General features: G+C 38.1%; 1 protein-coding gene and 1 long non-coding RNA gene across 8 annotated transcripts; both read right to left on the bottom strand.

Moving 5' to 3' along the window:
* Window positions 1-10,173: 10,173 nt before the first annotated feature.
* adamts20 (ADAM metallopeptidase with thrombospondin type 1 motif 20) lies at window positions 10,174-90,474 on the bottom strand. Of its 7 annotated transcripts, XM_062982495.1 has the most exons (40): window positions 90,247-90,474; window positions 85,998-86,344; window positions 75,527-75,692; window positions 69,043-69,302; window positions 67,333-67,416; window positions 65,785-65,909; window positions 64,690-64,730; window positions 64,041-64,146; window positions 62,741-62,887; window positions 62,240-62,381; window positions 61,375-61,479; window positions 57,802-57,947; window positions 56,455-56,636; window positions 56,225-56,361; window positions 54,665-54,782; window positions 52,351-52,446; window positions 51,573-51,739; window positions 51,352-51,481; window positions 50,475-50,601; window positions 49,898-50,108; window positions 48,876-49,040; window positions 47,933-48,097; window positions 46,802-46,924; window positions 46,576-46,683; window positions 45,907-46,071; window positions 45,375-45,668; window positions 43,709-43,870; window positions 43,124-43,303; window positions 26,850-27,017; window positions 22,874-23,047; window positions 22,250-22,420; window positions 21,097-21,297; window positions 20,857-20,986; window positions 20,618-20,712; window positions 20,426-20,520; window positions 19,359-19,492; window positions 17,291-17,382; window positions 15,992-16,096; window positions 14,787-14,922; window positions 10,174-14,604 (listed from the first exon to the last, which is right to left on the bottom strand). In XM_062982495.1, exons 1-39 carry the CDS (start codon window positions 90,335-90,337, stop codon window positions 14,833-14,835), a joined length of 5,745 nt encoding a protein of 1,914 aa, XP_062838565.1. In that variant the 5' UTR covers window positions 90,338-90,474; the 3' UTR covers window positions 10,174-14,604; window positions 14,787-14,832. The 7 variants fall into 7 exon arrangements, 6 of the variants coding, with proteins under 6 accessions (XP_062838565.1, XP_062838564.1, XP_062838566.1 ...); XM_062982494.1 differs by having other exon boundaries at window positions 10,174-14,922; XM_062982496.1 differs by lacking the exon at window positions 90,247-90,474 and having other exon boundaries at window positions 10,174-14,922; window positions 85,940-86,002.
* A 37,261-nt stretch (window positions 90,475-127,735) lies between these two features.
* Window positions 127,736-130,894, bottom strand: LOC103278905 (uncharacterized). The gene is made up of 3 exons (XR_506405.3): window positions 130,631-130,894; window positions 129,685-129,739; window positions 127,736-128,211 (listed from the first exon to the last, which is right to left on the bottom strand). It is a non-coding gene; the product is annotated as an uncharacterized LOC103278905 (long non-coding RNA).
* Window positions 130,895-144,179: the final 13,285 nt, after the last annotated feature.

The raw sequence follows: 144,179 nt of genomic DNA on the forward strand, positions 1-144,179 counted from the left end.
GTTAGTTTGTAACCATTTGTCCATTCCATACGCTCGCTTCAACTCTTCCTCCCATATTTCTCCTCCCCCCGTGGAAATGGCAGTACGTTTGTTTTCTTTGGCCGCTTGTGCTCGAGTTAGTACTGCCAGGCCCCATTGCTTATCTAGGAATAGGCTCCCTTCAGATTCCTGAATTCCTCCCCCGTGCTGAGGCATCCGAGAGAGAGCGTCAGCGAGTATGTTATGTTTCCCCTGGAAGAATCTGAGTCTGAAATCAAAACGGCTGAAATATTGGGCCCATCTAATTTGCTTCGCTGATAGTTTACGAGGGGATCTTAGATACTGTAAATTTCTATGATCAGTCCACACCTCAAACGGTGTTCCACTTCCTTCCAGAAAGTGTCTCCAGCATTCTAGTGCTTTTAGAATAGCTAAGGCTTCTCTCTCCCAAATTGGCCAGTTTTTTTCTGTATCGCTAAACTTTTTTGACAGATAGCCACATGGCTTCAGGTTCCCCCCCTCGTCTTTCTGCAGCAGAACTGCCCCATATGCCCGGTCTGACGCATCGCAATGTAATACAAAGGCTTTAGACATATCAGGGTGCTGTAGGACAGGCTCCTCAGTAAAACGCTTTTTAAGGGCTTCGAAAGCTTCCTGGCATTCTATTGTCCATGTCAGTTTGGCCCCTGGGGCCTTCACTTTGGCTGTTTCTCCCCTGCCTTTAGTCTTTAACAAATCCGTTAATGGCAAAGTGAGGCGCGCAAAGTCCTTGATAAATGTTCTATAGAAGTTTGCGAACCCTAGGAAGGATTGCAGCTGCTTCCGTGTTTTGGGGGCTTCCCACCCCCTCACGTCTTCTACCTTCGCAGGGTCCATCGCCACTCCCTGGGAGGAAATCCTATACCCCAGAAAGTCTATCTGGTCTTTATTGAACTCGCACTTGGCAAGCTTCGCATACAGTTTTGCTTCTCTCAACTTTTGCAGGACTTCCCTGACTAGTTCTATGTGTTGCTCCTTAGTCCGAGATATTATCAATATGTCATCTAAAAAAACAAAGACCCCCTTGTACAACAATGGATGCAACACTTCGTTGATTAATTGCATGAACGCGGCACCTCCGCCGCACAAACCGAAGGGGAGCACACGATAATTGAATAATCCGAATGCACAGGAGAAGGCCGTCTTCCACCTGTCCTCTGGTTTGATCTGCAATTTATGGTACGCTTCAATTAAGTCCAATTTAGTGAATATCTGTCCCTCCGATAACTGGGCGATCAAGTCCTTCACTAAGGGTAGGGGGTATTTATTTACAGAACTGATTGCATTCAGGCCCCTGTAGTCAATGCAGAGCCTCAGCGTTTGGTCCTTTTTCCGCCTGAACAACACAGGCGCCCCTAGAGGGGAATTTGAAGGCTCTATGAAACCCCTCGCTAGGTTTTTATCAATGTATTTTCTCAGTTCCTCCTTTTCCCTAGCCGACATTGGGTATATTTTTGCCTTGGGAAGCTCTGCTCCTGGGACTAGCTCTATCTTCACTTCAACTCTCCGCTTCGGTGGGAAACTGTCTGCTTCCTTCTCATCAAATACGTCCACAAAATCCCGATACTCTGGGGGTAATTTATCTGCCAGTTCTGCTATCCTGATAGAGTCTTCCTCCCCCCTTTTCCCCGGCTCTCTCTCCACTTCCTGGCTCCCTTCTTCCAACTTCATCCTGAAGATCATGCTCTTATCCTCCCAGTTGATTTGCGGGTTGGCCTGCCCCAGCCATGGCATGCCTAGTATAACATTATAGCTGGCTATTTGTGATATCACAAATGACACCTTTCCTTCCCAACTCCCTATCTTACACTTTACATCTTCGGCACTGTACTTAGCTAATGATCCCGATGCTGTGGATCCGTCCAACTGCGAAAAAGCTATTGGGGATTCTAGGTTCGTTCTTTCGCATCCCAATCCCTCGGCTAATTCAGGGGAGATGATGTTCCTGGAACATCCACAATCCACAAATGCTTTGCAGGTTGCTTGTTTGCTGCCACTTTCAAGCTGAATGGGGACCACTATCATGGCTTTGTCCTGACTTACCAACCCCCCCGAGTGGTGCCTCATCGGTGGTTCTTCCTCGGCGCGTTTCCCTGCCACGGCTCTTGGTTTGGGCGGGCCTCCGCCTTCCCCTTTTCTCTGCCAGCACTCGGCAGCCCTGTGGCCCAAACGGCCGCACACGAAGCAGCCCCTCCTGCTGGTGCTCACGTTCCCTGTCGGCTCCGTTCTCCTCCCGGCTGGGGTTGATCCCTCCTTCCGGCTCCCCTCTTTCATCTGCGGCCGCTGCTGTAGCCCTCCTCGGTGCCTCCTCGCCTGGGCCAGCGATGTCTCGACGCGCCCCGCCAGCTGAATCCATCCGCGCAGTGTGTCAGGCTCATCACGATGCACCGCCCAGGAGAGGATCTCCCGCCTGAGACCCTCTTTGAAGAGTTCTATCTTTGTTACTGCAGACCATTCCGGCACCTTTTCAGCGAGGCATTGGAACTCCTCCGCATACTCAGATACCGACCTCTGCCCCTGGGAGACGGTCTTCAACTTCTCCCTCGCCCGGATCTGCTCCAGTGGATCTCGGAAACGGGTCTCCAGGGCCCCCATAAAGCGTCGGAGTGACCCCAGACATGGGTCGCGCCGCGCGTGCAGTTGAACGTACCAGCTGGCCGCTCCCCTCTTCAACACTGCACCAATGGCCCGTACCCGGCTGGATTCCGTTCTAAAAGTGTGAGCATTGTCCTCCATATAGCCCCTCACCGTGGTCAGGGAAAAATCCAGTTCAGAGGACTCTCCCCCAAACTCGATCCTTAGTTCCTCTCGTCTCGGTAGGGGTCCCTGTGGTGGCAATCCCCAATTCTCCGCCCATCGCAAGCCCCCTTGCGGACCAGTGGGCCCCGCTGCTGCTTCTCTTGGCCCTGTGCCACGCCCGGCATTCGCCAGGGGCACCAGGGTCTCAGTTGGGAGCGTAGCCGGGATTCTCGGAGGCTTTTCCCCTTCGTCGTCACTCTCCTCCACCCGCGTCAGGCTTGTTTGGGTCTTGGGCCGGGCACCGGGCTCCTTTCGCATTTCCCTTCCCTTCGGTGCTGGGAGGTCTGCAAAGCCCTGGCTGCTTCCCAGGCTCACGTCCCACATTGAGCTAGCCCGAAGTTCCCTTCCTCTCTCCGGCTCCGCCAAAACCGCCATGCGCTCCATCGCCCTCGACATCACTGCCAGGGTGGTCTCCATCGCCGACATCCTCTCCTCCAGAAACACCATCCTTTGTGGGCCTGGGGAAGGTGAACCTTCCTCTCCTCCGGTGCTGTCTCCCCGCACCACTCCACGCCTCTGGGTTACCCCATTTGGCTGGGCATAAGCGGTGGATGACGCCAGGGCCGCCAGCTGGTGGAACTCAGCGTCCGGCTCGGGAGTGGCCCTTTCCGACCTTCCTCCTCCTGCGCCCAAGAGCTCTTCATCCTCCACTTGCATGTTACACCTCACCGCTACAGCGGGATGGTGTCCGTATTCTTGGCTTAGTGTCAGCTCACCACAGCCGCTCCTGAATGAACACACAAGACTCTCTGCGATATCACCAGAAACTTTTACTGTAGGAAACATGAACATCAGAAAAGCCAAGAATGGGATACTACGGCCAACCCTCCTTTATATACCCTCCCCCTCATTTGAACAGTCTCTTCCCGCTCAGTAAAACCCCGCGCAAATTCCCCGCCAAGTCCAGCAGCCGTTTCTTCTCCAAGTCCTGAGCCGCAGGTGTCTTATCAATGTCAGTGACCCTGAAACTCAGAGCCACATCCAGGCTCTAGTAGCAGGGTTCTGACAATTTTGTATACTGCAGTGCTAAAAGTGATGAGCGACAAGGAAATTTGAATTTTTTTTCTCAAAACCCACATATTAACATTTAGATTTTATGCTGGTCTGGGGTACATTACACTTAAATCCATGACTTAAATTGCAAGACTTGTCATTATTATAGGTCATATCCACTGGGTGGAAATATGCACATAATTCCAGAACATCAGTGGTTTAAAACAGTGCTTTGCAAGTTACCTTTGCAAGCTTTATTTTCATTAATATGGCAGGGACCATTAATATATTCGTACCATATTATTATCGTATTTGCATTATTTCCTGGAAACTTACTGAAGATTTGTATCATTCTGCAGCCTATCATTTTGAATAACAATAATGCTTTAAAAACAATAATATAGTATAAAAGATGCAGAACATGACCGAAGATTTCTTTGGATGGACAGGGAAAGTCTACAATCAAAGAAAAAAATTCATATTTTTATCCAGAAGGTTAAAAAGCATAATCATTTGTTTAATTCGAAGTAAATATTCTGGGTAACTTTTATGGTTTATGAAAACTGACGATTCCCACTACAAACTTTAAAAACAAGAAAAAAAATCTCTTTCTTCAAATTTTAAAGACGTTGAAACAGATGATGTTGTAATACAATCTGCCCCAAACTGGTGTCCTCCAGATGCATTAGATTACAGTTTTCATCATTCTAGGCTCTTTGTAGTAAGGAATATTTAATAATAATAATAATAATAATAATAATAATAATAATAATAATAATAATAATCCAGCATATCTATTTTGTTTGCTGTGTCATAATAATAATGATAATAATAATAATAATAATAATAATAATAATAATAATGACAACAATATCTTTATACCCTGCCATCATCTTCCCAAAGGGACTTGGGGAGGCTTACAAGCAGGACCAGGCCCAAGACATACAATAAAATCACCAACTAAGAATGCATAATAACATATAAGGATCCAATTAAAACACAATTAAAACAACAAAATATAAAAACAGCACTAAAACTATATCAAACAAAACTCAACAAACCAACAACCAGGATTCAGATGGAATTGTGTTAGTGACTAAGATTGTCAGGTTAGGATCATGCAAGGTTTTGAGGTTTCACGAAAGTCACAGGAACTGGACCCTTCGATTATGTGATTTCAGTTCCCACAGGAATTGTGGGTTTGAAACCTGATGCGTCAAACTTCCCAGAAGGTTGAATGAGAGACAGATGGGTTGAAGGAAAAATCAGAGGTGTATTTCTCAATGGCAAGAGAGGATGCCAGTGGACACAATACTTCAAAGAACTGATATATTGCAATTGTGAATACAAAGATATTTATTACATTTTTACAGCTATTCAAGATACCCATGCTAGCTTCTGATTGGTTAAGAAAGTGTTCAACTAGAATCCATTCCATGGTATAGTTTGGGATTGTCTTCGACATCGTTGCTGATTGGTTTCTGCTGTGGCGAGAAACTTAAATGTATATTGAATTATTTTGTGTCTGTTTATTGCTCTGGCCCTGAGAGGTGGACCAAGGGATAGTGGGCTGAAATGGACCTTAATATTCCAGCTCTGATTACTACAATAGTGTCATTTCAAATAAACAAAGGTGCTTTGGAAGTTGACCATTTCAATGGGAGCCCTTGAGAGAGGTCCGAGTTGGAAACACCAATAAGAGAGAGTTCACAAGAATAGATTGATCATATCAGATATGAAACAGCAGTTTTGTAATGACTTTTGAACCATTTTTAATGGATCCCTAGTAGATATAGCACTATACTGTGATTCTCCAATTCCATGTTATAGGATCCCAGCCTCAGAATTTAACTTTGCCTGAGGGAGGTTAGGATAGGCTGATCCAGACAAGAAGGCATTTCTTTTATTTCTTATTGTTTGAGACCTTCTGTCTCAATCTCCTGTAATAATGAATTCTCTGTATCAACCAAATATTTCACACCTTTCCCCTTTGCTTTGTTCCCAATAAATAGCTTAAGATATGAACAATGCTTTTCTTTGTCAAGCAGTCTGTGATCTAATTTGATTATCTTAACATCTTCGTCTGAAGGAGAAAATGTCTGACAGAATTATATATTTTTAGAAAAATATGAGTCCCATGAGTGAAATTCTACTCCTAGAGTGGATAACCATATTTCCATTTGTTTTAGTTCTAATGAACAGATTTACTTTGGTCAAGGTTCTGACCTCTCCCTTCTTCTCTTTCAGAACCATTCTTTCACACAGTCAGTTGTCAGCTTTAAGCATAAGGAAATCTCTTTCCTTATAAGAGAGATCTCTTTCTTAAACAAAACGGGGTCTCTTATTATGGCAAATAACTTATTTAAAATCATTTTGTAATTTAATTTAATTTGATTTTACCAAACTTGTTATTTAATCATGTTTTAATGTATTTTAGCTATTACAAGGCGTATTGGGATAGGGGTTTGTATTTATTGTGCCTTTGTATACTTATATTTGGTCTTTTACTGTCGATATGGTTAGAAGACTAATCATTAACAAATCTTAAATAGACCTGTGTGATCAATGGAAAAACATTTCAATACTCATTACTAAATTAGGGTGCGGTAAATCATTTCTAAAGTGTTTCTAAAATAACTATTATGTAACTATAACGATATATCATATTTTTTCATTACTTTTATGTTAAGTTAATTGTGCCAGTGGCGAAACTTCAGGAGCTCCTTTCTCCCTCATTGTTAGAGTTATCGACATGAAACTTCCTACAACTGTAGAACACATTTACCACTATTCTCCCACCCCCCAAGTTTCAGAAAGTTTCATCCACTGATATTTAGGGAATTTTAAAAGTTTTTTAAAACAACTTTTTTTAAAAAAAAACCTACAAGTGCTATTTTCTTGATTTTGTATATAGTGACACACGATAACCAAGGCATCATTCCTACCAAGTTTCAGAAAGATTTGCACATCTACTCATTTTTGGGGAATTTTTAAAGTTTTGCCAAAACCTTTTTTAAAGTCACAACAGCTATCCCCTTGAACCTCTCTCTCTCTCTCTCTCTCTCTCACACACACACACACACACACAACACATAATAATAATAATAATAATAATAATAATAATAATAATAATAATAATAATAATTTTATTCTTATACCCCGCCCCATCTCCCCGAAGGGACTCGGGGCAGCTTACACGGGGCCAAGCCTGGACATCAACAATATAAAAACAAGCAATAAAACAAAACATTAACAATAAAAACAAGTCATAAAAATCACATAGAAAATATACTGATAAAATCTTAGATTGGATCCAAAGAAACTGGGCCGAAAGTGCAAGTTAACACATACCATAGAACTTCAACTCAGGGATTTTCCTCCCAGTCCAGCACAGATTTACTTACTCAGTCCTCTTTGCAGATTCAATAATTTATTGGAACTCTGCAGCTGCTACAGGCAGACATTGGGGATGTGAGCAGAATTCTGGGAAATGTAATTTAGGGCAGGGTCTTTTGAATTCTCTGTCACAGGGGTCCTCTTTGGTCTCTTTGGCTTCACTTCAGCTTCCTTTCAGTCCAACTATCACTTCTCTTTGCAGATTCAATAATTTATTGGAACTCTGGTGCTGCTACAGATAGACAATAGCTCCTCCCTCCCTCATTGGAGCTTTCTGATGTGAGCAGAATTCTGGGAAATGTCGTTTAAAGCAGGGCCTTTTGAATTCTCTGTCACGGGGTCCTCACCTTCCCAAACTACATTTCCCAGAATTCTCAGTCTCTCTCCCAGCTAGTTTACCCTCCCAGCGGTGACAGGCAACCTGGCCTCTTTGGCTGAGCACCAACTGACTTTGGGAAACTTGCACGGTTTATTGAAAAGTCATAGGTGAGTTTTTTGCATGGCTGCCCTAAATATCACTTTGTATGTACAAATCTTATGAAATTGTAGGACCTACAAAGCAGAAACAACTCTTTTGCACGACCTTGCTATTTAGCATAAGGAATTCAATTTGACAATACTTTTCAGCTATGAATGGTACCATCTGTCTGTATAAAATAAAAGGTGCCTCATACTCTTGGAATGTGCATTGTTTATGAATTACAATAGAGTTCCGATTAACTGAGTTCCGGTTAACCGAGACTCCGTATTATTTGAGGCGCTGCTGGGGATGCCCCTCCCTCTCCCTCTCCTTCTCTCGAGTTCGAGAGAAGGAGAGGGAGAGGGAGGAGGATGCGCCCCACAATTGCTGCTGCCTAGCAACGCTCGCGGGGTGCTTTCCAAGGGGTGAGGGCTTGCCAAGGGACATCCATCAGTGAGCCCTTGCCCTTGGGAAGCACCCCACAAGCATTGCTAGGCAGTAGCGATTGCAGGGCACTTCCCTAAACCGGATTGCTGGGGAGATAATAGGGCCTCCCTATTATCCAAGCAGTTCGGTTATCCAAGATTGGGCCCATCCCTTTATCTCAGATAATCGGAACTCTACTGTATATACAAACTCACATGAGGGATACAAATATGCATTCTATTGAGAAGTTCTATTTTTAAAAATTTTCAATAATAGGTTGAATCATCATGTCATAGGTGATCCTTCATGGCTGAGTATGATTGTCTTCCAGAAGTAGAGTCTTGCTGTTGGGTCCATAAGTGACGGTAGAGACCTATTCTGGATAAGCATATTCTATCAAAATGGGGACATCTATTTCCAGATGTAAGGTGGTCTCGTCAAGGGTTTGCTTCATGTGCCTTTCATCTGGCATGTCAACAGCTTGAGTATCCCTGAAATACATGGCACCAGAAGTGTTTTAGTAGTGTCTTGGGTGAATGCTTACTGGATTATGTTGTTGCTTTGTGGTTGTTGTTCTACAGAAGATGGTTTTAAAAAATATTATTTTTGCTTGCTAAATTTTTTCCAATGAGCTCCTTTCCCACTCACTGGGATGATACAAATCAGACACTGTCATTGTTATATTGCTGCTATCATGATTTTAAAGAGCTAGTTTTAATTTTTGAATAAGTTTTAATGTTTTTATTGGAAAGTGTTTATAAAGGTTGTATACTACTGATGTCATGGCCTATGGCTAGTACAATAAACAATTCATTCATTCACTCACGTTGAATTTTTCTGCAAAAGTTGCATTGCACATTTAATCCAATTTTAGGATTATTAGGGCTTATCTAGTGGGTGTGCTTTGAGTGGGAAACATGGGGACTCATCATGATATGAACAGTAGTGGCTCTCAGGTGATCTCAGTTCTAAAGGCCAGCCTGTTTCTCTGATGCTCAGGGGATTTCTGAGGCACGTGAGGCAGGCAGGTAGCATATCTAATGCAGCCCTTGTTCCTTTGTTGAGATTGGATTAAAATTCAAGTAAAGGGCAGTGTTGCAATGCTATATAGGCACTGCAACTTTACAACAGTTATAAAGTCATGGTGTCAGTGTGCATGTGCACATGCACTAAACAATGAAAGCAGGTGGAGATAATATCTTGGGGAAAGTAGTGGGCAGGCTGTCCAAAATGCTGTGTGCAATACTGCTTTAATGCCAACGGACGCTGCAATCCCACACTGGTTCTGAAGGTCCGGCAGGAAAGATAGCAATCTCACTTGAATAGGATTATGTAGAGTGACAATGTAATAGTAGAAGAAGAGGCTTGAGCGATAAGACTTAAAGATGTTCATTGTTGCATTAAAATTGGAAATAACAATAGCAGTGTTTTAAAGATAATTGTGTTGGTTACATTTTTGACAAAAGAGAAGGGCTCATCATCATCATAGGCACTCATGGCTGATTATGATTGTCTTCTAGGGGTAGAATCTTGGCAGTGGGTCCACAAGTGACTGTAGAAACCTATTCTGGATCTGCATAATCAAAAATGATAGTTCATCGCATTTGAATATGAGCTATCTGGCTCTGTTTGTTTAATATTGTGGAATAGCCTTAATTCTGCACCCACAAACACCCTTGTGGATATGGGAAACTATTATACACTGGAGTTCTCATGGAATCACAAAATACTTCAACATTATTGGGTATAGCTCAAGGACTTTGAGTGACCCAGGTGCTAGATACTAAACAGGCTAGATGGAAAGAAGCAATCACTGGCTACTTACAGTATGTGAATAGTGAGAAGAGTGAATAGTGTCAAGGGAGTTGTTACACTATTGGGTGTTACACCTTGTAACTCCTTCTTTGTGTAGAGACTTGTAGAAAATCCAAAAAAAGCTTCAGGTTAGCCATGAATATTTAAAGTACATCAATTTGTCCAAGGGGATATGTGGCACCATTCAAATTTTTCCATATGCATCTATCCAACAAACATTCTTGTCCTCGTTGTGATTTGTTAGTACAAAGAAGCACACCAATGCATTGATCACATAGCACATTTATTACATTGAGATTTTTTAAAAATAATTTATAAGATTGTATTGTCAATGTAAACATTTCTAAGGAAATAGTGTTACAGTTTTCTTGTATACACATTTAAAGCACATAGTGCAAAATACTTTTCTGATACAGAGGTCACAAAATAGTTATCTGTATATGTTAGCTAAAAGAAAACTGCTTTGAATCCTACAGCATGACCTAGTCTTTGATTTAATGGATTTCTGGGCAGTACTAGTCTAGCTGCCATTTTATCTACTAATACTTTACTGGCAGTTAATTCATATTTGGTTTAATGGTTTAGGGTGCAATGCAGATCCATTAGGATTAATGGGAGTTTCGTCATTAATGTGAATGGAATAAAGCTTGTACCCTTTGCTGGTATTTGGCTTAAACAGGTATCATACAACACAACATACTTTGCAAAGTCTGAGTACTTAACCTATGTACTTAATCTGATTTTTAAAAATTCTAGATAATGTTCTGTGCTTTAAATGATCTTAAAACACAAGCTGCCTTGTGTATGACATCACATTACAATGCATATTTCAACAGATCCTCAGAGGGCAGCATGTGTGGATGTTTTAACCAAAATGCAATAAACTTTCTATGATGAAGTTCTGTCATTTTCTCATCTTTTTGTGGAGGAAGCTGTGTTATATGCACAAAGGACTGGACACAGATGAGATCTCTTTGACAAAATAATGATGGTTTTGATGTAACATAAAACCATGTCTTCTACTTGCAAGCAGAAACTTTCACAAGCTTTAGGCTCACGTGACACTCCTTCTCTTCTCAGGGCCCTTCCACACAGCCATATCACTCAAAATATTAAAGCAGATTATCCACAATATCTGCTTTGAACTGGGTTATCTGAATCCACACTGCTATATAATCCAGTTCAATGTGGATTTTATACAGCTGTGTGGAAGGGGCCTCGGTGTATATGAGGAAGACAGTAAAATGTAAGAACTGGAATCTAACCATTGTTAGATAACTAAAACCAGGTTTAAACTATTTGCTAAAACAACATAGGTAGTTTCCCATGTATACATGTATTAAAGAATTAAGTCTAAAGAGATAAGAGAAACTTTCCATGACTTTTTCTTGTGTTTGGAAGAAGAGGAAAAGAGAAAGACTACAGCTTGGAATTTATGCACTATTCTTCTCATAATAGGCAGACACAATTTCTTGTTTCGTCTAAGCCAGTGGTTCCCAATCTTTGAGCCTCCAGGTATTTTGGACTTCAACTCCCAGAAATCACAGCCAGCTTACCAGCTGTTAGGAACACTGGGAGCTGATGTCCAAAACACCTGGAGGCCCAAAGGTTGGGAACCACTGGTCTAAGCAAAACCATTAAGAGAATTGGAAACCTAAACTGGATTTCATTAAATCCAGTGACATGAATATGTTCAGAATATTAGGGGAACGTTTATATCCATTCAAACAGATGTTCCCCAGTCAACATGGGTTTTTCAAAAACAAGTCATGCCAGAACAATCTTATCTCTTTTTTTACAAGTTACAAGCTTGGAAGACAAAGAAATGCTGTGGATGAAGCATACCTTGATTTCAGTAAGGCATCTAACAAAGTCCCATTTAATATTCTTGCAAACAAGCTAGTAAATGTGGGTTAGACAGTTAGGATGGGTGACACCTTTATATGTGGAAGGGATTGAGGAGTCTTGGTAGGCCACAAACTGACTATGAGTCCTAGTGTGATGAAGCAGTTAAAAAGCCAATTCTATTTTAGGCTGCATCAGCAGGATATAATGTCTAGATTGAGACAAGTAATAGTACCATTGTATTCTACATAAGCTCGTTTCAAGAATATCTGAAGCTGAGCTGCTGTTTCCATTTGAGCACCAGTAACTTTGTTGTTGTTGTTTTTTTTTAAGAACCACAGGAGCACAATAAAAAGTTAAATCAATTGTATCAGCGGAAAGGATATTGATTATGCACCACTCAGATATATTTGTGTTCTACAAACACAGCCGAAGAATGCAATCTTAAGCAAGCTTCATATAGACTAAATCTCATTGATTTAGGGGGACATAAATCCGAGTAAATGTGCTGAGGGCTTCCAAGTAGGTGGTCAAGCTAGTCTGCTGCAATATAAACAACAAATAATCCTTTAGGGAACTTAAGATATTATAGCATGAGCTTTCATGAGCCATGGGCTATGAACGATCATGCTATAATAAAACTGTTTAATTTGGCAGAGCCACATGACTGTTTTCTATTCATGTTTAGGATTGCACTGCTGCATATCATACCTTTCAAACATCCTTTCTCTTATCTTACCTTATAGTATAACTGATGAAAACAAGCTAGCAAGCAAGAACTCTCTTTGTTTCATTATGCTATATAGAACCAAACTTGCTAATTTCTGAATCATTCTACAATGAACCTACTCAGGATTTAATTTTAAATAAAGTGTGTAGGTTGGTGTTACTCCTCTGTACAAAGGATTTTTTCCAGGCTCAAGTCAGGATCATATATTCAGCAAATGCGCATAGTATGAAAACAGTGTGTGTATGGCATTGATGCATATACAAACTCTGTACATGTAGTTTGGGACACTGTACTTTGCAGAGGTTCTCATCTCTTGTATAGAGTCTCCAAGTATGACATTTGGTTGCACATGGGAACTGTACAGGATTTTGCATAAAAATATATGAGATAAAGCATTAGGCATGTCTGAACATACATTCCTTTTAAATACATGGTAGTTTCGGGGTAATCCGGGGGCTCTCTGAGGGAAGGGTATTTATGTACCGTAGGTGTTTGTAAACCTTTCTGCCTTGTTCAGTCTTTGCAGCAGGGGACTGGAGCAGCAGGCCAAATGCCTCTATGCCTTCATACACCAAGACCCCTTCTAAACTGCCATATAATCCAGATTATAAAATCAGATAATCCACATTATCTGCTTTGAACTGGATTATATGAGTCTACCCTGTCATATAATCCAGTTCAAAGCAGATAATCTGGATTTTATATGGCAGTGTAGAAGGGGTCTTAGAGGTGCCTATACTCACCTGATGTCACCAGTTCTGTGACCAAACACATGTGAAGTTTTTATATCTAAACCTTCATCTCGGGTGCCACCTTTACTAACTTCAGTGCCCTTCTTGTAGTGCAGTGCTTCTCAACCTGGGGTCCCCAGATGAACTGGATTATATGAGTCTACCCTGTCATATAATCCAGTTCAAAGCAGATAATCTGGATTTTATATGGCAGTGTAGAAGGGGTCTTAGAGGTGCCTATACTCACCTGATGTCACCAGTTCTGTGACCAAACACATGTGAAGTTTTTATATCTAAACCTTCATCTCGGGTGCCACCTTTACTAACTTCAGTGCCCTTCTTGTAGTGCAGTGCTTCTCAACCTGGGGTCCCCAGATGTTTTTGGCTTACAACTCTCAGAAATCCCAACCAGTTTACTAGCTGTTAGGATTTCTGGGTGTTGAAGGCCAAAAACATCTGGGGACCCCAGGTTGAGAACCATTGTTGTAGTGCATCTGAGCAAACACAGGAAGCGGTTTGAGATCTGATGTAGTCTTGTGGTTGAGATTCAATTAAACATTAGAGCACCAGCCAAGTATGATATGCTCCCCCTAAGATTCACAGTACGGGGGAAATAGTTATGGAAGTGAACAGATGAGCTTGGGAGAACATATTGCAGCCCAGAAACCTTCTTAGTAGAATAAAGACCCAGGTAGAGGGGAAATCCCATCCCCTGCTGCAGTTTTTATGATTGTTTAATTGTGGGGTTTGTGTCTCAAAGGTACCAAGTCCAGAAAAACTGAAAAATGAGTTATAATGGCAGCACATTGATAGTGAGGAGTAGAATATTATGTACAGATCAGAACTAGTATCCAAATGTATCAAATCACTTGGGTACAGAGCTTGGGAAATTTCATTTTATGGCAAAATAATACCATAAAATGTCCTCTGCACATTTTTATTCCTAGAAAACTTGTTCAGATAGATTTGGTACCTTTTGAAACAAAGCTCCACAACTAGGCTTGATTGTTTGTCCCAGAAACTGTTGCAATTCCACACTGGTATGTACAGGGAGGTAGCCAACTGAGAAGCATTGCCAAATACAAGACTTGCGTCCTGCTTCTAACAGAGCTGTCATGCTTTAAATTAACTCCCTACTGTGGATGTTTGGACCTCCAATATAGATCAACTGGCTGGAAACAACACAAGTGGAAACTATTGGATTTACTCCATACAAGCTGCTCAACTCCGCTCCCCCAATTTGGGGTGATTTCTTCTTCCCACTGCAGCCTTCCCTCCCCATTTGGTACTTGGGGGGGGGGGGGGGACTTTCAGGATGTTCAAAGAGCTACAGAAGGAAAACTACCAGACCTTTTCTTTCAGTTTCCTTTCACTGAAATGTCTTAGCGTCTCTGCAAAAACAAACAAAAAATTATCACGGCTCTTTATACACATGCTTACTTGACAACAAATACAGGAGCAAATTATTTGAATCCCTAACTTATGGTCTTTATGGCCTATTGTCTTGATGGGGAAAGAAAAAATCTGAGCAAAGGAACATTGCACAGTTGAAGATCAGTAAAAATAACAGCACCTTCAGTATTGATTCTTAAATAATCCTTTTTTTCTGACAGTTTCCTTCACTGTAGCTGAAGTTGGAGACCAGTGTTTCCATTTGGAATACATTTCCCACAGAATCCTCCACATCTTCCATATATTTTAGTGTCATCCTGAAAAGTATATGAGAAACCACAGTTATGCAAATGTGTGCTACAAATGGAATAAGCCTGGGTACTCTATTTCAGGTTCGCTATGGAATTATGCCACAATTGCTACTGTCACTATTACTATTACTGCTACCTTCACAAAACAGCAGATATCCATAAAACCATAGAAATACTGCTATAAGCCCTTTGGCTTCTGTTTTCCAGATACCCCTCCAAGCAAAAATGATATCCAGCTTTTGAAAAGATGTATAGATCTGTTGTTAAATGAAAGTAATCTCACTAAAGTCTAGTGTGAGCTTAGAGCAGTGGAGCCACTAAGGTAGTTGAACATAGTCTGTTAACCGATTGTGTCACTGCCTGCTGCACCAGACCATACCACAATATTGTAGTTAAAATACCAAAGAATTTGATAAAACACAAGACTAAAGAAAATCAGCATTAACAAAATCAACAGTGCATGTGCAGACAAAAACACATAATTCAAGGTGTCATTATAATTTGGTGATGATGATAGCCCTTACTGGAGCACATGTACATTAGAAAGTTCAAAGAGTACATTAGCATAGAGTTTTAGCCTTGTAGATCTATTGAAAGTGTACATATAAGTTGGTCTTACAAAAAAGGGATATATTTTACAAAAAAAAAATACATTCCCATGAAATATTGTACTAAAATTGTGTAGCAAGTCATTTTGGCATTACTTCCTTTGATGGTGTTGCCCAATGCAGTTCACACACCCAATGCCTCTCATACGACACCACAGGACCATTTAGTCTTTGTTTCCCGGTCATTTGTTGGTCTCATTAAAACTCTGGACCTTTTCCAGCTTTATCTAAGACTTACTTAAGCAGGCTACAAGCATTCCCCTTTGCTGCCTTTAAAAAGTCAATTTCTTCCAGTCTTCTCTTGCAACTACCTTTGTTATTTTCTTTTAAAAGATCTCTGCAGTTAACTCTGTTTTATAACTGGGGTTCCTCAGACCTTGACAGAAAGTTCCTAAAGTAATAGCCAACCTCAACGGAGCCAGCAAGTAACCACACACTGTCTCATCATTTGTTGAAAAATGACTTACTTGAGATTTATGTATCTGAACAGTGGCGTAATTTCCCTGAGCAATCCATTTTGCTGTATTGGATAGCCTCAGTCCAGTGCCTGCCAAATTGATGCCAAATTGCCCCTGTCAAGTGAAGGAAAGAAAAGCCTATAGATCAACTTTAGAGCATATCAAACACATATTGCTGCTTCTGTATATGGCTGCAATGCTTTTCTCTTTGACCAATACACATTAAAAATAATTAACATTAAGATTGGAGAGACATTGCAGTTATTCAGACGCCTAAATGACTAGGGCAAACTATTTTAAAAATTCAGATGTCTTGTTACAAATAAAGCATAAATTCTTACCCATTGAGTCTTATTGAAAAAGCCCTTCCAATCCACACAGACCACTACAACTGCAGGTGGCAAGTGAGGATGAAGCAAGCGGGATAGGCAATTTGATCAACACATGTTCAGATTTCACAATACTATAAAAATTGGCCAATTGGTAATCTCTTTTGTGTTTTTGCTCACTATTAGTTCTGGATGGACCTGTCTTCTTTTTTCAAGGTATAATAGACAGACAAGACAGACAGACAGTTGCAGCATAAATGCCATGTGTCTGTCCCCCCAATTTCAGAGCATCAATGACTACTTTAGATGCTTTGTAAGAAGTAAAAAAAATTCATCTGGTTGTGAGCAACAAATTAAGCAACTAATAGGAACATTTCTTCTCTCTCTTTTACCCTTTACATGTACATTCTTATGGTGCAAATGTGCATGACTTTTATCTCTGTACTCAAAAGCAAGCACATAAGACCTGATCCAAATAAGGATCCAAGTACTGAGGAGCAGAACTTTATGACTTTAGCCTTCCTAAAACTGAGTTACTAAAGAGAAACCGGGAGGTCACAAGATGGCAGTGTCGTGTTGCAAACACCAGGCAAAATATTGTAAGGAGGAACCAAGATGAGAGAGGAGTAAAAAGAACTGATTAGATGAAAGCAGAATTTTTGGAAAGAGGAGGGTGAAAAGGAAATAGGTCAAGAACTCAAGTGTATTATGTGAACCAATTTCCATCACATATTGGGCTGATTTTGACATTTCACTGCACCTGTCAATATGAATTGATAACAATGTGAGTAACTATTTCCCTGGAAGACCTATGAATGGGAAGTCAAAGTCAGCAACCGTGGGTGTCACTGCTAGAAGAAATTGCAAATGATATAGAAACAGAAATAAAGGAAGAAGTAAGAAGAGTCACTTTGTATTACTCAACATTCTGAATACGCATTTAACAAAGAAAACATAGTAGTCCCTCCAGTTCCAGTACCTGTGGGCATCTTGCTGCACTATAGCAATCTCCAGCTGTGGCAAAAGGAACAGGCTTCCCAAATATGGTTTGAGCAAATCGGAAATCAGTAGCTAGGAATACAAAATAACACACTGTTGTTGCAAGTGAAATTATCCTTGATTAGCATATGAACAATGGTGAGAGAAATACAAGTGCCAATGGGCATAGGGAGTTCTGATTATCTTAAATGAAGAATATGAATTTATTTCCCAACTTGAGATCTATTTTCTTTCTCACAGAACTAGGACAGGGGATAAATATGGACCTTCAGAAATGGGTTAGATTTGGTCCATGCGCAACTATTCCTGCTCCCATCTTTCTTCCTTTCTTTATATCACGTTGCCTAACAACCAGTAATCTTTGAAAAATATTCCCCTCCCATTGCTGCATCTTCCTGGGGAAAATAACACACCCCACAAATTTAATTTGCCACCAATTTTCTCCTTGAAAGAAACAAATGAGTTTCATTCTCCCACTGCAACAAAGTATTTGAAAATCATAGTTTTAAAAACGTAGTGTATTTTATCACATAATAGTCACCACCACAATAATTGCACCCCGCTTCTGGGGAAGGCAAAATAGGACTACAGTATTGCCTTTCTCTGCAAAATAATCCACTCACTTGGGAATTGCATTGTGTAATATTCACCATCACATAGTAGCCATACCACCCTCTCCCACACACAGATAAATGGGGGAGGGAGTGTGACCATTATGCAATGAGATAGGATACTTGCAATTCAGGACAAATTCTGTGCAAAATTCACAAGTAGTTCTTTTGCATTGAAAACAACATTTTCTGCACAGGAAACAGGATTTTTTTTGCACAGGAACAATATCATTTTATGGAGAGAATATGTATCCTGCACACAAAAAATGCTGTTTTCTATGCAAAATAACAATGTGCAAATGTTTCACAAAGTCCCGAACTATAAAGATTCATGTGCCACTGATCTTCCAGTAGCAAACATGAATACTTCAGACAAGAGCTTGCCTGTCATCTCACCATATCTTCAATATATCATATAGCAGAGGGATAGAAAAATAGTATGCCTTCAAAATGGCACAACTAGGCATTTATATTGCATTTGTACTTTGCACTGATCTCTCAGTAGCATCATACAAGAAGCTCAGCCTCTCACTGAACATCAAGAAAACAAAAGTGCTCTTTCAGCAGTCACCAGCCAAGTTTCTGCAATATCAGAAATACAGCTTAATGGTGTAAAGAAAATGTTGACCATCTCCACTACCTTGGCAGCCACTCTCCATACAAATCAACATCGACATTGAAATACAACACCATCTGAGCTCTGTGAGTACAGCATTTTTCTGAATAAAACAGAAAGTGTTGGAGGATCGGGATACCAAGTGATACCAAGGTGTTTGTGTATAAAGCTATTGTCCTCACAACCCTGTTATATGTCTGTGAAATGTGGATTGTCTACAGAAGTCACACTCAACTCCTGGAATGATTCCATCAGCATTGCCTCTAAAAAAAATCCTGCAAATCTCTTGGGAAAACAGGCAGACAAATGCCAGCGTTCTGGAAGAAGCAAAGACCACCAGTGATGCTCCTCCGGCATCAACTCCACTGGACTGGCCACGTTTTCTGAATGTTTGATCACCATCTCCCAAAGCAGTTACTATACTCTCAACTCAAGAATGGAAAATGGAATGTTGGTGGACAGGAAAAGAGATGGGCTTAAAGCTAACCTTAAAAACTGTGACATAGACACCGATAACTGGGAAGCCCTGGCCCTTGAGCACTCTAATTGAAGATCAGCTGTGACCAGCAATGCTTGAAGAGGCTTGAATGGAGGGTGAAAGGGAGAAATATGCTAAGAGGAAGGCGCTACAAGCCAACACTGACCAGAACCACCTTCCACTTGGAAACTGATGCCCTCACTGTGGAAGAACATGCGAATCAAGAATAGGGCTCCACAGCCACCTACGTATCCACCGCCAAGACACAACACTTGGAGGACCAGCATACTCAGACAACAAGGGATCACCTAAGTATAGTAGAAAGTATAACATCAAAACTCACTTTTAATTTCCAAAGAATTGGGATCAATTCGTATTTTTCTAAAAATGGTGTAGCCTGCTGCAGGGTAGTCATTTCTGCACATGCAGTCTTGACGTCTGCTTCCATTAAAAGGACATTCAAATGGATTCTGCAGCCTACAAGTAAATATTCCTCAACTTTAATATAGTCGATCATATAACACATCACATTGCTATTCCATATTAAAAACCAAGAAAGTTTGCTTCAGTGTTACACAGAGCATTGTATGTACATGTACTAATATGCAGTTAAAAATGGAAACACAATTTACCTATGTTAAATTCACAGATAAGTCTAGATAAGTACTATTGATTTCAGTAAGAGAGGAATAAGTATGTCTATAGCCCTCCCATTTAAAAAAATAATCACTGTCTGAAAATATTTTGGCCTGAACCACAGCAGACTACTGAATCAAGGGCAACCAGACACCTGAGTCACTTCCTTTGATTCACTGAGTATATTTTAGCTGGGACAAGCAATTAGATTTAGCTGTACAGCTCCTTGCTATATTTCAGGTAAGACAGAATTCAGAAGCATCCTCTATAATACTGGCTAAAGTACAGAAAATGTCCAACACACTGCGTTTCATTTTACAGTAGTCTCACTTATCCAACATAAACGGGCGGCAGAATGTTGAATAAGCGAATATGTTGGATAATAAGGAGAGATTAAGAAAAAGCTTATTAAACATCAAAATAGGTTATGATTTTACAAATTAAGCACCAAAACATCATGTTATACAACAAATTTGACAGAAAAAGTAGTTCATTACACATTAATGCTATGTAGTAATTACTGTATTTACGAATTTGGCACCAAAATATCACAATGCATTGACTACAAAAATGCGTTGGATAATCCAGAACGTTGGATAATGAGTGTTGGATAAGTGAGACTCTACTGTATTTCCAGATTCTAAAATGATACATTCAGATCTCAATATATACTTTGAAATTATTCCTGTATGTTTTTAACTAACACATGGTTATTTCTCCAAATAGACAATACTGGTAGTTGTTTAAATATTTGAATTTTGAAAAACACAGTACCGATATCCATATACTTCTGAAAAGTTATCTGCTTCCCCTTTAGCCAATGTTACATATTCTTTGGGATTTTCTAGCCACATGTCTGAACAATAAATCTACAAAATAGAAATGACAACATCTTAGAATTAATTTAGGTGATAAGGGCTTCAACTTACATTGCTCCCAACTAAGATAAAAAGAATCACATGATACCTTTATCATTTTTCCCTTAATGTTAAGCAAATATTCACCATCCTTTTGAAACTTTTTTCCAATCTGGATTTCTTTGCAGCTGGTTATCTTCTTGCCTATAAATAAATGCAATGTTACTTTGTTTTAATCTATTCCATCTTTCTGCTAGTTTAGTTACTGGTATATCCCTTCCCCCAAAGCTAGAACTCATGTTTGGAGTATTCCACTGAAAATACTTAAATTATATGGTCATTACTTACAGTCTTTTGGATGGCATCGCCTTCTTGATGCTGGTTTTAAATGTGAAAGGCACAAGTCACTGGATAAACCATTTTCAGTCATGCATTCCACTCTTCTTTCTGTTATCCCCATTCCACATGGCACTGAGCACTAAACAAAGGTTACAGCATTCACTGAAAAGACCATAAAGCAAATCACAACTAATGTCATCATTTTTTTTTTACTAAGGAACCTTAGCTTGATTCATGTCCTATACTCACCTTATGCCATTTTCCAACTTTCCAAGTTGCAACATGTAGACAAGTCTGAATGTCACATTTATCAATCAGAGTTGGTTGGATCACTGGGCAATCTTGATAAGCTATTGATCGAAGGCCATAAGGACGAGTGTTCCAAGCATTGTGTGCTTCTACACAGTATGCAATCTTATGTTTATACTCAAGATTACAACCAGATGGACACTAACATGATAAAAAAATAGTCACACAATGAATACAGATATTCTTCATTCATGACAGTCCCATGAAAATGGACATGGGTTTCTACCCATCTACTTGAAGAATATTACCAGTCAACAATCACAACGGTGTAGCAACATTCTGAAAATGTGTGTATTAGTGATCTGTGTGTATTTTGTAAGAAAAATACCACTAAGCATTGGGGATCAAAAATCTATTGGCATTCTGCAGTCTCTTGGATCAACATTATTTCTGTGATTGAAAGGAATCCAGTTGTGAAGGAAAGTGAAATTTTGAATCCAACTGGTTGTGTCTCATAACAGCAATAACCCCACGTATTTCTTGATTCATACCATGAGAACAACACAAGAAATTCACATTTTTGTGTCCATATGGCATTTTGCAGATAAATTACTTGGATTCATTCCAATTTGGATGCTATAGTTATTACAGGTCTGGTTGAAATAATTTTAATTCATTGCTATTCAGTGAGAATGACATGTTTCCATTTGTGAAGCTTGGGGATATGGACAGGATCTTTGGAGAGGTGAAAAGCACCACTTGGTACTAAACCCTTGCTCCTCCTGGCTTACTAAACAGTCGAGACTGAAAATGGCTGAGTGAATAATGGGAACAATTAATGCTGCTATACAATAAGGCAGGGCCCCAACATGCCCAAAGGAGCACTTTGAGTCCCAGTTAAATGAATAAAGTGATAAGGATGTTGATGATAGTAATGATATTCAATATAAAATATATAGTTTTATTAACAGATAAAGATAGATCAATCTGCAATGATAAAAATGAATTAATAATTACGGCTTGTACTCCATTTAAAAAAATAAACTCATGCCATCTGCAATAACTCAAGAAAGAGTTTTAAACTTTTTGTACACTGAAGCATTTGCTGTCCTCAAGAATAAAATAAAAAACCCAATTATAAAGGAATATCTACCTGTGACAAGTCAATTGTCATCACAACAAATTTACAGGATTCCATTCTGCATTTTTTAATAGATGTTGGCTTTACAGCAGGATTGCACAGCCTTTCATTCACTTGGTTTCCCTTTTCATCTACACACTTCACTTTCCGGTGTATTTCTTTTTTTCGACATGACAAAGAACACTGAAGATGAAAAGAGCAAATTAAATGATTTCCCACAATAAAATAAAATATGTCCGTTTTTTATTAAAAGAAAATCTCAACGTGGTATGTGGTTTGAGTCCTGAAATCAGTCAGCCTGATCAAACATGTAAGATATGGTACAGAGATATTAAAATATGTTATGAAAAAGCATGTCTAAAACTAAAAGTGAGATAAGTGCTAAGAGCAGAATAATATTTAAAGTTCAAGGGATTGATTTCACTCAGATTACCTATCCTCCATTATTTTGTGGATTAAAGCATCAGAGTATGCCAAAGTGGCAAAATATATTAATGAGTAAAGAATACTGTGTGTCTCCCCTAGATGAGATTAATGATACTATGCAGGCCTATATAGGTGCCCTATATGCTTGTTGCAGAGTTTACTAATATCTTTAATGATTTTAGTAATCTTAACTTGAACTCATACACTTACATTTTGCCATTCCTCAGCTGACCACTTGTATTGTGCACAGGGAGGCAGTGTGCAGAGCTTTATACTAGGTGGCTGGGCAAGAGGACCACACATCATTTTATTAACTTGACCAATGTGTCTTAGTCTGCAATAAACATCACGTTGCTGAATTCCTTCTCCACAGGTCACAGAACACTGAAACACATTCAAATAAAAAGATACAGAAATCTTAGATTGAAGACTTGCACTCATTTACATGGAAGAAAATCCCACAGAATTCAATGGACCTTTTAAGTAGACATCTATTTAGGTGTCAGTAGATTCCTGTCTACAGGGAGCAGACAACCCACCCACCCCCCACCCCCGTTGCAAAAGCTCCACTGACTGCTAGTCTGTTTCTGGGTGCAATTCAAAGTGTTGGTTATGACCTTTAAAGCCCTACATGGTTAAGGTCCAGGCTATTTGAGTTGACTGCATCCCCTTGTATGAACCTGCCCAGCCCCTGAGATCTTCAGGAGAGACCCTTTTCTCGGTCCTATCTCCATCTCAAACTCGGTTAGTGGGAATGAGAGAGCGGGCCTTCTCGGTGGCAGGCGAAAACCTTTTTATTTAGACAGACTTTTAAAGATGAAGGTTCTTAAGATCAATTCAGGGGTGCTGTGGTTTTTAACTTTGAGTTTGTTTTAGCGATTTTAAACTGGGAATTTTATATTTAATCCTGCTTTAATGTTCATATATTTGTATATTTTAAATGGTTGTGCTGATGCTTTTATGTTAAGCCGCTTTGAGTCCCCTTCGGGGAGATAAAGCGGGATATAAATAAATATAATAATAATAAGAAGAAATAGATGTGCTGGTAAAAGGTCACTTACATGGTAATCCTATGCATAAGATAAGTTCCATTGTTAAGGCTTACTCACTTCCTAAAACAGCAATGTTTACACAAATGAAACCAATTGATATAGTTCAGATTTTAGTTAGGTTTACTATAGGGTTACATTATTGTTATTCTAGGTTGTATACCTAAGGAGCCCCGGTGGCGAAGTGCGTTAAAGCACTGAGCTGGAGACCGAAAGGTCCCAGGATCAAACCCCAGGAGCGGCGGGAGCGGCTGCTGTTAGCTCCAGCTCCTGCCAACCTAGCAGTTCGAAAACATGGCAATGTGAGTAGATCAATAGGTACCGCTCCGGTGGGAAGGTAACAGCTCTCCATGAAGTCATGCCGGCCACATGACCTTGGAGGTGTCTATGGACAACGCCGGCTCTTCGGCTTAGAATTGGAGATGAACACCAACCCCCAGAGTCAGACACGACTGGACTTAACGTCAGGGGAAAACCTTTACCTTTAGGTTGTATAACTAAACTGAATGATCTTATTTAAAAATATTTTTTGTCTAATATTGTCTAATATTGATATTGGTAGGAATAGAACTTAGAATAGAATGTGGGGGAAATGATATAAAAATCAAGAATAAAAGCCAAATAATTTATACTCATAATTTACTCTCCACTTACTTCGGAAAGATTTACAAAATGAAATACTGAAGAAATCCTGGGCAAAACAAAATAACATATAAAGTTGACTTAACCTTAAGTCTAATAGCTCATCTCAAGTATAGTGAAGTAATTGAGCCATAGGGGTTATGTAAGTATTGAATTCCCATTCAATACATTATTCCATGGATCAATTCTGACTGCATCTTAGTTGTTCGATGGGATCTGGACAATGGAAGGACTGCTTCGGTGATTGACCTTGGCAGCAGACCTGGCTTTGTCACTTAAAATAGCATACAAATACCTTTCCCTTTGCTAAGAAGATTTTTCTGTATAACCAGATTCTCTTGGGAATCCAGGCTAAGATTCTTTCTTCAAGGGGGAAATGAAACCATCAAACTTCTTATGGTTTGAAAAGAGACATAGTGGTGGCTAGAATCACTTTCAGATAAGATCAGGCTCAAATGAGAAAGCTTAATTATTCCTCTAGGCATATTTTTGGAATGCAAAAGCTTCCACAGAAAGCTAATGGGGAAACAAAAATCTCTTGGGAATATTAATGTATGCTGTGTAGTTAAGTAAAAGATATCTCACAAGAACATCATAAACATCCAATGATCTCATTCCATTCCATTAAAACACAACCTTGGATTAATGCCTATACCGCTACAGTTCTTACTATACAGAGACTTTGATTATGAGAGTTTAATAATACCTATTTGGAGCCTTGTTTATAATGTATGGATATAAATTGTGCTTCTCATAGATGCACAGGAAAACATACAAAAGGGGGATTTGTACAAATTTTGACCCATAAAACAGTCCATAAAGGCCTTGCTTCCCAAAGATCAAGTAAGAAAATACAATATAGGTCTCTCTCTGTGTGTGTCTCTGGCTGCAGAAACTTTTAATATAAGCTGAAAAGCAATTGAGAAAGTCATTTATTACTCCTCAGTCTGGGGAATGCACTTGAACTCACTTAACAGGCAAATTGGGAAGCATTCACTGACTCCTTCTGCTCAAGTGCATACAAAACAGAGGATATACGCCTTCAAGTAGCTAAAGCTTACCATTACCAACATTTTCCAGTTCCCAAACATACCTAAGTCTTGATTTTTCTGTACCTTTGCTTCTGTTTTAAGACCATATTGCCTTCCAGTCTTTTAATGTAATTTTATATGGCATGTTTCCTAAAATGTATTCCTTATATTATCATTATTACTATTATTATTATTTAAAAATACGAGCTATATGATCATCTAGAAAATGTGATGGGGGAACTCCATACAACTTGTTTCTATTAACATAATTTGAAAATCATGTAAAGCTGAAGCATCTATTATCCAGATTCATTTTTATCATTACTCTTAAGTTGATCTGTATGGATGCATAGAGAAGAGGGACTTTTTGTATGCTGTTTATAGTCTGCTGTACACATTGCACAAATTGCTGCATGACACATCCCATAGAATGCTAATTAACTTCAGAACTACATTGAGAGTTTGACACCGACTATGCGGTGCAAAAAAAAGTGGTTATGTGCAATGATTCAGAAAATATTTTTGGCCCAGTGGTTGGGGAGCTACTTCATAAAAGTAATTCATTAGACGGAATTCTCTTTTAACCCGATTTTGCCATATTGCTGTATTCATTCTACTACTTAGTATTTTGCTGCTATTCTGTTATTTTTTGAGATGAAAGTACAATTGCAGCAAAACTGGCAAAATAAGGCTGATTGCATCATCCTGTAGCAACCCAGTGACTAGCACCACAGAACTCTGTTGCTCAGGATGGTTGAGGGTGGGTTTGGAAGTGGTTTCAGGGACATTTTGTGACTGTGGCAATGGTACGTCAACTGTAAAGGTGAAAAGGAAATTGTCACATAGTCAATTTTTCACCATAGCTGATTAATAGTACCATTGTGTTTGGGTGATGCGAATTGCAATGCCTCAGCTAGCTGAACCTTTAGCATTGTTTATTCCACAGTAAGAGCAGTGGTTCTCCAGGATTTCACAAAGGAGAAGTTCCCAGGTATCCTTATCTGAAGATACCGAAGATTAGCTCTACCTGTCTTTTGAACGATAGTGGATCTGCCAATGCAGTAGTAGCAAATTCACTTTTGATTTTATTGCCACTTCTCCCACAGCAAAACCAAGCTGGACAGAAACTCTGCTGGTGACAAACCTGTGGCCCAAGATCAAGAGAACATCAATGCAGAGGAACTGTAGTAGGAGGTACAATAACATTAAAAGTGGCATCACTGCTCCAAAACAGCAGATCTATCAACCAACTATTCTCTGAAACTTCATTATGTGCTCCTTCTTTCCTTATATCGTTTGCTTAAGCTGCTTTGATATTAGAACTGCATAAAATCAGCCTTCAAATGCAACATGTATGAACCAGATATTGTTATTGTTGCTATTCTATGATTTAGTAAGGAAAATATGATTGTTCTTTCACTGTCTGGTAGAAACTACAGCATGACTTGAGAGCAAGACAGATACCTCATTCCACTTGTTAGCCTTCCATTCAGGACATCGGGCAGATCTGCACTCTTTGTGGGTTCGAGGCTTCTTTAAATGTTTGCATTCATCTTCTCCTAGTTTAGTTTGGAAGTTGTCAATGCAATATACTTCACGGTTCTTTAAACCTTTCCCACAGGACACAGAGCACTGTTAAAAAACACATACATCGTAAAAGTAAACCTGTCTCCTGTCATTTGGCTTTAACATTATTCTAAAACTAAAACAGTCAGATATTGGAATGAGGACAAGTTAATGGTATTATACAGAACCAGGTCCACCTTGGCTACAATCCTATACACAGTGGAGGGAACTTGTTTGAAACGTGAATTGCTAGCCTTGGAGGCTCCCAGGAGTGGCCATTCGCCCTTTCTTTTTGTGAGGGTGGGGACCAAAAAGGGAGTATGTAAAAAGGCTCATTTTGTCCACCTTTGATTGATAGGATTGCATTATTAGACTGTTTCTATCTGGGGCCAACCAGATGACTCTCGAAACTCACAAGAGTGTTACTTTAACACCAATGCACACACACACACACATCTTAAGAAATGACAACTAGTTCTATCTTTGTTTTGTGATTCAGCTGTCAGTAAATCTTCCTCCCTTACTTTGTCTAATTCAGTTTAGAAGAAACATTCAGGGATGGATGCAGCTATTCTACCTAATCATTACTTACCATGATGCTACTACCAGATCCAATTGTTTTTGTTTTTCAGCCACCTTTTTTAGAGATTCATGGAAAATTGTTGTCTGTATCCATTTTAAGACATGTTTCATGAAACTGAAGATAAGCTAAATGGAAAGGGATTACAGCATTGGCAACTCTCATACTCTTTTCTGTCCTTCCAAAAGGGAGTCATAATTGCTTCACGCATTAATATTCCAGGTAGCAACTTATCTTACTTATACTTTGCCATGGGTCTTCTCATTGGGTCATAGATAATAAGCCAAGCTTCAGACAGGAATTAATGAATCATCATTCCCCTTTCTTTTCAGAGTTCCGGACATATTATTTGCTCTTGCTCACTCGCTCTCACACACAAACACACACAAACATTTCCTCTGACTTTTATTCAACCCACAATTTCATTAACACAAATCATAGAAACATAAACATTTAGAATTGGACAGGATCAAAATGTTCATAGAATCCAGTGGAGAAACTTCTAATACACATTTTAAAGGTGGTCATCTGTGAGGTATCCTTTTGTTGTGAATTTCCCCCATTTTGTGATTTAATGGTTGAGAATAGGAAGAGGTATGTTGCAGTGATTAATTGTTATGTGAGCACATCTGTTCAGAATAAGCTTTATTAAAGAAGCAGGCCTTCATATCCCTTGAAACATAAAGAAAAGTACAGAGAAGAGTTGGGGAAGGAAAGAAAAAGATAGCATCATACCTGCTTATTAATTGCACAGAGAGGAAAGGGGTGTAAGTATATTTATAATGTCGTGTAAATAAGACATGATTAGAATATCTCTAGAGTACAGTACTTAAAAGTACTTCAACAGCTGGAATGGCATACCTATTTGTAAAAATTTCATACAAATAAGCATATCTAAATTAAACACCACTAACTCACTAAGGTATTTTCTATTAAGAATCAATTGGCATCAACAGCAGGAATGGCATCTCCTTCGGCAGCAGTAAAAGCATACTACTAATGCCACTATGGTATTTCATTAAACTTCTTTTTCTGATGTACTTGGTACCACTTACTTTTTTCACAAAGCCCCATGTTTTTATATTGCTGAGATTACAAGAATTTAAAAGGAAGCTAGAGCAACGTCAGTGCTATTCAGAGGAATAATGACTATTAGAGGCCGAAGATGGAGGAAGGATTCCATATGGAAGTGCTTTTCTGAATGTCTTCTCAACTTGGAACTAGCTGTAGATATGTATGCACAGTTACCACTTTTCAGCGACCTAATATTTTCCATAAGTAATTATTAATACAATTCTAATTTTAAAAATGGGGCTATTATCCTAGAATGTAAACTAAATTGTTAGCCATAACTTTATTTACCAGGCCAGAGTCAAATAGAACCCACCTTACTACAAAATTTGAATAAATCTCCAGAGAAAACAACAGGACTTCCCAGGGGAAAAAATGGTTAGGACTGATAAAGTATATACCCTCCTCCCCTTTTCTTATGCAAAACTCACAAACCCTGGAAGCTTTACATTGGGTAACATTTATAATGAGGAAAAGGGCTCTGCGTGAAGGATATACAATATCCCCTGTAAGGTTTTCTTCTCTTTTATCTAAGCTCTTGAGTAAGACGAGACAGAGAACCTGTCACTTTTGCAAACCTTATCATTAAAAAGGCATTTCAAAGAGCAGCTTTAGAAGGATTAAGTATCAAAGCACCCCAACGATAAGATCCACATTAGAGTCTTTACACTGTAAACACAACTTGATAAATGGTGGCACTTAAATAAAAGGGTAGGCAAGTGTTTTGAAGAGACAGAGCATGTATTCCCTATTATCTTCCAAAGGCTTGTTTTTCTTTCTTTTTTAGTTAACATAACTGTAAGGCAGACCTAATCATTTCATTTTGTCATCTCAAGCACCAAGATGAAAATATGTCTGTATGAAAACACTAACTTATTCCCTCAATGGTTTTCATCCACCTAACATCAGCAATGCTTTTTACCAGCCACTGTCCTTCCAGATTTATTGTCAAAACTATATTAATTGAAGATGACAACACAAAAAGGAAAACACATTACTTGGTATTCTTTCCTTGAATTGCAATATCATATCAATATAATGAAATGTCTTGATTAGGTGTGATTAGGCTAGATAGACATACAATTAAGCTTGTTTAAATGCCATCTAATTCAAAACAAAACTGAACACTCCTTGATGGAAATCATCAGGATTTAAAATATTAATTAAAAAGGGGTTAGTGATTCATTACTAATTGGTAAAACGACAATTCTGTGCTCTTCAAATACATACCTACTTCAATAACACTATGCTAAAGTCATCACACACACACACACACACATGCACACAGAGGTATCAGTGTTTGCTGCATTTTGAATAATTGTGGGGTTTTTTTTTACATAAATCGCATTAATGTATAGACAGAATGAAGATTATATACTGATTTATGTATATTTTTAGGATATAGCCATAAGAAGCTTGCTATATCATTCCATAATATTGGCATTCCATAATATTGGCAGCTATGGCTCAATCCTATGCAATCATTGGAGCTGTAGTTTTAATACGTCTTTAACTTTCTCTGCTGAGTTCTGGAACCTCAAAATACAAATCTCATTGTGTGAATTGCATTATCTCTCATCCCATGGGGGAAGCGTTGCCACCCATCGTCCCCCCCCCCTCCCATTGCTTGTAGAGGAACATGGGAAGGCCCTCATGTTGCCACTGTGGCAGCGAACACAGCTTCCTCTTCTCCTTTGGTACAGAGCTTGGCCAGAAGTCCCTGTACATCACCTAATGAGCTCCGTGCTGAAAGTGGAGAGCAAGCGGTGTACAATGGGTCAATTTGCATATGTGATAAGTTAATAATTCCACAATGTAGGTGCACCCAATGATGAAAATAACAATAAGAAGAAGAAGAAGAAGAAGAAGAAGAAGAAGAAGAAGAGGAGGAGGAGGAGGAGGAGAAACAACAACAACAACAACAACAACAACAACAACAACAACAACAACAACTGGTGAGATCACAAACCTTTAAAGGTAATGGAAAATGAGCACGCAAAGATACTGTGGGACTTTCGAATCCAGACTGACAAAGTTTTGGAACTTTCTTTGATACGAAATCCATGATATATATCTCGCTTGCTGTGTCATACTATGTCTTTGTGTCAATAATAATAATAATAATAATACAGTAGAATCCCAGTTATCCGATTTAAACGGGAGGACCCCAACTCAGGTTACCCAGCGGAGGAAGAAAACTTCTCGCTCCATCAGGCGCTTGGACCCAGGGAAGCGCGAGGCATGCCGCTGCTTAGCGACATGCCTCGTGCTTCTCTAAAGGCCCAAGCGCCAGGCGAAGGGAGAACTTTTCTCCCTTTGCCTGGCGCTTAGACCCAGGGAGGGAAGTGCGATGCATGCTGCTAAGCAGCGGCATGCCTTGTGCTTCCCTCCCTGGATCCAAACGCCTGACAGAGGGAGAAAAGTTCTCCCTCCGCTCGGCGCATGGGCCCAGGGAAGCGTGAGGCGTGCTGCTGAGCAGCGACACACCTCGCGCTTCTCTAAAGGCCCAAGCGCCGAGCGGAGGGCTTCTCCCTCTGCTCAGCACTTGGGCCCAGGGAAGCAGGCCATGATCACTACTGCAGCAGCAGCGATCACGGTGTGCTTCCTCCAGCCTCTCCCTCTCCTCTCGCGAGAATGAGCTCCTTCTTGCGAGAGGAGAGATAGAGGCTGAAGGAAGCGGCCTGCGATCACTGCTGCCGCAGTAGCGCTCGTGACCTACTTCCCTGGGCCAAGCCCTCGCCCCTTGGGAAGCAGCCAATGAGCGCTGCTAGGCAGCGGCGCTCATGGGCTCCTTCCAAGGGGTGAAGGCTCCTTGGGGAGGGGGAGCCCGGTGGCCCCTCGGATAATCCAGAGCCTCGGATCACTGGGGCTAGGATTACTGAGATTTTACTGTAATAATAATAATAATAATAATAATAATAATAATAATAATAATAATAAAGAAAATATTTATCTTAAGAAAAATGTCACACAGATAGACAAACAGAGGCACAACTATGTGGCTCAAATGATTCATTGGAATTTATGTTATAAGTACCACCTCCCAGAAGTAAAGAACTGGTGGGATTACAAACCTGCAAAGGTAATAGAAAATGGGCAAGTAAAAATACTATGGGACTTTCGAATCCAGACTGACAAAGTTTTGGAACACAACACACCAGACCTCACGGTTGTGGAAAAGAAAATGTTTGGATCATTGATGTCGCCATACCAGGTTACAGTCGAATTGATGAAAAACAACAGGAAAAACTCAGCCGTTATCAGGATCTGAAGATCGAACTGCAAAGGTTCTGGCATAAACCAGTACAGGTGATCCCGGTGGTAATCAGCACACTGGGTGCCATGCCAAAAGATCTCAGCGGCATTTGGAAACAATAAACATTGACAAAATTAGGATCTGTCAGCTGCAAAAGGCCACCTTACGGGGATCTGCACGCATCATCCGAAAATATATCACGCAGTCCTAAACACTTGGGAAGTGTTCGACTTGTGATTTTGCAATATGAAATCCAGCATATATCTCTCGTTTGCTGTGTCATACTATGTCTTTGTGTCAATAATAATAACAATAAACTTTATTTATATTCCACCCTATCTCCCTGAGGGGACTCAGGGTTGATTCCAACAAACAAAAAAGGCAAACATTCAAAGCTTCTGTACAACAATAAATACAAACATATAGCCCCCCAAAAACCCACATATGAAAACAATTTATAACATGACATCTATAGATTTAATAAAACATAACCTATCAAAATACTATTATCTAACCATAAAACTTAAACATAAAACATCCGAGTTAATTTAGTTACATAGAACAGATCAAACATTACGTAATATAAGAAACATGAAGACACAATAATTCAGTTAGGATTTAAAAAAAACTACTTATAATTTTAGACAAATAATACGAAACTAGGAACGGAAGAGAAGCAAGAAAAGGGATCTAATAGCTGTGGAAAATATAGGTGGTGGGGGGGAGGGGGAAGAAAGAGTACGAATTCTACAAATAAAAATATTTTAGTGACTAGCTGGATAATGTATCTGCAATTTTACTGCTTTAACTTGGTCAGAATTTTTTAATGTGTGTGTCAGGATCGACTTGAGAAACTGCAAGTCGCTTCTGGAGTGAGAGAATTGGCCGTCTGCAAGGACGTTGCCCAGGGGACACCCGGATGTTTTGATGTTTTTACCATCCTTGTGGGAGGCTTCTCTCATGTTCCAGCATGGAGCTGGAGCTGATAGAGGGAGCTCATCCGTGCTCTCCCCAGGCGGGATTTGAACCTGGCAGCTTGCAGATCAGCAGCCCAACCTTCAAGTCACAAGGCTTTAACCTACTATTCCACCGGGGGCTCCTTGGTCAGAAATTGAAAAGTACACATGGTATGTATTAGGTTATTAGAAAAAAGTAGAGGTGCCCACCTCTTGGAGAAACAGCTACCCTGTTTCCCCGAAAATAAGACATCCCCGAAAAATAAGACCTAGTAGAGATTTTGCTGAATTGCTAAATATAAGACCTCCCCTGAAAGTAAGACCTAGCAAAGTCTTTGTTTGGAAGCATGCCCACCAAACAGAACACCAGAGCATGCGGGATTGGTAAATGTACATATCATAGAGTCTTGTACATGGAAATAATGGTAATAACAAGAAATTCTTGATAGGATTCACAGTTCAGTTATGCTGGTTTGTGATGACAACTACTCTACAGTATATAATAAATGTTCATTTTTTTGTTCAACAATAAATGTGAATTCTTCTTCATGGAAAAATAAGACATCCCCTGAAAATAAGACCTAGCACATCTTTGGGAGCAAAAATTAATATAAGACACTGTCTTATTTTCGGAGAAACACAGTATATGACTATGATTTATAAAGATACAAATTAGATACAGTAGAGTCTCAATTATCCAAGCTAAACGGGCCGGTAGAAGCTTGGATAAGCGAATATCTTGGATAATAAGGAGAGATTAAGGAAAAGCCTATTAAACATCAAATTAGGTTATGATTTTACAAATTAATCACCAAAACATCATTTTATACAACAAATTTGACAAAAAAGCAGTTCAACATGCAGTAATGTTATGTTGTAATTACTGTATTTACGAATTTAGCACCAAAATATCAAGATGTATTGAAAACATTGACTACAAAAATGGCTTGGATAATCCAGAAACTTGGATAAGCGAGGCTTGGATAAGTGAGACTCTACTGTATTAACAAATAATTCCAGACCTGTCTCATTTCTAAACAATTACTATAAAACACTTTGCAGTATTTTGGGAAGCTGATTAAATAAATTTATCTCTCAGAATATTCATAAAGATCAGAGTGGATTTTTGCCATAAAGACAAGTTTTGAATATCATTAAATAATTTGGAAATGATAATGACCTATACAGCTCTATTCTGCTTGGTTCCAGGTTATTTGAAAGGCCTTATCTTCTCTATATGAGCCTAGTATAGCTCCGAGATCATCTGGAGTGACCCTTCTCTTTATCCCACCACCTTCTCAGGAATGTTTGGTGGTAACAAGATGGCCTTGTTAGTTGCTGCTCCCACTTTGGAACTCCTTCCCAAGAAATGCCAGGTTGGGAGAGATTAAAACATTTTTGTTCCACTAGGCTTGTATATACAGGCAGTCCCCAAGTTACAAACAAGATAGGGCCTGTAGGTTTGTTTTTAAGTTGAATTTATATGTAAGTTGGAACAGGAACATGTTTAAGTGTAACTCCTGATAATTGGATTTTGAAAAAAAAATGGCTTGTTGTGGAAACAAGCATTGGTGATAAAGCTTCTCCTTTTCCCCATGACAACTCCTTCATTAAAGTTTTTTTGGGGAAAATTTAGAGTAAACAAAATACTTCATTGTAAAATTAATACAAAAATGCCTGTACTGCACAATGGCACATGGAAATTCTAAACATCAGATTTATGGATTAAATTGAAGCCCACTAATCTCTTATTTATATTAAGATTATATTACTGTACTTATCTCCACTGAACTAACATATCCCATATGTTCGATTCTTTAAAAAATAGTAACACATCAAACAGTACAAACTGGGATTGATTAGGACTGTTCAAAGTCTGCGGGTTTTTCTGGTAATAGGGATATGCCTACTAAACCCTCTTCTTTAAATATTAAAGTACTGTACAAGGAATATCACTCAAATGCTGCCCCATTGCTATATACGAGTAAACTTATACGCTGTAGGTGTCATATTTATATTTAGTGGCTTGAAAGCACACTTAACAATACAACCTTAGACTTAGATTGTTTGCAGAAATAAACAAACTATTCTGGGAAATACTGAGATTATTTGGCTTGTGAAATTTCATAAAACACTCTTCTGCTTAGCTTTCTTCCTTGGTGCTGCTGCCCCTCCCTTTAGTACCATTCCTAGAAGTCTTTGCTTTGCCATCAGGTTGAAAGAATCTTTGAAAAGTTGCTGGCTATTTGGAATTCATGCTGCCCTAAATGTCTGTGTTCAGAACTAAATTTTCAAGAGAAAAGAATTTTCAGGTGTGAAAATAAAATAAAACCACATACTATAGTTGACTTTAATATGTTTCTGTTAAACCTTATTAGGCTAAATACTTCAATACCAGTTTTACTGCTATTTTTAACTTCTACACTTGATAGCAGTCAACTAATCAGTAACAAAAGATCACATAATGCAGTGCGTTCATTTTAAGATCCTTTACATTATTGTTCTTTTATACATTTTTAATCTTGTAATTTGTATTGCGTTTTAATCGTATGTCAACTAAGCTGCCCCGAGTCCCTTCGGGGAGATGGAGACAGATTATGAGAAATATATTATTATTATTATTATTATTATTATTATTATTATTATTATTATTATTATTATTATTGTACTCAACCTGTGGGTCCTCAGGTGTTTTGGCTTACAACTCCCAGAAATCCCAGCCAGTTTACCAGTTGAAGGCAAGACATCTGGGGACCCACAGGTTGAGAACCACTGACATAATGAAACAAAGATCACATGATTTCATATCACATCATCAGTAATATAGGATGAGCATCTCTTATCCTTAATTCCCAAATCCCAAAATACCCCAGAATCCAAAGTTGTCCACATGGATGGCTGCAACAGTGAAACTTTGGCTTTCCGATGGTTCACTGTACCAAACTTTGTTTCATATAAAATTATTAATAATATTGTATAATTGCCCTTTTATGATTCATACAAACCTCATTTGTGGTTTGTATGAACCGTAAATTAATTTCATGTTTAGACATCTCCGAAATATTGTATTATGCAGGAATAAGCAGCCCCCCCCCCACACAAATCTGAAATCCAAAACACTTCTAGTCCAAAACGTTTTGGATAATGAATATTCAATTGAAAAATGAAACCCTTGTGTTCTCCTTATTTTGATTAGTGGAGATAAAAGGCCATATTGCAGGTAACTGGAATGATATTTTTCTTGTTTTGTAAGTGCATTATCACAGCTTGGCAGTGTCTCCAGCAATTTTTCCCCCTAACCAGTTCTAGAGGCATACAGTTACATTTGCGTGCTGACCAAGGCCTCTCATTCAGAGTTGTCAAAAGCAACCTGACAGCAAATAACAACAGTAATAATCCAAGAATATGATTGCATGTGGATGAAGATGCCATCTGTTCTGCTTTGGGTCAGATCTCACCTGCAATACTGTCCAGTTCTGGGTATCATAGTTTATCATAGATACTGACAAGCTGGAACATGTCTAGAGGAAGGTGCCCAAGATGGTAAACATCTGAAAACATATCATATGAGGAATAACCTAGGGGTTGAGCATATCTAGGGTAGGAATAAGAAAACCATGAGAAGTGATGATAGCTTTCTTTAAATACCTGAAAGGATCTCATGTAGAAAATGGAACAAGCTTATTTTCTGCTAATCCAAAAATAAGATGAACCAATTATTTAAAATTGTAAGAAAATATATTCCAACTAAACCCTAGTAGGTATTTATTTACTATAAGAACAGTTCAAGACTGGAATAGACTGCCTTGGATGGTAACAGATTCTCCTTTTTTGTAGAGATTAGAAAGCTAGCTCTGAGGAGTGCTTTAGTTGTGTATTCCTAGATGGCAGGAAATGGGCTAGATAGCAATTGCTGTTCTTTCCAATGATTCTATGAAATTTTTAGGAGAAAATATTTTTTCATTCTTATTACCATGATTATATATGATTATGTTGTGTGATTCCAAATGTATTTGCAATTCTTAGGAGAATTCACTCTAAAAAGAATTTTCTACTTTTAAAAATATTATTATTATTATTATTATTATTATTATTATTACTTCTTTCTTATATTCCGCCTCCATCTCCCAAAGGGACTCGGGGCGGCTCACATGGGGCAAAGCTATAAAAACAACAATTAACATATGCATAAAACAATACAAGTTACAAGATTAAAATACACAACAAGAAACAAACGATTTTAAAACTTTAAAATAAACACAGGGTTTATCAGTTAGATAAGGGGGAGGGGCTGTTTAGAATTGCATGGGAGGGGCAGACTTGTGCAAACATGAATAGTAAAACCAGAGTTGGGGTAAAGTGCTAGAAATTGGAAGGGCGATTTTTGAACTCTATGGTGAAAGTGCAGCTAAATTATTCGAAAGCACATTGAAACAGCCATGTTTTCAGACTTTTTCGGAATGTGGTTAGGGTGGGTGCTAGTATGATCTCCCTGGGGAGAGGGTTTCAGAGTCGGGGGCCACCACTGAGAAGGCCCTCTCCCTCGTCCCCTTGTTATTTTATTAATTAAATAACAAAGATATTGAGATACTAAATAGAGCATAGTTAATTATGTTTCCATTGTAAGATAGGTATAGATCAGTTATGGGCAAACTAAGGCCCGGGGGCCAGATGCGCCCCCCCCCCCGGGTGCTTACCTCAGGCCCTCCTCATTTTCCCTGTTCTCTTGGCATAAGGACACAGTGGCCCACATCCTTATGCAGAAAGGATGGAGAGGAAGGCACGCAGCAGCCGAGAGCCCTCTGGAATGCTTTCAACCACCACATCTCTCACCCTCCTCCCAGCATAAAGACCATGTGAGAGGCTCTGTCCTTATGTCGAGAGGATAGCCTGAGGAAGACACACAGTAGCTAAGAGCCCTCTGGAGCACTCTCAGTCATTGCCTGTCTCACCCTCCTCCCAGCATAATGCCGAGAGGACAGTCTGAAGATTGGAGGAGGAGGATCGGGGCAGTCGTTGCATGTCTCGTTTTCTTCCTGGAATAATAATAATAATAATAATAATAATAATAATAATAATAATAATAATAATAATAGTATTTTTATTTCCTGCCACCATTTCCTCGAAGAGACTCGAGGCGGCTTACAAGCAGGACCAAGCCTAGTAAACAACAGAGTTAACCTTCTAAAAACACATTTAAAAACATAATAAACAATAACAATCTAATTAAACAATTAAAACAGTAGAATATAAAAACAACATTAAAATGAGTAAAAGCAAACCTCAATGACTAGAACCAGGAATATGGTGGGCAGATCAGAAATCTGAGGGGGCTGAACACAGGCTTGTGCAAAGCAGATTATAGGACCAGGGCTGGGGGTAAAGTGCTGAGTTCAATCAGATGGACAATTTGAGCTGGGCATTCATAGACAGGGGCCTAACCATTATCAAATGCACACTGGAACATCCATGTTTTGAGGTCCTGTCTTTATGCAAGGAAGACAACTTGAGGATGATGCATGCCCTGCCCTGCCCCAGCCCCTCCTGGCCTCTCCCAGGCCATCCCTCTCCCAGGCCCATCCCTCCTAGCAAATGCCTGGCTGCCCTCCCTTCTGGCCTGGCCCTCTCAACTGGGCCCACAATGTGGCCCCAAGACAAAAAAGTTTGCCCATGCCTGGTATAGATGATAGATAGATGATTGATTGATTGATTGATAGGTAGGTAGGTAGATAGAAACATATACTGATTGATTGATTTTTTTAAAGTATTGTGAAGAGCTAAATGAGCTTCTTTGGTATTATCGACATTACTTTTTTCCATGATGTTACAATGTACAATTAACACTCTTCGTGCTTATTTTCAATGGTATAAGGAAGATTCTTATTTCTACTAGACAAGAATTCTAGCACAGCTCAAATAGTTAGTACAGGAAATGTGGAAAACATGTAATCTGTAAATATGGGTTAGTTTCATCCATAATGTTCATGTATAAAAAAACCACTCAGAATTTCTGTCTTAATTTGAGAATTACCCCATTAAATTTAAAGATTTCAGGTTAAAATTATCAATGACTGACACATCCCACTATCCTGATTCTCAAAACGATCAACTAGATCCCCATAAGCAGGAAATAAGTATACTCCCTGTAACTCTACAGCTACCATCTGAAAAATTGAAAGGCAGCGCTGGCATTGACATTTGTATAGTGTTTAGAAACTGCACTGTTCACTTGCCACTGAACAACTTAGCTAGTATATTTTTTTAAACTGTTTCACAGAGCACCAACTGGACAAGAACCCTTGTTCCTCTTATTTTTATAGTGCAGAAATACAGTAGATCAGAGTACACAATATATGACAAATTAGTTACATATTTTATTCTGATGTTAATTTTGGTGATTAAATTGATCTATCTATCCAGATTTTAACTTTTCATCTCTTTAGCAAGTTATCAAATAAATGCAATCCAAAGTAGCATAATATTGATTTTTATGACTGTTGATTCAAGTAAGCCTCGTTCAGTTCAGCGGGACTTATTCTTAAATATGTGTGCACAGGACTATTACTGCATTCATTAGCTAATGAGTGCAGCTTATACTGACTTACTTAAAAAGAATTGTTTTGGTTTTTATCATTTGACTATAACTAAACTGCCTAGTGTTTAGTCTAAAGAGCGGCAAAAGATTTTACACTGCTCTAATGGGAAAATAATTGTATACTATATAATGGCATACTAAATTACATATATACCTAGACATCACAAAGTGCAACTATGGTTTCTTGATTCAGATTGTATGTTAAATCTAAAATAAAGGTCATGACAACATCTATTGTATTTCAATCTTTAATTATTTAAGAATGTGGTAACAATTGTCCCCTACAAAAATGATAGCACTGAAAAAAATAGAAAATCTATTATCATTCAAAACTTCATCCAAGGTTAATAAAACACAACAATAGTTAACATTAAACAAGACTTTCAGTCAACATAAGTATTAATAAAAGCACATATAATTATACACAGTGACAACTGTCAAACCACAAGAACAAATATCATACAAGGAAATAAAAAAGCACTTATTTTACACAGATATCAAATAACATCCACAAAAGTAAATTAAATTATAAGACATGAATTATTGTTTATTTTGTTAATTACAAGACAATGTAAGTTGGACATATCATTTTAAACAAAACACAACCAACATATTAAACTCGTTTGAAAATTTTGGAAATGTTTGTTTAGCACCTCCCTTATTACAAAGAATTGAAGATGAAATGGTCGGATTCATTCAGCTTCCAAAAGATTGTTCTTTTCTCCAAAACTTTTAGAATATTATTAACATGTAGCAAGACTGAAGTTAGTAGATAAACAATTGAACCAGTATCAGTATTGAAGCATTCTGATGCTTGACAAAATACAGCAGCAGAAGAAGAGATACAGGATCGCAGTTAGCTTTGCCAGCCAAAATCCTGACTTCCCTTGTAATATAAAATATTGTGTGTGTGTGTGTGTGTGTGTAAAGAATGGAGCTTCCACGATGCAAAATTCTATCCGAACATTAACATTATTCAAATAAATAATTATTTACAAATATACAGCTGATCTGACCCTTCATCTTACTCCAGCCAAATGTAGGCGGATGGTGGACAGGACTAAAACCTATCAACACATAAAACAGCTGAATCTACCTAAAACCTATCAACACATAAAACAGCTGAATATATCTTGGCAAACAAAATAAAAAAAGCAGTTTAATAATTCATGTGATCCATGTCACCTTTGAGTGAACAGAATGGGTTGGTATACTCAGTAGCACCAAAATAAGCACTGAACCTTTTTACTTTCTCTCTTCTGTGATGCACACTTCTGGTCTGGAAATGGAAATGGTGGGGCCGGCCCAGAAGTGACATTGGTTTCTTCCCCTCTTTGTGGAATGACCCTCGACTTTTCCACAGGTCATATCAAAATCCATAATTTTGGCCCCAAAATCTGCTTTTGACTTATACACAAGGGCAACTTATACATGAGTATATATGTTAGTTGCACTTATATTCCATTGAAAATGTGAAATGTCAGTCCTGAATACTTTGCCATGATTTCAATGAGATCTAGAGGAAATGAACTTGCTCTTGAAAGTAACCTAAGAATGCCAATGAATTTCTAGATAAATAGATAATATCTCATCTTTAAGTTTAAATTGTTTTCACATGGATGTAAAAAAATGCACAATAAATTAAATTTAATTGCAAAATGTTTTTGAGGGAAGGAACTTGGGCAATTTTAGTGGGTTTGGAACACCTAAAAATAGTAAGTGTCATATGTAGATATTATTTTACATCACTTATTAGTCATACTGTCAATCCTGGGACTTTAGGAAATAGCCAGTTACTCACTAAAGTCTCTCTAACTTAATAAGACATAAAAGAATAAAATCTAGGGTTAGCTAAAGTCACCACTTTTTTGGAGGTTCAGATTAAGAAAAAAGTAAATGCACATATTTTAATGAAGAAAAGATCTACAATCATTCTGTGTTCTCCCCCAGATAAATTTTGCCCGTCTTCTCCTCTTTTTGCATGAGTAAAACTATATATCGTTCTTTCCGTTCTAGCATGTTGGATTTCAGTTTATTTGAATCCTTGTTCCTGAGTGCTTGCCTGACTCATTGTGTTCTGGCTATTTAGGTATTCTGGACTTAATAATTGCAACATAAGTAATGAAGTTTGTAAGTATGATATCAGGAACCCATCAAAGAAAATAAATAGCAGGAGGCAAGATCCAGTTACAGTTGAAAGTACTGAAGCATTGCATAGTTTAAGCTGGAGAACTTTAGTAGATATTTACATCTCCCAATGCAATCCCACTAAGATCTATGCACAGGAATGTATTGCAAGTGAAGTAAATATTCTGTTTCTGAATGTCCAGAGCGCTTTGACTGAAATTTCAATATGGATAGCAAGAGATTTAGAAATTATGAAACTAAGTCCCAGCACATAAAAGTTAGTTGATAAAACAACTTTCAAAGCAGAAATACTAAAAAGGGATAATATTCCTTGGACAGAATATTGTCATTTTTAATAAGGATATTATAAGAAAGTCTTGTAAAATCATTATTCATAAAATCAAACTTCATTGGAATCTTCTGACAAAACCTCTTTACTAGACTAATTTGTTTGACTTTGCTATCATTCAATTCTGTCAAACATGGGATTATGTGATTTATGCAAAGAATTTATTTTTAGTACTTTTCAGTTTGAAAATATGAAATCTAACCTGAATAACATTCATTCAGAAAGTCCCGGTCTTTGTTATTGGCAATTGATTAAAAGTTAATAATGGCAACTATATGGTTTCTTGTAGCACCAGAGTTTGAACCTATTTAAATGTAATAATAAGCAAGAATTCACACACAAATTTGGCCCATATTCTTCCCTTCACTTCATATACAAGGTGAGGTCTGTCTAAATAATAATACTAAGTAACAATAAGCCTAGGGAGCCCCTGGTAGCACAGTGGGTTAAACCGCTGAGCTGCTGAACTTGCTGCCCGAAAGGTCGGTGGTTCAAATCCGGGGAGCGGGGTGACCTACCGCTGTTAGCCCCAGCTTTTGCCAACCTAGCAGTTCAAAAACATGCAAATGTGAGTAGATCAATAGGTACCGCTCTGGCGGGAAGATAATGACACTCCATGCAATCTTGCCAACCACATGACCTTGGAGGTGTCTATGAACTTCAGTTTAGAAATGGAGATGAGCACCAACCCCCAGAGTTGGACATGACTAGACTTAATGTCAAGGGAAAACCTTTACCTTTACCTTAATGATAAGCTTAATGATAAGCTGGCAAAATATTGCAAACTGAATACATATCTGAAATAAAGTAGAATGCTAATTAGCTGTTTTTTTCTATTCAAAACATATGAATGTTAACCACATGCTATTCTGATGGCAAAGTATATGGTATTGAGTACAGAGCAAGTGACATACATAACAAGATTTTATACAAAAATTATTTTATAGACTTCTTTATAAAAGATACATTGATTTCCTGATAGTCTTTAAAATGGCCCTCCTACTCAGGAAAGTAATTTTTATAAAATTTAAAGCATAATTTCCCAATGCAGTCAATGTAAGAACTGCCACGTAAGATAATTACAAAGTTGGGAATTGAGCCGGACTACCGAAAATATATATAACAAAATGTACAATAAACATGTATTTAAATAAAACCCCTATGTACAACTTTATAACAAAATGTACTGACAAGAATAGAAAAGAGAAACACTGTTATGACAACAAATACTATCGTACCGATTTCCATGGTCCACGATGCCATGAAACTTCACTAGGACATGGATGTATATTGTCACACTGTGCTGTATTTGGAGGCTTTTCTAGTATTTCACAGTTTTGATCACTTAGCACTTGTCCATTTGGAAGCTGGCAGATCACTAATCGTGTCTTTATTCCATCACCACAGGTTTGAGTGCACTGTAGGTAAAAGCAAAGGGGAGAAATGATATTTGTACTTATGTTTATTATCAAGACAACTGTTGTCATTCTTGCTATGAAACACTTTCCTTATCATGCCTAGCTTTCAAGGAAAGCAAAATTTGTGAAACCCTCCTTCCTTGATAAAAATTCCTGTGGCTAGATTATCCACAAACAGCACAAACATAAACTTGCCATATTTGTGCTGGAAGAGGGGGAAATGAAAGTCTGCTTTTAAAAATAGTGTTAAATGGGTCAAAATGGTTAAATATAGCTTGTAAGTTGTCAGAAACTGAATATTCATATACGTACTAAACCGAAATATAAAATGTATGAATAAAAAACAAATGAACAAATAATGATGATCCTAAACACAATATGTTACATTTTTGCAAATAACCTTACCTCTCCCCAGCTCCCATAGTTCCATCTTGGACAGGGACCAGAATCACAGTGGCTCAAGTTTGGTGGCTTCAATGTCTCATCACAATAGCTAGCGTTTTGCCCATCTTCATCTTGGCAAACCACAACCCGGCGGTGAAATCCACCAGCACAAGTACTTGAGCACTAGGAAGACAACAAATGTGAACACACTGTACTAGCTGTACAGACACTGCAGAATAAAACATGGTACTTTTTAAAAATTCAAATGATTTAATACTTAGATGTGTACTTTGCTATATAAAATGAAAACACTGCAAAACAAATCAACAGCTTTAAAGAGGAAAGGATTGTTGAAACAGGCCTTTGTATGAGAAGAATCATTCCAGAAGGCACTGCTGACCTTTATATTTTGGATGCATTCGCAAAGATCTTTGGTGACACAAAGTTCCTCTACTTCTCATGTTTTGAAATATACAGTAGAGTCTCACTTATCTAACACTCACTTATCCAACGTTCTGGATTATCCAACACATTTTTGTAGTCAATGTTTTCAATATATCATGATATTTTGTGCTAAATTCGTAAATACAGTAATTACTATATAGCATTAATGTGTAATGAACTACTTTTTCTGTCAAATTTGTTGTATAACATTATGTTTTGGTGCTTAATTTGTAAAATCATAACCTATTTTGATGTTTAATAGGCTTTTTCTTAATCTCTCCTTATTATCCAACATATTCACTTATCCAACATTCTGCCGGCCCGTTTATGTTGGATAAGTGAGACTCTACTGTACATATGAAAAATAATTAATTCTACAAGGCTGGAGGTGGCCAAGTATCTATTTAGTGACCATATGCCATGAAATGGCAAACTGTATTGCTACATTTCCTCTTACATCCTATAGCATGCTTAGATAATTTTAGACTATGAGCCATACACACCCTCTTTGGAAAATTAAGCATACTTCACTAGATGGAAGTGGATATATTTCATCCTTCCTCTCCACAGCCATTTATCCATGATTCCTAGATCTCATCAGAGGAGGGAGGAAGTGTGTGTATGTATGCAAGCTCTGATTTTAACAGAACATGGTATTTTAAAAGTGAAAAGGATGATGGGAGAGAAGACAAAAGGGATGAAATTATCTCCTACATTATTAAATTGAGGAACAGATCCCTACATACACATGGCAATAGCAATGCATGTTACGAATATTGTCTTTGATAAGCATGTCTTTTTACCCTTATGCCTATATTTTTTCTGATATAAAGTATGAAAAACATTCATGAAATTTATGCAAATCAGTCCTGAGCACAAACACTTGCTTGCTGGGGGGGGGGGGGGGGTGAGCTGACCTGAGAATGAAATAAGCCAAGACTGAATTATTTGTTATTTTCTAATTGCCCTGAAACCTCTGCCTACTCATTTCAGACATAGTTCACAAGCTGCTAACTCATAAGAACACATAAGATTAAGGTTTTTTCAGAAATTCTTTTATAAAACCAAAATTACATTAAACTGAATAAAATGTTTTTTTTAAAAAAAAAATCATGATCAGTATCAACATGCACCAAAGATCCACTACCATGCTAACATCAGGTACATTTTAAATGTAGCTGAGGCTTTAAATTAATATTAAATTTTCCAAATAGATACACATAAGTAGCAATGATCAACTTACAGCTCCCCATGGTCCTGTTCTCCATTGGTTTCCTTGAGGAGAAGAGTGGTGGTTCCTTGAGTTTACATTGCCATGTGAAGGATGGACCTTGTTAATTGGAGGATAATCCTGATGGTTTGGATGTTCATGTTTATCAGGAATACGATGATAAACTGGCTGGCAGGGTGGCATGTTACATTCTTGTTCTTTTGCAGGATGGCCTTCGGGATCACAGTAATTCTCATCAATTTGTTGATGGTGGTTGACACAGACAACTTCCCTTGTTACTATTCCATTACCACATGTAACTGTGCACTGACCAAAAATTAACCCAACATTTATGTGACACAACAAAATATGAAAAACTGATAACCAATGAAAACTATTTTATACTGCTATGAACAAATATATATACTTAAAAAATAAATAGCTACATGCAAGTTTGTTCAGGAATGAATGCAGCAAGCTTATTTTGGACCTAGGCATACATTTGTTTCTACGATAGTATAGTAAAATAAAATAAAAATGTAATTATAAAAAACATAATATTTACAGGTGACCAACTTCCAGCTTGCCAAACACCACATGGACTAAAGCAGCTTGAAAGTTCTTCTGGTCTGGGTGAATGGGCACAAAATGATTCTTCTGCTACTCTGCCAAGTCCATCCCGACAGCTTACATAGCGAGCACGGTTTCCCCTTCCACAAGATGCAGAACACTGCAAAACACACCCAAACATTTGTGAAACTCACGCAGACATATATCTGTGACCAAAATGTTAAGTGATGACCTAAGAGACTAGTGTAAGTGTTTTTAATTGGGGACAGATCCTGGTAATTTAAAAAAATAATTAAATTCATATTTTTCTTTGCAATATTTAGTAAATAGTACACTTTTATTATTCAATACAACATTAAAATGTAATTATTTATATTACTTGTACTGTGTATTATTTTTGTTACCTCATTTTGCAAAAAAACAAACAAACCCATAGGACTGATTCTGGTTAGAATTGAAGAGCATGCCATTTTAACTTTGTGTCATCCAATTGTGTTTAAATACTGGCACTAATTCCATAAAACCAAGAATGTCACTTTGTACTGTGAGTTTGCTCCCATTTTTCATCATATTACAACTTGTTAGTGAGGACCAATCTCAAGATATAATTACATTACTTTCATTCATTATTAAGCGATCACATCCTTCTTGCAAAATTACTCACTGGCGTCCATGATCCATATCTCCACTGGGTCACTTTGTCAGTCTGGATGATGGGAGGTGAAGTTGGCCACAGTTTGATGGGGTCTGGGCAAGATGACATCTCACATTCCTTTTGTGTGGAAGAGAGAATACACTTCAGAAATCTTAGAAAAGGCAAGGTGGAGAGGCTAGAAAAAAACCCACTTTAATTCTAATAAAGCTCTTTCTTTACTTCTTGCTTTGCTTACCTGGCTGTCACTTGGTGGTGTAGCAGCACTGCACTCTATATCATCGTCCAAAATAGTTCCATAAAGGCCATCAACACATTTGACTGCACGCACTTGGTATCCATGCCCACATGTAACAGAGCACTAAATATTAGAATATTGGAATAGAAATGCCTTAGACTTAGTATTCAATAGAAGTGGCATTCAGAAGACAGAAACCCAGTAAGGATATCAATGAGAAATTCATTCCTTTCAGCTCTAGGAGTAAACCATGTCACCTCTACCATTTCACTGCTACATCACCTTCTCATCACACTTTGTATGGAAGGGAGATTTCTAATAGTGGTTTTTAAAGCTGTTCACTACTTTTGCTCTCAATATCCATGCTCCCTTGCCTCAGCCAAACATCATTCTTTTTATCCTATCCAAGCTCATCTGACATCAACCCTTCTTTTAAATCAGTCATATTCCACTCTCTAAGTTCTACAGTTCTTCTCAGGATATTTGCTATGAGGAACTGATTTTTTTTCTTAATGTGCCAGGGAGTGGTACCAAATTCGTGTCCATTGGCCAAAGCTTTCTTTCCATGAAATTTATCATGGACTAAGAACCAAAAGCTCACCCACTATTTCAAGTAGAACTGCTCAAACATTTCAATGGCTTATACATATAAATAGCTTGGTGAAAATACTACAATTTTTTTTGATGTTTTTCATGTTATTTCCCTATGTACTGCACTAATTATGCTTATACAAATATATAATATATAATATTTGACATATTGTCTTATTTCAAGTTACATTGTAAATTCCCTTGGGAATTGTGGATTCATATCTATAAATATATAAAAATAAACAAAGAATAATCTTCCACATTGCAGAGTTGTCATAGAATCATAGAATCATAGAATAGTAGAGTTGGAAGAGACCTCATGGGCCATCTAGTCCAACCCCCTGCCAAGAAGCAGGAAATTGCATTCAAAGCACCCCCAACAGATGTCATTCTTTCATTTGCTTACCAGAGGCTTTGCTGCAGCCTACTGAAATTGTTCCTTCAAGCAACACCAGCATCACTGTTATCTACAGATTGACTTTCATAGGAATGACATGGATTTCCACAAAATAATATACTTTAAAAAATCTATGTACTCACTTCTCCCCAGGGTCCCACTTGCCATGTAGCACACTCCTTAAGTTCACATGAGCTCACTAATTCTGGTATAGAGTTTGGATTACAGAAGACATCTTCTAGTTGGTCGTCATTCAGTTGACACCTTACTTGTCGATGCCTTGCTCCCTTCCCACAAGTAACAGGACACTGCATGATCAAGAATCAGATTGTAAATGAATTTTTACACTGTCTTTATGACATCAATTTCTCACACAAGAGAAAAGACACCCTGAGGCAAATTTTGTTAAATTTATTATAAAATTATAACAAATTATACCAATGATACAAGTGGCAAGTTATCTTTTAAATAGATTCTTGGACTCATAAGACGAATGCAGCAAAGCATCCACCTGTGGATTATATCTTGTTCCTCTGTTCAAGGGCAGGAACAAATAATTTATCTCTCCACTATTCTTTCCTTCATAGGGTCCTTTCCAGTTTAATTTTGTAATCAAGTTTGTAGAAAAAAAGACTCATGTGATCATAAAGAAATCATGGATCTATATCCAATTGCTAGTCAAAATGGAACAGAAGAGGCAGGATTTATGTAAGCATTTACTTCTTATTGTTCTTGAATCAAGAAATGCACATCTGGAGGGGCCAGGGGCCATAAAATCAGCCTTGCGGAAGCCACGTGCAGTTTATATCCTGGTTTTAGTAATCCAATATAACCTTCCATCTGTTTCCAAAACCTCTAATCTATATAAACATTGTTTGTTCATTAAGATTAGATGGACAGTGCACCTTTTTTCTTAAAAGATTGGAACTATATACCACACAGATGCAAGCGAAATGTTAGGAGAGAATGCTGCTGGAATATGGCCATACAGCCCAAAAAACTCACAGCAACCCAACAACTGAAAACTTTGTTAAACTATGTAGATTTTAAATGTATTTCAAAATAGTGGAACAATCCAATTATCACCTCACTCCAGTCACTAGTAATCCAATGGGGACACAAGAATTCATTGCAGTTCTCAGTAACAAGCTTTGGAAATTCATGGCATTCTCTGTCTGCAAGTCGACGGCCAAAGTTGTTCATACAAAAAGCTTCTCTTGTTTTCACTCCTTGTCCACAACTCCTGGAACACTGATTATTGATAAGAAGCAATTTAGAGAAGGATAAAAAATATTATTACAAAATAAACAAAACATAAAGTCAATACAGAAAATTTAACAGATACAAATATGTATTTTGAAGCGGTCACACATTACACCTGGCCCATGGTATTGGCTGCCAGAGATGAAACAGTTGATGTCACCTTCTCTTCATTCAGCTCAACTGTGCTTTCAACACTGTTGGAAGTGACTCCCATCACACCTGATAGAGATGTGTATTATTATCCAATAATGGAACCAGAAGTATTTTAGATTTTAGAGTTATTCGGATTTTGGAATATCTGTATTTGTATACATTGCGAGGTATCTTGAAGATAGGACCCAAGCCTGAACAGAAAACCCATTGATGTTTCATATAAACCTGAATATGATTTTGTACGTAACATTCTTGATAATTTAATTTAAAATGACACAAAGTTTGTGTATACCAAACTTTCACAAAGCAAAGTGCTCCATATTTCAGATTCTGGAGTATTTCAGAATTACAGATAAGGGATCTCAACCTGTAAAGGGAACCCTGTATGTCGAGGCTATGTGGCAAATAGTCACCTTCTCCCTCCCAATAAAGAAGAACAGTTTTGAAGACAGCAATGCCTGAGGAAACTGCCTTACTCTACCCAGTGATAGAGCCTATTATACAGATGTAAAATTTAGGCAAATCTAGCATTTTGCCAACTTTATATGCTCTTAAAAATAAAGATAAAAAATGACATTATTGAAACTACACAACACTTTAAATATACAGAAATCCAAGAGTAGCTTATCAAGCTAAATCATACACTTTAATTCAAGAGCTAATGAGAAAAATATAGTTTTCTAAAGTTGTACCTCGGACCATTCTGTGTAATGCCAGCTTGCCTGAAGACAGTCTCCATGACAGACTTCTCGGACTGATGGTTTTGGCTGATCAGCACAGTATTTATCGTCCACTGGAACACTGGGTTCCTTTGAAATAGTGTACTTCATACAGTGGATGTCTAAAGACCGAATCCCTGGACCACATCGAGTTGAGCACTCACTTTTGCCAGTGGTATGCCACCTATAAGTATAAACTATTATATAAAACTAAATATGTTTTAGTGTGTAAAGGCAACCAAAATTATGAAGGCATCCAAATAGAATCAGGAAACAAAAACATGGAAGTTTGTTTTGCCTTTATAGATTCCATTTTAAAAAAAACTAATGTAAAACATCTTACAAGCAAAAAAAATAATTCTTTATTCTCTAACTGAATAAAGCACATACTCCAAATTACATCTAAGGTATAAAACATTTCTGAAGTGTATAGCAAATTGACTTTTAAAAAAGAAATCTTCATCTATGCATACCATTTTATGAAAGTTCATCAAACAAAACGGTACCAATTACAACCAACCTATGTGTAATCACATTATTTCCTTTTTACCTTAATTCACATTCTGTATTACATTGCTCTGTTATAGGTCTGGGAGACATTATATGCTCACATCTTTGGTCAGGCACCATCAAGAGATCACTCCTTCGTATGCATGTTACCTTTCTCCTATGAAGACCTTAAGCAGAATGATTTTTTGGGGAAAATTAACAAGATACTTGTAAGAACAGGATAGCAGATATTGTTGTTTTGGTATTTATTTATTTACTTTGCTTTTTTCTACCCTGCTGTATCTCACCCCGAGAGGGACTCAGAGCAGCTTCCAATTTTGGCAAATATTCAATTCCACAATTATACAAAGATCAAACAAGACATGATACAATTAACCATTAAAATCAAATAGGCATATAAAATACAAATCAAAACAATTAAAACATTTATGAGATGTTTCATCATTTGCTCTAAAGATTTGCAGTGATATTGTTTTCATAACAAACTCATAATGTATAATTTATTCAATTCTTTTTTTGTATACACATTTCATATGAGAGTATAGTCTTCCTCTCCAACTTTTAGTGAAGTTCCTATACATTTATTTTACTGATGTTTTTAGTTGGACAGATCCAACTCCCAGTTAGAACAGATTTACTGCAATCAACAGAGCAGGATAATTAAAACTAGTAAGTTCTGCCAATTTCAATAACTCAATTTCATGTGTGTATTGGGGGGGGGCGAATTTTAGTCATATATTTTTAAGCTGAAGAAGAGAATAGTGAAATTGGGTTTGTACCAGCTGATCTATACAAAAAAATTTTCATTCACATATACACTGCTCTAGTAAACAGGAAGATGCAAAAATAGTGTGAAAAATTATGGGAAGAACTTTTGTACTAACTTAAATATGATATTAAAAAGAAAATGACAATACCTTGACACATTTTGCTGCAATCCTGCCAAAGGCCATATGGGTCCCAAGTAAATAGATCAATTCCTTCTTCTACAGGAATACTGAATGAATAGCGGACATCAGGATTATACAAATTACCTACACACAACACCTAAACAGAGATAACAAAAAGCTGTTTTCCCCTATTTCTTGTGTTTGAAAAATAAAAATTACTAGTCATTTATTAAATGTTAAAAATTCACCTGCAAGATAATGTCCACTTCAAGCCTGCCAGTACTGTTTATTCTCTCCATGGTGTTATTTGAACCACTATACTCAAAGTTAGCTCCATACATGCTGATTTCCTTTTTAGACAGGCTGACAACAAAATTTCCATTCAGGAAGAAATTCCCCTGAGTATCGGATAGTGCTATAACAATGTTGACAGAGACAACAACAATCAGTGTATCTTCCGTCTGATTTCACGTGAAATATGTTCACTGATAACATTTTTTATAAAGACCTCTTTAAAGAAACAGTGCTTTCGATGTCATGAACCATTCACTTCCTTTTATTTATGATTATTTATGTACAGCAGTATGACAAATACATATGGTGTATCGCTGCCACATATCCTATGTTTAAAGCAGTGGTTCTCAACCTGTGGGTCCCATGTATTTTGGCCTACAGCTCCCAGAAATCCCAGCCAGTTTACCAGCTGTTAGGATTTCTGGGAGTTGAAGACCAAAAATCTGGGGACCCACAGGTTGAGAACCACCTGAGATTTCATTAGCCCAGCTCTTTAAACATATTAAAGGGGCTCAAAATGATTGCTAAGGGAATTTTATTTTTTAATTAAAGATCAATACAATTGTAAAATTATATCATCTATGTTTAGGAGAAAATAATCTGAAATGAAATTAAGAAGGTCAAAAGCTTTATTGTCCCAATCTGTGTCTTACCACTGATATTTCACAAATGCTAGATTGCCTTCATTTGATAGAAAACTATGACCAGCACTTAATTAACCAAAATGTTTACCAAGATAATTGTCATCTTCTGGATTCCCCGAATAGCTGTGCTGATATATATCAAGGTTTGTTGCTCCTATGGGAATTTTTACTACAATGTTATAGCCTGCAAAACAATTATATATAAATGAAAACTATGGATGATTATTTTTGCAAGTAAAAAACCGGTATGAAATTAATTATTTGTGTCTTACATAAGAGTAAGAATGATACGGACTTTCAAGGGAGAAAAACAATATATTAATTCACTCTACAAAAGTTAATATGTTGGCCCCAGATTAGGGTTTTATGGAATTCTACAAGGATTTAAAAAGGAGAAAGGACAGCGATTGCTTTGGGATAATTATTTCCTTTTACGCTCAACCCCGCATCTTACACTATTCTGACTTTCTCTGAGAACAATGATAATTTTCCACATAACAAAAAGTCACATAATTTTTGTTGTGGACTTTAATAAAAGCATAGGAATATATTCCTTGGCCCAATCCTTGATAGCAGATGTTCACTTAAATGGTAATCTTCCTATCATTTCTGTAGAGTTGCCAAACTTTCCATGCTGCTATCTACATTTCCACAGGGGCCCCCAGATGGCGTAGTGGACTAAGTGACTTGAAGGTTGGGTTGCTGACCTGAAAGCTGCCAGGTTCGAATCCCACCTGGGGAGAGTGCGGATGAGCTCCCTCTATCAGCTCCAGCTCCATGCGGGGACATGAGAGACATAAGGATGGTAAAAACATCAAAACATCCGGGCGTCCCCTGGGCAACGTTCTTGCAGACGGCCAATTCTCTCACTCCAGAAGCAACTCAAGTTGCTCCTGACACGGAAAAAAAAACTGTAAAACTGTAAAATTAATACAGTTTGAAACCACTATCAGTGCTAAATGCTTTGAAATCATGGGAATTGTAGTTTGGTGAAGCACCAGCACTTTTTGACAGAAAATGTTAAAGACCCTGTAAAATTACATCTTTCATGATATCATGGTATTGAGCCATAGTAGTCAAAGTCGAGAAAAACCGTATTAATTTTACAGAGTGGATTTACTCATTATAGTATACATTAATTAACAACATTATGAATCAGTATCATAAACCTCCTATGACTATCTCCTAAAATACTCATAAATCATCAGTATATCATAAGTTGTGTCAACTTGCTAATTCCACACTGTAGATGCACCCATAGCTTTCATACAAACATTCCATAACCACATTCATCTCATCCTCATGTTGTTGCTAAAAAAGATTTAGAGAAGATCTGAAAAGCCTAAAATATATGCTACCAAATAAAGTTTGTCTTTAATGTATTAATAGCATTCCATCTACAGCTGAAATGGGAAATAAAAGTAAGCCCAATTCAGCTTGCAAGATATATTGTTTTCAAAATAAATTAACGCAAAAAGTGTCTAGCAATGTGGAAAACATTTAGGAATGAAAAAAAACTATTTAAAATTAAAACTTAACTTTCAATTTTGCAATAGCAGATTGCATTGTTTGAAAAACATGGATGACTACACAAAAACTATAAATTATAAAGGCTGCATCATAATGTTTATTGTTCAGGTATCTTGTTCCAAAGCTCGTATGTTCATGAGCTAAATCAGACATGGGCAAACTTTTTTGCGTTGGGACCGCTTGTGGGCCGGGCCAAGAGGACTGGGCCAGGAGAGGGGACGATCAGGCACGTGCTGGGTGAGATGGGCCCGGGAGGAGGTGGGTGGGAAAGGGCAGAGCTAGGAGGGAATGGGGCAGGGTCCAGGTCATCCTTAGGTTGTCTTCCTGACATAAGGATGGGGCTGCTCACCCTATTCTTATGTGGGGAAGAAAACAAGACATGTGACTGCCCCAATCCTTCTCCTCAATCTTCCTCTCCCGAGCTTTGGGGTGTCCTCTTGTCATTATGCCGGTAGGATGGCGAGACAGGAGATGGCCGAGAGAGCTTTGGTGGGCTCTCAGCTGCTATGTGCCTTCCTCGGGCCATCCTTTCAGCATAAGGATGGGGTTGCTCATATCTTCCTTATACCGGGAGGAGGACAAGACACGCAGTGGCTGAGAGCGCTCCAGAGGGCTCTCAGCTGCTGTGTGTCCTCCTCCCCATCCTTTCTACATAAGGATGCTGAAAGGACAGGAGAAATGAGGAAGGCCTGAGGTAAGCACCCAGAGGGCCACATCCAACCCCAGGCCTTAGTTTGCCCATGCCTGTGCTAAATGGTACAAATAGGATGTTTTTGTTTTAGATGTAGCCTTTTAGATCTATCAAACCACCCTGATTAATGTCAAAATAAACACAAGGAAGGAAAGAGGGGGGTATCTATGGGAAAACATACCGTAATGTGCACTGTTGAAAGTACCAGTAAGAGTCCTACAAGATGAATTGTCACCACCACAGATGCCACATTTATCTCTTTTTGCCTTGGAATTTAAGACATGATCACAGCCAGCTTGCTAAACAAACAAATTAAAATATTGTAATGTCATAAAAGTATTCATTTTAGTTCAAATTTCCCATTTAAATTTAGAAAAAAATTCATTCACTTAACTGCACTTCCAGTGGACAATTGAGTACACCTTGAATCCCAGTAGGAGAATAGGTGGGACATAAATTCAAAAGCTAGATAGCTAGATAGATAGATAGATGGCATTGTGCTTCAATAAAAAAGCCATCATCGCTAGTTAGTCAAAGCATATTTTTCAATATAATGAGAATCCCAAAATTTTGAATTCCACTACAAAGTTTGTGATGCAGACGAATGTTCCTTAGAATGTAGCATATGCTTAGCATAAGTCCAGTTTTTTTTATTAGTAATTGGGTTCTCTTAACAAAAATTACTTTAGTCTAACAACTGATTTCCTTTGCCCCTTAAATGGCCATCTCATACTCACTTAGCAGCCAGGTTTAATTTCACTGTGCTAACAGAAAAAGTGTGAACAGGGGATACATTCTGTCTGGCTCAGAAATCAGTCACACTATGTTATTATTATTATTTTTTTCTAAGCCAACCAAGAAGAAACTATAATAACTATATAATCTGCATTCGATTCAAACATCTGCTAAAAACTGGTTCATGTATGATCAGTGAAGACTGAACATCATCCAATTAGGAGCATCCAATCATCAACTGGGAGGTGAAACAAGTTTCTGCATTTTGCGCTGTCCATTCTCCTTTGTCAAATGTGCATTCCTTTACCCCTTTCCATTTTGGCAACATATTTATTACATCTATACTACATTACATCTTCATTACATTTATAATTGCTATAATTAGTCCAAACCCAAATGGTCAAAATTACATTTAATAACACCAGGAATTTTCCCCAGTTGGTAGCTGTTGCTCACATCTGTTCTATGGGTGTTGGCTGATAGCTCAAGTGTGACTTCATATTTTACTTATCCTCTTAACATGCAGTTGTTAAAGTTATCAATTTTATATAGAATTGGATCAGTATATTATATAGCAAGGAGCCCTGGTGGCAAAGTGTGTTAAAGCACTGAGCTGCTGAACCACCAGACCGAAAGGTCCCAGGTTCAAATCCTGGGAGCAGAGTGAGCGCCCGCTGTTAGCTCCAGCTTCTGCCAACCTAGCAGTTCGAAAACATGCCAATGTGAGTAGATCAATAGGTACCGCTCCGGCGGGAAGGTAACAGTGCTCCATGCAGTCATCCCAGCCACATGACCTTGGAGGTGTCTACAGACAACTCTGGCTCTTCGGCTTAGAAATTGAGATGAGCACCAACCCCCAGAGTCAGACATGACTGGACTTAAAGTCAGGGGAAACTTTTACCTTTTTATATTATACAGCACAAACAAATATTCTGAAAAACAATGTCATAGTTTTCAACATACTTTGTGTTGTTTCATATAAAAACAGCAGTATAAAATGGATTACCCTGCATAAGCCTTGAACACATATATCATGAGTATCTGTTCCACATGGAGTACCATCAACAACTCTATCTTTCAGTTGATAGTAGGATGTTGTTCCAGAAACTCGGCAAAAAAGCTTGCAGCGATCCTTCATGGAAACTGTTGGAACAAAAAAAGTACAGTTTTGTCACCTATGAAGCTTTGCAAAACAAATTACTATTCAGTTGAGAAAGACCATTTCCAATTACTTACTGCCGTTATATTTTGGAAGCCAGCGTACAGTAGATGTCAATCCATTGATGTTGAAATGTTTACCATCAAACTCTGAACACTGTTGATCTCGAAAATCCTTTCTGCCTTTAGGACAAGTATCAGTGTTACATGAGCGAAACTTCATCCTGCGGCCCACACAGTACTTTCCTCCATGTTTTGGCCTAGTTAAAAATTATATTTCAATCACATTCACTACAGGCATTCAGACATCTCTATTAAAATCAAGCCAAATTATCTTGCTGCTATCATTTCAATAACTGGCTTCTGTCCAGATACAATTAAGTTTCTTTTTAGAACTAAAGGACTCTGATGTTTTGTTTATTTTAAACATTTAGTTCCACTTTCAGTTAAACATTTTCCAGGCTCATTCACAATAAGTTAAAAACTAAAATAAAAATAATACTCAAGAAAACAGCATTTTGTGGAAAGCTATTTAAGCCACAACAAAGTGAATGGAAAGAAAGCATAAATCTATTGCTGTGCTCAGAAACTATTACATTATCCTAGGCTTGCAGTTTATCCACTCTACAAAGTTTGAATGTAAACAAAATTGCAATATTACAATCCATGGAGTGAATGCAGAATTTGTTTGACTTGTCTTTAGGTTATAGAATATCCATAACGTCTCCCTTTAAGGCTGGATCTACACTGCCATATAATCCAGTTAATGCAGTTAATCTGCATTCTGAAACTGGGTTGTATAGCAGTGTTGATCCAGGCAACCAATGATGCTCTTATGTCTGACCATGTATTCTTAAGTACTGAAACAACTGTGTTTTTGTTGGCAGATCAGTATCCAGAACAGAGCCACGTGCTTTTAAGATCTTAGAAGCAAACAACTATGCCTGTCTAAATCTGAATACCCCCAATCAATAGGGTTTCTTGTGTGCCCTCTGATATATAAGAGACTGAAACAACCAACAACCTTTTTATCCAAGATGAGGATTGTATGTATATACCTCCATGTCACTTGTTGACTTATGGTGAAAATCACATGAAGGGGGTGGGGGACAAAGCTCTTGTTCTATAAACGGGGAAGTAGAAGGTGGGATTTTACCAGGTGGAGCTTGTATGACAAACAATGCCTAGTAAAATTCCCTCTTCTACATAGCTATTAAGAGAATAGGAGACCTGTTTTATTCCTAGCAATCCTGGCTTGGAGAAGTTCTGTATGCACAGAGTGACACATAGATGTGTGGGAAATAAATGGTAAATGTTTTGTAGTTACAAGAATATGCTGTCGGTTTATTGTTGCTTTCAAATAAATTGCTAAGTAAAATATGAAGACTCTAATTACACATTTAAAGTAAAAGAATAAACACATACTCGGGTCGATTACAAAGTCTGCTTGTACTTTTGATACCGCCTCCACATGTTCTGGTACATGAACTGTAAGGCCCCCAGGATCCCCATTCTCCATCCACAGGAAGCTTTTCCATTTCTCTGCTTACACAAATCCCATGGCGGCAATGCTGCTCAGACATAACAAAAACCACAATTTAAAATCTAATCCTGTATGCACAGAGTTGATAGCCTAAAGCAGGAACTTGAATTTACGTCAAAGAAAATTAAACCACTATTATGGGATTATAGTCTCAAGAAAATAATTTTTAAAGAAATGTTACTTTCAGAATATTATTAGCAATGTGAGAAACTGAAAAGCTAAGCACCCAGTGGGCCATGTTTTCATTTCTGCCAGCTATCCAGGATGTTTAGAAATTCAAAAGGCATCTATTCCTAGCAGTTATCATTCGGGACAACTGAAGTTCTGGCTGTAAAGGTTTTGCTTGTATTTTTCCTCATACATAATTAAACAGGTATCGGTCTCAAGCTATTCTGAAATACATGACTGGAAGGCAAAATATTTAGGAATGTTTACAATCTATGTCACAAAGGGTGTTCAACAATCATGAATGTGTGGAGCAAGCATGTATATCTAATGGATTTCTTTATATAAATCCTGTGTGGGGCATGTAAAAAGAACTGTAGCAACATTATAGTGGTATCTGTTAGACCAATGAAAGTTGTAATGGTTGCCTGTGAGTTTTGGGATTTAGAAATTATCTAGATGTGCTAGAAACAATTATGGTAATCCAGAATGGGGTACTCCAAATCAGCATTGCCAAAGTCCACATGGCTAGTGGTCAAGCTTCTGTTACAAGAACATAAAAGGTAAAGGTGTCCCCTGACACTGAGACTAGTTGTGTCCGACTCTGGGGGTGGTGTTCATCCCAATTTCTAAGCGGAAGAACCACCGTAAATGCCTCCAAGGTCATGTGGCCGGCATGACTACATGGAGCACCATTAACTTCCTGCTGGAATGGTACCTATTGATCTACTCACATTTGCATTTTTTTTTTTGAATTGCTAGTTTTGGCAGAAGCTGGGGATAACAGTGAGAGCTCACCCTGCTCCCCGGATCTGAACCGCCAACCTTTCGGTTAGCAAGTTCAATAGCTCAGTGGTTTAACCCACTGTGCCACCAGGGTTAACAAGAATAAATAGCAAGAATATATTGTTAGTGAATTGTTGCTTTATAATAATGTGCAGACCTGAGCTGGTCCAGTGGCTGAATAGCGTCTGCACAGCCCAGTGGCACAAAAACTGGTTTGGTGCTGCTGAACTATCACTCTTATCTTTTCCCCTGTTGATCTGGCCTTAGTGGCAACCGTCATGTTAGAACTTGATGGTGGTCAACATTTGGCACCTGAAGTGACATGAGAGATATGAGGGGGAAAGGAGGAATTGCTGCCCACGTTTTCTGCTCCCTTCCATGATCACCCCACCATTCTGACTAGTGTCATTACAAGTGCTGAGGGACGACCAGTTTTGTGGGTGGTGGTCATCACTAAGGCTACATCAACAAGGGGAAGGTAAGTGTCACTCTTTGTCCCCAGGCTGTTGGAGTTCTGGAAAAATGGGATGGCAGTGTGAACGGCTGTGTGAACTTTCAAATGGGAAACAGCCCAACTGTTATCCTGGCCCAAAATGTAGATGGGCTCTAGGGAAGCTCAGGATCATCCCTTGAATTTTTTGTAAGTGGGCCAAGGTTGTATCAAGTAACTTTCTCCCACATTAAGGCAAATAGATCCAGTGCATCGTGTGAATGCCATAGAGTCTATTCATTCCCAAAATTATTAATATGACCCATGTAAATGGGCCCTCAAGAGAGTACTAGAACGACTAGTTGGGCTCTTTTAGTTCCCAATTCAACACTCTAACCACTATACCACACTGGCTTCTTTATTTGTAGCAATTTTATCCCTTTGTACTGTGGCAAGTACAGCCATTTTGAAAAAAACGATGTCACCTTCATCACCATGTGTGAAAACACAAATATGGGTACACTGAGGTAACGTAATAGCTCTGGAATAGATTTTAATTCATGTAAAAGTAATGTATCAGATTTAATAGCGAGGATATATTTTAACAAAAGTATAAATAAACTATCAGATATTTATTACTACTGTGTTTATAGTCACAATTTGGTAATAAAAATCAAATAAATGACTATTTAATGTTTGAGCTATTTATAATTTTTCTCAATGAAAAAAGATTTAATGGCATGACACCTGACATTTTGAATCCAGTGAAATAAAAAGGAAGATGTTTGTCTCACTTTAAAAGAGGTTTCTGGAATGTCTAAAAACATGGCACCTACATGAGAAGTACTTATAGAGCTGATATAAGCCTATGTTCACATCTGGAATTTAATGGCTTATTCAGTAAAGATGTATCAGCTTTTATTGCTTTGCATTCCTACAGAAGAGATAAGATGAAGTCATAGTAGAACAATTATACACCAGACCTAACCCAGATGTTCTTCTTATGCCCTTTCCCTTCAGTTGGTGTCTATGGTTCAAGAGAGAATTTATTTTATTGTATTAGTTATATAACAAAACATGCATGCAAATATAGTTTTCTGCAAAGACAATGCAAATAAAAGCCCCAAAATCCAAGTAAAGAATAAAGAGAGTTAAAAAAAAAAAACCAAACCACCACCACTGATTACTGAGGCTATCTTACTACTGCAATTTGCTATGGTAATTTATGAAGCAAGTATTCTTGTTAAAGGTTTCTTCAATGTACTTAATGTAAAAATTACTTAACAGTAAAAAATTTATAAAGCGTTAACTACTGTGCAAATATATTTCCCACAGTAAATTCAAGTCATAAACCAGCTCCTGTTCTAGCTCCAAGGAGAGTGGCTCTATATGAACTTCCCCAGGACTCAAGATCAGCTGTGGCATTACTGCTCTATAATCTGCTACTAAATCAGCCATGAGCAAACATTGGCCCTCCAAGTGTTTTGGACTTCAACTTCCAGAAATCCCAGCCAGCTTACCAATTGTTAGGAATTGTGGGAGAAGTCCAAAACACCTGGAGGGCCAAAGCTTGCCCATACCTGTACTAGGTCGATTCAAATCTATCTGGGTTCCAAATGCTTTCGAGTGTACGTAACAGTGAATTACAAATACAAAAGAAACAAAAATAGAGGAAGAGAGGGTCTATTTTGAATGGATAGAACAGTTGAGAGGGATGAAAAAGAAAATTGCAAGTGTATTTACACTGCAGGTTCCAACACAATCTCATATTAATTATGAGATTGTGCTGTCATGTTATTTTACCCACCTGTGAATTAGTATATTTGTTCATAACATAAACTGAGCCTTGATAGCAATTTCTTAATTTTGAGGATATATGAAACTTGTAAAGGCTAAACCATATTTGCTGATTATTGATGGGTGTATTAGAGATTTAAAAAGTGGAGAGATAAGTTATCGGTTATGAATGGCTTTGAAGGCAAGGACAGGAAGTTTATGCCAGATCCATAAGTAGACAGGATGCCACTGTAGGGATCTATGGGAAGAAACGACAGAAGTACAAGTAAAATCTTACCATCCCGTGGCCACATTCTGTTCCATCTGCCAGTGGCATATGCTGTGTACGGCAACCCTTATGAACACCTTCTGCACTTGTACACCATAAGTGTTTGCATTGTTTCTGCCAAACAAACAAGATTATCTTTGTTATATAAGTAACACTGATTCACAATAAAAAATAGTACATGTGAAAAAGATCTTACAGTCTTAGTAGACAACAAGTTAAACATGAGCCAACAATGTGATGCAGCAGCTAAAAAAAGCCAATGGGATTTTGGGCTGCATTAAAAGAAGTATAGTGTCTAGATCAAGGGAGGTAATGGTGCCTCTCTATTCTATTTTGGTCAGACCTCTGCTGGAATACTGTGTCCGATTTTGGGCACCACAATTTACGAGATATTGATGAGATGGGATGTGTCCAGAGGAGGGTAACTAACATGATCAAAGGTCTGGAGACTATGCTCTATGAGGAGCGACTTCAAGAGCTGGTGAAAGATATTTTGATGACTCGAGAGTAGGGAGGGGGTTGGCTCTGAAATGTTGTTGCAATGTGTCAAGTACAGTTAAAACACTTTGTGTCAAACAAAAATGTAGGGCATGGTTTTGAATATTCTTCTTGGACAAAATGAGTTTGAGAATTCTCATTTATCTTGAACATAACCTTTTCCATAAATAAATACTAACATGTTTAACTTATTTTATATGATTTGTCCACCTGGAGAAATCTTCATAGCCATATTTTAAAAAGGAATCACTTTTAATACTTCTAAATATCCCAACAGCTTCATAAAGGTTTGATATTGTGGCATTTTTAGAAGGTTGATGAAGATTTTATTACTATTCTGTTAATAATATTAAAAATATCATTCTAAATAACTCACCATGTATGGGCATACTTGGGAGCCAGGACCAAACATCAGCTCACACTGTTGGTTTACATCATACAGGGAACCAGGCAACTGTGATTGAAAATCATAGATTCTTCCACTTGGTACATCTAGAAGGCATTCCCCATAACCAGTACTGCAACACATTTAAACAAGCAGAATTCCTCTTATAAAATACCTAAATTCCGATCACTTTGTGAATGAATCTGGAAATAAGTATTAATCGAAAATAATGTTTTTCATGCAGAGCTATTAGTGAAGTCAATTGTAATTTTCTGAATATATGGATCACCTTCACATAAACTAAATGCTCATTCAAATAAAACAGAGCTGTGCTTTAAAATATAATTGTTTTTACCATGTATACAGCAACCTAAAATCAATTTATTTGAAACTAGATTTGAAATACACACATTTCTTTAAAATAGACCACAAGACTCTGAAATCAGACATATATTATCACTGCAGTATGAATACTTATAAACTTGTACTTACTCTAAAAATTCAGTGATGTATTTCTGGCTGCATTTTGACCAAGTCCATGGACTAGAATGGTAGTTTAAAGTTGGGGCCATTACATGATATTGATGCTTAATTCCGACTTCTTTACATTTAAAGCTATCATCATGGGGAATATTAAACCTAATAAACACACAAACAATTTCAAGACAAAAATTAAATAAGTTTTGTTTTGTTTTTAATAAAGAATTTAGCAAAGTTAAACCTAATGGCACCACATGGGTTTAAAGGGCATTTCTGAACATGGCCATACAGCCGGGAAAACTCACAGCAACCCAGTGATTCCCGCTATGAAAACCTTCAGCAAAACATTTGGGATGTCTTTAGATCTTTCTAAAAATTCATCCATGGAACTAAAATGCTCAAGAATCTGATTTTACTAGATTTTACAAATATTAGATCAGAGAATAAATTAGCATAGATGATTTCTATTATATGCATCACTTTTAGATACTCTATGATATTTTATAATCCAAACAGATATTTTTTGAATCTAATAAAATCAAATTGCCAGATATTTTAGTAGATTCTCACTTCACTTACTGTTAAAATGTCAAAGTTTAGCACTGCTTTAGAACAATTTCAATAGCAGATGGTTTCGCTTTGTAACCTTGATAAAATGTTATGCAATGTTATTATTTATTACATGTTTTAGAATTCACTTTATAGGAGGCTAGACTGTCTTTCTGATAGCAAGTTAATTTTATTCTGCTTTGATATGGCTTATGTGCTTTTTAATCTATAGATCTATAGATATTTACATTTAACAATAATTATTTGCATTCTTGAGTCCCAGCTCTGAGGATATATTGTAAAATACATAGTATGCAAGCTTACTGTCTTTATTACTCCGAAGGAAACAGGCAAAACACTGGTTTATATGTGCCCGAGCATGTGTAGGAGGGGAGCATACCTCCCAAAGGGATGTGAAGAACAAAAAGAAAATAAAACTAATTCATTTAGATAAGACTTTCATATGCTTATTTCAGAATGAAAACTAAAACAATATTTAATTGCATTTAATATAATGAATAATTTAACATGTAATGATGGAGTTATAAAATATCTCACTCATTTGTGATATCCTACAAGGCTTTGTAAGTACTAACAGCAATAGTCCGTTTTGCACACTTCATACTGATATGTCAATGCTAGCATCACTGTGGAAATGTAGCATTTACAAATTCATGCTTGTATTCTAATCAAGCACAAAAAGTTCTCTTATGCCATCATGTAAGGCAATTGCAAGATTTACTTTTAGAAAAGAAGTACTTACACATGTCCAAGTTCATGAGCTATTGTAAATGCAGCACTTAATCCATTTTCTTCGCTAATAGAACAGCTGCGCAGAGGATCACACATTGTACCCAATTCAGCTAAACCTAAAAAATTGAATTTTTTATCTAAATGTGAACCGTATTATATATCAGCAGTGCTCTCTCCACAAATACTGGTCTACAAATGTTCCCCACATATCTATACACATAATAAAAGTGAAAAATGTGTATGTGTGTATGCAGCGGAGGTGTCCACTTATACAGACAGTCTCCCACCTCCACAAAGAGCTATAGTTCCCACCGGGCAGGAGAGACCAATGTCCCTCCCTCCACTGACATGCAGGTTATAATGAGCGCCATGAACATATAGCCCAAACCCTGCCGAGTCCTCCACAAACACCATTCTGCCCCCCACCCTACTTTCAGATGGGGAAAATTTCATCCTAGATGTTCTGTTTATCTTCTAGAATGGATGTCCCCAAGCTAGTTTATCATAAAGTGCAACTATATTATTTTCTCCAAGGGTTCAGAAGCAACATTTTTACAAAGCAAGATAAATTGCCAGTTTGACTGATTTACATAATAAAAGCCCAATATAAAGTTACAATTTGATTTTAATAGCATCATAGCCCTGTTACTTTAACTTACCTAAGGTATCACACTTCTCCCTTGCTCTGCAGATATCTTCCCTTAAAGAAACAAAGGTTTTTAGTAAAACGTTTGCTACTCTTTTCAGAAAATAGGATAGAAATTGGCTACACACAATTAGTTATAGTAAATAATAAATAACTGAATCTCAAAATTGGAAGGATCACAAGGACCCTGCCATGTAATTATAACAAGTATTTATTTCTGAATGAAGCCTTCTTAACTTCTATTTAAAGTCCATCCAACCCCCTGAGGTAGTCTATTCCACTGTCAAACTGTTCTTACAATAAAGGAATTCTTCCTAATGTTCAAGTGGAATCTCCTTTCTTGCCATTTGAGTCCATGGATTTATGTTCTACTCTCTAGAGCAGCAGAAAATAAACTCATCTCACCTTCTACATGGCATCCCTTCAGATATTTAAAGATGATTATCATATCACCTTTTAGTCCTCTCTTATATTATTAAATTTTACACATGCCAGCTCCCTAAAGCCATCTACATATGGCTTAGTTTCTATACCTTTGATCATCCTTCTTTCATTTTACATAATCCTTACACCCTGAGATTTTTTTTCACGTGAGCATCTTAATCTCAATTTTGCTATATGTTTGCAGCCAAATCAGCACATTGCAATTAGGGCAGCCACATAATAAAAGATGACCTAGTCCTTGCATCTTTGACTGTTGTGTAGAAGATAGCAATTCAGCAGAAATGATGGGCCCAAGGCACAAATCTCACAGGTCTGAGTGGCATGTTTGTTTAACATGGGATCCACCTTCCCTCTTGAACTCACTGCCCCATCCAACAAGATGGCAGGGAAGCCATAGCACATCTTCCTCCCTGTGCCAGACTCTGGAGGAATTACCTCCCTCCCTTTCTCTCAAAAGACCTTGCAGGTGGAGCTGTTCTGAACAGCAGGTGATTTGGGTAGCATTTATGCTTTGAACAGGAGAAGGAAGAGAAGGAATGGGACACTCTGGGGATCCAACAAGTCACTGATTACACTCCCAAGCAGAAGCTTCTCCTCTTTCTGACTATGTTGAGGAGCAGGCCCAATACCAGACAGCAAAGAAATATGATACCAGCTACTGTACCTAGTGATGAGAACAGCAGTGTCATGATGAGAAGGATGACTGTCATCTAGAATGTTTTGTGTTTGTTGCCATAAACAGAAATTGCGAAGAGTAGTGGCTGCATTAAAACTGATAGCTGGTCCTTCCTTTGCAAGTATGATCGAGACAAAACAGAGAGGGCAAGAGTAATTGTTTTGAAAATATATATTAGAGAAAAGCTATATTCCATTACTACATGTCTTTATGAATTTCCAAACATAAAAAGTACCATACCATCATGGTGAATAGTTCCCAGCTGGACAGTCTGAGGCCCCTTCTACACTTCCATATAATCCAAATTATGAAATCAGATAGTCCACATTATCTGCTTTGAACTGGATTATATGAGTGTAATAATAACAATAATTTTAGTTTTGTACCCTGCCTCCATCTCCCGGAAGGGACCCGGGGCGGCTTACATATGGCACAAGGTTCCTAAAACAAGGCATAGAATAAACATACAGTACAATACAAAATAAAATCACTAGTATATAAAACAACAATTTGAACTCAGAACAGTGCCCAATAACCTATAGTGTCATCTGTCATAAAAACATGGCCAGCTGTAAACAAGAAGAAAGGAAAGGGATAGTGCAAGTTGTAGCTGAGGAACAAGGGAATGGGATAAAAGTGCTGTGCTACATCATAATTGCAGACCATTGGGCTAGACATTCTCAAAGGTTTGTCTAAGCATCAAAGACTTCAATTCCCTCCAGAAGGAGGATAGGATGAGGGCCTGCCTAGCCGGGGATCCATCACCGAGAAGGCCCTCTCCCTCGTCCCCACCAACCGTGCTTGTGATGGTGGCAGGACTGTGAGAAGTGCCTTCTCAGCAGATCTTAACGCTCATGCAGGTCTACACTGTCATATAATTGAGTTCAAAGCAGATAATATGGATTTTATATAGCATGTAGATAGGGCCACAGACACAACCAAACACTATTACTTGACTTCTGGTCTCAGCATACTCAAGAGTTGTGTTGGAGAACCTAAAAATGCCTAGAAAATTGGCTAGGTCCAGTTGATTCTATGGGAACCATACCAAAGAACTGACTGGATGATCTAGAAGATTTCTAGAGATATAATTTTTATCCAGCCGTGGGTAACTGAAATATGGGTTCCTCAGTTAAGGGATCTTATTATACACATACAAACACACACAGTATATGGATACACCTTAAACTCCTTCTGAAATAGGAAATGAACTTCTGAACTAGCAACAAAGGCTCAATGTTCAAGCACGTGGGAAGTCAGGCTCAACATTTGGGGTTGAACCTGACTGACTCCCTGACTCGGTCTTCAGAATAGTGCAAAATTTCTGGTTTGATACTGTATAACCTCCAAACCCCAAATGAAAACCATTCTCCAGAATTGCATAGTGCTCTATCCTTTCCCATGAATATGTACAGGACCAAAACCAATTAAATTAGACCTGTTCTCTCGAACTTCTAAAGTTCATTTGAAATTGCTTCTTAAAAACTAATACTGCAATGAAATATTCTGACACATGAATTTTATGTATTTTCTTACCTGTTCATTGTGAACTACAACTAATTTTACAATGAGTATATTTATTTGATTTCCTATACTTGAATCCCTGTAGATTGTTGCAACCTAAAAAAACAAAAACAAACATATTAATATATTATATACTGTCCTTATGTCCTTATTTCCTGTGGGAAAACAAAAATACTGTGATCCTAAATCACAATTTTTATATATGCATTGCACTATAAAACAAATATTCTGTTACTGTAGTGAAAAATATAGTATGAATGAACACTGTTCAATTAATTATTGCTTCCTACTCATTACTGGGACTTGAGTCAGCTGTGGAATCCAACAAATTATTTTCAAATAATAATTTTTAACACTCAAAGAGTAGGTGCTCCCAGCTAGGAGGCTCATATTTGTCATGGTCATTACATTTATTGTGCAACCAAAGAGACCTCAATTGAAGATATCAGTGGTCAACATGGCATATGAAGGGTAATATGGTGCCAAAGTATTTAGGTTTTCCTATGTCAACAACAACTGGTGCCTCCCATAGTGAATAGTGCCTTGCAGGGGGTTGGCAGGTGACAAATGGTGTATCAGGAAAAGAAATTAGATGCTTTCCTTTCTGAAACCTAAATCAATCACAAACCCAACACTTCTATTCTTTTTTTAAAAGAAAGAGTTGTAAGATCAACACTACATTTAATATTTTTATTGAGTTTTATCCTTTTTTTTCTTTTTCTTTTTTGCTAAGGTTAGCTTTATTGTTACTTACAAAAAAGTAATGTTTTGAAACCTTTATCCAGGCTTAATGTGCATTAGTCACTGCACACTCAGTACTATCCAGGGAACAACAATTTTAGTACATTTTATATCATTATTTCTCAGTTAAATGAACAATTAAATACTAGATTGAAATATACGGTATGTCCATAAAATCAAATACTGAAATATATATAAATAATGGATTGAAATATATTCCTATGTGTTATAAATGTGTTGTTCTTATATATGTGAATGAATTATGCATTGATTTCATCATATTGTGTCTATCCAGATAATTCTCCAATCCCACCTTCTCACAATGAAGCATAGAACAGCCATGAGATGCAGTTTGGGGTTTTACATTAAATTGGGAATGGGAGGAAGAAGGGAACACCAATCCCCCTTCTGTAAAAGGATATTCATATGCATAAGGGACAATGTGGACGTGAATTTTGGCTATGCTGTCAAAATATGCAGATCTCTCAAAATGAGTATTTCTAGCATTATTAAAACCATAATACAAGAGCTCAAGTGTAAGTGATTACTTTGCACCATGACCATTATAGCCCATTATATCCCTTGCTTTGCAAGGCTACCAAATCCTTGCTGCCATGTCAAGTTGCTTTTTCTTTTGGCTTGGAAAAGGAGTAAGGCAATCCACTGAGACTCTGGGATACTTTGCAACATTTTGTTCTGAGTCCCACTAGTAATGAAGTATGGAAGCTGTCGCCTTAGAAAACAAAGCAACAAGTATACAGTCCTATGGACTTCAAGTTTCACTGTTCTTTGGATTGTAGTCATAAATCTAAGGGTAAAAATATTATTTCAACTATTATAACTACTTAAGGACTACTTCTGTTGGTTCCTTTATATTGATATTGGTTCCTCCATATTGAAAGGGATCCTTTCATTCTGAAAGATTCTAAAAGTCATGTTTACACTGAAATACTACACATAATGTAAGACAGGCTTACTTACTATTGACATTAGTGTTAGTACATAATGCTGTAAGTTCCGTCCATGGTGCTGAACCATTCTGGCATCAGCTGTAACCATCACCTCTACATATCTTGGATATGAAAGGAAACGTTTTCTCCGGGAATGTGGATTGCTTCTGTTCTTGTCTACAAACAGTTTTTTTGAATCATATTCTAGAACTGTATGCTCTTGAAGGCTATTTATATCTTTCATTAAGCTGCTCTCATATGGAAATGGTAAAGTGGTTTTCTTTGGCTCTTCTACAAAACAAAATGAAAAATGAATATGTGCATGTACAATTTACAAGACACTATAATCCTAAATGTATTTTTGCAATCAGTTCAGAGTTTAAAAGATTATATAAACTGAAAGTAACTTGGCTTGAGGAAGACACATTTGGCCGCTCATACTCTCAAGGAAATAACCTATGAAAACCCATCCCTTCTACTCATAGGGTTTAGCGTGAAGGAAGTTTTAAAAAGCAGCTACGAATTCCAAACTCTAACAGGTATTTTGTTCTCTGCTGCCAATGTTCACGTGAAGGACATGCACACATATATGAAGTTCTCCATCCCTAACTGTGCAGTTTTGAAAGAAAAAGACAGAACTTGAGCAGGTCACATTCTGTCAGCCTAATAAGAAAGAACCTCCTCTGAACAAACATCATTAAAACTCCTAAGGTTTACCTTAATTTGTGCCAGAAGTTGTAAATGACAACACAACACAACATAGGCTGGGATCATATAACTTCAGCCAGTATATTACAAGTTACAAACATCCAACTTACACACAACTGGGGTGAGATAACAAGCAGTGAGAGGAAATCTACCCCTTGGATGAGAAATTCACTCCTGCAAGAGTCACCATGGGGAAAAAATGTCTCCACTAACACTTTATTACTAACCTTAACTTCCATGACAACCCACAAATTTCAAAATCCCGTCACAGGGACAGAAAATGAAGCTACAACTTCTGAATAGGAGCACAGACTGCAAAAAAAACATACCACATGGGTGTTAACCTTTCCCTATGCTATCCAAAACTTTTTTTAAAAAATTGGCTGAAGTTATATTTTAGAAATATAAGTTCTGACTTATATATAAATTCAACTTAAGAAAAAACCTACAAAACAGATCTTGTTCATAACCCAGGGCCTGCCTGAATACTGACAGTAGAAGTAAAGGCAGAGGCAGCATAGAAATGATAAAAAGCAACAAAAAGAAAAAAAAAAGTGGTCTGCAACAGTGATAGTAGGATGCTGCCGGCTCTGTACTGTTTATTCCTTAAATACCTTGCTTCATGTGGAAAGGACTGTCCAACTTGGACAATTGCATGTCTTAGAGTACATACAGCCTTAGTTGACCCCACTGGAAACTAAGCTTTCAAGGAATAGGTGGCATAAAACCTGCCATGACCACAGCCATCACCACCTCTGTCTCTTTGCTACACAGACCCATCGAAAGTGCAACTGCAAACATAACAGACCATTACACTAACATAGTTGGCAAACAGGCTCCTGGAGAGAGGTCAACGTTCTCATTAATATACTTTTATACTGAAAACATTGTTTGCTTCCTTATCTCAATGACATTTTTGTCCAGTAAGTTGTGAAAGAACAAGGCAAACACAGTATGACAGCCTGCTGGGGAGAAAGCACAGTTCCAAAGAGGTCACCATTTAGGGCTCAGTGGGTTGCCTGGGAAACTGGAATGCAGTTTGCTGAATAGTAATTCTCATCCGGGTGTACTTTTACTCACACATGCAAATGGGTATGCACATACACAAACAAACAGCAGGTGTCAGATATATAACATGATCTTTTCCTGGATATATCAAAGATATTTCTAGGAGATTAAACCATCTACTAGAGTAGTAAGCAGCTTGACCAGGGGGGGGGGGAGGAATCAAAGTAGTTCCCACATAAATATCAGTAGCAGAGCCTAGTAGACTAGGCTTGCCAAAACATTTGATATCTAGACCAATCCAGGGTGCATCTATTTTATAGAATTAATGGTTTGACATGACTTTAACTTTAACTGTCATGGCTCGATGCTGTGAAATCATGGCAGTTATAGTTTTACAAAGTCATTATCTTCTCATCCAAAGAATGCCGTTGCCTTACCAAAATACAAATCTCAAATTTCTATAGCACTGAGCCATGGCACTTAAAGTTGTGTCAATCATATAGTGTAAGCTAGCAGTTTTTCTCAGCAACAGTAAGCATCAATCTATCAAAGGGGACTTCAGTGGAAGATCAATTTTCTTGGGTGGTTTCTGTACAGGAGCTTTGGATAACCTGGCAAAAAGTATCAGGCAGCACCATGGGATGCTTCTTTTGTAGTGCATAGTTGTCACATGATTTCTCTGAAAATGGCACAGCCCTCTGTTTCATATCTACATCAGCTAGGGAAATGTTCTTCCAATTGTTTGGCTTACACATTTGTGTACATCATTGCTTTAAAAGAGGAGAAAGTATTGCATCTAAATGAAAGCAAGCTTGCAAAGTGTTCTTCCCTCTTTACTGTACTACACTTCTTTCTGTACTGAACTACACACTCTGGGTGGCTGAATGGATGTGCATGTGAATGTGAAAATATAAATACAGGTATGTAAGTCCACTTTCAGCAGCAACTGCTGTTATGGAACTTGACTATAGTACTGTTAATTTAATTTCCAAACAACTGCATTGGAAAGTAGACAGCAGGTGGCACCAAAGGATAGAGAAGCTGACCAGAAGAGGGTAAAGATGACTGGCACCACCAATGAAATGGGAAAAGGCTATGAGCTTAAATTTATCATTACATCAATTCTTTGAAATCTGAGCTGGAATAGCCACAAAGATGATGCAGTTTCCAAAAACTTCAGTGGAGCCCATCTGCTTAGACTCACAATCTCTTAAGCACAGCAGTTCAACCATATCACAACAGTTTTAATACACCATGAGGAAAAGCTGGACATTTGATTCATTATGTATTTATAAACAAGTCACCATACTTTCAATAACTGCTGGTTAGTATACAAGAAAATCCAACCCAATGAAAATATTACACTTGTGTACATGTCTAAAATGCAGATTGTTTTTTTTTCCTAATTACTATCTTTTTAATCAATATTAAAAATGTTTTGAAATAGCAAACTGAATAGAATGTTTGCAAGTCATGTTTTGTATAGATGTTGTTAGATATTTCATGTCAAAGAAGCCCAAGTTTAGATCTCCAAAGAGAATGTTTGATTAAGGTCGGATGAGAAACATATCTCTTCTGGCAAGCCTGCCCAGATAGTTTAAATGATTAATCTTAAACTTCCACTCTATGTCTAACTTTTGTTTTGTGCATTTTAATATGTATTTTATGGAAATATGTTCTAATATGTGTGTGCTTTTAAATGACTATGTGTTTAAGCAGTGTTGTAACCCGCCTTGAGCCATGAGGAGAAGCAGGTAAGAAATAAAATTGTTGTTGTTGTTGTTATTGTTGTTGTTGTTATGGTTATACAGGAATAAAATGCAGCCCCAAACCAATGTGAAACACACAGGTTTGAAGCCACATTGAAGTCATACAGGAGTGAGGCCAACCACCCACATGTGGGGACTGTGGCCCCACAGCCCAGGAGTGTTGAAACTGGTTCAACACAACTGGGAATGGGGCTGGCTTTCACCCCTCCCCCCAAAACCCCCACAAAGATATTTACTTCCTGGTTTCTGACAAGTAACTGAGTAAAGCAGCTTGGGAGGAGTGAGCCTTCTCCCACTCCTCTGAAGCTCATGGCTGCAACCAGCAAGCAAATGTCCCAGAAATCGGGTACAGTGCTGTTTTTTTGTTTGTTTGTTTGTTTGTTTTTTGTCTTTGGGGGAGGGGGATTTGGATGCTAGGAGTCAGAAGGGATGGTCATCCCATCAATCTGGGCGGCCTGAACCTGGGAACATGAAACGGCTAAAGGGTCACTAATCTAGGAATTCTGGAACAGAGTCTCCATTGTTCCAAAACAGGGGAAAATCAAAACCCTACTTCAGAATTCTGACTTTCCCCTGTAATTTTAAACCTGGGATACAGATTTTATCCTGGTTTAATTTATATCAGCCTGCATGTGTTGTGTGACTGCACGCAGGCTAAAGTAACTCTACACTGCATTATATGGTAGTATACAACCACTGCTTGTTAAGCGTCTTCAGATTTTCTTTTTCTGCATAAGTAGGTTCAATGGGTTGATTTTGCTCCTAACATTTGTGTTTTTGTAGAATCTGACAAGTGCTGGAATGAATAAATCACTGGCAAAAGAAAATCCTAATCAGGGGGAGAAGTGGGGTATTTGTGTACAGGGAATAGAAAGTCTTCTCTCAAGAATGGTGCTTCTCTTTCCAACTGTAAGAGTAACATATGAACTGAAAATCTGTTTAAAATTCCATTAAAAAGTGATATCTGTAAAACAGTTTTCTTAATATCATGGTATAATCTTGTTCATGAAGAACAGCAGAAAATTACCAAAATTGCCTTCCAACACACCAAAGGCAAAAGTCGAAAATATGCTCCTAAAACATGCTACCCATCTCTCTCTCTTTCTCTTTCCGTCTCCCTGCTCCTCTACAAAATACTTTTATCTAAAAGACAACTAGCTGCATTCTACATCATGCACACTTGTCTGAATATTCTTAATCTGTATGCAAGCCTGACACAGCATACTTGGCAATGACATTCATCTTAAAAATGTATGTGATCTAGCTAAATGAAAGCTGCCTAGAGAGCATATGTGAAACAAACAAAACAAATTCACGACTACTGCTCTTTCCATTATAAACTTATTTCTCTCCAAACAATCATATCCAGTTTGTATTCAATCTTAAATCACAAAATTAAAAATCACACTAATTGTCACAACACAGGAATAATGGGAAATGATTGGTTCCAGGAAAGGAATGGACTCTGTTTACTAATCAACCAAATATGGGGGGGAAAGTAATTTGGCTTTATCTGATGCCAGAACAGCCAAGAGTCATCACACATCTCCAGACTGCAAAGCTTGTTCATGAAGGAAAGCTGTACATGATTAAATGAAACAAAGTAAAATGTTGCCCATTAACATCTTTCAATTAAATTTTTAAACACAGTAAGCAACTTTACAACCCGATTCCCCATTCAAACTCTGCTTGATATTCTACATACATATTGCATTCTTCTCTCGAAATAAGGAACTCCATACAAAGCAAAATTCCAGCTCTAGTTCAACTATAGGAACAGCATAATGAACCATACTCTTTAAAAGGGTCTCTTAGGCAAGCCCCTGCAGGTAGTAGATGCTAACCAAAATTCAGCATACCAAGGACTAACTAAACTAGGTGTCTCTTTCTTGTATATATAAATGTATATAAATATCACAGATGACAATAATAGTAATATAATAACAACAGTCACAATAAAAACAAACACAGACACAAGGAAGGAAGTGGCTCAGTTTTTAAATTGTAGATTACAAAACTGCAACTGATTTTGGTGGGTATAGTTTTTGGAGACTGATATTGTACAAGGTGCTTTCTGAGAAGACAGCATAACCAGTAGATTAAGTCGTATCACTGACTTGACACTGAGGATGCATCAATACCATAGTCATCAGTTATTTTAATTGCTATTGCTCTGTTCACAGGAAACCTGGGAAATACAACTTTATCAGGAATTGTCCAAGTTGATGAATTTACTTATGACTTAAATGAAACAGTCTGGCTGGCAGCACACAAAATTTGTTCTGCACTAAATGTAATATAAAATTGACCAAAAAAAAGCCAGCAATAAAAACCCAATATTTGTTATCAGTCACAAATTGGCACAATGCTATTTTAGTGTCAATCTAAGTATAAATTTTACACTTGATTTGAATCAGTCCATAATTGTACATTCTGGAACAAAATGAAATCCAGAAATCCAGTGTTTGTTCCAAGAATGACACAAACAGCTGATGTATTGGTTCTGAAACAACTGACAGAACAGGTCTTTCACTTTGATTCCATTACACAGCAATTTAAAAGGCCCTGTTAAAACATGTGGATTTGTACAACATGAGACATAGGCAGAAAAACACTTCATAGTTTAAATGAGGAAGGTTGGGATTCACGACCATCAAATTAAGCACTTCATTAAACTGCAATACAGTACTTAGGATTCTTGCCGAGATGGTTAAGATTGTATAAAACCAATGTGAGTTCACAGAAAGGATAACACACTTGAACCAAAATTCAATTGCCAATCCTAACTAGAAAAAAACCCTCATTGAATCAATTGTAACTTGGAAAATTAAAACTTGTTTCTGATTATTTAATTAATCTATTCGAGCTGGAGCTACTAATTGCACTTGTAACATTGTACTTTCATACTACAGATACAAGCAAATCTTGCTAAAATTACTCACTAATGTCCTCAAAAGAAAAATACTTCCAATAATGCTGTTTCTACAACAAGAATTATACAATGTATCATTGTTTTAAGGTCAACTGTACCTGAAGTTTCACATGGTTTATAGAAATTTTGATAAGAATCTTTCTTAAATTCTTCATGTCTGTATATGATATGTGGCTTTTTATGGTCATCGTCATCTTCATATTCATCTTCTGTCATCAAAGGTTCTAGAAAGTATTCACCATCATGTGATCTAAATGTGCCCATCTGAAAGCAAGAAAGAGGATCACTAGAACTGAACAAGAAAGGTACTTCAGTACACTGGAATGGAAGCAAATAATTAGATGCCCCTTTTAAGAGGCTCAAACCTTGGAAAAGCTGCTTGCAGTACCAACATAGTTTTGTGGACAAAACTGAGGTTTCAATCTCATTAATAAGATGAAATGCTGAGGTCACAATGCAATGCACAATTATATTTATAACAGCTTTTAAGATACCACTGGTAAACATGAGTCAATTAATGAAGTTATTTTACAAGGTATACCATGATATAGTAGAAATGAGATTAAATAAATAATGTCACAAATAATTTGCATCATATTTGCATTTGAAATATTTTGCAAGAAGATGTTTTTTCTCAGTGGCTGCATTTCAAAATCAAACTCTTTATTTGGTGGAATTAGAATAATTTTATATCTTAACCTGCAAGTTATCACAGAAATAAATCAGACTGAATTCAATACCATAAATTGTCAAGTAAAAACGTACAAGCTAACAGATTTGTGTGTTTTTTCTCTCTCCAATAGTTGGGGAAACTTTAAATATAACAGCAACTGCTTGCTAGTAATTTTGTAATACTGTGAGATTTTTATAAAACGCAACCCAAAAAAGTAGCTATGGCAGGCTGCCACAGTTTTGGGTTGAGTTGGCCTCCAAGGGCAGCTGTAACTAATTGAAGGGTGGCTCTTGGGGAATCACCAGTCACTGTGTAATGAGCCCCAGATGAGAGTAAGATGGGTTTGATTAAGAATAATGTATCTTCAGCCAGAGCAGATGTAAACTGTAGCACTGTGTACAGATTGGTGGTTTTAGATTAAGTTTGGGAGGGAGGCAGGGAATATAGAAACAAATAAAAAATTATTCAGTGATGAAAAAATAATCAAAAGTCAAGAACAACAAGATTTGTGCATTCACAGTTCACTGGAATTATTTGGGCAGATCGCAAATACAAATGGTTACACCAATGGATAAAGGATTAACTCTGAAAAGATAAAATATTGTATGTTTTTTGCCATCAAAAATCTTCACCATGATTTTTTTCAATCAGATCTTTATAATTTGTTAAGTTAAACAAGCTTCAAGGCCTGGGAAGACTATACATAATGACAACATGAATGGAGGAGATGTGATGATATTTTTTTTTACAATGATGTACTCTCATAAAAGTGTCAACTCCCATGATTTGAGGGAAATGCATGCAAATATTTTCAGATATTAGTTCTTGTGGTATTGTGCATGTGTACCCATGACTGAACATGCTATAACAAACAAGTTGTTTGACTACTGCATGCAATGAAACAACTAGTTATGTCAGAATCTAGAGGAGTGGGAAAAATATGAACACTGATAATGTGTAGATCTCCCTAGTGGAAAGAAAATTCCCACAATCCTGGTAGTAGAGTCAATGGTGAGAAATGTAGAAAGTTGTAGTCCACTAAAACCTGGAGTGCTGCATGATTTCCAGTCCTGGTCTGCAAGAACATGGTCTCTTTCCTCAGGTGGGACTCAACATTGCAGCAGGTGAGCTATGAAATAATAATTAAATTAAGCTTTGCCCATATTTCTTAAAAATTACCATCCCATTATAGGTATGGGAATCTGTAGAAATGGAAAAGGCAGGATCTGACTAATAAAGACTACCATGATCCTGTAAGGTGGCACATGACACGTGTGTGAAGTTCTCAGAGGTGGGGGTTTTATATACCTGCTGTTTGTAAAGAATAGTGCATTGTTATTTGTTTAAATGGATATGTTTTTTAATCTGTTAAAATTATCATGGACAAATTTAAATATAATCATTGCACTTCCTAATAAATGGTGAAAACAAATAATTTCCAATGTAAGCCAGATAAGACTTTATCTTAGCACTTTAAAAGAAATCATGTGTTGAATCAGTGAAATACTTCTTAGTTGATCAAAAGACCATAGCAATATCAAAGGCCTGTTTTAAAGTTCCCTACCTTGCCATTAGGTCAAATGTGGCCTTTCCATACAAACTTATATCTTATTTACTTCAATAGGAACTGTGCATGCATGAAGTGACCTTTGATTTGTGTATACAATATGCTAAATGGAACTATGCATACTAGAAGTTGCTGTCTGAAAAGCAAACATTCATGTTGCAATATTTTATATCTTGGCAGTGCAGTAACTTCAAATTAAATGGGTGCGTGCTGTACATAAAATTCTATGGTTATGCTTAACTAAAATAAGAGGGGAACATAGGGACTATTAAGTAAAATGTGTTAGGCATACAAAAATAATAACTCAAAGTTTCACAGATTTCATAGTTGGCAACATATACTACTATCGACCCTTGGCCATGTACTGCAATTTACGATCAGACTAAAATTTAGATTATGAAACATTTAGCCAGAACATTACATGGAAAGTATCCTTTTTTAAAAAAAATAATAACACATTAGTGCTGCTTGTGAGCCAGCATTCTGACAGCAAGATTTTAATTAATAACACAGTACATTTTATTTACTTTTAATTTTAAAATGCCTTTTAAAAATACAAAAAATCCATAAAATTTCACAAAAAATTATTCTCAAAGTAACAAGTAAATGTTATATTCCTGGATTAGAATGAGGGGGGAAACAGGACCCAGACAGCCCCATTTATTCCCATTTTCAAATCTGGCAATGTATTAACTGCTGTCAAGTTGATTTCAACTTCACATCACTGAGAAACCTCCAAGTCACCTATCACCAACAGATGCAGATGCAGAGATGAGGCTTTCTTGATTGAATCTATCCATCTGGAATGTGGTCCTCCTCTACCTTCTAACTTATCAAACATCATTCTGGATGGTATCTTCTCATGACATATTCTTTCATTATGTGGCATTTCTGAACACACACTTCTTTATTTAGGGATCCTGCTTTTGAAGCATGGATCTTGAAATCTAACACAAAGATTCGTGCCTAAAGTCCAGAATTAAATAGGCGCTACAAAAAAATCTGATGCAAGCTTCAGAAGCAGTAGTACACTTCACGATCTCTTTGAGTTTAAATTAGGAAACAACATCACTAGGTCTTGTTTATTAACATTCACTTGTGGAAAATTTATTAATTCTATCTTAGATCTTTAGCAACAAGCTCACTAACGCACTTTTCATATCATAGCATCTCATAATTATTGGCCAGAATGATAAAACCTACATGCATAAATATATTTAAAACATAATTTAGTACTCAAATAAACCACAAACACTACATATGTAATGTATGGATGTGAATCATGTTCTCTGCATATTTTGTTCAGCTGTAACTTCTGAACAGCACTACCTGACTCAAAGAATTATATGGTTACTGGGAATTGTGGTACAACAACATCTAGAGTAGTGTTTTCCAAACTCTAGTTTTCCAGGTGTTCCTGATCACTGGGCAAGGCAGCTGAAACCTCTGGGAGTTGAAGTTCAAAACACCTGGAGTTTGGAAATCATTGATCTAGAGGATTGCATAATGCCCACTCCTGCTTTACTACCACCCAGTGACCACACACACTATTTCCACATACCCACACATTCACTTACAATAGCACCTGAAAGCCAAATTATGTCATTCTCTGTTCTATACATAGACCACTATTTTCTTAATAATAGTAGGAATAGTGGAAATAGTAGTGCTTGTGTTACAGTCAGATAAGCATCTTTGACTCTATAGCAACGGGTTTTCTATACTACAATAGGTCTTTCACCAAATAGTAAACCTTCTAAATGCATTGCATGCAGGGGCTATAATAAAAAAACTATATCCAAGCTGTACATTTGGTACATATATCTTAATCATACATAGTGGAAATAGATTCACAACATCTGGAGCTATGGAGAAGTGAGGTAATATTTGGTCACAAAGCTGGTCTAATTACTGACAGATGATACATCAGCTTTCTTGAATCTGTCAAGAGCAACACTCCAAAGAGCCAGACTTTTCACTTCCATAGTAGATATTGTGGATTACCTGCCTTGATATTCTGGGTTATATGGCTGTGTGAAACAACCTTCAGTTAAATAATAATGTATTTTACCTCTTGATTTTTCTGTCTGGACTATGTTTGAGAGACTACTTTGATCTGCCTGCAGCCAGTGAAATCATCAGCAGATCTTGTAGCCCATGTTTGTAGGAAACTAAAACTGACCATGAAGTGAAAGTAAAAGAAGAATATAGAACTTAGGGAAAAGGCAGTTTGCATCTCTGGAACTATTTCTAAAATATGTCTGTCTGCAAATAATCAGATGTTGTCTTTAGCCCTAAAACTGTCATTGTACAGAACTTCTATCTTTATATTATAGTTCTTCATATCTATTGCTAGAGAAATTCCCAATTGCTCCCTGTTATCTGTATGTATGTACTGTCAGTATCCAGAATGTGTATACATTGCATGGTTATACTGTAACACCTAAAAGCAACTGTAGCTACTTCATCTGTTTTAGATACTTGAAAAGTAATCACTATACTCTAAAGTTCAGAATATAATGCAATTCACACATGAGAAATACTTCCATGTAAGAAGTGACTATGAATCCTAGTACAGATACCTTTCAGTTTAAAGTGCTTTTCGTATCTATTTTTTCCCATTTGAAGTACTGTAGCCCGAAATTGACCTCTTAGTACCCACTGGACTGAAACAGACTAAAGACTATATATGTATTTGTGTGTACATACATGCATAGTCTATATTTTATATTCCATGTGTGCATCATATATATCAACATACACACACAAGTTTGGAGGGAACACTGTGTGTACAAAGATAGTTATGAAAAAACTGTAAAGTTATTTTTTCGGCCACATATATCTGACTGAAATACTTTAGTTCATAATGTGTATTCAGTCAGTAACTATATAAGCTCTTATCAATTTCAAAATGGAGAATTCTGAAAAGACATAAGAAATAAGCTTAAAAGATAAAAATCTGATATTTTCAGGCAGACTGTACTTTTGTATATACATTAAGAATATGTTTTAAATTTTAATTTTTGCAGTTCTCTGTGGGGATTTTTCTGCGTCCTGTATTTCTTCTTCCTCTGACATTTACAGCATTGATCCATTGCAGCTCCGCACAAATATGTGAAACTGGATGACATAATTGTCATCACATGGATCAAAGCAGCCTCTCATACTTCATTTGCTTTTGATTTGTAGGAAGTAGTCATGGAAGAAACTGTTCTCTCATGTATCAGGATTTCACACAGACAGAAAATGCCTTTCCCTTTAGGATCAAGTTTCATTTTTACATATAATGTATGCTATTGGTAGAACTATTTCTACACCAGAATAGTAAAATTGTACTCACAACTTCAATATGCAATATTAAAGTACCAAATTAATTAGTGATCTGTATTTTGAATAAATTTACAGTTAATTTTAATGTGAATCAGACTACGCTTGGGCACTTGTAACCAGATTTGTGCAAATCATACTCTGCTTGGATTGGAAGTTGCATCAAACTATCATATCACAATCCAAGGTACAAGTCATATGGAAAATCTAAAGACGCTGTGGGAGAAAGGAGACGGAAAGGGAAGCACACAAGAAAAGAGCTTATTAGTCAGGAATTAACATTGTTTGAATCATGATACTAAATTCAGTCATAAATGAAAAATTTGACATGTTTTTCTCACAAGGCATGCAATGAAAACAAAATTCAAAAGAATATGTGGGGAAAAAACATAAAGAGATGCTTAAGAGGAACTCACTGAAGGAAATAAATGAAGAAAAAGATGATAGAATTCTCAAATTCCTGATCCAACTGGCAAAAAGATGGTAGGATTTCTGTATAAAATTAGAGATGCAGTTCTATGATAGTTCCAAGAGAACTTTTGGCTGGAAAGTCCAAGGAATCCACTAGAAATAGAATCCTCTTCTCTCTCTAGATCCTTCTGCTTGAAGATCTATGTAGGAAATTATCCAAGGTGTTCTGATTTCCTCAGTGGTTTCAACACTGAAGTGTGTGTGCCAGTTTGTTTCCTTTCTGAGCCCAAAATTAGAACTCTAAGTTTCAAAGACTAAATTGGAGCTCTGGATTTTATTGAATGAATTATGGCCTCACCCTTACCAAAACAATGAACTCTCATGAAACTATGGCAGGGATTAGCCTGCATCTACCATGGACAGAGACCAAAACCAATGTTTTAGCACTTCCTCATTCATCCCTAAGTTTCATTATCCATATACACAGAAAAGAGAGGTTACAAAAAGCTAGATGAAAACAGCCTGTAATGAGAGCTACAGGCTGGTGATCCAACTCAATCATGTTGTATTGGTCATTTAGAAAAGATAAGCTGGAAAATGTGCCAAAACAAAACAAGACTGAAATCCAAAACTGCAATGTTCTATTTGAGTACAACAAAAGTTAGGAATCTGGTTTCTCAAAGAAGTTTTGAGAGAACATGTTATAGGGATTCTTCAGAAAATAAACCAAAGTGGCAAAGGTGTGCACGTCTTTAACCCATGTTTCAGTTTACACATCTTGATCAGAACTTGAAAACATTACTTTTTGGATTACAACTCCAAGGGCCCTTCCACACAGCCATATAACCCAGAATATCATGGCAGATAATCCACAATGTCTGCTTTTAACTGGGTCATTTGAGTCCACACTGCCATATAATCCAGTTCAACGTGGATTTTATACAGCTGTGTAGAAGGGGCCCAAGAATGCTAACAATGCCTATATCCATATGCAAGGGGAAGGTCTGGGGTTTATATTGTAAGTAACTTGTTCTATGCAAAGGGAAATACTAGAATAATAAGTGAAATATATAATTGATTACAAACTTGTATTATACTTCTTAGCAATTAATGTAATGCATTAACTGAAATAAACCCTGTATGATATGACTAATAACAAGTACATTATATTTTATTAATGGAAATACTTTCAATTATAATCAAAATTAAACTGTGTCACTTCTAATACAATGAAAGCCAATCCTTGTAAGAAATTACATGGCACATGATTCAGAAAAAAATTATATACACCTAATGCCTTTTTTCTGTTGACCCACTTCGCAGCAGCATTCCTGTGGAAAAAATATACACTTGAAGGATTGCATGTGCCCAATGGTATATATAAGGGACCACCAACATCTGGCCCTTTTCTAATATTCAGTGCACCTTAACATGATGAAAATAGTAACAATGAAACATGTTTGAGAACTACATTGCACTGGAATCAAACAAACTATGATGGACTAAATATTGATGTGCTGGTACAAGGGCACAGTGAGTATCTTTCTAGTGGTCCATTCAGCAGAACCACCTAAATTATATCTGGAAAAAGATACCACTAAACCATGAAATGGTGGCATACCCAATTCTTTCAGTTTCTAGGAATCAAAGATGTAGAGACTAGGGTTGTCCAAATTTTCGTTATGTTTCTCGTTTCGTAATTATTTCGGATTGTTCTCGTTTTTTGAAACGAGTATTGAAACGTTTTCCCTGGGCGCAACTGGCAATGTAATTCGAACCATCGTTGGCCCATTCTCTAATTGTTTCTTAAAATTTTCGTTAAATTTTTTCCTTCCAAATTTTTTTAAAAATATTTTTTTTAAAAAAAAATTTAATTTTTTTTTGTTTCTGCAACCTAACATGAATGGGAGCCCAGCGCAGCCTAACATGGCTACCGCTCCCTGGCCAATCAGAGTCTTCCACGATGGCTGAAAAAGGTGGGGGCTAGCGTCCTCCCCGTCCACGTGGAGGATCGCTATAAAAATCCCCTCTGCAACAGAGCCAAGCCATTCTGGGCTAGGATACCGAGGAGAGAGGGTGGTTTGCACGTGCTGGGAAGCTGCTTGCTTGCTTGGGGGAGAGAGGGCTAAGTGACTGTTCTGGCTATAGGGGGTAGAGTGTCTGTCTGTTGTTGCTGGTTCGATATTGTGGGGTTTTTTTGGGGGAAATTGGCTTGGGGCTTGTGGCAGAGTCCTTGCTGTGGCTTTAGGGAACTTTTATTTTCCAAAGGACGTCTGCGTTCCTGCAAGTGCAGAGCTTGGGGTGCTTTACTTTTCTACTCCAGAGGGAGTCCCTTTGCCTTTCTGTTTTCTTTTTTGGAATTTAGCAATCACCACATCAGCCCTTCTTTGCAATCCTGAAAGCGGGGGGGGGGGGGGGGACTTGAAAATAATAGTTTCCAAAGGACGTCTGCGTTCCTGCAAGTGCATTGCTTCCCTCCCGCTCCCTTTGTAATCCCAAGCCCCTGGGCTGAGTGTTATTGCAGCAATCACAAAGACACACATTGTTTTCAAACCTAAAGGGTACATTGGAAGAAATAGTTTCCAAAGGACGTGGGGCACCCGCCAAGGCATTGCTTCCCTCACACTCCATTTCTATTCCCAAGCCTTGGGCTGAGTTTTATTTCTGCAATCACAAAGTCAGACATTGATTTGATTCAATAGAGGGTCCACAACAATTTATAGTTTCCAAAGGACGTTGCCAATCCTGTCAAGGCATTGCTTGGCGTGTGCTGCATTTCTAATCCAAAGTCTACACAAGTAGAAGAGGGACTTTTACAGTGATAAGAACCCAATTGAACAGGAAATAAGACTTTCAAACCAGGAACAGGTTTCTTCAAATATTGAAAAATAGTGTATTATAAAAAGTTATGAAAATTCGTCAAAAATCATAGGAGACAGGAAACATTCTGCAATTTGTTGAGCAAAGAGTGTGGAATGTGTTCTCCCACTGTACCAAATTTGATGAGAATAGCTCAAGAAATGAGGGCAGGAGACCCCCAGAAAAGTCCCCCCCGGTTTCCTGTTTTTTGGCGATTGCGCATGCGCGTCCGCCATTTTAGAAACATTTTAGAAACATTACGAATTTTCGGAAATATCCAAAAATTTTGGGTGAAAAATTAAGAAATAATTTCTATATCGAAGAGCCGGCACCCCCTACTTTAGAAACGAGAACTGAAACATTTTTTCCATCGATCGGACAAGCCTAGTAGAGACATTAGTTTCCCACTGCTCAGATCTCAGGCAGAACTAAATATTATTTATTCAACTGACATTACTGAAAGTGTATCTAGTTATAAAATGTCACAACCTGAAATATGAAACACTGATTAAAATTTCAAAGACCAGGTTGTTTCTACTTTACTGAAACCTTTCTGAAGCAGATGCATAATCCACTTGACACAATTCCCCATTTGTGAATTCAAGTGCATAAGTTGTCTCTAATGTTAAAAATCTCTCATTCTCTTCAAACCCGAGGAAAGGTAACAGAAGTGTCAAGAAATGAAGGTGGGGGAGAACAAGGAAGAGAAAAGTGGGAAGGGGGGGGGGAAGGTAAAGATAGTATCACTAGAAAATTGTATCTACTCCAATGCTGTGGAGAGTGCTGGATTAAGAGACATCCTATCAGCCTCCAGAAACATTACACAGTTGTGTGGTTTATTCTGTTGCTTGAGACTCCAAGATGTTATGGAGGATACTATTAAGATAGGTGGATACAGAAATGCTATATATCTACTCCAACTCTTGTGCTGGCAGGACTGCTGACAGAAAGGTCAGAGGTTTGAATCCGGGGAGCAGGATGAGCTCCTGTCTGTCAGCTCCATCTTCCCATGCAGGGACATGAGAGAAGCCTCCCACAAGGATGGTAAAACATTTAAAAAAACCATTTGGGTGTCCCCTGGGCAACGTCATTGCAGACGGCCAGTTCTCTCACACCAGAAGTGACTTGCAGATCCTGACATGAAAAAAATCTACTCCAATTAAAAAAGAATGTTGACTTGAAAGACCATACTATCACAAACAGCTCCACTGGCTTCTGATTTGTTCCCGGGCCCAATTCAAGGTGCTGGTTCTAACCTATAAAGCCCTGCACAGCTTCAGTCCAGGTTACTTGAGACAATACGTCCAATGCTACAGACCAGGCAGACCTTGAAGGTCCAGCAAGGAGAACCTCATTTCCACACACTCCAGAGCCAACTTACATTTAAAATCTACTAGACAAGGCACATTTTCAGGGGAGGCTCTGAAGCTATGGAACACACTGCTGGAAGAAGTCAGATCAGTTCCCATCTGTTATCATTTGTTTTTAGCTTTGGTTTTATGTTATGATGTATATTTTAAGATGATGTGAGCTGCCTTGAGTCCACCTGGAGAAAAGTGGCATAGAAATCTCCTAAATAAATAAATAACAAATAAATGACAAGGTTCTTGTAGGATCTACAATAGGGCTTTTTGAGTTGTTGCTAGCTCTTTCAAAAGCCAGACTTTCCCTTACCTTTTTAAGGCAACACAGGCTTGAATGAAGGATTTCAAACCCTAACAGATGTGCTTACCAGGCCACCACAGAGGCTGAAGACTGCTGTGTGTATTTCCTGTGAATTGACATGCCCACGGAAGAAGCAATGGTACAGATTTGAGGTTGGATATTTTTTCGTGGCCCCCAAATGCACCTCAGCATAGTGAGGAGCAATGAAACTTGTGTCAGCACTCAAATTCAGCTGGAAAACTTGTCCATAGGCATTGAGTCGGTAATGAGTCCTAAAAGAAATGGGCTCCACTTGTGCCTCCATACTTCTTTTCCTCCTCTTGAAGTGGTGAGTGTGAGGAAAATCTTCTCCAAACTCATTGACTCGTGTAGGTGTCACTATTTCATATGATGACAGGTGTTTCACCAAAGTCTCTACAGAAAATCAGCAAAGGGACTGATGTCAGCAAATGGAAAATCAATACATATTAAGAGGAGATCCACCTAAGCCTGAGTGGCCAGCACACAGAGAGTAAGGCTAGTTTTCCCTTGTCCCCATAACACTCCTGCCAAGAATCTTCCCAAAATTCTCTATCTCTACCCAAGTCTTTCCCAAAATGGTGATTAGAAGTGAGGGTGTATCATTTCCTGGTACCATTTTGAAAAAGTCACTAACAAAATAAATTTATTTGGGTGTGCTGAGTAGTGCTGGAGCATCTTGCACCTTTTGGGGGAGGGGTCTACATGAGGGTTTTCAGAGGAAATGCCTGGAAATCATGCCACTTTTTTTGCAAAAAAAAAAAATTGATGGTGTGCACGGTACGGGGAATTGGTGGAACACTTTCAGAGGCATCCAGTTTTGAGCTACTTTTTTCACATCCATAACATAGGCCATCTGCCTTCTGGGAGAACTAGAACAACCAAACATGATCTTCTTAAAAGGAAGATAAACTCAAAAGCTGTTATACTACCACTCCATGCCTGAATTTGTAGAGTTCTGGCAATCATAGTGCCCTAAACTAAATTAATTTCATATGTTCAGCCATACCTAACTAAAGACTTCCAAATTCAATACAGCGTGTCATGTTCAATACAGCAGCACTTGGTCATGTTCTGAAGAAGAAACAAAGACACAGCAGTGCAGGGGTTGCCAATTGATCCATTGCTGTAGGACAGTGATTCTCAACTTGGGATCCCCATATGTTTTTGTCTTACAACTCCCAGAAACCCCTGCCACTTTACCAGCTGTTAGGATTTCTGGGAGTTGAAGGCCAAAAACATCTGGGGGCCCCAGGTTGAGAACCACTGCTGTAAGAGAAGATAATCTGAGTTGTAAAGGAGTCATCCAGGAGTTGAACCCAATTCCCAAAAGAAACTGGGAAAGTGTAATACTGGGAGCAGTGGCAACAGAAGGAGGAGCCATGAAACCAAGCATGGATTTCTCAGCCTTGCAGCAATGGGTCCATCGGTGCCACTGGTGATGTGAAATCAGAACTTATACTCTCCAGTTCAGCCACATTTCACCAACTATACAAAATATGTCTATCCCTGTTTATATATTGCTTTCTTAGGCACTCTTTTAAAACCAGGATAGTGAGATATATTAGCCAACAGATAAAGATCAAATAAATGTTATAAATCACCATAGTGTTTGATTTGTGGAATGCTCTGCCGGCTATAATATGCAGAAATAACGCCTAACACTTGCAGATAATAGTACACTATTTATAGGCTCATGCATACTCACTAAAGTCCCCTCCCGTTTGCATCAAGGCCTCTCCAGTGACACTGAATAATTATCCACCAAATCTGGATGGCAGACATTGTTATCTGACACACTCTTAGGACTTAGTGCAGGACTTAATTTAAACCAGAGGTGGAGGATCCTAGAGTTTGGTGAGCCATGAAATGAATGGCTTGTATTACCCGGAGTTAGCCTCTGCATTTTGTTGTCTCACCTCTTCCATTTCACCTTCAAAAATTCCCTATACTGACAGATGAACTTTTTTTCAGTACTGGCAATGGAACAGTGTCCTTCACTGCACTTAAGCACAATATCCCAGGATCCAATCCCAGATTATCTGCTTTAAACTGGATATAAATGAGTCCCCACTGCCAGATAACCTGGGATCAGATCCTGGGATAAAGGAGGAAGTGGGAGGGCCCCAACCTAAAAAGTGTAGATGTTTCATCTCAACTACAGCAGCCCTACTCAATCAATGGCTAAATGGTGAGTCATCACATAGGTAAGTCTCACTGACTGAGTGGGTTTGCTTTAGTGAGGACTAAGAACAGGATTTAGGTCACTGTGTCACACACACAGCTTGTTTCCCAAGAGTATACATGGCACAATACCAACAAAAGAGGACTGGCTGTTAAAACTGACTGATTTAGCTGAAATGAATAACTAGTCACTTGGATCAGACAAAAATCTTTGGTGGCATTTTTGAAGGACTGTGTATCCTTGATTGCCTTTTTGCAGAAAATAAAGAGAAACAGTACGACCTGTATTGGCGGTCTCATTTCTCCACACCTGACAAAATATGTTCCCTCTAGGCATTTTCTTGGTCATCCAGCATGGCTCTGTTATTCGTGGGCTGGAAGTCCTTGCTAGGATTCACTATTAACCATGGTTTCATGCATCTATGCAAAATCTGGGAACATATTGCCCATGGATGCAGGGATTGTACTTTATTGTCATTAGTAGTTTTGAATTAATTGAAGCAAACAAAGTACGTTTTTAGTTAGTTGGATTTTATATGCTCTATGTTCAGAAAGTAAGAAGACATTCTAACATTTTTTACTTTAATTATATGAACTTTCTTCTCTTTCATTTCTACATACACCTTTTAATATATTTTAAAATTTTCAACACAAATACCTATCTTTAAAAAATCCAGATGTGTGCATGGTGCAGACGGTTCAGAAGGACTCAGCAAATACAATGACCTGCAGATTGCACCTGTCAAACCAAATCTTAAGGAGCATCTACAATTTGTAGACTTAATGTTGTCTGACACCCTTTAAGCACCCCCTATGCTATGGGGTCATGGGAGCTATAGTTTCACAAGTTTTATATGTCTGTGGAAGGTCCAGAGTGGGAGAAAGAACTCTTGTCTGTTGGAGGCAAGAGTGAATATAGCAATTAATCACCGTGATTAGCATTGAAAAGCCTTGCAGCTTCAAGGCCTGGATGATTCCTGCTGGGGGAATCCTTTGTTGGGAGGTGTTAGCTGGCCCTGATTGTTTCATGTCTGGAATTCCCCTGTTTTCAGAGTGTTGTTCCTAATTTTATTTATTTTGTTATTTATTTACCAACCTAGACACAGCATATTATTTGACATCACAGAATGCTGGACCACTCTAATAACCACCATGTCAGACTACACAGAGAAGCCACTGAAGCATGTGGACAATTTCAACAAAAAGGAGGAAACCATGAAAATGAACAAAATCTGGATACCAGTATTTAAAAAAAAACAAACTCTAAAATCAGGACAGTAAATAAAAAGCAACACTCCAAAGACAGGGGAATTCCGGAGAAGAAACAATCAGGGCCAGCTAACAACTCCAAACAAAGGATTCTGCCCAGGCTGGAATCAGCCAGGCTTTGAAATTGCAAGACTTTTCAATGCAAAACAAGGTGCTGAGTTGCAACATCCACACTTGCCTCTAACAGAAGAGTTCTTTCTCCCACCCTGGACCTTTCACAGACTTATAAAACTCCTTTGCTTAGTTTCCAACAAACCTCATGTCAGAGAACACCTGCCATAGAATGTGGGCGAAACGTCAGGAGAGAATGCTTCTGGAACATGGCGACACAGCTCGGAAAACTCAGAGCAACCCAGGCTACAGACTGTGTAAAACTACAATTCCCAAGCCTCCATTGAGTGTTCTCGAATGGCATTAAACGACACCATTCTCAATTCTTCAACCGGGGAAGTTCAGTCTAATAATAATTATAGTGCTGGGGAAATGGACACACAGCGAACACGCGCGAGGAAAAGGAGATTCCCGCCCTTTTCACGCCTCACCGGGGAGCGCATGCGCATTCCTAGATCAGGCAAGGGCAAACTTCGGCCCTTCAGGTGTTTTGGACTTCAACTCCCACAATTCCTGGCCTCAGGCCCCTTCCTTTTCCCCCTCAGCCGCTTAAGCGGCTGAGGGGGAAAAGGAAGGGGCCTGAGGCCAGGAATTGTGGGAGTTGAAGTCCAAAACACCTGAAGAGCCGAAGTTTGCCCATGCCTGATCTAGATTCTGTAGAACGAATGCCTTTTCCCACCACTTGTGCTCAATGGCTCAACGCGATGGAGTGACACAAGTTCCTTCCCTGTTACCTTGCTTAGGGTGCAGGCGGAGCTGCCACGTCCTGGCGCCGAGGAGGGCGAGAAAAGACAGGAGCCCCGCGAAGCCTTGGGAGAAGCGCATGGTGCCCGAGGAGGGCGGCAAACCCTTCAAGAGCGCGATCCGCCGGCCAGCCTTGCCGCCGTCCTTCTGCCGGGCTCCTCCATGGTCCCGCTCGCTCTCCCCGAGCCTTTAGAGCCAGGAGGGAAAGGGTGCCTCGGACCCCCGACATCAAAGGCTGTGCCCGCCCCTTGGGGCAGAGCCTGGCTCCTGATTGGACGAGGCGCGGGCTGCCTACTCTTCGACGGCTTCTTCGGAGGGCGCCGAACCATCCCTCCCTCCCTCCCTCCTCGCCTTTGATTCATTCATCCTCTTTTATCTTCTCTCAGCCGCCGGAAAACCCCGCTCTGACATTCCCCTCCAAAGCCCTTCCACACAGCCATATAACCCAGAATATCAAGGCAGATGATCCACAATATCTGCTGTGAATTGCGTTATCTGAGTCCACACTGGCTTACAGTATAACCCAAATCAATGTGGATTTTATACAGCTGGGTGGAAGAGACGGAAGAAAACATCCCTCAACGGGACATGGACAACTTCAAAGCTCAACTCGGGGCAGCTGTGCCTTGACACTCCTTTGTCCAATTGACTGCAATGCATACATAAAGTTGGGAGAGACCTCATGGGCCATACAGTCTTTCTGCCAAGAAGCAGGAAAACTGCATTCAAAGCACTCCTGACAGATGGCCATCCAACCTCTGCTTAAAAGTCTCCAAAGACTTATGCATATAATATTAATGATATTATTTTGTAATACAATATAATATTAATAATACAATATAATAATATTAATTATACACTTATCCAAGCTAAACGGGCCGACAGAAGCTTGGACAAGCGAATATCTTGGATAATAAGGAGGGATTAAGGAAAAGCCTATTAAACATCAAATTAAGTTATGATTTTACAAATTAAGCACCAAAACTGCATGTTATACAACAAATTTGACAGAAAAAGTAGTTCAATACACAGTAATGTTATGTTGTAATTACTGTATTTACGAATTTAGCACCAAAATATCACGATATATTGAAAACATTGACTACAAAAATGGCTTGGATTATCCAGAGGCTTGGATAAGCGAGGCTTGGATAAGTGAGACTCTACTGTATATTATATATTACATGTAATATTATTAATAATATTACAATATATAGATATAGACAATATGGTAATCTAATTGGGCCAGTGTTGTAAGCCGCCTTGAATCCCTTTGGGTGAGAAGGGCGGGATATAAATATTGGAAATAAATAAATAAATAAATAATACATGGTAATTTATTGCCAGTATTGTGCTATGCTAATGATATAATATTGTATGCAAATTTAATTTGTAAGCCGCTCTGAGTCCCTTTCGGGGTGAGAAAGGTGGGATATAAATGTATGAAAGAAAGAAAGAAAGAAAGAAAGAAAGAAAGAAAGAAAGAAAGAAGAAAGAAAGAAAGAAAGAAAGAAAGAAAGAAAGAAAGAAAGGGCCTCCACCATACTCCGGGACAGAGAGTTTATTCATTTATTTATTTACAATATTTCTATCCCGCCTTTCTCCACCCCAAAGGGGACTCAAAGTGACTTTACAGAAAAGGCAGCTACTCAGTGCCTTGACAACAATATAGCATTAAAAAGACATTTAAAATATAATAGAATACAAACAAAACAATTAAAAACATTTTTTTAAAACCATACAATCATAATTGATCACATAATCCACAAGCATATACCAGGCCGTTCCTATAGTTATAACATGTCATTCCATATCTATTTGTTTCTTACACAGGTTCTCTAAAGACTTGGTCCAGGACCTTGCGCAAAAAGGGGAAAATGAAAACTGGCTGAAAGTTGACGAATTGAGTGGGGTCCAGTGATGGTTTTCTCAACAGCGGTTTTGTAACAGCTTGTTTTAAGCTGGCTGGAATGCTGCCTTCCTGTAAGGAGGCATTCACCACCACCTTCACCCACTCTGCCAAACCCCCTCTGGCCTCCTTTACCAGCCAGGATGGGCAGGGGCCTAGGATGCATGTTATTGCCCTCACCTTTCCAAGCATCTTGTCCACATCCTCAAGCTACACCAATTGAAATGAATCCATCAAAACCGGACAAGCAGTTGCTCATGTTACATCCTCAGAGACTGCCGTTAACATGGTGTCAGCAGGTCCACTGCTGAACAGCTCTCACAGTTAGGAAGGTCTTCCTAATGTTCAATTGGAATCACCTTTCTGTAGTTTGAAGCTGTTGCTCGGTGTCCTAATCTTCAGGGCAGCAGAAAACAAGCTTGCTCCCTCCTCCCTATGACTTCCCCTCACATATTTATACATGGCCCTCATGATGTCTCCTCTCAGCCTTCTCTTCTGCAGGTTAAACGTGCCTAGCTCTTTAAGCCACTCCTCATAGGGCTTGTTCTCCAGACCCTTGATCATTTTAGCCACCCTCCTCTGGACACATTCCAGCTTGTCCACATCTCCCTTCAATTGTGGTGCCCAGAATTGGACACAGTACTCCTCGTGTGGCCTGACCAAGGCAGAATAGAGGGGTAGCATGACTTCCCTGGATCTAGACACTATACTCCTGGGGTCCCCAGATGTTTTTGGCCTACAATTCCCAGAAACCCCAGCCAGTTCACCAGCTTTTAGGATTTCTGGGAATTGAAGGCCAAGAACACCTGGGGATCCCAGGTTGAGAACCACTGATATACTCCTATTTGGAGTTTTTTGCAGCCGCATGACATTTTTGGCTCATATTCATCTTCCTGTCCATGAGGACTCCAATATCTTTTTCACACATACTTCTGTCGACCCAGGCATCCCTCATTTTGTATCTTTACAGTTTGATGTCCCTGCCATGTGCCAATGCAATTGGATCGCAGGAGTTATACTTTTGCAAGGTCTTTGCCTTCTGTGCCAAGGTGTAGCTGAGCTACAATGCCCAAGATTCCGGTGCATTCAGCCATGGCAAACTATGGACCTTATCACATTTGGAAATACTCCGTTTCTAAGACTGCTTGAGAATGACTATGAACGGCCCCATCCTGTGACGTTTGTCCCATCCCGTCAGTGTTCCATCGGAATCCGTCTGCAAAGTGTCACAGAAACATGTTTTTTGAAACACTATGGATTTTTCCATCACTGAAGCACTGTTTTTGTGTGTGATGGGAAAATCTGTATGTGTCCCATCAACAACAGTACTTTTTAAAAGGTCATAGGACCTTATCACGTTAGGAAATACTCTAAGGCCCCTTCCACACAGCTGAATAAAATCCCACATTTCCTGCTTTGAACAGGACTATATGTCAGTGTGGACTGAGATAACCCTGTTCAAAGCAGATATTGTGAGACTTTTTTCCATGATATTCTGGGTTATATGTTTATGTGGAAGTGTCCTGAGACTGTTTGAGAATGACTTCAAATGAGCTCCATCTCATGAAGTTTGCCCCATCCCGTCTGTGTTCTGTCGGAATCTGTCTGCAAAGTTTTCCAGAAATGGATTGTTTGTAGACAGAATTCTAATCGTGTTTTTTGAAATACAACAAATTCTTCCATCACTGAAGCGCTGTTTTTGTGTGCGATGGGAAAACAATAAGGCCTTCTCCCATGGAAAAACTCCCTATTGGTCCCTTAGATCAGAAAGATTGGGGAGATCAGGGAGATAGGGTGGAATACAAATAAAGTTTTATTATTATTATTATTATTATTATTATTATTATTAACTACTACTACTAGTCAGAAAGTGTAAGAACTATTTCCACCCCGTTTTTTTGTTCAGAGTAGGAAGGAGTGAGAAATCCACTACTCTGTAATTAGGAGACAGTTTAATATTAACATTAAAACCAAAAAAAAAAACTTTATCTGAAAAACTGGTCTGTGAGTACATACTGGGCTATTTAGATGACTCAATATGTAGAAAATTATATGTCCAGAAAATATAGATAGTGATAAATGGGTAATTTCTGTTTCTTGATATCTTGTGTCCATTATCATGGCTAACAAAGACTTGTCTTTGTGAAATCATTCTGGCTGCAGTAACATGAATCCATCCACTTACATTGTCTAGTATCAATGTATGGAATCACGTGTGTGGGTGTGTGCCAGTTTCTTCAAAAGCCTGCAAATGAAAAGGGAAAATCCATGCTTATTCATACTTCCTCCTTTCCTTTCAGTTAAAATTGTAGCAAATTTTAGACCTTTTCAGTGGTGATGTATTCTGAAATGAATGTCCTGGAGATTCCCACTTAAAATTCCTCTGCATTTTACAAAGACACCATTGTATCCTATTACGCAGCCCTTTAGCCAACTACTCAATGTAACCCTTCATTTCACTGGGAAATTGTTATCTAAAGGAGAAAACGTTAAAAGTTAACAATTCTAACCTCATATTTTAGAGCATCTATGCATATTCATAGTTTTACAAAAAGTCTTATTGTTGGGTTAAAAAGAATCATAACCCATTTGGTTTAATACTCTTTCCACCTCTATGGCATTTCAACATGTGACCAATATATTTACTTCTGTTTTTATTCTAAACTTCTTTTCTAGAAGATGAATTTAGCTAAACTGTTAAATTGTTGTTTTCAACAAGGGATGAGAAGCCATGAATAATAAACTCTCATCCTGCTAGTTGACATACTTCATAAAGTCAAAGAAATCATTGCTTGATGGTTGACTATTAATCTGATTGATATTTGGCTATTCATCTGAAATGAGCCAGAAATAGCTAGCAGCAGGAAAAGGCATGATGGAATCCATTCAAGAAGTTATACTACTAAAATGGATATTGTTACCCCAAGTTCCTTTTATACATCTTTTAAAATCTATGAATATCTTACCACACATATATGAATTAATAGGCAAATTATATGCAAATAGAGGAGCTACAGGTATGGGAGGCTGGTGGCTTTGGCAGCAGTTGGCTTGTGAAACCACACCATGTTCTAGTCTGAAATTTAATGGCACTATCAAAGGTCTACTTTGGTGTTTGGATTCAGCACCTTGGATAGTTCCTTTAACATGTCCATCTCTTCCCATAGACATCCTAAATAACCACAACCATCAACTCTTGAGGAAAGGGATTCATATGAAAAGATAGATGAATTGTGAAGATAACCTTCTCTGTTTTTTCATCATAGTTGGATGACAACTAAAGGTGAAGATTTTCTCCAATGTAGGATCTGTTAGTTCTGAAACGAAAGCTTTCACAGCCACCAATGCAAAGTTCTCAAATTCAAAATTCAGATGGTTTAAACATGAGCAACCATTTCTGTATAAACTAACAAAGGCATTTTTGTTCTAAGTTCCATGTATGCCAACTGCCAATGAGACCTTTGACAAACTAGCTATGAACGTTTTTCAAAATACTCTATTCAAGTCACACCACCTCCATTTTCCTTTTTTTTCTCCCTTTCCCAGATGACAAAACTATTAACAATGTACAGTCCTTACTAATGATGTGTGTGCATGTGGTGGGTTTTTCTACAATTGTTCCTTCACATCAAAACATATCGTCTGAACCCGTTTTTAAGAACATCGGTGTTTTGAGGAAACTTTTTTTAAAAAAAATTAATATATTATACAAGTTTGGATGAGATATTAATACAAGGTTTTAAAATACACAAACATACATTCTTGGATTATTCTGCTTTACAGAATTTTACAATGCTATTCTGTGAATACTGTTTCACTCTCTCAATTAGTTGCTAAGGTTAGTCTGAAATACCAGTATGCAAAGGGATATTGTAGCACCTTAGCAACTAATTGAGAGAGTGAAGTTGTTAGCATAAAACTTTTGTTGACTAAGTCGACTCCCTCAAGTGCAACTGAGGAACTTGTATCTGAGGAAGTCCATAAAAACTTATGCTACCAATCATTCCCTTGGTTAGTCTCTAACATGCCACAAGATCCGTTTACTTTCTAATATTATGTAAGCAAACACCAAGCTATGTTCCAGGGGATCAGGATTTAGCAAATGGTTGCTGCATGTCTATTGCCAAACTGGGAACAGTAACTAAAAGCTGGCACTTGTCTATTTTTGGAGCTCTTTTGGCCCTGTCCAGCTGTTAGGCACTGGGAATTTTCAACTACACACAGAGAAGGGGACTAAAATGTAGGTCACCACAAGCTCCAGAGGGAGGGAAAGCAAAGAAGTTGCATAAGTATTGGCACTTACATGTAAAAAGAATATTATTCAACCCATCTCTATAGAGCCAAAAAGCTCAAGCTATCATTCTGTCATGAAGCAAGAGTTTTTCACTCTTCTTTTTTTTACTGTCATCGTGAGCACACTGCAGCTGTTACTTTGGCAAATGAGAAATAGCCTTCACAAGGGAAGGAACGAAAGATCAACATCATCCTAATATAACTTCGCCCACGTCAGCAGTATTCTTTTAGTTTATCTTGTAAAGTTTTTTCCCCTTAATTGCCCCCATTTTGTTTATGATGTTCAAGGAATCATCATAATGGTCTACAATGTTTTCTCAATGGTAGTATTATATAATTGCACTGCGCATAGTCCATCTGAAATTATACATTATGTTTTATGTTGTAGTAGAAACAGCAATGTAGACAAAGCCATACACAACTATAAAGAAGCAGAATTAAAGATTGAATACAGTTATCATTAAAACAAGTTGCCAGTTGAAGCTACTGAATATCCTTTCCAAAAAAGGTTGAGTATGTGGCCTCTGAGTATGTTTTGCACATAGAATATTCTGTCTTAAAACAGAATTAGATTATTCTTTCCAGATCTTTGGTCATTGCAACCAATGTTTTGATATCACAAATGCAGTCCTGATGCTGCTTGACTACAATATATGGTGAGAGTTCTGCCTGTTCAAGCCAGAGCGCTTGCTCTCCTTATGTGTGAGACCTGGTGTGAATTCCAATGCTAAACATGGTTTTCCTTAGTGGGTATTGAATTGTGATCACCACTAAGGTACGGTGTTATAGCTTTTATTTCCTGTCCTGGAGGAGAACCCTCAGTAAGCAGTAGCACCTCTTTATGCATTGCTAGGGAAATGCAGTAATGGCAAGCAACTGGACACAGATCAATCTTTAATAAAGATTCTCCTATATGAACATACCTGACATACAATGATTTGTCATGTATTAAATGGATAAAAAAAAAAAGCCCCGCGTATTGGGTTTTGCTACCCGTGGACCAGATCTCACTATCTGCGAACTGCTCTAAATTGCTCAATTTCAGTATACTCTTAAATTCATCTTGTGGGGCTCTGGTGGGGAATAGTAGGTACAGCAGATGCTGGCCCCCTATTTGTGGCAGGTGTTGAGGGAGTTACGATTTGGAAATTCACCTACTAGCACATTTGGTGTTGGATGGGAATTTTGAACATCTCCGGAGTGTCTAGCGATTTAGTGGTTGGGAAGAATCTCCTGTCCTTCGGGCCAGTTTCTGGGTCTTTGCCCTCACCAGGAGCTAAGAGGGACTTACACCCTCTAGGTAGCCTTCTAGTATCTGAGCTGGACCTTTGAGCAACCACGTTGTTCAGAGATTGCTCTCAGGGGTTTTGGAGTTTCACCTAAGGGGAAGCTGGGGACTCGAGGCTAGGAGCTTTAGTCAGGGATGACTGACTATCGCTCCCATATCAAATTTGTTCCCCCAAATTTGATTAACCACCACCAAGAAGCAATTAAATTGGTAACAATTAATAAAGTCTCCCTTATTTCATTCCACAATGTTGCCTGGTCTCTTTATTCCTCTGGTTTATCTGCAAAATCCATTAGGTTCTTTCCAGATCTTTGGTCATTGCAGTCCTGATGCTGCATGACTACAATCTATTTCCCCAATACTGCATGCATTATGCTTTAGACCTGGATAAATAAAATTCTTAAACAATACAATACAGCCATACTGGGTTTTAGTGGTGCTAGAATCCTTACAGCATTAGCAATGAAAATGACCCCTAAAACCACATTGTGTATCCAGTTGCATGTCTTCTTCTGTTCTTGGACTGATATTTCTTTAACTGACAATTTATATAATACTTGGTAAGGATTTTCCCTAAATGGGAAAATAAAGTATAAATAAAGTATCTGTAGGGCAGAGAATGCTGATCCCCCAGCTGAGTGGGCAATGCCTACCTCTTGTTTATTATTCATGGCATTCCAAAGAACCGTATTTATTTTTCAGTGCTTCTAAAACAGAAAAAAGTGAGGCAAATTTCATCCTGAAGCTAAGAGAACTTTGAAATATGGAACCCCAGAACTGTTTTTGAAGTATAGGGAATACAACATTGGTAGGTGGCTTGTTACTTATATTGGATGCTTGCTGGTACTTGTAGAAGGACACAATACTTTTCCCCATTCATTATTAGTGAAACATCCTTAAATATGAGTAATATAACAAGTAAAATATGTCTTTAAAAATATTCTTTATATATTCAATGAAGCAAAGAACAGATTGCAGACAACCTTCATTATTTCTGGGAGGACTCAATGACAATAGTTGCCTTAATATGTCTTAGTTCTTGAACACCATACACTTCTTGATCATTCCTGAAGAGGCTCAGCTAGATGGTCCAATTTTATCTGATTATTTCAGAGTGGACTCAACCCATCTATTGTATGACAGGTGGGTTCAAGCCACCTCCACCCAACTATGTTTGCTGCAATAACTGGCTTAGTTCTGTGAATCAAGCAAAGCTTCTCCAAAAAATAGGGATATTTTCCTAAATCACCTGGATAACCATATTTTAGGAAGTTTGGTAGTAAAAGAGAAGGACCAAGGGGGATGAATTCAGAAATTGTCCAGAAAATTTAATCAAAGGGAAAGTACAAGTGGAGGGTTGCACTCATGGAAAAATGCTGATGGCATTGGTGGTTGGACAGAAAGAAAACAAGGATAAGAAAAGAGTTAAAGTTTTCACAATTTGATAACAAACAAAACACCAAAAACTATTGGAAAAAGAAAAGAGTTAAAGTACAGAAGCACGTGCAGAGGATACATGAAGAGGTTCTTTATGTGAGAACAAAAAGTAAGTATATCTTAGTCTTCTGAGAAGCATATCTGAGGGAAGAGAAGCAGAGCATCTCAATGACAGGATAAATCCAAATGGATTTAACATTCCCAGGCCACAGTGAATTTTTATCATGCAGGAATGTGGAGAGTGAGGGTTCAAATGCAGGTACCTAAATTAGAGCTTCTAAAAAGAGGCCAAGGAGAACGGACTGTCTCCCAGCCCATTCCTGAAGCAAAGGCAAAAGTCCCAAAAAGGGAGAAGAATAGGTGCCCAATATGGATTTTTGGGAAGGACGAGAGTGTTTTGTGTGACGATCTAGAAGACCCCTCTAGTATGCCATTAATTTGGACACAACACTCAAAGAAGACTACAAGAAATGTACAGCAAAATGTGATAAGCACAGGCTTCATGAATCCATGGCTAGATCTAGAAATTATATAAAGAAAAGAGGAAATGAAAATGAAATTTAAAAGACAGGGGGTCAGAAGTGCTGGATAAATAAGTCCATGATACTAGATTTGCATATGCTGTCATATTGGTTAGAGCAGTTGTTCTGAAAATTGGTCCTCTAGGTGTTTTGAACATCAACTCCCAGAATTTCTAACAGTTAGTTAAGCTGGCTGGGCTTCTGGGAGTTGAAATCCAAAAACATATGGAGGACTAAAGGTTAGGAACCATTGACTTATAAGACTACACAAATATTCAGAATTATCATTTATAATAATAATAATAATTCAATTTCTTACCCACCTCTCCTTATGGCTCGAGGCAGGTTACAACACAGCTAAAAACACATAATCATTATATGAAATATGCATATGAAATTGCATTTCTACAAAACACATATATTGAAATACACAAAGATCAAAATATAATGAACACAAGACGTGAGTTTAAAATTCATTATTAAAACTGGCTGGGTAGGCCTGCCGGAGGAGACAGGTCTTCAGGTGTGTTTTGAATTCTGACAGCTCCTTTAGCTGTCGGATCTCTTCCAGCAGGTTGTTCCACAGTCTTCGGGTGGCCAATGAAAGTCCTCTGGGTGACCAGTCGAGTTCTGACAGGTTGGAATAGACACCCCCAGAGTACCTAAGTGTTTGAGGTGGACTGTATTGGAGAACGTGATTCTGTAGGTAACCTGGACCCAAAGCATGTCATGCTTTATCAGATACTAGCTTTGCCTGGCCACGCGTTGCTGTGGCTTATGGGAATCCTTTGTTGGCCAGGTGGAATAGCAGTGAATAGCCTTGCAGTCTCAAAGCCTGGTCGTTTCTGGAGTAGCTGGAGCTTTTTGTTGTATGAACGTAGAGGCATGGATGAGGGGTTGTGCTGCCAGGTTTAGTGTTTCTGGGATGTGTGGTTTTGTTGTTTTATCCCAGGCCGAAATTTCATTACCCTTTTATATATATAAATAGTAGTAAGATGATTCCCTTTGCTGTGGAATTCGAAGTGTCATGAATGGAGGGCGAAAGGCAGAAACATGTCAAGAGGAAGGCACCTCAAGCCAACCCTTGTTGGGACTGCCCTCCAGCTGGAAACCGATGTCCTCACTGTGAAAGAACATGCGAATCAAGAATAGTCACCTACGGACCCACTGCTAAGGCCCTACACTTGGAAGGCAATCAATCATACTCGGTCACAAGTGATAGCCTATGATGATGATATGACCCTTGGCTTTTTAGGATGCAAAAAAATCCGGCACCAAGGACACACACCATCTTTTCCATGTTGAGTCCTGCAAATACATTGTGACTTCAACAGTCATTTATTACAGATAGGGTGGGAACAAAGAAAACAGGTGTGTGGTTATACCATTGAGGAGAATATTCCATAACAAGAGGCCATCACTAGGCCTCCAGTGGCCTAGGGGATAAATGCCTCATGACTTGAAGGTTGGGTTGCTGACCTGAAGGCTGCCATGTTCGAATCCCACCCAGGGAGAGCGCGGATGAGCTCCCTCTATCAGCTCCAGCTTCATGCGGGGACATGAGAGAAGCCTCCCACAAGGATGGAAAAACATCAAAACATCCGGGCGTCCCCTGGGCAATGTCCTTGCAGACGGCCAATTCTCTCACTCCAGAAGCAACTGTTCAGTTGCTCCTGACACGGAAAAAAACCCCACTAAAAGTATTCCCTTTAGCCACCAGTTATGATATATCTATGGAACTTAGAGTTGGGCTTTTGACATGAAGGGCAGGTTCAAATAACTTCACAAGACCTTGGTTAGAACATCCAAAAAGTCAAGACGATTAGTCAAGAGGCCTTGTTTGAAATATGTTTTAAGTAACAGCACTCAAAGGGACCATCCATATAGTCATTCAGAGCATTTTGACCACATACTTGTTTGACATTAATGTTTCCCCATCTGACTTTGATTTTTTTTAATGGCACATTTGGGTTGATTTGTTGGCGTCTTTGCATATGAGGAGTGTTTCTATGTCAGATGTGGGAGTTTGATCTCGTCTGAATACAGCAATAACATCATTTCAGCTCAGCAATTTAGACACACTGCACATTTACATTACCAAGCAAAACGCCCATAAATAAACCAACATGTGTCCTCTTTGTAAAGCACACCAGACAATTGATTGATAACATATATCAGGTCTTTGAAACCATTTCTCTGGTAGGCACAATAACAACAGAAATTGAGGGGAATAAATAAATAAAAAACCCATGACTGTCAACTCTTGGAGGCTAAAGTGGTGAACAGAGTACAGAAAGCATAAAGAGACATATTTGGTTCAACTAGATGATTCCTAAGCAAAAGATGTATATTATATTAGAAATAAATTGGGGCATGTGGCTTCTCTAAGGGTAGTATATGTTTCAGTGCATCAGATTCCTTTCAAATCTTCCTTGTGGATATGGTCTAACAACAAGTACATTAAGGTTTGTTTTTTTTACCCTGACATGCTGCTGACATGAGTTTTATACAATGAAAGCAATTTACTTCTAGTAGCGTGTACATATAAAGTCCACCAAGATGTAAAATTTGGAGTTTCAATTTCAAACTAAGCACTGTGATTCAAAAGATGGCAGTTTCTACTACAAACCTCACTGTACTTCTGGAACTTTTAGCCAAAAACATAAGATTCATTGTTGCCTGTAGTGAACAAACTGCCTTTGTATTATTCAGTGGTGGGTTGTGGGGATATTCCAGCCACAGTAAAAAAGATACTATCAGAAATATGGTAATGCATGTCATGCCTTTCATCTCAAAATACAATCTCATACATATTGAACAAAGACAAAATAACAGTATGGATGGTTTTGTGTTGATCTAAAATAATATATATCTTCAAAGCACACAGGAGTTGCAGCTTTATAAACCTATTCTAATCATGGCTATCGAGTTACAACACAGCTAATTCAAAGAAGTAAAATGAGGTAACCAGATGTGTCGATAGGAAGAGCAAAAAGACAAAAGAAAGAGAAAACAGAAACAGGGACAATATTTGGATATAAGAGGGATCCACGGCTAAATTAAGCATACTTCATTTGTGCAATTAGACTATTCCACAGAGTATGTGTTTTAGCAAAACTACATAAACCAATCTGTATATATTACAGAAATTATTACTGTATGTACTTCAGCTTTTCTTAGGACCCTTCCAAACAGTCATATAACTCAGAATATCAAGGCAGATGATCCACAAGATCCCCTTTGAACTGAATTATCTGAGTCCAGATGACTAAATAATCCAGTTCAATGTGGATTTTATACAGGTGTGTAGAAGATTTGAATTGAAGTAAAGTACAATCCCATTGGTGTAGACCTATCACAATAAAGCAAACGAGTCTGATAGGTCCCATGGTGACAAATAATTCTATGCTAATTTAAGCATGTTCTCTTGTAATAAATCCAGATGTGAGAGGAGTCAAATGTGTCACAAAATCTCTATAGTTAAAGAGTAAAAAAAAAATGGATGAGAGAAAGGGGGAGAATGAAAGATGTCCGGGAATGACAATGGTCTGAGAAAAGTTCCTGAGACAGGGAAGCAATTGTTGATGTCTAAGAAAGTACTCTGTGCAGTCCCTTTGCAGGTACACATCAATGTGACAAAAAGTATGGGAAGAGAAAATGCATACAATAGGTGTGTTTTTCCTATGGCACTTCAGCTGTTAATGGGCTCTCTACTCCTGTTCCCTGTTTACACCTAACTCTGAACAGTAGACTGAATCTTAGGCCATATAATCCAGATTATCTACTTTGAACTGGATTATATGAGTCTACACTGCCCCCAGTGGCACAGCAGATTAAACTGCTGAGTTGATGAACTTGCTGACCAAAAGGTCGGTGGTTCGAATCCAGGGGGTGGGGTGAGTTTCTGCTATTAGCAGTTCGAAAACAGGCAAACGTGAGTAGATCAATAGGTACTACTCTGGCAGGAAGGTAATGGTGCTCCATGCAGTCATACCAGCCACATTACCTTGGAGGTGTCTATGGACAATGCTGGCTCATCTAAAAATAGAGATGAGCACCAATCCCCAGAGCCGGACACAACTAGACTTCATGTCGGGGAAAACCTTTACCTTACCTTTTACCATATAATCCAGTTCAAAGCGGATAATCTGGATTTTATATGGCAGCACAGAAGGAGCCATAATGTGGTACTCTGGATCAAGAACAAAGTAGATATTCCATATTGTGGCTTGAGGAGTAAATGGAAGGATCAAAACGATTGCAGAGCATCTCCAAGTTACTTTCAACTAGCTGCTACATTGCCTCAAGGATTCTAGAAGACCTAATTCATAACAGTACCTTCCTTAAACTCTGCTCATGACTTTTAGATTTCCCTGACACTAATTTAGTAAATACGAATGTTTCTCTTTTTTCTTGGATGATCATTGTTAGGCATGTGTAAATATTCCAAAGATCTTGGCCCCTACTGGCTCTGCTCCAGTGATGTCTGGAAAATATCTTGGACCTTGCAGGTGATTTGTTAAGTGTGTTGGAAAATATAACAGATACAACTGGATCTCTTTCTCAGAGTAATCAAATTGGCAAGGCAGAAGCTGAACAAACAGCTATTCCAATAACCGCCTACCTATCCACGGGGGTTTGAAGAGAAAAACATGATTAATTTTCTTTGTCAACACAAATGAATTACTTTGCAAATTATTTCTTTAGAAAATCTATCACATTGAGGAGAGAGAGGGAAAAAGAGGAAATGGTTTCAGGTTAGAATGTTGCAGAAAGAAAAATAATGTGTTAAGGCAAACAAATATGCAAATATGCAAAATAAGAATAAATTAGCACAGGCATGCAAAGTCAGCTAACTCTAAGAAGTACATTGAGAAAGTATTTTATTTTGAATTTCGATATCTATGAACAACTTATATCCCATACTACAATGTTTCTTTCATTGTGGGCAGAAATAGATCTCTAGCATTTAAGAAATCAGCACAGATCTGACTTTCCTGATGAAGCTCAGAACATGCATTCAGGTTATCGGGACATTAAATAATAATCCATAATAGTTTATTAATTTATTTATTTGCTTTAAAGGCTAAGACTCCTTCAGTTACAAAGTTAAGCACAGGCTATTGCTAGCTATGGAGTATTAGTAATATAAGTATCTTGTACAGAAAGACATTTCTTTTAATTTAAAGGGCACCAGATGGCTCTGTTCCAGAAGGTCTCATGCCTGGAAAGTCATCCATCAGGACATCCCAAGTTCAACAACTTCTATTACAGTTTACCCCATTGACCTAATACTGTGCCAAATAAGGTGAAAGGACAGCAGGCCAGGGGTGAGGAAGAGGCGACAAACCTTTGGTAGTTCATACAAATGGCAGCAGTCCAATCACATGCTTTGCTTGTGAGAACTGCAAGAGTACAGTAAAAGAGTTCTTGAACAAACATTTTCAGAAAACTTAAATTATAGGACAAATAGAGGGGCTCAATCCTGCTATCTTTTCTAGGACCCTTTTTAGCTACCATTAGGTAACTAGGGTCAAACATTAAATAGAATGTGTGTGTCCTGTAGTGTGTATTATTCACCACAACAGATATTTCTCAGAGATATATGCAATAAGACCTGCAGATCTTTCTAGGAATCATTCACACAACCAAAATGCTGAAGTGTAAAAAAGTCTTGTACTATCACACAGTTGTAGTAACTTTTCCCCAACTGGTTCCCAAAGGCTTTATGCTAGTGAATGCCTCCTTGGCAATTAGCCTTAAGGAGACCATCGTAAAACCTCTATTAAGGAAACCTTTAAAAAACAGTTAAAAACCTTTCTATGCTCTCAAGCATTTAGAAAGGAGGATATATAGAACTTTTAGCACAGACACTAAGGTACAGAAATGGCATGTTATTTTGGCTAAATTGACTTTAAAATTTTATACTGTCACTAGTTTTTAATCCCATGTCTTGTATTTCAATGGTTAGATGTGGAATGTAATTTTTGTAATGTCATTATTTAATTTTATGATAATGTCTTTATTACTACAGCACTGAATGTTTGCCATTACTTGTTGGAAACCGCCCTGAATCCCCCTGGGGAACTAGGGCAGTATATAAATAATGTTTATTATTATTATTATTATTATTATTATTATATTATTATTATTATTATTATTATTATTATTCAGACTATGAACTCTGGAAATGTCTAGCAAACAGTAGCAGCCAGTGGCTTCCAAGTTGCTGGGGCAATAAGTCCATTTAGACTGAGCTAAAAAGGAGAATTCTAAGGTGCTGAACTCTGACACCAAAGATTCAGCTTCTATAAAGTTCAAACTAAAAGCCAAAGCAGATCCACTACCATTCTGACATTGGAATCACCACAGGTGGCAGACAGCACTGAGAACTAGTCTGGTGAAGTTTAGAGAATCACACCACCAAGTAATGAATTGACACAAGGTGATGAACTGCTTCAGAAACTATGGACTTTATCACATTGGGATATAATCCATTTATATCAGTATGCATCCCATATTTTTTTAGGACTGGATGCATACTATATTGAGACAGGATGCATACTCTCCTCATCACACCTGATTATTACGATTCTTATGATTTGAAAATACTGTGTTTTGATTCATCACACCACGGAAGGCTGGTTCCTCCCAATCCATTCAAAACACCCCCTACATCACTCTATAACCTTTAAAAGGTTTTTTTTCCCTAAGATTGCACAATAATGTAGCCTCAAGGTCCCAAACTACTACTACCGTGTTTCCCCGAAAATAAGACAGTGTTTTATATGAATTTTTGCTCTCAAAGATGCGCTAGGTCTTACTTTCAGGGGATGTCTTATTTTTCCATGAAGAAGAATTCACATTTATTGTTGAACAAAAAATGAACATTTATTATATACTGTACAGTAGTTGTCATCACAAACCAGCATAACCAGACAAACTGTGAATCCTATCAAGAATTTCTTGTTACTACCAATATTTCCATGTACAACACTCTATGGTACGTACATTTACCGATCCTGCATGCTCTGGTGTTCTGTTTGTTGTGCATGCTTCCAAACAAAAACTTTGCTAGGTCTTACTTTTGGGGGAGGCCTTATATTTAGCAATTCAGCAAAACCTCTACTAGGTCTTATTTTCTGGGGATGTCTTATTTTAGGGGAAACAGGGTAATTAAAGTTCTTTTAAATATTAACATTCTGTTACACATATAGATGCAATGGAGGGAAGATCTTGCAGAGACTGAGTAAAAACATTTTTTTAAAATAGTGAGATTAAATGGCAATTAGCAATTTCAGTAATCCTAAAGATCTTTCCCCTGCAATATCCAAAACAGAAATGGTGGCCACTTGCATCATGAAAAATTTGTTGTCATGAGACACAGATAACAAGTCATGTTGTTGCTGATGGGATGCATACAAATTTTCCTATCACACACAAAAACAGTGCTTCAGCAACAGAAGTGTCTGTAGTATTTCAAAAAAACATGATTAGAATTCTGTCTGCAAATAATCAGTTTCCGTGACACTTTGTAGAAGGATTCCGATGGAAAACTGACGGGATGAGGCAAACATCATATGGCGGGACTTCTTTGAAATCATTTTCAAACAGTCTCAGAAACAGAGTATTTCCTCATGTGATAAGGTTCCCAGAGTAGTGAAAACACTTCACTGTATAGAGAAGATAGATGTGATAGACAGTAATGTAGGAACTACCCACAAGAGCAAGTAGAAGCAAGAATAGTAGGGTATTATGTAAAATGGTCAATTCTGTTTTCATGAAAGCTGAACATGACTTGATGGGAGCATCACGTCCATTTGCATATGCTATACACACAGTAGAACAAAAGTCATAGTTCACTGACAGAGGACATGATATGCACATAGAAGGCCTTCAGGTACATTCCTGACATCTTCAGCTAAAGGGATCACCTAGAAGGTCATAGAAAAAAGCTATGCCTAAGGCCCCAGAGAACCATCATCACTCAAAGTAAACAGTGTTGAACAAGGGTGGGGTGTGGTATGAATCAGTATAAAGCAGTCATGTGGATTCTTTATTTGTCCTACTTTTGTTTCAGAATTTTTGGTGAATTTTGGAAAATACCCACACAAAATCTATTTACTGGAGGCATCACTGATATTTGTGCAGTGCAGTAAACCTTGTTTTAAATTTCCTTCAAGTTGTAAAACAGTTGATTTCTTTTCAGCTTCTCACTTCCTAAAGTTGTGAGTACCAGAATAGAGAGATATTAATGGAACTAGAATTTTCTGGGTCGTTGGCCAAAGGATTGAATATGACTAACATCACTATCATCATACAAATCAACATAGCATCACATAAATACTCACAAACTTCAGCTGACACTTGTTGGCCCTGGTTGTTAAGAAAACTAGTAAATCAAACTTGGTTCCTTGAAGTCAGTGGCATTGAATATTTGGCATTGATTTTAGCATGGATGAAACCTCCAATTATGAAATTCTGCTGAAGCAATACAAAATCAGTACCTGCTCTTTCTTGGGAGAATCCAAATTGGAAGCATTAACAGTGTAAGTCTGTGGGTGTTTACTCAAAGTAAATCTCACCATATTCAATGGGATGTGCTTCCAATAAAGTGGGATTATAACAATGTCATTCTAGCAAAGGCAACACAAATAAGTATTTAATATTTGCATTGGTTAACATTTTGTCCATCTTCATAATGTATATATTTTACAAAAAAAAGATATAATAGAATTTACTTCGGAATATTTTAATAGCAATTTGATGTATTTGCTTTGCAAATCACGCCTACCTGTATTTTATAATGTGTTCTATGAATACTGATGTAAGTTAATAATTTTTTAACTGATTTATATTGCACTGTATAATTTTTATATATACGTTTTATTGTAAGCCGCCCTTAGTCCCCTGTTGGGTGAGAAGGGCGGGATATAAATATTGTAATAAAATAAATAATAAATAAAATCCACACAGGGATTATCAAAGCAAAATTATCAAAGAAAGATACGGGCTATTGTTCTTACTTTAAGCTGAGGCTGGGAGAGAGAGAGAGAAGACTGTAGTAGGTCCATGGCTGTGCAGAATGTTTAATCCAGGATGAAACTGGATGTAAAACAACTGTGGCTGCAGCTGCTGGGTGTGGTGGAGGATAAGAAATAAGAAGACCAAGCAGTGGAGAATAAAATCATAATCCTTCCCTTCATGTTTTCTAACACATTCCCTTTTTGTTGTTACTTATCATAAGTACCTAGTTCCACAAATATTAGGCCCCTTCTACACTGTCCTAAATCCCAGGATCTGATCCCAGATTATTTGCTTATCCCAGATTATCTGACAATGTAAACTCATATAATCTAGTTCAAATCAGATAATCTGGGATCAGATCCTGGGATATAGGGCAGTGTAGCTCCACCTTCAGGGCCCTTCTACACTTAACTAAGTCCTAGGAGGAACTGGGATATTAATCCCGATTCCACCTGGGATTAAATCCCCACCCCCAACCCATATCCTGAGCTTTCTCTCAGGGGGTGGCTTCTTGCCCTTCCAGGTCAAACCCCATTCCCCCCTCCCCAAAAAAACTTATCTGAGAGGCCTGTGAAAGCAGTCCCAAGAGTCAATCTCCACATGACCCTCACCTGCAAAGATCCGGACCTTATCTTAAACTCCTGATCCAGGTGTTTAATTAATCCAGAGAAAACTAGGATATCCCAGTTTTCTCCAGATTAATTTAGTTTTACCTGAGGCATTCAGATGCCTCAAGTAAAATTGAAACAGGTCCTAGGTTAAAGGCTTGTCTAGAAAAGCCCTGAGAAACCTCCCAGGGTGCCATCACACATTGGTGTATTTTCTTTTTCTTTCTTCTCTTTTGTTCTCCTGTATCCTACTCTTTCTTTCTTTCTTTCTTTCTTTCTTTCTTTCTTTCTTTCTTTCTTTCTTTCTTTCTTTCTCTTTTTTCCACTTTAGTATCCTTTCAGTTTTTTCCTCCACTTGCTTCCTATTTTATTTCCCCTACTCTTTCAACTATTTTAAAGAGAGAGAAAAACAACAATAGGGAACTGCCTAAAAGACCTGGGAAGAAAGGAATATCCTAGACATACTGAGGCTTGATCTCTTAGGGAAGGGTTTAGAAAGTCTGCCATCTAGTGATTGAAAATGGCACTGTAGCCTATAAAATATATTGGGCTACAATTCTGGAAACCAGGGTTCAAATCCCTGCTTGGCCATGAAAACCTGTTGGGTGATTCTGGGCATCACATATACATTCCAGACACTGCTGACGTATGGCAACCTTAAGGAGAATCTACCATAGGGTTCTCAGACTGCTACCTGCTCCTTTGGCGATTGAAAATGGCACTGTATCCTATAAAATATGTTGGTCTACAATTCTGGAAACAAGAATATTGTACGTTGTACAATACAAACGCTCGCTCTGTGCAATAATGTTTTTACTGACTTTTATGTTTAAATTTATTGTTTTTTCCAATGTGGAATTTTTATTATAATGTGTATGTTATTGTCATTTTATACTTTTGATATTAGTGATGAAATTGTGGTATTGAATGTTTGCCATTTATATGTATGTTAACCGCCCTGAGTCCCTCTGTGGAGAAAGGGCGATCCAGAAATAAAGTTATTATTATTATTATTAATAACAGCAATGTCTGGAAGACACATAACAGCAAAAACACTAAAAAACTGCAAAAGTCCCACGTTTACATTTTATAATCCTGAAGCTGTAATGAACACAAACACGCCTTTTATTATCCAACATCACAACAAACCAGACCAAAATTAGTCTCCAAACAAGTTTTTTAAAGTATAATTATGTATCTATTCACCTGTGAAGGCAGTTTGAATGTTGTCTCTTTTCAAGCACAATAAATCTGACATTTTGACCATGGCCATAACTTGTTCTTTTATCCTGATTGTTGGACTCACGGGCCTCTGACACCCACCTTCAAAGAACATGCAGCACCCCACCAGAGCCAGCTCAATCAGAAAACACTTGGACCTGTTTTCATAACTGTTGAAGTTAATGGAAGAGCTTAACCCACTTTTCACATCTAATTAAGCTATTTTGGGAAAGATTGCAAGTTTCCATTCTATCTGTTCACTAAAATTACACACAGATGGTGCCGAGTGCTTGTATAAACTTGCACCTAGGAACAGTTTGTAAGCTTTTAAGTTCACAGTGAAGTTTTTGAAGTGAATAAAACCATCATTACCAACACAATAATCTGACACTTCTTTTACCCTTCAGTGAAATAAACTGTTGAAGAGAGGAAATAAACATGTCCCGAAAAATTGTCAGTGTAGAACTGTGCACATTCCTCCTTTCTTGTGCTCTCTCACTCTCCTCTAATGTTTCCTTATTTTAAGAGTTATTAGCAACACCATTGTGTTATATTTATTACTGAAAATGTCTAAGTGCCAGTTATCTGGAATACATTGTACAATACCCCTAATCTTTCCAAAGTGTTTAATATAAAAGAACACTAAGAGCTGAACTAGACATATTTGTCATATCATATTGCCTTGCATGGTCCTCTCTTAAGCTTTCTCTCACACACATCAATGCTCTCTAGAAGGTTAAATATTTTTTTCTTTGGAGGTAATGGAGTCATTTTCTCCATTTGCAAATACAATAAGTCCTTTACATTCGCTGGGGTTAGGGGAACAGGACCCCCATGAAAGTAAAAAAAACACAAATAAAGAAATTGCTAACTTTTTTATCTGAGATAATTTCTCTCTAGAAACTTCTAGGTCTTCTAGCATGGCTCTAGATAGGGTCAAATACCAACAGAAACTGAACACAGAATCTCATTGGAAGACTAAAGATTTCTAGAACGGAGTTTCTCTAGAAATCTCTAGGTCCTCCTGTATAAGTGGAGAAAGCTGACCATACAGTCATGCTGGGGGACAAAGAGATTACTAAAGGGTACATTTTAAGTAAAATTTATGAATAATCAAATTCACAAAAGTGAATTCTGCAAATACATACATATATACATACAATGTTATCTAGGAGGGCTAGTTCCATGGCAGTTGTTAAAGCCCTTCTTGGACATTATATGGTTCCCACTCAGTTTTTATAGACCTAGTTTTAAAAATAAACAACAGTCGCTTCTGTATCATCAGAATACATACCTAACATTACTTCTGGTTTGGCCCTTAGACAGGGGAGGAGACAGCTGTTTGCAAGTGGGATTACCCCAGGGCACCAAATGGCACTTGTTGAAGAACGGAAGAAACAAAGGAAATTTTCACAAGGAGGCACTGAATACCTCTGTATTAAAGCTTAGAAAAAAAAAACTTACACTAATTTAACACCTTATATCTATTCTCTGATGGGTAAACAGCTGGGATACTAAACTGATTGTATGGATCTCTTAATTAAAGTTTATAGCCATATTTTATTGATTCTATTAATAGGGGTTGTTTTTGTTAATTTTATATGTCTGGTTATATGCAAATGTGCTATTATTTTAGATATTGATATATTGCATTTTATGTATTATATGGCACTATTGTGTGCTATTTGTAAGCTGCTATTTGTAAGCCGCCCCAAGTCCCTATGAGAGATGGTGGCGAGGTGATGATGGTGGCGAGATGATGATGATGATGATTATTATTATTATTGCATGACACAACAAACAGAATAGATATGCTGGATTTCATATCACAAAATCACAAGTCGAACACTTCCCATGTGTCTAGGACTGTGTGATGTATTTTCGGATGATGTGTGCAGATCCCAGGAGGGTGGTTTTTTGCAGTTGGCAGATCTGCCCTCACTTTCAATGATTTTTCCCTTCTTCAATGCCACTGTTGAACATTTGTCCAAACCAAACTCCATGCTGATATCAGTGCTAAGAATTCAGACAATGTTAGTCAGAGACTGTATTTCAGTTTCCATTTTCCCATACAGCTTCAGGTCATCCATGTACATCAGATGCGAAATTTTGTGACATTTCTTAGATGTTTGATAGCCGAGGTTTGTTTTTTGTAAGATTATTATTATTATTATTATTATTATTATTATTATTATTATTAGTGTAGCAGGAGGTGTGCAAAACATGAAAATCTACTGAGTATGGTTTGAGTTTTCAATTAAGGACTTAATCACATGCCATTTCGCCAGCCTCAATTTTACTGTTGCCCCACACACCGCTACATCGCAGCACCACTTCCCTGATCACACTGGAGAAGTATTGCTGAAGCGGCACGGATTCATGCTGACTTCATTGGAGCCAGCACAACATGGGCAGGCTTCCGTGCTCAGAGGGAAGCTTCCTAGGATGCTTCTGGTTGTGGGTGGGGCATCCGCCAGAAGTCCAGTGAAGTTGTATGATCAGCAGAATGCCCATCTGTCACTGTGGGGAAGTATCCTAGGACACTAAAAGAGCTCTTGTGATGAAGTGGTAGGACTCTGGGGACCATCATTTAAATTCCCATTCAACCATGGAAATCCATTCAGTGACCTTGGACTAGTCACATTTTCTCGGCCTTAAAAGGAAGCAATGGCAAACTTCCCCTCCATTATTCTTGCCCAAAACAAACCGCTAGGACAGAGTTTCTATACATTGGAACTGACTTGAAAGTCGCCAACTACGACAATAACTACTACTACTACTACTACTACAACCACATAGTAATAGGAAATAGATATAGAACAGATATTTGAATGAAGCTGAAATAAATATAAGCTTGTGTATACATATATGTATTAATTAGAGTGAGGAACAGATTATTTTTATTTCGAGCAACTGAAGAAGACTGGAACACTTTGTTAACCCATCTGTTAAGTTCTGCTTGTTGTGTGTGTGTGTGTGTGTGTGTGTGTGAGAGAGAGAGAGAGAGAGAGAGAGAGAGAGAGGTGCTGTTTGTGTGTTTTTGACACATACACACTAATATTATGCTAATATAAAACTTGATTGCAAATACATTTGATTAAAGATGAAATAAGTATAAAGATAAAGGTAAAGGTTTCCCTGACATTAAGTCCAGTTGTGTCAAACTCTGGGGGTTGGTACTCATCTCCATTTCTAAGCCAAAGAGCCGGCATTGTCCGTAGACACTTCCAAGATCATGTGGCCAGCATGACTGCATGGAGTGCCATCACCTTCCCGCCAGAGCGGTACCTATTGATCTACTCACATTTACATGTTTTTGAGCTTCTAGGTTGGCAGAAGCTGGAGCTGACAGAGGGAGCTCACTCCGCTCACTGGATTTGAACCACTGACCTTTTGGGCAGCAAGTTCAGCAGCTCAGCGGTTTAACCCACTGTGCCATTGGGGGCAATCAACCATATTATTATAGCGATTGCTGTTGTTCCAAGTTTGTTTCTCTTTATATGTATGCACAATCTATATAGCAATCTGAAGACCAAGATCAAGGGGGAGATACCAAAAACCAAATCCCTTAACCTCAAGGATGAGAACTATTTTGTTTCTTCAACATAAGACTACCAGTCCACTGTCAGTCCATTATTTTAACACTGTGTAGCTGTGACACTTATAGCTGCAGTTATGTGTCACAGATCGCTGAGATGTGAAAGTGAGGTGAGAGTTAAGTATGCCACCTCACATTCTTAAAAGGTTTATGTTATTTTTTGCCCTTCCGGTCTGATAGTAAATTCCTCTGCCCCTCCACAAATGTATCAACACTTATTCCAAGCATCCACAAGAGACAAGAATATACACTGACAATATTCAAGACAGGAGAATTAAATGACTGCAATTCTATATGTGGCAACACTTCTATCTAAACAAAACATGCTATGTCTTCCACTTTCTTTTAATATTTAAAAGGCAACATGAATGTAGTTTGATGAGTTCTCCCTCCTCCTCCTCCTCCTCCTCCTCCTAAGACAATGAGAGTCCAACTCTCATTCCTGATTCCTGTCATTTCAGTGCTAAAATCTAGAGGAAAGAATATATTTACTTGGAAACCTCTGGATTTTGGTGGAAATAACTTCCAAATCACTGTGTCATGCCTATATCATAAGATAAATTCAGGACATTTTGGTCAAAAGTCTATAAACCTTTGGCTTCCTCAGCTATTCTTTATGCTTCTGTCCTAGTGGTCTTAAAGCAGGGGTCCTCAGACGTTTTAACCAGCGGTCCGGCTCACGGTCACTCAGACTGTCGCGGGGGCGGACTATAGTTTGAAAAAACACATAAACTAATTCCTATGCACACTGCACAGCTCTTATTTGTAGTGCAAAAACAGTGCAATATTTAAAATGAAGAAAAGTTTTAAGCAACATAAATATACCATTATTTCAATGGAAAGGGTGGGCCTGCTTTTGGCTGAAGAGGTCCACATCCAGTCTGCAGGCCTTCATTTTGGGGACTCCTGCCTTAGAAAGAGCATTTTCTTCCTATAGTACATAACTAAACTGTGGAATATGCTACTACAAGTAGTAGTGATGGCTGCTATTTTGGACAGCTTTAAAAGGAAGCTGCAGACATTCAACAAAGATGGGATTGTCAGTGACTACATCATCTAATACTTAGGGCAAAATGTCTCTACCTACTAAGTGTTGGGGAGCAGAAGGGTAGTGGTGTTATCTCACTCATGTTTCACTTGTGGATTTACTGTAGGAAACTCATTGGCTGCTATGTGAAGAGAGTGGTGGACTAGAGAGACTTATGGCCTGGTACAGCATGGCTGCAATTCTTAAATTACACTGAAATAAGTTGTCTCTAAATAATATGGCACCATAGGTTGATAATGACTTAAAGTACATACACATGCTTTCGCATATCTGAACACAGGTATCTGTGTTCTGCTAACATTGGTATTAAGAACGGGAGTTTGATTTTGTTATTAAAAGCACTGATGCAGCAATTAATTGGGACTATGAAGAACTTTGAAAAATATAGACAAATCAACTTTTAATGGGACAGACCAGGGGTTAAGAAACCCATACATTCAAAGAATAATACATAAGAATATGAAATGAAATTTTCATTTCATATTCCTATGTATTATTCTTTGAATGTATGGGAATATGAAATGAAATCTTCTGCCAACCTAGCAGTTCGAAAACATACCAACGTGAGTAGATCAATAGGTACCGCTCTGGTGGGAAGTTAACGGCGCTCCATGCAGTCATGCCGGCCACATGACCTTGGAGGTGTCTACGGACAATGCCAGCTCTTCGGCTTAGAAATGGAGATGAGCACCAACCCTCAGAGTCAGACATGACTGGACTTAACGTCAGGGGAAACCTTTACCTTTACCTTTGAAATGAAATGACATTGGCTTATGAATGACTTTTTAAAAAAATGAGCTGTAAAGTCAGCCAATGAGCTGAACATACTCAGCTGAAGACAGTTCCATAGATATATGAAATGACAGCTGTATCACTCAATTTAGACACTACAGTACTCGTGTATGACTACAACATGCTAAAAATATCTTTTTTTTAAAGTAGAGGATGTTGCCACTGGATAGCAATCTAGTAAGAGCATCTCATAATCATATTGTGAGAAACAATTCATTGAGATGCAAGTCTTGTTATGGTGGCTACAATCCAATTTCCTAATGATAGTTTGATAATGTTAGTTTCTTGGATCACAAATCCCAGAATTTTCTAGACAGAATATTGGTCATGCTACCTGGGAGATTCAGACTGCTGTAGTTAATTCTGAATTTTCTCAACTAACTGGCTTCAATTTAGAAGTAACTTCCATTTCAAAACGTAGTCATGTATCAGATTTCACTAGCTGAGGGCTTGCGTTATTTTAACTTACCAGTAGCTTATTAGAGAACTAACTTGGCAAGGGTATATCATTCTTTTTCTAGTACTAAAGGTCGAGACAGTAAATATATCTCAGATCAGGCATATGTAATGAAGGAAGAAGCTGAACAAATATTGTTTTATCTAAGAGAACTATGTTCACTGCATTGATAAAATGTCCAGGTGCAGTCTTCTTAGCCTGTTGCAACAAGGACCACAAAAAGTTTGTTGACACATTAACAATTAATACATTTGATTTGGTAAATGTTTTTGTGGACCTCAGCCACAAGAAATAGATACATCTGATAAGGTAGCCTCCATCTCATGAAAAATTATGGCATGGCATGGCACAGTATATGTCTTAAATTGATAGGCAACGTGAAGACACAGTCACGCATACCATCTTTAAGGCACCACAACAATCTTATCTACATTGATAACATTGATAAATTATTTTCTTGATTTAAATGTTCATGTGTTAATTAGAGGCCTGCTAAAGATGTAAATTAAGCACAGTCCAGTTCAGAAAATGGTTTAATTTCACTGAATGTAATTACACTTATTAGATTTTCAAATCAAAACATCATTTCAAGTTAGTTTTGAATTACTTGTAAAATACTCTTATATTTAGTTATCAAGATAATCACAATGAGTATTGCAAGCCAGAAAATAAGTTCCCATTTCAGATGAAGAGTTCCATGATCTTCACACATAATGCAGAATATTAATACTTTAATCATTATTTTATACAGGTCAAGAACAGAAGCTCTAACACGGAGCTCCCAAGACAGGCAACTTGACACATGAAAATCCAACGTTGATCTCCCCACCGAACATTGACTCTAATTCTTTAAGAATACTCTCCCTTGCCCATGATATCACTCTTTCTCACACCTGCCTTCCCTTTGTTTATCTTTCAGTCTCTGTTTCACACTATCTCTTCAGATCTGTAAATTCTGGGTTATCTAAAACCCTCCTGTCTCTTCCACATTCCTTTCAGAGTCAATCCTTGGCCAATTCTCATGAGAATCACTGTCTGTTTCCAGACAACAGATCTACCCAAAACATTCCCATCATCTTGAAAAACACTTTTGCTTTCCCCCACAGAAATACCAGGCTCAACCAGAAAATCCTTGTCCTCATCCTCAGAGGCTTCACAGGCCTCAACATGATTGCTCTAGTTCAAGTTGTATAGGATTCCAAGGGCCCTTCTACACATGGCTAAAAAAGGGGGATAAAAAGGGGTGGGTTACATGACATTTCAACAAAGTGTAGGTAAAATCAGCTTAACAGCTGAAAAACATAAGTTTAAAAGGTACACTTAAAACTCGATTCCATCCCAAAAATGTGCACCTTTGCATGATTGTATATCCCTGCAGTCATGCAAAACATGTGCTTCCCTTCCCTTCCCCCTGTGTGGACTACTCCAGCTCACATGTTTTAAAAGCCCAAAACAGCTGATCAGCTGATTGGGCTGTCAAAAAATGGAGCCACAGAAACACAGGTGGCCCAATGGAAGCACAAGTGGAAAGCAATTAGAGCTCTCTGAAACCATTCCTTTCTTTTCATCTTTATAATTTTAAACAGAGTTTGAATTACCAATTGGATGAAGGGAGAAATAAGAAATCTGCTTGTGTTTACCTTTAAATATTTGCATGTGCGCATATATGGTCCAGCACATAATGGACTGAATTTATTCAAAAGACGTCCACCAGATGTGCCCTGTCTGCCCTCTCTCTTTATCCACTACAAAGGAAAGCTGTTAGGATGGTGAGGGACAATTTCCCAGGACTGATAGGTCTGTGTGTGGACCTGCTGTCAGTTTCCAGGGTTTTTTGCCTCAGTTTTAAAACATAAATTTTGGAGGCGCTGTCTGGGAGTGCTCCAAGTCTCTTTGGGGCCAGGCACTTTAAGAAAATTGTGAAAGTTGATGGAGCCATCCTTTAATAACATCCAGAAAGTCTCATCCTTGATGGGGGTACACCTAATTGATACCCATCCTCCAAGGTTTCAGACAGGATTTACACAGGAATTCCAACAAAATGATGCCAGGAGATGCCCAGTGTGGTCCAACCTTTAGTTACCCGAGGGCCAATCAAACTTGAGTATAGGAATGTGAGGGCCAGAGATATTCCAGAAAGAAAACCTAAAGCAGTAAGAAGGGTAAACAATTTTTTCCAAATGTTAAATTAAAATATTTTTCAGTAAGAAGGACAAGGGCCAACAAAAATGAATTGGTGGGCCACATGCGGCCTGCGGGCCATGGGTTGGACTACATTGGCCTACATCATCCTCTCCTCCCCATATTAACATTAGCTATCATTCCCTTTTCCTTCCTTCCTTTCTTACTCTCTCCCTCCCTGCTTTCCTTTTGTCACAGCTTTACTTCTCAGTTTTTATTAATGAACGGAACACTTTATAGACACATATGGTTCACAAGTCACATCAATGTCCAAGTTACAGGCCTGACCTCAAAGTGGTTTTCAGTTAGTTGTATATAGAATTCCAATACTTCTAGGTCATATCTTTTTCTCCCCTCCACAACACATGCATAATATGTATGTCCTAATGTGATTACCAAATAATGTACTATAACTTTGTAATGGGATGTTTTTGCAGAACAAATCTATTAACTGTTTTTTCCATAGCTGGAAAGAAGCCTTTGTGTATTCATTTCTGCTGGTAATCCAAATGCAGAATTCATTTCCATTTTGATTACTGTGTCTTATATTTCTTTCTTTGGTGCTGGACTATTCAGATTAGGAGAAATGAAAAAAGTAACTTCTTACCACTTTAATTAGTTTACCATAACATATATGGGTACAGCAACTGTGTGTAAAAACCTCAAGGCAGTCCAGATTTCTTTGTTACAGAAGAACACAACTACTCTTTCAGTGTCACAAATGGTGACTTGTTAAGTGGGAAAATGATGCTCATAAATGTTTGTGGAGGACTGGAATGTTACAGTTGATGTGTGATATTCACTAGTGGACTGTTATCTAAGAACTCTAACATTTGGAAATTCAAAAGTGTCTGATGCAGTGCATGCTACAAAGCCATACATAGATCCCTTTGTATTAAGTCCTAACCATTTTTGTCCCTACACTGACATCCACAGGCAGCTGCAAGAGAAAACTTAAAGCACAAAAGATCTGTAATCTTTCCATATAAAGACCTTCATGAAAGGTCAAGACTCAGTCCTTCAAAAGTTATTAGTCCGTTAGAAACACTTAATCATTAGCCTAGAGCAAATGCACTCTACATACTTTCCTTTGCAACCTTCTTATATATGATATTTTCTAGAACTCAAATAGCCCCTTTTCAGGATTTTAAGAGGTCAAGTAAAACATTTTTATGAAGAAAAATCATCTCATATGGTGTTGGATCCAGTGAATCAGAGACAGAAAGTGATAAGCCATTAGTATTGACTCACAGTACAAAATATCATCCAATACACTAATAGCTAAGCCTCAAAATGGAACTTCCACCAATTCAGAATACTATCTTTGTATTAAGTTTTACATTTCTCTGATGGGTAGTAAGATACAGTTTTTCATATGTTATTGTAATCCCATTCTAACCAGCCACACCCAGCATGAATACTATTAGAAGTGAGTTATAAAGGTACTTACCGGTATATGATAAATATGAGAGGATTTAAGAAAGCTTGCTGAGATTAAATATTTTCAAGAAAGAAAACAAGACAAGACAAAAGAAATGAAGAAAAAACAACATCGGAATAAGACTGGAAGTACAACAATATCTTTACCCTAAATATATACATCCCTGTGTTCCCTTCCCCTTTTACCCCCTATCCTTCCCCCCCCTTATTTTTACTTTCCCCCCTTGCTTTTTTCTACTATGTTTTCCTACTTTTCTTCATCCAAAATGTTCTCCCACTTTTTTATGTAATAGAAACTCTTTTTATTTTCAATAACATTATTTTTTTTAAAAGGAAATGAGTTAGAATTTAGCAAAAATAGTCTGCATTAACTGTAATCAGCAATCCTCCTTGCACTCAGCAAGCATATTGAAATTACTTAGCCATAACCTCTGACTAATGATATTCTTTGTGGGCGATCTAACCTCAATTCACACTTGTTGACCCCTTGATCAGTCCAATGAAAGGTATTTTCCCCCTAGATATTTTGAAAACTATCAGTTTTAAGCAGTACAATGGTTCAAGTAACCGTAGCCAAGCCTTCGCTTATTTGTGGCTATGGGTATTCACTCAGCTCCTTGCTGCTTAAGCATAACATTCAGTGATGTAGTCACATGAAACCTAAGTGGATTGCACGTTCAGCTCATCTATGCAGTTACAGATCTCAGAACTACAGATATGGTTTCATATCTCAGTGCACTTCCTAACAAGATTTTTACCAAGCATACCAATCAAAATCACAGCTAAAATTTATTTATTTTTTAAAAGCCAACACTGGAATCCAGTATTTTGGCTTTTTTCAAATAAGTCATTTTTATTTTTGTTTGTATCTTCTTATCAATTTACTTTTGTCCTGCTTAATTTAAGAGCTAGTCAGCAAAAAAGAGAATCAGTATATGCTCAGATGAGGACCTAAACCCACTAAAAACATAGGATACTCTTTCATCCTAGAAGCTAAGCAAAATCAGCCCAGTACTTGGGTGGGAGAACACCAACGTATACCAGAGGCTGTAAGTTACATTTCAGAGGAAAGAATTGGTAGGGCCAATTTGAGTATTCCTTGCCTTAAAAAATGGTAAGAATTTAATAGGACTTGAAGATACCTACATACACATAAGTTCAGACTAAACCTTATACCAGAGCTTTTGAAAAAAAAATCATATTTAGACATGCATCATTTTGCAACACAGTAATTCAGTTTTTCTAGCAAACTAAAGGTTAAACCAATCCCTTATAAGAGATATGGACACATACATAAATTGTAATAACAAAATGTATGGAGATACACTATATCTCATGAAAACCTTTCATTTAGATTTTAATAATCATATGATTTATTGCTTATTTCACATACTCAAAGGTCTCACTGCATTCATGTGACACACTGACACAATGCAACCAACACACTAATGTGCCATGACACACAAATTAGAAATCTGTGCCTTAGATAATTTTTCAACTCAAACAAGACAAGATGGAACATTCCATATCAAATGGTACATTAGTACAAGACGATATCATGTAGTTTGGGCCTTCTTTGTTACCAGCTACTGTGAAGCTTCACATAATGAGAGCCTTCATCCGATCTGAAAGTAGATTCGAGTCACTTAATTGCATATACCTTCTGCCAAGCTAATTAATGGAACTTGCCCACATTCTCCCATAGAGCCTTATAAAATGGTCATTTGATGAAAAGATTGCTTAGCTTGCTCTTGACAAATGTGAAGTGACATTTTACCAATGTCTTTTGTAGGCATGTATAAAAGAATCGGTTCATCTAAAAACCTTCCCAACTAGGGTGAAGTGAAAAAGACAATACTCATCCCTAAAGCAGAGTTGAGCTAAATAAGTGGTTCACACTTCTTGTTCACAACAGATGAAAGAAGATGACTCTCAGCTCATTGTACATGTGATCACAAACAAGGAATCTTCCAGATCAAAGGGGAGCATAATAATGGAGCCTAACAAAAGGAACTTGATCCAAACCCAACTTTAAATGAGGAAACTTCCATAATAAAGCATACCTACACCCCCAAAAGCTCTTGATACATAATGTGTTTCTTAACACATGGTGATGGGAGCCAGGGAGAACAGCCCATAGAAAATGCTGGTATTCATCAAAATCATACTTTAGAATGAATGCACCAAAATGTAAGATTTTGCTCCCCAGTTGTACAAGTAGATAATAGTTTTGAAAAAGGCAAGACTATAAATGTGGTAGTGACCCGAATAAAAGCTTCAGTGATTTCCAGATATCAGCAGGATAGGAAATGCGTCTGATGGTCTTAATCCAATTCCCAGTGGATTGAAGTATACAGCATCGAGCTTCTCCACTACAATTAGCACTAATTGGCAACTTTTTGGCAGTCTCTTGAGAAAGGCTGAGGTCCAAAAGAAAAGGAGAGACAGCCCTGCATTTGTTTGTGCTAGACGTGATCTCTTCAGATAGGAGCAAGACAGACTATAAAGCAATACGGGAAGTTTATATTGCTATGTTCTGAACCATGCCTCGGGTGAACAAGAATTTTTTAGGATGACCGTGATGATAATTTTACTGGGGCAAACACAACCATGAAGAATGGAAATAAAAAACTAAACAAAATCTTTACAAAACTAAACAAAAGCTAAGCAAAGGGAATTTTAAACTGAAATAAATAAATAAATCTCGCTCTTACTTTCTTCCTTGATTTAACTCCAGTTGTTAATAAGAAAACCTCAAAATTGATGGTATATATCAATGTTATTTTTTCTTGGAATATTGTATACTTTTCCATATTTAAACATATGGGTCATATATGAGAATACAGATAGATTTCTCTTCTGTGGACTTCAGGTTAATATGCATTCACATATGAATGTTTAAATGTATTCTCACTGAAAGAAAAAATAGTTTTAATGCTATTCATCAGCTTATCTCAATGTAATTTCTCGGTTACCTTTCTACTCTCAGTCAAATTAACAAACAAACGACGCCCTGAATAGGAAGCCCAATTTATTAAAACAATGAGAAAAAGAAGGTAAAATAGGTATGAGAAAAATCCAGCAGTACTTTTGAAACTAGCTTATGTACAGGGAGTTTCAAAAGGATGCACCCAGTTTCAAAACAGTATATTTCACAATTTTAAAATAACACTAAAATGTACAACCAATATAACAAGTTATCAAGTTTTACTAAACATTTTGAGCCATAAACAAATCTAAAAATAACCCTACAAATGCAGAATACCTCATCAGGCATTATAACACAGGGTTCCTATCTTAGAAATGATTGAGGCTAGGAGCAGTTTGTGCGTAGCACATTATGTTATAACAACCTTCCCCTATTTGGTGCCATGCAGAAATGTTGGACTACAAAATCGTGCCAGTGTCCCTGCCAATAAAAAAGTCCTGGTGCTTTGTCCTTGCAAGACATCACTTATTTTATTTCCCATCCTTCTCAGCATGAAACCCAAAGTGGCTTCCACTGGCTTCACTATATCACCAGTAATCAATCTTTATAAGCAAGTTGCATCCAAACCAGTTTTTACCCATTAACCCAGACACATACTCACACAAAGTTCATGAACAGTGATTTTAAAAAAAATAAAAAGACTCTCAATCATCAATGGAACAACCCCATGTAACCACAAGACAATGCTTGGCTTTAAGTACACAGAAAGAAGCCCCTTTCCCATTGAGGAAATAAGGGAAAGAAGAATGGGACCAAGAAGGTACTATAAACTCTGCACACCTCAGTAAGTGTCTAAGGGTTGTTTGGATTCCTGTGCAAAGTGATCAAGAGAGGATCTCCCTGGACAAATTGTACAGGGGGAGGCTAGTTCACACACAAACACACCTGAGCAGCTCAGGTATTTAGCATCATTTTCATTTAACTACCACAAGGTAGTCCAAAGTGAGGTGAACACTACCTTTGATATAGAGATTGCTTGAATATAACAGAACATAATCCCAGGGACTAGCACCATGTATAAAGCAACAAAGTGATCCAAACAAGAAGTGAGCCTGGATGGGATGACCTTCAAACTGAGAGTGAGGACATAAAAATCATGAGAGATGTGCAGTATGCTAACTAGCAAACTCTGATTCTCATGTACATGCACGTGGAAGGTGATGATATCTATACTGAGTGTTTTCATAGGGTAGAATGTGCTCCATCCCAACTAGACATCCACAACAATGGGTGGGTTACTGGGAAGCATTCCCTAAGTTGAAATGACTACAGCAGTCTTCATGCTATCCCAATGGTTACTTAATATTTTTGTGGAGTGACTCTTGTTAATTTGTCTACAAAAAAATCTACACTTTGCTCCATCAGCCATTAAGTAACAAAACCAAACACAAAGACTGTGTTGAAATAAAGGTCACTTTATGTAGCCTATGTCCAAGCATTGACTTCATTGATGGAGAACATGTGACCCTCTAGATCAGTGGTTCTCAACTTGTGGGTCCCCATATGTTTTGGCTTTCAACTCCCAGAAATCCTAACAGCTGGTAAACTGGCTGGGATTTCTAGGAGTTGTAGGCCAAAACACCTGAGGATCCACAGGTTGAGAACCACTGTTCTAGATGTTGTTGAACTGTAAGTCACATCATCCTTCATTGTTGGCTAAATGTGCTAACGGAGATGCTAGATACAGTTTGCCAAAACCTGGAGGCCACATGTTCCATTCTCCCTGAGCTACTCAAAGCAAGGGCTTCTTTGAAACACACAAAGTGATCTTTTACTTTCCCAAATTATACTGGTTGCCCCGTAGATATAGGATAAATGTATATGTATGTGAACTGATTATCTGATGCCTGACAACTCACAGAATGTATCAAATAGTGTTATGCTGCTTAGATGTGAAAGGGTATCTTTGCATTTCAATGAAGATTATTTTTCTACACAGATTAAAACCTGAGGACAGTGTCTTCAGTTCATGAACATGCACAGAAAACCAAATTGAGGGCAACATATAAATAAATCGATGGTGAGGATCTTAATTAATTTACATGTATGACAAAGAACTGTGTTAACTAGATAAGGAAACTAAGTCTGTGGCCTCTCAGACTTCTGCTGTTTCACAGTGGGACACAGGTTAGTATTATGGCTGCTGGGTAAGAATGTTCCATAATATTTTTCAGACTGCTAAATTGCCAAAAAGTTAATTGTATCTATTTCACTTATTAGTGAGTGGAAGGTAAATAATATGAGGAATATGGAAGTTGGGATGGAGTTTCAATAGCTCTGTATTTGCTTCTTTCATGTGCTGTTTTTAAAATAACAGGTTTTTGAGGCACTATTTTATGACCTCATCCCTCATCACACTTACCTAAATTAGCATCCTACAACACTTCCACCCTGTTGGCCACCACACGACGTCATGTGAAGCCAGGACACTTCACCTGGCTTTTGTGATGAGGCCCCTAGTCATGACCCATATTGTTACAGAGTACCTCTGACATCCCTAAGAGTTTGGGGATTTTTTTACTTCTGTTTTCCAGATGATACCCTTAATCTTTCATGCTATATGGCAAACTACTTTTGAAAGTATGGGGATTAATTTAAGGTGAGAGATTAATTGTAATTAACATTACTGTGTTTGTTTCTATCGGAACTTCTTATTTCTCTCTTTTTGCATGATTAGCAGGTGACCAACAACACAATATTTTAAAAGATAGCCCTGTGACTCCATAAAAGAATGGGTGAATTAAATCATGCAAAATACATTTTAGGAAGATTAATTATAATTAGGCTCAACATTCCTCCACCAATTACATTTTGAATGACATAAAACACAGAATTCATGTTTGTGTGCAAAATGCATACTAATCTTTTAACATCTGTGACTTGACTTTCTTATGAAATTTGTACAAAGGAAAAACTATTCATGGACTAGCTGGAGGAGTTCCAAACAAAGGGCTATGTCTTTGGGCCAAGTTCCCTCGCATTCTGTTTAAATTAAGCTGATGGAAAAGTAGAGAGCAAAATTACTGGAAACAATATTGTTTTGCTGTCCTGTCCAGGCTTCCATGAAGATGCTTTGAGATAATTTGATAAAAGCATCTTCTTGTGAGGTTGAAAAAGATCCTTAAATTGTCAGCCAGCTATATAATCTTTGTATCTCTTGTCTTGAATATTATATGCAGACATCTACAATTATTTGGACATTCTTAGCTATGTACAAATGCAACTCTGAATAGACATTTTACTTTCAGTGGAACTTTTATTGGAAGGAAGTTTCAGGAGGAAAGTGTATGCATAAGAACAAACTATATTAAAATGCTTGATGCTTTGAACTAAGAGGTTGGATTCATATGTAAAAGCAATGCAATCCTAAATAAACCTATCTGTGGATTACTTCTATTCCAGCCAGTGGTGATAGCTTTTGAACTGATCTATATTTATCATCATCATCATCATCATCATTGTTTTATTTCTTTGAGATGAAAAGTGGCTTACAACATTAAAAAATGTAATTTAAAATCTACAACATATAAATATTAAAATAGAATTAAGCATACAAATCAGTTAAATCACTTAAAAGACTTAAAAACGGTAAAAATAATTCAAATAGTGTATAGCAGCCCCTGGCTCAATCTTAACAACTTTATTATTTAAAAGTTTGCCTGAATGAAAAGGTTTTAACCTACCTTAAAGGACAATAGGAAGAGGGCTTTTCTAATCTCCCTAGGCAAAGAGTTGCAGAGATGAGGGGCAGCCACTGAGAAGACCCTCTCTCGTGTCCCCATCAACCAAGCATATGGGACTGACAGAAGGACATCTCCTGAGGATCTCAGGGCCTGGGCAGATTCGTAATAAAAGATACAACCTGTCAAATATAGGGCTTTAATTATCATAATCAGCACTTCAAGTTGTACCCAAAATAAATTGGCATCAGTGGAACTGTTAGCAACAGATTTCATCTGCCTACGAACCAGCACAGGCTTTAAGATCTTCCGGGGAAGCCCTCCTCTTGCTCTTGCCTCCATCTCAAGCATGGCTGGTTTTTTGTTTGTTTGTTTTTTTCATGTCAGGAGTAACTTGAGTCGCTTCTGGAGTGAGAGAATTGGCCGTCGGCAAGGACGTTGACCAGGGGACGCCCGGATATTTTGATGTTTTTACCATCCTTGTGGGAGGCTTCTCTCATGTCCTCGCATGGAGCTGGAGCTGATAGAGGGAGCTCATCCGCGCTCTCCCTGGGTGGGATTTGAACCTGGTGGGGACGAGGGAGAGGGCCTTCATGGTGGTGGCTCCCCAGGGAAATTAGGCAAGTCCCCACACTGCAACACTTTTGGAGAGAGTTAAAAATGTGGCTTTTTAAACAGGCCTTTGATAATGTTTAGATAACACCTAAACTGACTGCGGTTTACTTTGGCACTTTAATGTTAACATTTTAAATTGGTTCGCAGTTGGGATATCCAATTGATTGAACAGCCCCTTTTAAATTAATGGCTACTGCTGCGTTTACTGTGCATTTTATTTAATTCTAGTTGAGCTTTGTTAATTTCTGTGGTTTTATGTAACTTGGCGTGTTATTGATTTTTTAAATGCTGATGTATTTATTTTATATGTTCAGTGATACCATTGTGTGCTACTTTGTAAGCCACCCTGAGTCCCTATGAGAGATGACGGCAAGGTAGAAATAAAGTTTTTATTATTATTATTATTATTATTATTATTATTATTATTATTATTTAAATTTTATTTTTATTCAGATTTTACATGCTTTACATAAAAAGTATATATGGGTAAAAAAAAAAGGTGGAAGTGAGTGGGGAGAGGAAAAGGGGAGAAAGATAGAAAGAAAAAATAAAAAGGAAAAAAAGTTTTGAAATTGGATGAAATGAGGAAAGACAATGAGAAAGGGTAATTGTTTATTGGTCTCCATCGTAATTTGAGTTCACCGGTTTCTCTTTGATTCTTTTAGTCCATTGCTGATTTTCTATATGCTTCATATTTTATCCAGTCTGTCATCTTTATGGTTCGCCTCTGTTTTCTTTAAATAAATATGTTAATCTGTCCATATCATAAATTTCGTGGAGCTTGTCTAACCAGAGGCCTTTTGTTGGTATTTTTTCCTATTTCCATTGTCGAGTAAAGGTTATCCTTGTGGCTGTCGATATATAAGTGAAAATAATGTCGTCATTCTCAGTAAGGATTGTAATAACTTTCTGTTAAACCTAGAAGATAAAGTTCTGGCTTCATGGGAAATACTTTTCCTAAAATGTTTTGTGTCTCTTCATCCACATCTTTCCAAAATTTAGTTGTTTCTGGGCATGGCCACCAGGTGTGGAAGTAGGTTCCCTCTTTATTATTATTATTAACAAAGGAGTTTGGCATTCCCTGTGGTAGCCAGCCTCAGTTAACAATCTGGCTGCAGCTCTTTGGACCAGCTGGAGTTTCTGAACACTCTTTAAAGGCAGCTCCATGTAGATCACATCACAGTAATTTAAACAGTATGTAATTGGAGGAGAGTAAGGCATGCACTACCATGGCCAGGTTAGGTGTCTCAAGGGATCCAGCCTGTGCTAGATGCAGTTGCTGCACGATTTTCAACTGCCTGGCCACTGCAGAAACCTAGGCCTCCAGGTTCAGTGCAGAGTGCAAGAGGACCCTCAAACTGCAGACCTGTATTTTCAGGAAAGTGTAACCCCATCCAGCACAGGCTGGATGCCTATTCCCTGATCTGCCTTTTGACTGACCAGGACCATCTCTGTCTTGTCTGGATTAAGTTTCAATTAGTTTGCCTTCATCCAGTCTATTACTGAGGGCTGGCCCTATGTAATTTTCAAGTGTAAGTGAACAGAATTTTGCCCCCCCCCCAACCAATCACTGAAAAATAAAAGCATTGGATAAGCGAAAATGTTGGATAATAAGGAGGGATTAAGGAAAAGCCTATTAAACATCAAATTACATTATGATTTTACAAATTAAGCACCAAAACATCATGTTTGACAACAAATTGACAGAAAAAGCAGTTCAATACATGGTAATGTTATGTAGGAATTACTATATTTGCGAATTTAGCACCAAACATTGAACTGGGATATAGGGCAGTGTGGACTCAGATAACCCAGTTCAAAGCAGATATTGTGGGTTATTCTGCTTTGATATTCTGGGTTATATGGCTGTGTGGAAGAGCACTGAGGGTCCTTCCACACAGCCATATAACCCAGAATATCAAGGCAGATAATCTACAATTAAAAGGCCACCGAAAAGGAATCTGGCCCTTGGTATTAAAAAAACTCTAAAATCAAGACAATAAATAAAGAACACCACTCAGAAAACAGAGGAATTCCAGACAGGAAACAATCAGGGCCAGCTAACACCTCCCAACAATGGATTCCCCCAGACAGGAAGCAGACAGGCTTTGAAGTTGCAAAGCCATTCAGTGCTAATCAAGGTGGCCACATACAACATTCACACTTGCCTCAAGGACTGACATTCCGCATATATATAAACCCCACATATATATAAACCCCAGTTTCCAAGAGACAAAATATGGTTCAGCACAGTTGGGCAGCCACCCTAAATGTTACCGTCATGCCATGTCATGACTGTTGCCTTTTGTGGCATCCCTACCTACCTTACTCTTCTGGTGTCCTAGTTGACATCAGCCAGTGAGTTTCTCACTAAGGTGCCTGGGAAGCACAGAGGAATGTGATTTAGGGACATGGGTACATAGCACATAGTCCAGTACAGTTTGCTTATAAAAACTTTCAATAACTGCCACAGGAGAGCTTGGTGCTGACCAGAACCATTGGTCTGGGTACAGCTAATGGCCTGGGATGTCTCAAGAGTTGCTTCTTAGGTCCCCCAAAAGCAGAATAGGTAAATGAATATGTTTGTTAAAATTTATAGCTTTCATAATTGTATGATCTTCATTAGCTTGACATATCAATACATTTGCTAAAACTATTCCTACACATGTTGTAATAACACCAAATGTCAAATAGCATCCTGCTTTTTGGCAACATATTGGACTAGTGGGCCTTGAAGTACCTTTCAACTCTCTCATTCTGTAATTCCGTGAAACCACCCTCTAATGAGTATATAACTGACAAAACTTTGTTCTTGCTTTACCGAGTATAGAAGGATCATGTTTGCTGCAAGACAAGTCTGCAATGTGGCATGTGACAACATTTACTTTTGTAGTTTTGGCTAAATTAAAACTTGGCTGAAAAAACAGGTTTTTGTTTTTTTAGTAAGTAAGACTTCCCACCTAGAAGCCCAACAACATTCACCTGCAAATGGATCAAAGGATCAACCAGTGTGTGTACACAACATACTCAAAGCTGTGTGTGTTCTGAAGTGGTTCCTTTGAAATTTAATCTTTCTAATAACACTCTTTGATACTCCTGTCAAACAATCAGTATAGAATCTTATTATAACATGATTTAAATAATAAATAATTGTAATGCATTAAACACTTTACTGTATAATATATGTTGTACAAAATTATTTTAAAAAAAACAACACCATCCCAATGATTTTGATCTAAAAAAAAGAAAAGACTTTAGCTGTGGTAATACCATGTGGATCTTTGTCTTTCCTGGCTCCTTGATATACTCCTGATCCATACAGTACAAGCAGTCTTTGAGTGCATTTACACACTGTAGAATTAACACAGGTTTTCTGAATAATAAGAGTCTGCGCTGCCAGATAATTTGGGATAAATAGAAAACCTGGGATCAGATCCTGGAATATAGGGCCTGTCTGGAAGGGCCCTCAGTCTGACATGACTCAATGCTATGGAATCTCTTGTTGGCTTCAATTATTTAATTTAAACAATTCTACAGCAAAAGTACAGGGTCCCCGATGGTGCAGCAGATTAAACCACTAAGCTGCTGAATTTGCTGACCGAAAGATCAGTGGTTCAAATCCGGGGAGAAGAGTGAGCTCCCACTGTCAGCTCCAGCTTCTGCCAACCTAGCAGTTCCACAGCAATATGGAATGAAAAACTTCTAATTTACCTATTTCACTGCTGACATTGTAGTGAATCGGAGAAAGCTGAAAGCTTTCTACAATTCACTTAAGACATTTATGAAGCTGGAAAATTAAACTGAATCTCAAGGAAAATGACCTAATGGATCCAAACTCGAAAATGGGAGAAGGGCAGATATCCGTGCTGATGATTCTAGTGGATGACACTAATGCAAGTTATTAATCCCTGCTTTTGTTCCCATGTTTTATTTATGCAAACCATTGCATTCTGCCAAGTTAGTGTGTGCACTGCTGCCATTGTGCCAAACAAAAATCTTTAGAGAGTTCAGAAGATAAATGGAAAGGTCAGAGAACTATAGTTTTCTTGCACTTAAATCTTCAAAGGCAAGAGGCAGCTAATCACCAGGGATGTAGGCCAGCATAGTACAAAGAGCCCAAAACAGCTTATTCTAAGACAGGTTTAATAATCAGAGCATTGAGAAGGTGGGAAGAAGGGAATAGTTGTAAGCTCACAATGGCAAATTGTTGTCAAAGAACCACTCTCAAGGATGCCACACATAAGAAAATCATTGCATCAGTAGTTAAAAATGCTAGTCAATATCTGTGTATAATCAACTATCTTTATATATCCAACTTTGAAGTCCTGATTTCTAAATTAAGACTTGGGAAAGAGGTAGGACCTGCAGATAATATATCAATCTATAGTATAACAGTATCTGAAAATAGTATTAGTTGAAATAGAGGCAATGTTAATAAGATCATTACACAGTGCCATCCACAAACATGAAGTTACAAAACATATAACATATAGGTATGTAGCATGATATTTATCTAGATATTAAAATCTATATATATAAAAGAGTGATGGCATCACGGCAATTCACAAAACAACAAAACTACAGGCCCCCCAACCTCAAAATTTGACAACACAACCCATCATCCACGCCTCAAGGTTGATACAACAAAAAGAAAAGAAAAATAAAGTCCTAATTAGAGGGAGAGCAATATTTTTTTTTATCCAATTGCTGCCAGTTTAGAGGGCTAATCTCTGCCCACTTGGTTGCCTAGCAACCAGCCAAGGGACAGCCAGGTTTCAGTTAGGGGACAGGCAGACTTAGGCTTCACTTCTTCCACAGATTATCTAATTTGCACTGGATTATATGGCAGTGTAGACCCAAGGCCCTTCCACACAGCTATATAACCCATTTATAATCTTATATTATCTGCTTTGCACTGGATTATCTTGACTCCACACTGCCATATAATCCACTTCAGTGTGCAATTTATACAGCTGTGAAGAAGGGGCCTCATATAATCCAGTTCTAAGCAGATAATATAAGATTATCAATATACAGTAGAGTCTCACTTATCCAACGTAAACAGGCCGGCAGGATAAGTGAATATGTTGGATAATAAGAAGGGATTCAGGAAAAGCCAATTAAACATCAAATTAGGTAATCTTTATACAAATTAACCACCAAAACATCATATTATACAACAAATTTGACAGAAAAAGTAGTTCCATGCGCAGTAATGCTATGTAGTATTTACAGCAGAGTCTCGCTTATCCAACGTTCTGGATTATCCAACGCATTTTTGTAGTCAATGCTTTCAATATATCGTGATATTTTGCTGCTAAATTCATAAATCCAGTAATTTCTACATAGAATTACTGTGTATTGAACTACTTTTTCTTCCAAATTTGTTGTCTAACATGATGTTTTGGTCCTTAATTTGTGAAATCATAACTTAATTTGATGTTTAATAGGCTTATCCTTAATCCCTCCTTATTATCCAACATATTCGCTTATCCAACATTCTGCCGGCCCGTTTATGTTGGATAAGTGAGACTCTACTGTACTGTATTTACAAATTTACCACTAAAATATCACAATGAATTTAAAACACTGACTACAAAAACATTGATTATGAAAAGGCAGACTGTGTTGTATAAGCGAATGTTGGATAAGTGAGATTCTTCTTTAATATGAAATAATTACTGGGATAGAATAATGCAGAACAATATAATCTCTAAAACCAGGACAGTAAATAAACAGGGGAATTCCACACAGGAAACAATCAGGGCCAGCTAACACCTCCCAACAAAAAATTCACTCAGGGAGGAAACAGCCAGGCTTTAAAGCTGCAAGGCCATTACATCCTAATCATTTCCCCTAATTGCAGCATTCATACTTGCCTCCAACAAACAAACAAAAAAAAACCAATCAGAAATATTGTATATTCACAACCTTTAGGAAATAATATCCCCTGATGGCGCAGCGTGTTAAAGCGCTGAGCTGCTGAACTTCTGGACTGAAAGGCCGCAGGTTTGAATTGGGGGAGCGGAGAGAGCCCCCACTGTTAGCTCCAGCTTCTGCCAACCCAGAAGTTCAAAAACATGCAAATGTGAGTGCATCAATTGGTACTGCTCCGGCGGGAAGGTAACGCCGCTCCATGCAGTCATCCCACATGACCTTGGAGGAGTCTACGGACAACGCCGGCTCTTCGGCTTAGAAATGGAGATGAGCACCAACCCCCAGAGTCAGACATGACTGGACTTAATGTCTGGGGAAAACCTTTACCCTTGACCTTAACTACCACCAAATCCTCAATACTTTATTTCCCAGACCACCAGACTTCACCACAGCAACGCGTGGCCGGGCACAGCTAGTAAATATTTCTAAAATAGCCAGTTTTATAGCTTGTCTTAGAATATTTGAAGACCAGCTTGATAATGGAGGAAGGCAGGGAGTTTCAGAAAAACATTTATTTCTGTTTTATTGACTATTCTAAAGCCTTTGACTGTGTGAATCATAATAAATTGTGGCAAGTTCTTGGTGATATGAGGATACCAAGTCATGTTGTCTGTATCCTGAGGAATCTGTATAATGACCAAGTAGCAACAATAAGAACAGACCATGGAACAACAGATTGGTTCAAGACTGGGAAAGGAGAATGGCAGGGCTGTATACTCTCATCCTACCTATTCAACTTGACTGCAGAACACATCGTGCAACTTGCAGAGTTTGATGAATCCAAGACTGAAGTTAAAATTTCTAGAAGAAACATTAACAACCTTAGATATGCAGATGATACCACTGTGATGGCTGAAAGCGAGGAGGATCTGATGAGCCTTACAACCAAGGTGAAAGAAGAAAGTGGAAAAGCCGAGTTGCAGTTAAGCATCAAGAAAACCAAGATTATGGCAACCAGACTGACTGATAACGCAAATAGAGGGAGAAAACGTGAGGCAGTGACAGACTTTATATTTTTAGGTGCAAAGATTACTGCTGGCACAGACTTCAGCCAGGAAATCAGAAGACGTTTACTTCTTGGGAGGAGAGCAATGACCAATCTCGATAAAATAGTGAAGGGCAGAGACATCACACTGGCAATGGAGGTCCACATAGTTAAAGCAATGGCATTCCCTGTAGTAACCTGTGGATGTGAGAGCTGGACCATAAGGAAGGCTGAGTGAAGGTTGGTGTTGGAGGAAAATTCTGAGAGTTCCTTGGACCGCAAGAAGATCCAACCAGTCCATACGCCAGGAAATAATGCCCAACTGCTCACCGGAGGGGAGGATACTACAGACAAAGATGAAGTACTTTGTCCACATAATCAGAAGACAGGAAAGCTTAGACAAGATAATGATGCTGGAGAAAATGGAAGGAAAAAGGAAAAGGGGCCGACCAAGGGCAAGATGGATGGATGGTAGTCTTGAAGTGACTGGCTTGACCTTGAAGGGGCTGGGGGTGGTGACAACCGACAGGGAGCTCTGGCGTGGGCTGGTCCATGAGGACACGAAGAGTCAGAAGCGACTGAACGAATAAGCAACAACAACAGGGACTATGTTTCCTTGTTTACCTTTAATATTTTATCTGTTTTTAAAAATATAATTGAACATTTATTATTGCTTTGTTCATCACTGTGAGCGTATAATTAAAACACGAATATAACTGGAACGGTGGGACATGACTGCAAATTGGGGAAAGTATTTGGAAAGATACACATATTCTCAAGAGAAGACCAGTTATAAGTCTTGTCCCTGGTATGTTTTGTAGGCAGCCATGGAGAAGGAGGTCAAAAAAAGGTTAATTGGTCAAAATCCTCTTTTGAAGTATGTCAAATCTAAACCAAAATAAAAATAGCCTTTTCTTATTTGGGTGTTGAAGAGCTCACTTTTACATAGTTGGCCTCAGTATTTGTTCACAAACTCTGGCATCTGACGGTTACACATTTATAATCCCTCCAAGACTTCCGCTGCCACTCTGTTTTCATGGTGAGATAACTTCATTCCACAGCACTTTAGTAACTATAATTAACTGCAAGATTAGGGGAAGAAAGGGCTGCGGGAGAAGATCTGGAGGCTGCTAGCTCTCTAATGTAAGTTTCTGTTTAGTGTTGCTTGTTTGATTACTGTCAAATGGGAAATGCAGATGTGCTATTCTTTGCGTTCTACTTGGTTGCTCACTCTCAGAGTGAAGAAGAAAACTTCAGACTCTCATACATTAACTTCACTCACTTGAATGACCATGGATTCAAAATGGCTTGGATCTAACAATGACATCCCATGCTTCTCCTTAGAAGTAAGACTCACTGGATTGAACTTATTCTCACATAAGTGTATACAGCTGCATCACACTGCTGCCAAAAGCTCCCCAAACTTACAGAGCAAAGGGAAATACAGGAAAGTCATGCTCTGCAAAATTAAACTGTTCCTTTTGTAACTGCATTGATAAAAGCACAAAGTACATTTTTCCTGTATTCATTCCTATTCTATTTAGTGGATTGGGACATTCGTACAGAGCCAAGATGCCTCTTTATAATGCAATTGTCCTTCCAATCCTATTGTATGTCTGCAAATCATGGATCATATTGAAATGTCACTCTTGACTTCTGGAGTGATTCCATCAGTGTTGTCTGTGAAAAATCCCGCAAATCTCTTGTGAAGACAGGCGGATAAACTTCTGGAAGAAGCAAAGGCCACCAGCACCGAAGCCATGATCTTCCACCATCAACTTCGCTGGACTGGTCATATTGTCCGAATGCCCAATCACCATCTCCCAAAGCTGGTACAGGCAGTCTCTGAGTTACAAGCATCCAACTTATAAATGACTCATAGTTCAGAATGGGGTGAGATAACAGAAAGAGAAATCTACCCCTAGGAAGAGAAATTCACTCCTGAAAGAGTTATCATGAGGGAAAGGTGTCTTCACTGAAGCTTTATCATCAGTTCTTGTTCCCACAACAAGTACCTGTTAAGCTGAATACAAATTCAACTTAAGAACAAACCTATAGAACCTTATTCATAACTTGGGGACTGCCTATACTTGACTCTCAGATGAAGAATGGAGATTGAAATGTTGGTGGACACCAATAGAGATAGACTTTAAGATAGACTTAAAGCTAATCTTAAAAATGTGGTATAAACACAGAGAACTGGGAAGCTCTGGCACCTGAGCATTGTAACTGGAAGTCAGCTGTTACCAACAGTGCTGTGGATTTTGAACAACCATGAATAGATGGCGAAAGGGAGAAATGTACCAAGAGGAAAGCATGACAGGCAAACCCTTGTCAGGACTGCCTTCCATCTGGAAATGAATGTCCTCACTGTGAAAGACCATGTGGATCCACAATATGTCTCTACAGTCACTTATGGACCCATCACCAAGACTTTATATGGAAACACAGACCTTCAAGTGTAGGCAATTTATGATATCGCCAATGGCATCAGGTGGCTTAAATATCAGTACAGCAATTAATCTTCTCTGCATTTTAGTTCAAACTTTCAAGAAGCAGTTCAAGAAGTGCGAAACTCTGAACTGCTTTTCCCCTTTGGTCTTTATACTAAGAACTTTACTATTAAAACACACTATTACAGCAGTCACATTTTCATCGATGGAAGATACCAACCAAGATGAGCACCTTCAATATCACAACTGTCTGCATTTGCACTGTTGTGCAACTTAAACTGTCTATGGTCCTGCGATCACACTTTTGCACATACTAGTAACTCTGCCTTCCTGGAGTTCTACTGCTCTGTAATTTTATTATTTTTAAGAGCAGTTTCAGCAATGAACCCATAAGGATACAACCACTAAATATTAAATGAACAGAAAATATTCGGGAGGGATGAGAGTAGGAGAATTCCACCCCTTGCATCACTTTACTGCTGGCATGCCTGCACAGAAGTGAAATGGATCCATTGAGAAAGTAGGCGATGGGAACATTATGGGATTGCAAGCTAATAATGGATTTCACCTGCCAGGAGCCCCTGGTGGCGCAATGGGTTAAACCCTAGTGCTGGCAGGACTGCTGACTTGAAGGTTGGGTTGCTGACCTGAAGGTCCTCTATCAGCTCCAGCTCCCTATGCGGGAACATGAAAGAAGCGTCCCACAAGGATTGTAAAACATCAAAACCATCCGGGCATCCTCTGGGCAATGTCCTTGCAGACGGCCGATTCTCTCACACCCAGAAGCGACTTGCAGTTTCTCAAACTGCTCCTGACACACACAAAATTTTGCCAATAGCGAGGGATGGGTTAATAGTGGGGAGGAGGCAGAGCAGTTGCAGAATGCCATAAAATCTTTTAACATGAAGTTGATTCACCGTCCCACTAATACAGAAATCACTGCCTGCAATTATTTTATCATTGTGTCCTACTGGAGAGTTCTGACAAAAGTTGTATGTTAATAACAATTGAAGGACTATGAGATGCCCACTAAATTCTATTGATTTACTAAATGGTAATCTAATTACTGCAAAGTAATGTAACTAAAATACTCAAACACAGCTGTTGTCAATATTCACAACTAATGCACTCTCCAGAAAGGTTTTTTTCTTTAGAATCCAGAGCTGAATTCTACCCAACAGTGCAAAATGAGTATGTTTCCCTTTCCCTTGATTCTTTCCTTTTTGCTATTAATTGCTTTGTCTCCACAGGAAAAAAAAAGACAAAGCAGTTAATAGCAAAGGAGAAAAGAATCAAAGGGATTAGCTTGTTCCAAGCAGATGGTAACAATGATCCATCTGCTAAAGGAATTAAATCTGCTAACATTAACAATGTAAGACACGTGTACATTAACATCATTGGCGATATGGGTGTGTGGTCTATATGTTGTTTAAAAAATCTGTAACAAAATATAGTGCTGTCAAGTGACTAATCTACCTCATTTATTATTTTCTTTTCCATTTCAGTACTTTTCATCCCAGTGGCTTTCCTTTATAATCAGCTAATTCTTTGATTAGAAGATTAAAAACACCCACACCCACAAACCAAGGTCTAGCAGACAAAAAGAGCTCACATTGTTTTCAGAATAGGGGATTTTCCTCCATCTGCCATCCCAGGAGGTATCCCATAGTTCAATAGGTCAGGAGACAGGTGATCTTGTTTTTCTGCTGATGGGTTCTGCTTGATCAACCTATTGATGATGAGTCAAAAGATTACATCTACAGCAGACTTTATCAATCTACAATCTAGTACAGATGTATTGTACCATAATTCCCTTCCTGCTACCTAGGGATAATGAGATACTACAACACTAATATTATCTCTGTGTAAAGGAAAACCAACTTAAAGCATCTTATACTGATCTCCACTTTCATCCATGTTATCCTAGATCGTCAGTTCAACAGAACAACACCCCAAGGAAATATTAATTTCATTTCATTATTTATCCCACAGTTTTCACAAAGTGGGACCCAAAGCAGCTTACAATATATGTATCGGGAATATACAATGTAGTATTCTCATCAATGTTTAAATAGTTTTTAAAAGCACTTTGTCTAAGGTCTTCTTATTGTGTGTGATAATTCAATGAATCAGAATTGGAACGGTGTAGAACAATGGTTCCCAACCTGTGAGTCCCCAGGTGTTTTGGCTTACAACTCCCAGAAATCCCAGCCAGTTTACCAGCTATTAAGATTTATGGGAATTGAAGGCCAAAACACCTGGGGACCCACAGGTTGAGAACCACTGGTGTAGAATGTAGCGGTTGACTGTTGAGTGGACTAGTACTCTGAAAGACCAGTCTTCAAATCCTCACATGGTTATAGAAACCCTCTGGGTGACCTTAAGAAAATTACAGTTTCTCAACCTCAGAAGACTGCAAAGACTAACTCCCTATAAACAAATCTTACCAAGCAGACCCCATGATAGGTTAACCTTGAGGTTGCCATAAGTAAAAAAAAAAAAAAAAAACAACAACTTGAAAACACAAAACATGAGCATCATATACAAGCTGGCATGTGGGTGGAGGTTTATAGCGTCCGTATGGACCCATGTTATCCCAATGCAGGCCATACTGGGCGGAATCATTTTACAACTGTTAAGAGTAATTGAGGCTTAGTCATTTTTAGAGCAGGAAATATACTTGAATAAAATGTATTTCATTGGGTCTGTTCTAATTACAGCTAAGTCTGAATCCTATTGTTCTATTTTGCATAATGTCAGACAATTCTACATCCTGCCAGTCTTGGTAATTTCTAGTTAAACTATCTTATGGTACGAAATGATTTTACTCCCCCTCCCCCATATTATCATTTGATCTGTGTCATTAAAATTGAATGGCCAATGCCTTTATAATGTGATATTGTACATATCTATAAGGCATGTGCAATTGATTTAAAATATTCCAAAAGTCATTACAAAATTAGGGGGTGCTTGTGTTTCATTTCTAAAGTTTGTCTAAAGTATAGTTAGTAAAACTTCCATTACTATAATGAGAGTACCAAAATTTTGTTACTTTTTCGTTATAGTAATTACGGAAGTAGAGAAGCTTCAGGGGCTCCCTTCTCCCTAATTTGTAGAGATATTAGGGTGAAACTTGCTACAGTGGTAGAACACATTTACCACTGTTAGCCCATCAGGTTTCAGAACATTTCACTTATCCACGGATTTTGGGGGAATTTTCAACATTTTTATAAATAACATTTTTGAAAGAAAATAACAAGAGCAATCTCCTTGAATTTTCTATACAATGGCACAAGATAGCAGGGGATAATTTCCCCCAACTTTCAGAAATATTCATATATTTACTGATTTTAGGGAATTTTTTAAAAGGTTTTAACAAAAACTTTTTTTAAAAAAAGCCACAACAGCTATCTCATTTAATATCTCTCAACCAATAGAACTTCCATTTAGGGATTTCTTCCCAGCCCAGCACAGATATTTACTTACTAGAAATATTAGTCAGTACTCCTCTTTGCAGATTCAACAATTTATTGGAACTCTGGCTGGCTTGCTGCTATGAAGGGATAAATCTCTCCCCTATCCTGATTGGGGCTTTCTGATGCTGAGTAGAATTCTGGGAAATGTAGTTTAGGGCACAGCCTTTTGAATTCTCTAGCATAGGGCTCCTTGCCTTCCCAAACTACATTTCCCAGAATTCTGTGCTTTCTTAGTCTCTATCCCAGGAAACTTTGCTTTCTCCCTGCAGTTTTCCTCTCCTAATGGTGTGAGGTCATTAATTAAAAGAGGAAAGGCAGTCTTTTTGGCTTTGCTTTGTTTCCTTGTGCTGAAAATGTAACTGATTTTGAGAGGCTTCTGAGATTTATAAAATGCAAACGAAGAAGTATTGGGTAAGTTCTGAATCTTAAGGTTTTGGCGTGGGCCACTTCTACGCGTTGGATATTGAATCGTAAATACAAATTTAACTAATTTGATACGACTTATGACAGCTATTAAAAAATTGCACACCCTAATATCTATACCTATAACCTCTTCAATGAACTGGTGACTATGTACACGGCATTTCCCCTTTTCCTTCCTCCCAACAATCTTGAAGTTAGTAAAAAAAAAAATTAGTGACTGGCCCAAGGTCACCCTGGAAAGCTGTGCAGCTGAGCAAGGATTTTAAAGTAAAGTACCAGGGACCACTACAGCTTACTGGCTCAAAACAAATTAACTGCTACATGCTTTGGGAATTCCTTAGCCTTTCCTGGGAACTGAGCTCCTCCTCCTTGATGTGTTGACATCACACCAGTCATCTGTCAAAAACATTTAGGCAGGGATCATTTCCTAGTTGGCAGTTCTATGCCTGGGGTTGAAAAGTTAGAACTGTACAGACCAGTCTTTTGTATCTGCTTCCTTTTCTATTAATAAAACATTTCAGTTGCCCAGTGTGCTGGGTTTCCCCTTTACTGTAACACTCTCTGGCTCTGAAAAATTCATCAAACCAGCATTTCAAAGTTCTCAAGCTAAAGTAAAATAAAAGTGTAGCTCAATAGAATACACACAAAACATAGGCTTTTATACAGCAACCCCTTTTTCTTTCAGTGCTTGCTTTCTGCTTCAACTGCATGATTCAATGTCAACCTGGCAGACAGTTTAACATGTTCCAAGGGGCTGCTATTAAACAATACTGAGCTCTGGCCAAGCTAGTTTATGAGCCATCATCTTTTAAGAATCCTGTTAAACAATACTGACAGGAAAAAATATCATTTTATTTATGACACAAGATATTGTTGTGACATTTTAAATTCCAGGTTCAGCAATAAAGTCGTGAAACACTAAAGGCTACAATCCTCTATCAGGAGTGAGTCCCATTGAACTCAACATACCCTCTAATTATCTCAGTTTGATGGGTACCATCCCAATTATTCCACTGCTATCCCACTTTTTCAGCTGCTTTTAAAATATTCTGATTTTCCTGTCCTTCTGCCTCTTTCCCCATTTGTCCTCAGTTTACTTTAATTGCTGTAAAGGTAAAGGTAAAGGTTTTCCCTGACAATAAGTCTAGTCGTGTCTGACTCTAGGAGTTGGTGCTCATCTCCATTTCTAAGCCAAAGAGCTGGCATTGTCCATAGACACCTTTAAGGTCATGTGGCTGGCATGACTTCATGGAGCGCTGTTAGCTTCCTGCCAGAGCGATACCTACTGAACTACTCACATTGCATGTTTTCAAACTGCTAGGTTGGCAGAAGCTGGGACTAACAACGGGAGCTCACCCCGCTTCCTGGATTCAAACCACCAACCTTTCGTCAGCAAGTTCAGTGGTTTAACCCGCTGCGCCACCCAATTGGTATAAACTGAGTTCAAATTCCAAAAGTAGTTTGCATTCAATTAATGCAATACAGGGGAGAGGAGAGGACCAGAAAGAATCTTGCCCTTCCAGTCAGCTGAGTAAAAAAAAAACTGTTGCAGACTTTCCTAATTTGTGTGTTCTTTCTCTTTAGTAACTTTAACCACCTTGACCACACATTGATGCTGCTTGGCTACATGTGCCTCATTTTGAAGGGTATAATTCAATGAAACACATACCTTTGTAGATATATTTAGAATTGCCCTGTACATTTTCCTTCAGGTCTACTTTACAGATCAGTAACATTCTGCATAGTTTAAATGCATTCAAGGCACAAGATCCCATTTGATCTTGCAGGTCAGCCCTGCTTAGTACTTGGATGGGAGACTGCCAAGGAATACCAGATGCTGTAGATCATGTTTCAGAGGAGGAACTGGCCAAACCACTTCTGAGTATTCCTCGCTTAAGAAAACTCTATGAAATTGTAAATATAATAACCATATATTTTTTTTAATGTATGAATATTTTGAAACCAAAGAAAGTAGATACACCTGTAAAATAGTACTTGATCAGGCGGGCCACAATCTACTTCTCACGTTGTACTTCTCATGAGAAGTACTGGTGACTGATGGACAGACAACTGATTAATTTGATCCATGACAGCCATCAAGATTGCTCCATGGAAGAAAGAGAAGTGTAAAATGAAACCAAGGTCTGCAAGAGCCCTCTCAGCGAGCCCTTCTCTAAACCCTACCTATTTCAGAAGACATCCTTCTACCCAGTGGATATGATTTTCACTGTATGAAAGCTCTAAGAAAAATGTGGGGAACCAAATCAACCTTTATACATGGTGTTCATCAAACTTGCAAAGGCCTTTGATGTCATGAATCATAATGCTTTCTGGGCCATCCTGCTGAAAATCAGATGCACCTGGAATGGCGGCAGACTAACAACCTTGTCACATGGCCACTGGAGTTGCTCCTCTTTGTCGGGGGGCATGGGGAACCTGACACCACATGCCCTGCATCAACCCACTCCAGCTGAGGGCAATCACATGTAAAGCATGTGGATTCTCCCCATGGATTTCAATGGCAACACGGGAGCCGTCTCGTGTTGCCCTCGCAGCAGCATGTGCCAGCTCTGCCATCCTTCTTCACCCACTGAGCCATGCCAGCATTGGCTAATGGGAGCCGGTAGGCTCTGTGGGTGACCTGGGCTAAACCGGCACGTGCCACCAATTTTCGCCCCGTGTGAAAAGGTTATATATGACAAACGGCTCTGTCTGTAGTCACTGGCAATGATTAGTGCCTCCAACAAACTCAAAATAAGAGCAGGAGTGCACCTGGCTACACATAAATAAGCCAAGGAGAACTTCACAAACTTTGCAAGGGGAAGCCATGAACTTGTGGGAGCCTCTCAGAGGATTGCAGCTCCCAAGATGAAGTGCCATTGAGGGGAAGAAAGGAGAGATGTGTACGCACATAATCACTGGCAGCTGTTTTCACTTTACTGCAGTCTTGGGCAGCAACAGCTCCCAAAGTGACCCATTTAAAGTGGGATCAGGGTCAAACAGAATGCATTATTGCCCCAACATAATTTTCTATCTACATCACTATGATTCTACATCTTGTTGACTGGAAGCTTCCCACCGGTGTTGAAATTACCTATCAGACAGATGACATGCTCCTGAACCTCAGCAGAATGAAAGCCAAAAGTAAAATAACAACTCCAGAAGAGCCTTAACAGCGGAAGCTGTTCAACACTTGAACCAGCTGTTTCAGGAAGTTGTAGAGTAGACTCTTCTTCACTTCTCTTCTTCAAATGCATGGGAAGTGCAGGTAAAAAAATTATCTGGTTTATTTTTTTTAGCAAGTTCTTCCCAGAATTCATAAATATCCTCATAATATTTCTGAAAATAATATAAAAAAATGGGAAAAAACCAAAATTGATTAATTTATCCTACATCTTCATTCTTCACTGAACCGAGTTTGGGATGAGATGGCCACCTTCTTATTCATATCCATATGATTCTAGAAATGAGCAACAGATACAGCTATTTCCTTAACAATTTTGTTTGAGAGGACCTCTTTACAGCTATGCTGTACAATCTGATAA

Source organism: Anolis carolinensis, chromosome 5, assembly GCF_035594765.1.
Source record: "Anolis carolinensis isolate JA03-04 chromosome 5, rAnoCar3.1.pri, whole genome shotgun sequence".
Classification (NCBI taxonomy): Eukaryota; Metazoa; Chordata; class Lepidosauria; order Squamata; family Dactyloidae; genus Anolis; species Anolis carolinensis.

Excerpts from the sequence above, each read along its gene's own strand:
- adamts20 (XM_062982495.1), bottom strand. The coding sequence starts at position 90,337 with ATGCGCTTCTCCCAAGGCTTCGCGGGGCTCCTGTCTTTTCTCGCCCTC. Across the intron at positions 61,480-62,239 it reads CCCAAGTATGCCCATACATG|AAACAATGCAAACACTTATG; the intron begins GTGAGTTATTTA and ends TTTGTTTGGCAG. Across the intron at positions 48,098-48,875 it reads TTACTAGTGACTGGAGTGAG|TGTCCTGTTACTTGTGGGAA; the intron begins GTGATAATTGGA and ends TTGATCATGCAG.